At 39.6% G+C, this 103,206-nt stretch overlaps 3 protein-coding genes across 6 annotated transcripts in view; all 3 read right to left on the bottom strand.

The window, feature by feature from the left end:
- Window positions 1–1,233: 1,233 nt before the first annotated feature.
- LOC128523657 (histone-lysine N-methyltransferase PRDM9-like) lies at window positions 1,234–22,815 on the bottom strand. The gene is made up of 7 exons (XM_053495709.1): window positions 22,622–22,815; window positions 21,360–21,438; window positions 20,279–20,444; window positions 18,921–19,192; window positions 17,337–17,404; window positions 16,999–17,189; window positions 1,234–2,468 (listed from the first exon to the last, which is right to left on the bottom strand). Exons 2-7 carry the CDS (start codon window positions 21,426–21,428, stop codon window positions 1,372–1,374), a joined length of 1,863 nt encoding a protein of 620 aa, XP_053351684.1. The 5' UTR covers window positions 21,429–21,438; window positions 22,622–22,815; the 3' UTR covers window positions 1,234–1,371.
- Window positions 22,816–48,283: 25,468 nt separating this feature from the next.
- Window positions 48,284–66,762, bottom strand: LOC128523659 (histone-lysine N-methyltransferase PRDM9-like). Of its 4 annotated transcripts, none has more exons than XM_053495714.1 (7): window positions 66,531–66,762; window positions 62,943–63,021; window positions 61,963–62,146; window positions 60,035–60,306; window positions 54,229–54,296; window positions 53,893–54,083; window positions 48,284–51,925 (listed from the first exon to the last, which is right to left on the bottom strand). In XM_053495714.1, exons 2-7 carry the CDS (start codon window positions 63,009–63,011, stop codon window positions 50,916–50,918), a joined length of 1,794 nt encoding a protein of 597 aa, XP_053351689.1. In that variant the 5' UTR covers window positions 63,012–63,021; window positions 66,531–66,762; the 3' UTR covers window positions 48,284–50,915. The 4 variants fall into 4 exon arrangements, with proteins under 4 accessions (XP_053351689.1, XP_053351691.1, XP_053351688.1 ...); XM_053495713.1 differs by having other exon boundaries at window positions 48,285–51,925; window positions 66,516–66,762; XM_053495715.1 differs by having other exon boundaries at window positions 48,286–51,925; window positions 61,981–62,146; window positions 66,516–66,762.
- Window positions 66,763–96,520: 29,758 nt separating this feature from the next.
- Window positions 96,521–103,206, bottom strand: part of LOC128523655 (piggyBac transposable element-derived protein 2-like) — a 9,282-nt gene continuing 2,596 nt past the window's right edge. The window contains exons 2-4 of the mRNA XM_053495708.1: window positions 102,261–102,420; window positions 100,439–100,710; window positions 96,521–99,268 (exon numbers count right to left, since the gene is read on the bottom strand). Coding sequence (XP_053351683.1) covers window positions 97,460–99,268; window positions 100,439–100,710; window positions 102,261–102,402 — 2,223 coding nt within the window. The 5' untranslated portion in view covers window positions 102,403–102,420 and the 3' untranslated portion in view covers window positions 96,521–97,459. The remainder of the gene's footprint in view (window positions 99,269–100,438; window positions 100,711–102,260; window positions 102,421–103,206) is intronic.

Genomic DNA, 103,206 nt, shown 5'->3' with positions numbered 1-103,206 from the left:
TCTTACGATCCGCCACGCCTACTTCAATCAAAGGATGCAGGCTGCTTGTCAGTACCGCGTATTATGAAAACTACAGCAGGGGGCAGAGCTTTCTTTTACAAATCCCCAAAGTTATGGAATAGTCTTCCAATTAATGTTCAGGACTTAGCCACAGTCTCAATGTTTATGTCTAGGCTAAAAACTATTTAACCAAGCATTTTTGTGAATAGATTTCCCTTAGGTAAAGGAGCAGATCTGGGGGACTCGTGGACTAGTGTAATATGGTAAACTGGTATATTTAGATGCTGTCTTTCCCACTCTCATTGATCACAGGTTTGTTGACGGTGAAGTGATTGGTCGCTTTAAATCTCAGGGAGGTTTCCTTCTGGCTCTTCCTTTTAGTTATGCTGTCATAGTTAATCCTGCCTGAGTCATGGACTAGTCATGACTGCAGTTGCTTGATCGTTCAGGACTGGAGTTTTCTATAATCTACGATCCCATCGAACTGGAATCCATATTAACTTAAACACATCTCCAGTTATATTGAACTTTCAATCTCATGCAGTATGATGCAGATCAATCCCTGCTATCCATTTTCACCCAAATGAGGATGAGTTCCCTGTTGAGTTTTTCCCTGCCACTCTTACCATCGTCCTTGGCTTGCTTATAAAGACAATCTTATTATTTTGATTCATACACATTCATATTTCATACAAACTTCAATAATTCTTTCGATTGTGTAAAGCTGCTTTGCAACAATGTCAATTGTTAAAAGCGCTATACAAATAAATTTGAATTGAATTACCGCCCACAACCATGGTCATTCAACTATGGCTGTTATGGTCTAAGATGACAGTGCATGCTAACACACACAGAGATTTCAGGGGGGAACTGATGGCACTGGGGACACTGTGTTTACTTTTGTGTTCCAGTACAATCAGCTTCTATATCTGATTTGATCTGTGCCCGAATATGGCACACCATTCTGAAGATTATGAGATTCCTGAGCTGGGAACACTTGTGTTTTCACTGGTCAAAATGAAACAGGGTTTTTAAAAACAATCACAGGACCCTAATGTGAAAACACCCTAAGAGTCTCACCCCCTGTATCTAACACTCAAATATAGCTGACATATGGAAGGCCAATAAAAATTATTATTTTTATTTAGTTATGTGTAATAATTTATAAAAATAACTACATAAGGTCAAAACAAAACATATTTACAAAACGAAGTTACATATTTTGAATTCCACAAAAAGTCTGCAAAAAAATATGAAAAATGCATTTTAAGATTCAGACCATTTTCAGCACAAACAGTAACAGAAACATAAAATATGAAAATTTTAAATCATGCATGTTCAAGTCAGTGTACTTAATTAAACTAAAAAAACTTATGTCTTTTCATGCTGTAAGCAGGGTAACGGCATCTCTCTGGTGTGAATACGCTGATGTTGTTGGAGAGTACTCGGACGATTAAAACCCTTTCCACACTCTAAGCACTGATACGGCCTCTCTCCTGTGTGAAGGCGCTGGTGATCTTTGAGGTTACTTCTCTGAGTAAAACTCTTTCCACACTGTGAACACTGATACGGCTTCTCTCCTGTGTGAAGGCGCTGGTGATATTTGAGGTTACTTCTCTGAGTAAAACTCTTTCCACACTCGGAACACTGATACGGCTTCTTTCCTGTGTGAAGGCGCTCATGTTCTTTGAAATTAGCTCGCTGAGAAAAACTTTTTCCACACTGTGAGCAATGATACGGCTTCTCTCCTGTGTGAATGCGTTGGTGGTTTTTTAAAGTACTGGAGTGAGTAAACCTCTTTAAGCACTGTGAGCACTGATGTGGCTTCTCTCCAGTGTGAATGTGCTCATGTTGCTGGAGATGCCTCTTGCAAGTAAAACTTTTCCCACACTGTGAGCAATTATACAGCCCTTCTCTAAAGTGAGTGCGCTGGTGTTTTCGAAGAGTACCTTGCAGAGGAAAAGTCATTCCACATTGTGAGCATTGATACAGCTTCTCTCCTGTGTGCCAGCGCTGGTGTCGGTCGAGAGTACACTGCTGATTAAATCTCTTCCCACACTGTGAGCAGTGAAATGGCTTCTCTCCTGTGTGAAGGAGCTGGTGTCTTTTGAGATTAAATCTCTGAGTAAAACTCTTTCCACACTGTAAGCAGTGATACGGCTTCCTTACCGTGTTAATGCACTTATGTGATTTGAGGGCATTCTGATCAGCAAAACTCTTTCCACAGTCTGAGCAGTGATGAATTTCTTTCTGTACGTCATCGTGAGAACTGAGAGTATCAGATGATATGGGCTGACTGGAGACTTTTGAGGAAATAGGAAGCTCATGTTTAATCTCTTCTGATTCCTCCAGTTTCAGATATTCTTCGGAGTGACATCTCTGGATGTGTTTGTCAAGATAAATTTGAGATGCATAGGAAAGAGCACAAGTAGAGCAGGAAAAGCTTTGCAAAAGAGTGTTGTTCAATTCTGGAGAAGTAAAAGCAGAAAAAAAATTAGACATTGAACACTAAATGTAATAAGATTAGATTCAGAGATTATAAAATGTATGTAATGTACAGTAAACGTACAGTGACAACATTACCCTAACACAAAGGAGTGTTTGAGATCAAATAAAACATTTGAGATTCTACATGCATAAAAACTTACTAATTTGTGGTCCAAGAAACCAACAGAAGAAAATATCTTTGATTGTGTAAAGATTCCTTTGGCTCAGGCTCACCAACATGAATTGTACAAAAATACTGCAGAGTGCTATTGATGTCTGTGATGGTGTGCTCATCTAACTACACTAGGCATTTTACTTGACACAAACGCATAATGACACTTTTAAAACCACTTAAAATTTTATTTAGAAGCAGTTAAAAAAATTAAGTAAACCTAAAATACAGTGTAAGTTTGGATGTAGCACAGTGCTCATTCAATAAACGCACAGCTAAACAGATGAGTTTTAAGTCTCGATTTAAATGTGACTAATGTTTTAGCACATCTGATCTCTTCTGAAAGCTGGTTCCAACTGTCGGCAGCATAATGGCTAAAAGCAGAATCCCCTTGTTTTGTGTGAACCCTTGGTATTGATTCGATTCAAACTGATTCGATCCCAACAATCTGAGTGGTCTGTTAGGTTTATGTTCAGTGAGCATATCTGTAATGTATTTAGGTCCTAGGCAATTGTGATTTATAAAACGAGTAAAAGTACTTTAAAACTTATCCTAAATGTTACAGGAAGCCAGTGTAAAGACCTGAGGACTGGTGTAATATCCTCAGACTTTCTGGTTCTAGTCAGAATCCTGTTAGCAGCGTTTTGGATGAGCTGCAGCTGTCTAATGGTCTTCCTGGGAAGTCCGGTGAGGAGACCATTACAATAATCCACCCTGCTGGTAATAAAGGCATGGACAAGTTTCTCCAAGTCATGATTGGTAACGAATCATCTAATTCTTGCAATGTTTTTAAGATGATAGTATGCTTATTTAGTTACTGCTTTAAGATGACTACTGAAACTAAGGTCTGTCTCAAGAATAACCCCAAGATTCTTGACTTGATTTTTTGTTTTTTTGACCCCTAGAGTGTTCCCAAATGCAATTATTTATTTATTATTATTTTTTTGTTGTTTAACTGAAGAAAATTTTTGGCACATCAATTAATTTCATCAATGCATTGGCAGAGGGAGTCAATGGGCTGGAAATAAGGCTATGTAGATCTGGGTATCATCAGCATAGTTGTGATAGGCAATTTGGTTCTTTTCTTATCTAACTATCTAACTTAGTGGGAGCATATACAGGTTAAACAGGAGGGGTGCAAGAATTAAGCCTTGTGTGACTCCACATGTGATGGACGTCCACTTAGACTTATGCTCTCCTATACTCACGTAATAACCTCTCCCTTTTAAGTATGACCTGAACGATTTTCATACCATCCCAAAAAAACTGACACAGTTTTCCAGTCTTTTTATTAGCATGTTACAACTGCGTTTTTCAGAGAGTTTGGAAAAGTTCCAGAGAGAAGTGAGGTGTTCACCACTTCTAAAAGATCTGCTTCTAAACAGTTAAACACACTTTCGAAAAAAGATGTGGGAAGTGTGTCGAGGTCGCAAGTTGACAATTTGAGCTGTTGTACTATTTCTCCCAAGATTTTGCTATCAATTGCTTGAAAGACAGACATAGTTACTGTTTTGTGAGGTATTGTGTTGTTGAGTTTTTATGACCTCTGCATAACTAAAGTTAATAGCCCTTCTAATATTACTGATTTTCTCAGAAAGGAAGAAAGCAAACTAATTGCATTTGCTGTCGGAGGGCATTTCAATGGGAATCTGACTTCTTGGGTTTATCAGGCTCCCAACAGTAGCAAAAAGAGAGTGTGTGTGTTGTATGTGTTACTGTTTATAATGTTCGAGAAGAAGGTCTGTTTAGCTGTGGCTAGTTCCAAATTGAAAGCATGAAGGCTGTCTTTATAGATGCTATAGTAAAATTCAAGTTTCGTACTCTGCCACATCTGCTCAGCTTTTTGGCATTGTCTTTTCATACTCTGAATTGCTGGTGATTTTCTCCATGGTGATTTCTGTCTGCCCATCTTTTGGACCTTTTCTGAAGCAATATCATTAATAACATTCCTAACTTTTGAGTTAAAGAAATCAAGATGATGATCAACAGAATCTGCAGAAATGCTTGGTGTTAAGATATAGCCTTCATAAATAGTGCACTTGTATTCTCATTAATGCATCTCTTTCTGACAGAGACAGATCTAGAATTAATGGTAACAGAGATCAATATATCAAAGAAAATACAGAAGTGATCAGATAGTGCTATTGTACATCCCTAATAAGAATGGATGAGATGTTTAGACCCTTACTGATGAGTAAATCTAAAGTGTGTCCACGATTATGTGTGGGCCCGTGCACATGCTGAATCAGGTGAAAAGTGTTTAGAACACTTAACATTTCTTTTGTAGTATTGATTTCTGCATTATCAATATGAATAGTAAAGTCCCCTGTCATAGCAAAACAGTAAAACTCAGAGGAAATCATTGATAGCAGTTCTGTGAACTCTTTTTTCATTTATACAATAATAATATTAATAGCAACTAGTTTTTACATCTTCATACTATTTGGCTTTGCCTTTTTCTGCGCTTTTTGGAGAACGCGGGAGTTTCTTCGTCTAAAAACAACAAACGGAATTCAGCTCCAAACAACTAAACTCCGACTCAGGTACGATATAATGGATAATATTCAGCTTGTTCAGTGTGTAGAGTGCAGGATGTTTAGACATTCTTCCTCCATCGTTAGTGGTAATTTTATTTGTGATAGGTGTGTGTTAGTGAGCACTCTGACGGAGAAGATATTAGCGTTAGAGGAGCGCATCCAGACTTTAGAGAGGGTTAGAGAGTGTGAGAGCAGCGTTATCCCTGTAGCGGACAGTCTGGGTGCCGCAGGCGGAGATAACCAGCCCCCGACTCCGGCATTAGAGCCCTCACAGCGGGGCGAGTGGGTGACGACTAGGTGACATACTCGTTCAGCCAAAGCTAACGCTAAGGCTAGCCCACCGGAGCACACCACTGAGAAACCTGAAAGAGCTCTGGTTATAGGAGACTCTATACTGAGACATGTGAAATTAGCCAGGCCTTTAGGGGCGCCAGCGGCAGTGGTTAGGTGTATCCCGGGAGACGGGGCTCCGGCCATAGCAGGTAATCTTAGGGCTCTAGGACAGCACAGGTTCTCCAAGATAGTGGTACATGCTGGAGCTAACGATATACGCCTTTGTCAGTCAGAGGTTAGTAAGAATAACTTTATAGAGGTGTTTAAATTAGAGAAGGCGATGTCCGATGAGGTAATATGCTCTGGTCCCATCCCAATGAGAAGTGGTGACATAGCCTACAGCAGGTTATGGTCGCTGAACCGCTGGATGTCCAGGTGGTGCTCCAAAAACAACGTGGGCTTCATTGATAATTGGAAGACCTTTGAGGGCAAAACTGGCCTGTTAGGGCGGGAAGGTGTCCATCCCACTCGGGAAGGTGCTGCTCTCATTTCTTGCAGTATAGCTCATAGTCTCAGAAGAGGCCTAATTAATCGGTGACAATCCAGAGCCCAGGCCAGGGAGCAGACAAACAGGCTAAACCAACCGTCTGCTAGCTGCATAGAGTCGTCACTCAGGGTTCATCATATTGAGACTGTGTCTGTTCCCCGAGCTAAAAACAAATTTACAAAGACTCAGAAAGTCTGTTTTAGTAATTTAATTAACATAAAGAGCACAAACTCAGATCATACTGAATGCACAGCCGGCACCTCTGATCTGAAGCTAGGACTGTTAAATATTAGATCTCTCGCATCTAAAGCAGTTATAGTTATTGAAATTATCACAGATCAGGAGTTTGATATACTCTGTTTAACTGAAACCTGGATTAAACAGGACGAGTATGTAGCTCTAAATAAAGCTAGTCCTCCTGGATACAGCTACATACACCAGCCTCGGTTAACTGGTAGAGGAGGAGGCGTCGCAGTTATTCACAATGATAATTTGACTATTGTACAAAAACACAGACACAAATTTAATTTATTTGAAATTCTTTATAGTAACATAAGTGTATTTAACTATATTAAGTCAGCTCAGTCGATTCCACTAATTTACATTTACAGACCTCCAGGGCCGTACTCTGAATTTGCAGATTTCCTCTCAAACCTAGTCGTTTCTGTAGACAAAGTGTTAATTGCTTAAATTGAGTGTTAATTGCTCCAAATGAATTGTTAATTCATTTGGAGAATCCAGAAGACCCTCTGAGAACAGCATTTATGTCCATGATGGACTCGGTAGGAGTAAATCAGTGTGTAGTAGGACCCACTCATAAAGCAGGTCACACTTTAGTTTTTATAATATTATTCGGATAAAGTATAAGAAATTTATTCACAATACCACTATCTGAAGTTATCTCAGATCACTATCTTGTCTCAATTCAACTGTGTCACAGTAATAATGTACGCACAGGGCCGCGCTACCGTATAAAACGTACATTCACATCAACTACGAAACAGAGTTTTATCAGTATTCTCCCAGAGTTCCCAACTTCGATTAGATCACCGTCTGACCCCACAGAACGCGACTGAATATTTAGAGTCAACATTTCGCTATACCTTAGATAATGTAGCTCCAGTTAAAAGAAAAATTATTAGAGATAGGAAACTTGCTCCCTGGTATAACGATCACGCGCACTTTAAAACAGACCGCTCGGAAATTAGAACGTAAATGGTGTCAAACTAAATTGTTAGTATTTCAAATAGCATGGAAGGAGAGCATCCTGAACTATAGAAAAGCTCTTAGTGTAGCTAAATCAACATATCTCTCCACTCTTATGAAAAAATAACAAAAATAATCCTAGATTTTTATTTAATGCTGTAGCCAAATTACCCAGAAATAAGACCACTGCAAAAATCTCCACAACAACATCATGCAATTGTGAGGACTTTTGAACTTTTTTAATAATAAAATTGTAAATATTAGGCATAAAATTGAGGTTTTGAAACCGAACAATGTAATTGATGCAGATGTTAATCTAGCCATGTCAGATCAGAACCTAGAATACTTTACTCCCCTTGAAGAGAATGAACTAATTTCACTCATCTCTTCTGCAAATTCATCAACCTGTATATTAGATCCTGTACCGACACATTTTCTTAAACAGATAATACCAGCAATAACAGAACCCCTGTTGAGAATAATTAATTCTTCAGTCAGCATTGGTTATGTTCCAAAATCTTTTAAATTAGCAGTTATCAAACCAATAATTAAGAAACCTGACCTCGACCCCTGTCAGCTGTCCAATTACAGGCCAATATCAAACCCCCCCTTTATCTCTAAGATTCTGGAAAAGATAGTAGCAGAGCAGCTATGCTCATACAGTATCTACATAGAAATGGCATACATGAACTATCAGTCAGGATTTAGGCCTCATTACAGCACAGAGACAGCACTCGTTAAAGTAGTAAATGACATCCTATTGGCCTCTGATCAGGGTTGTGTAACTATGCTTGTATTACTCGACCTCAGTGCAGCTTTTGACATTATTGATCACGCTATTCTTCTTCACAGATTAGAAAATGTAGTAGGAATTAAAGGTACAGCCCTCTCCTGGCTCAGATCCTATCTGACCCATCGTTATCAGTATGTAGACTCAAATGGTGATTATTCTGCATGTTCTCTAGTGGAGTTTGGCGTTCCACAGGGTTCAGTTTTAGGTCCACTGCTTTTTTCCCTTTACATGCTTCCTCTGGGCAACATAATCCGTAAGCATGGTAATAGTTTTCATCGTTATGCTGACGACACACAGTTATATGTCTCAGCAAAACCTAATGAGAAAAAACAGCTTACTAAAGTTGAGCGATGTGTGCAGGACATAAGAAATTGGATGCTAATTAACTTCCTTCTGCTTAATCCGGATAAGACAGAAGTTCTAGTCATAAGACCGCATACAGCTAGGAGTAAAATTTTAGATCACACCGTAACTTTAGATGGCCTTTCTGTTCCATCAAGTGTGACAGTGAAAGACCTTGGTGTGATTATTGATTCCAGCTTTTCATTTAAAGCACATGTAGAGATAGTACCAGGATAACATTCTTTCACCTCAGAAATATTGCCAAGATAAGAAATTTATTGTCGCTAAACGATGCTGAAAAACTAGTTCATGCTTTTATCACCTCTAGGTTGGACTATAATGCCTTACTGTCTGGTTGTTCAGCTAGATGCATAAATAAGCTTCAGCTAGTCCAAAATGCAGCAGCGAGAGTCCTCACTAGAACAGAAGATATGAGCACATCACCCCTATCTTATCTTCACTGCATTGGCTCCCTGTAAAATTTCGCATTGATTTTAAAATACTACTCTTGACATATAAAGCATTAAAAGGTCTCGCGCCGCAGTACCTGAGCAAACTGCTAGTGTCTTACGAACCACCACGCCTACTTCGATCAAAGGATGCAGGCTGCTTGTCAGTACCGCGTATTATAAAAAATACAGCTGGGGGCAGAGCTTTTTCTTACAAAGCCCCCAAATTATGGAATAGTCTTCCAAATAGTGTTCGGGACTCAAACACAGTCTCAGTGTTTAAGTCCAGGCTAAAAACCTATTTATTTAGCCAAGCATTTTTATAAATAGATTTTCCTTAGGTAAAGGAGCAGATCTGGAGGACTCATGGACGTAGAGTATTATGGTAAACTGGTATGTTTAGATGCTGTCTTTCTCACTCTCATTAATCACTCTCATTGATCATTGATCAGACATGTCGCTCCTGAGCTGCCAGTGATCCAGACCTCCTCTGCCCGCTGGACCTGTCTAACTCATCCTGGAGTCCTGCTTCTGGTTGGAGATCTCATCACATGGATGCCCCGTGTGGTCTGCCTGGAATGCGTGTGGTGACTGGGCATGGTTCCACTTCTCCATGAAGGTGGTCCTGTCCTTGACTGATGCAGACAGCTGTTCTCTGAGGACCTGTGACTTCAGTCGCTCAATAGTTCAGGACTGGAATTTCTCACAGTCTACCTGAGCCTCCAGGAACAAACTGGACTCTAATCTTACACATCTCCTCTTACTGAACTTCCAGTCTCACATATTATTATGCACATCAATCCCTGCTATCTGTTTTCACCCAGATGAGGATGGGTTACCTGTTGAGTCTGGTTCCTTTCAAGGTTTCTTCCTATTACCATCTCAGGGAGTTTTTCCTTGCCACTGTCGCCGTCGTCCTAGGCTTGCTCATCAGTCATATAATTTTGATTCATACACATTCACATTTCATACAAACTTAATTCTTTTGATTGTGTAAAGCTGCTTTGTGATGATGTAAATCGTTAAAAGCGTTATACAAATAAAATTGAATTGGCCAAATGACACTTGCTTGCATTGATAACCATCTTTAAATAGAGCAGCTAAACCTCCACCTCTCCTTACATTTCTGCAGACACTCATAAACGTAAAGTTAGGAGGGTCTGTTTCATTCAGAACTGTTGCACTGCAGCTATCTTTTAGCCAAGTTTTATTTAAAAACATAAAATCCTATTTTTGTGTGGTGATCAAATCATTGAATTAAAAATGATTTATTTTTTAGTGAGCAAGTATTTTAAAATGCTAACTTTATGACATTACTTTTTGTCCCATTATTTTGACATTATTGATCACGCTATTCTTCTTCACAGATTAGAAAATGTAGTAGGAATTAAAGGTACAGCCCTCTCCTGGCTCAGATCCTATCTGACCCATCGTTATCAGTATGTAGACTCAAATGGTGATTATTCTGCATGTTCTCTAGTGGAGTTTGGCGTTCCACAGGGTTCAGTTTTAGGTCCACTGCTTTTTTCCCTTTACATGCTTCCTCTGGGCAACATAATCCGTAAGCATGGTAATAGTTTTCATCGTTATGCTGACGACACACAGTTATATGTCTCAGCAAAACCTGATGAGAAAAAACAGCTTACTAAAGTTGAGCGATGTGTGCAGGACATAAGAAATTGGATGCTAATTAACTTCCTTCTGCTTAATCCGGATAAGACAGAAGTTCTAGTCATAGGACCGCATACAGCTAGGAGTAAAATTTTAGATCACACCGTAACTTTAGATGGCCTTTCTGTTCCATCAAGTGTGACAGTGAAAGACCTTGGTGTGATTATTGATTCCAGCTTTTCATTTGAAGCTCATGTAGAGATAGTACCAGGATAACATTCTTTCACCTCAGAAATATTGCCAAGATAAGAAATTTATTATCGCTAAACGATGCTGAAAAACGAGTTCATGATTTTATCACCTCTAGGTTGGTCTATAATGCCTTACTGTCTGGTTGTTCAGCTAGATGCATAAATAAGCTTCAGCTATTCCAAAATGCAGCAGCGAGAGTCCTCACTAGAACAGAAGATATGAGCACATCACCCCTATCTTATCTTCACTGCATTGGCTCCCTGTAAAATTTCGCATTGATTTTAAAATACTACTCTTGACATATAAAGCATTAAAAGGTCTCGCGCCGCAGTACCTGAGCAAACTGCTAGTGTCTTACGAACCACCACGCCTACTTCGATCAAAGGATGCAGGCTGCTTGTCAGTACCGCGTATTATAAAAAATACAGCTGGGGGCAGAGCTTTTTCTTACAAAGCCCCAAAATTATGGAATAGTCTTCCAAATAGTGTTCGGGACTCAAACACAGTCTCAGTGTTTAAGTCCAGGCTAAAAACCTATTTATTTAGCCAAGCATTTTTATAAATAGATTTTCCTTAGGTAAAGGAGCAGATCTGGGGGACTCATGGACGTAGAGTATTATGGTAAACTGGTATGTTTGGATGCTGTCTTTCTCACTCTCATTGATCACTCAGGTTTGCTGACGGTGAGGTGATTGTTTGCTTTACATCTCAGGAAGTCCTCATGTTTGTGTTTCCTTCTGGCTCTCCCTTTTAGTTATGCTGTCATAGTTAGTCCTGCCGGAGTCTCTGCTTGCACTCTACAGTTAATATACATTACTTCTTCTCTTTCTCCCCTTTCTTTTTCCTGTCTCCCCGTCTCCCCCTTTCACTCTTTCTCTCTGTCGAGCTACACATGTCTTTCCCGAGCTGCCAGTGATCCAGACTCCCTCTGCCCTCCGGACCTGTCTGACCCATCCTGGTGCCCTGCTTCTGGTTGAAGATCTCGTCACATGGATGCCCTGTGTGTCTCTCTGGGATGCGTCTGGTGTCTGGGGATGATTCTCTCTACCTAGAAGATGGTTCTGGCCTTGACTGGTGTTGGCAACTGTTTCTCTGGGGACTTGACAGTTCGATAGTTCAGGACTGGAACTTCCTACATGTCTACCTGGGTCATAAATAACTACCTGGACTCCATATTAACATCAACTATTATAGCTGAACTGCCTGCCACCTAACACACTGTATAAATGCAGATCAATGCAGTTTCTTCCAATTACCATCTCAGGGAGTTTTTCCTTGCCACTGTCGCCCTCGGCTTGCTCACCAGGGACAAACTGACCATTTTGATTTATACAAATTCACATTTCATACAAACTTAAATAATTCTTGTGATTGTGTAAAGCTGCTTTGCGGCAATGAAAATTGCTAAAAGCGCTATACAAATAAAATGGAATTGAATTGAATTGAACTCTTCAATAAAGTCTGGAGAGTATTTTGGAGATCTGGAAATAATGATGCACAGAATATCTGGAGCACTTGTCAGCAAAATACCTAAATATTCAAAAGACAAATACTGACCACAGTATTCTGATTCTGATTGATCACTCAGGTTTGTTGATGGTGAGGTGATTGGTTGCTTTACATCTCTGGAAGCCCTCATGTCTGTGTTTTCTTCTGGCTCTCCCTTTTTAGTTATGCTGTCATAGTTAGTCCTGCCGGAGTCCCTACTTGCACTCTGCACTAAATATACATTCACCTTATACATTGTTCGACTGTGACCATACCTAAAACTGTTATTTCTCCATCTCTTTTGCTCTCTCCTTTTCTGCTCTATCCTCTCTCTCTCAGTCTCTTCTTTTTCCTTTACCTATCTCTCTGTCGAGCTAGACATGTCGCTCCTGAGCTGCCAGTGATCCAGACCTCCTCTGCCCGCTGGACCTGTCTAACTCATCCTGGACTCCTGCTTCTGGTTGGAGATCTCATCACATGGACGCCCCGTGTGGTCTGCCTGGAATGCGTGTGGTGACTGGGCATGGTTCCACTTCTCCATGAAGGTGGTCCTGTCCTCGACTGATGCAGACAGCTGTTCTCTGAGGACCTGTGACTTCAGTCGCTCAATAGTTCAGGACTGGAATTTCTCACAGTCTACCTGAGCCTCCAGGAACAAACTGGACTCTAATCTTACACATCTCCTCTTACTGAACTTCCAGTCTCACATACTATTATGCACATCAATCCCTGCTATCTGTTTTCACCCAGATGAGGATGGGTTACCTGTTGAGTCTGGTTCCTTTCAAGGTTTCTTCCTATTACCATCTCAGGGAGTTTTTCCTTGCCACTGTCGCCGTCGTCCTAGGCTTGCTCATCAGTCATATAATTTTGATTCATAAACATTCACATTTCATACAAACTTAATTCTTTTGATTGTGTAAAGCTGCTTTGTGATGATGTAAATCGTTAAAAGCGTTATACAAATAAAAAAAGTTAGGAGGGTCTGTTTCATTCAGAACTGTTGCACTGCAGCTATCTTTTAGCCAAGTTTTATTTAAAAACATAAAATCCTATTTTTGTGTGGTGATCAAATCATTGAATTAAAAATGATTTATTTTTTAGTGAGCAAGTATTTTAAAATGCTAACTTTATGACATTACTTTTTGTCCCCACGGTAATCTTAGTTTGATATACATAATAATGACATAATAGGTCACAGTTTAAATGGGTCAGCTGTACAGCTTTAGAAGGCCTTAGACTTTCTATCACGTGTTAAAACAGAGATAGAGAAAGCTACAGGCATACTGGGTAGCCGCTTGTTCTGTAAAAATTAGTGAATGTTATTGCGATCATAGCGGGGAACCAACACACAGCACTAAGGGGCTGCTATCTGTTTGTTTTGAACACCTAGACCAGATGGAGGAGTGGGGTTTGAGCCCTTGCGCTGTTGCAGCAGTCAGAGAGCTCTCACAGGAGGGAGAGGGCAAGCTGGGGCCACAGGCCTTGTTGGTGGTGGCTCGCTGTTTTTTACTTGGCATCTGACGGCTTGCAGCAAAAAAGTGGGAGAGTTTGTTCCCAGTATACACCAATTCCTCAATTTTCTGTGAGAAGCTTAGAAGTGGAGATGCTGGAGAGAGATGTGTCTGGTGAGTTGGCCTCTGACTATGGTGTTTCTGGTGGCTGTAGTGAATTTTCCTGAATTCCCTGGCTGTTTTCCAGAAAGTTATCTTGAAGCTGTTGTAGTATGTCACAGTCTGTCTGTGATGAGCTCTGTGGGCAGGACTGAGTTGGGATGTCCATAAGCAGTGGTTGTTTTGGCTGTGTGGTGTTATCAATGTCCTTGTGGGATTCTTTAACCACATGATGACTCGAAAGCTGTTTGTGGTCACTCAAAATTTGAGAATTGGCACATTCTGCTGAAGGATAATGGAGGGAGAAATAGATATTTTCCTTCAGCACCCTTGCACCAAGTTTGTTTGGGTGGAGACCATCAAGTTTAAACAGTTGTCTATTGCCCCAAAAAAGACTGAAGTTGTCAATGAAGTTGACTCCTTTTGAACTGCAGGTTCTTTGTAGCCATGTGTTCAGCCCAAGCAATCAAGAGAACATGTTAGTTCTCCTTGCTGGGAGTGGTCCACTGATGAACTTCAAGTGTTTTAAAGGGTTCACTAAAATCCTTTTTAAGGAGTTCCGACTGCTTTTTCCCAATGTTATTCTTCCCCACGTGGATGATGATTCAATTTGCAGTCTTGTACTTTGTCAGAATGTTCCAAAGTTACCTGTTCACATCAGAGACGGTTGCTTAAAGAAAACAGCATGAAGTTGTTGTCCTGCTGTTGATGTTTCTGATAGTGGAGTCCTGACCTCGGTTTCACTCTGAGCTGAATGCCGCTGTCTGCTCGACTTTGAGCGCCTGTTAGTTGGGGCGTTAGCTGCTGGCTGATCCGATCCATATTCAATCACATTTGGGGATTCCTCACCCACATTCATCAGTAGTTTGAATCTGTTCTCAAGATGAATGGGGGGGGGGGCAAAATACCAGTGTTTGCAACTCTTGTCACAGCCATATCTGGGGAGGAGGATGCTATTGCAGCAATATGGGATACTCGTGACAATCTGATGTCTCGAGTGCCTTTGGGTTTTGCTCCCCGTTTGTACCATTGATTCATTCTTGCACATGTCTGCATCTCTCATATTAGACTTCTCTATTTAAAAAGATCCCTAACACTGGGAGAGGTGCCGAGTAAAGGGCTGCAGAGTACCCTCGACCACCTTCTTGGTATTCCACCTTCATCCTCGGCTGACCACTACCTCAACATAGTCTGTAAATGCCCGAAGATTGCACTGCCTGCCCTTCCTCAAGACTTTCATTCTCCATCCTGGCACCCTTCCAAATTTTCCTAAATAAAAGAGCACCTTTCCCACTGATCTGTTTTTCCTCATATCTGTGAGGCACATGGTATGCCCTGGTCTAGGTCAGGCCGTAATAGAAATAAAAAGATGAAGAAAAAAAAAATGGGGTAAGACCAAAAGTTATTTTTTTAGCTCTGCATGGCATCATAGTGGATTCTACTAGGCCCTGGTCAAGTTCTATCAACTTTGCTTACATTTACATTCAGGCATTTGGCAGACGCTCTTATCCAGAGTGACTTAACAAAGTGCTTTGTAGTTTCCATCATTGAATAGATTCTTACACACTGGGTTACTAGGTTACTAACTAAGTACTATCAGTCAAACACAGTTAGGAAGATTTTTTTTGTTGTCAAACCCAATTGGTCTCCCTGTACCTGAACTAGATTTAGGAGTTCGACACATTCTCGTTACCATGACTGTATGACCTCATGGACCGACTGAGCCCCAATTCATTTTAACTCTGGACCTCACAAAAGGGTACTGGCAAGTAGTCCTTACACCAGAAGCTAAAGAAAAAGATTCAGCAAAGAAAATGGCTATTGGCAATATAGGGTCCTCCTTGTGGCCTGTGGTCGGCCAGAAAAAGTCCAGTGGCCCACAGAAACAGAGCCTGCATGCCAGAGACTAAAAACCCACCTCATCAGTTCCTTAATTATCCTAAACGCTGACTTTGACCACTGATTGCTGATGCATATGGACGCTCAGGCTAAACACAGTCCTCTCCTAGGACTTTAATGGAAAAGAACATCCCATCCTGTCTGTGAGCAGAAAACTCACGGCAGTAGAAAAACGCCATATGGTAGTAGAGCGGGACGCCCTTGCCATCAAACATGCCAGAGCAGTGCTACATAACTGGCAGGATTACACTTCATGCTGATCACAGACCATATTTCCTGCAGTGGACAGTAAGGGCTAAAGACCCTGACCCTGGCATGACCCGGTGGTATCTCTCACTGCAGGATTACTCCATCATCCTGCTCCAGTCAAGGGCTCAATAAAGTAATGCAACTGGACTTTCCAGATGACAGACATTCCTCTCAATGCTCACTACAAGCTCTGAGCTGTGGGAGGGTAATGGTGCTGTGACGGCCAACACCTTCATTTATCCACACGCTCCCTACACAGTGTTAAAACTAATAGAAAAGTGCACATTCAGCACCAGGGCCAGCTCCTCTACATACGATAGAGGGTCGAGGTGCCATCAATCACCATGTTTGGCACTGCATGTCCCCACATTGTTCTGCTGTCATGACCCCTTGACAAAAGGACCATTAAAAATCAGACCAGTGAGTAAGGTATTCTGGTCCTACTCGCTCATGTCTCTTTGTCCCATAGTGTCTTACCTCTAGGGGACAAAGATTGGACCTAGATTGGACCGGTCGAGCAGATCCCCGACACCAAGAGCCATGCTGTGTAAGGGCTACTGCTTACCCTCAATTACCTGAGCTTACCTCTTTGTCACCTCTACCTTCAGCCTTAGTTGTCCTTGACCGCCAGGTAGCCTTGCCATACTGTGGACACCATCAAAGCCCCAAAGGTCTTCACTCACCTTTTTCCAGTCAACCTTGCACCCTTGCCTGTTTTTCTAAATAAAAGAGCACTTGTCCCACCAATATCTGTCTTTCGTACGGTAAGGTCCCCAAATATGGACAAGAGTTTCCAAGCAATGCTCTCAAACCATCACAATCATTAAGTCTTGACTTAAAATCTACTGATTTATTCAGGCATTTTTTTCCTAATAACTTTTTTTCTAGGGTAAAGGTGCAGATCTTGTAGTTCATCACCTCTTAAGAGCTATAGTCAAGCTGTATGTTACTCCTCCTGCCTATTGAAATGCCGGTGCCTGGTTTGGATGAATCTTACCTTCCTTACCTCTTGGCTTCTCCACTATAAAATATAATTGAATAGAACTGTAGTGATTTGCAGTAAATATCAACAAACTTTACCATTCGTGGAGGACTTTTTGTTCCACAGGTAGTCAAAAGCAGGACTGAGTTCTTTGGCGTACTCCTCTTCATACCACACTAAAAGCTCCTGTCCTGGGTTTATGGCTCGACAGCACCGATACAGAATTCCACCTCGATACTGAAATGCCACAAGATTCTGTTCTTCATCATGACGAGCGCAATTCACATACCTACAAGAATTTAGCAAAAAGGGAAAAAAAAATAATAATAAACTGAAATCATAATTACAGACCAAGAGAAAGCATGAGGCGGATGGATGGGAGAAAAACAAAAAATTAGAAGCATATTAAAAATGCAACAACTTGAGCATTCTTAACCTCATCCAGTTTGCATGAACTTCTCTTGCACCATCTATGTATTCTTCACACTGCCTGCTTCTGTAGATCTGTAGAAAAAACACAAAAAATAAAAGCAAATTTAATCATTTACACATGATATAATATAATGACGTAATGCTTTCCAGTAAATTTTTCAATTAGTGTTTAATGGTAGTTTTCTGTAATCATATATGCTTCTCCTCAATTATAGCTGCCAGTGTTGTTATGAGGTATAATATGAGGAAGTGAGGAACAGCCAGGAGCATGAACTTAGTGATGACCCCAGGATTGCCAATTAGCTCAGAAATCCGAAACTAGCTTGAGTAGGAAATTCCACCCTGTACCTTAATCCTGACAAAATAAAGCATTGTCTACGAGTCGTGTATCTGCGACACTACGTTCACTACGTCATACATGACAGGCATTGGGTCCATTATGGAGAAAAAAGTTCAGCATGGAGTTTAATTACAGCAGTACCTTCGTCCTCTTCTTCTCTTCAAGTCCAGTTTACACCAACAAAGAAATTGTGTACCCTTGTAGTGCTATTTGATGTTACAGCATTTCTTTTATATTTCTTCCTTTGATTTCTCAGGTATGAAAAGGAAATGCGTAGCAAAAAAAAAAAAAAAAAAAAAATGGTATCGACCAAGAATTTCACATCCTTACTTGTCATGGATTAATCAGGAAGTAACTTTCTCTACGTTTTATAATAAATGACTTTACCTTTGTGCTTTATAATCATATTGAGTATATGTTTGTAGAAAGGAGCACGGCCAGAATAGGACTATACCACTGGATTTGTAAATGATTATTAGACACTTCATCTGTGCGTCACTACAAGGCTTATGGTCAAGCACTTATGGTTGGTCTTCTCAGGCTCTTAGCTGTGTTTTACCTTTTATATCGCTGAATACTGATGATGTCATTGTGAATCAAAACTCCTAAATATACACAATAAATCGTTCGCTACTGAAAAATCTCTTTAGTTTTGTTTGTCAGCATATGGGTTAGGGTAAATTAGATAAGGTTATTGTGTATGATTATAGAGACTGCTAAGACTTATATTAACTTGTTAAGAAAGAAAGATAACTGGAACCTTAAAGAGATGGGTTTTCTTTCTTCTTTCATCGACTCACATAGAAATAGCAATTTCAGAAATTAAATACACATTTTTCACCCTGCATGTTCACAACGTTCTTTAGTTACAAACATACATTCAGTTTCTTATTTTTTACATGAGAATTAATGCAAAGAAAAGTTCTACTTCAAGGCTTTATGTCTCTGACAAGGAAAACCTGTGCTGCCCAATCAGACCTTTGTATATATTAAATATATTTTCCTTGTGTTTTGGTCTCTAAACAGAATTCTCTAAAGACGTCTGTCTATTCTGTCATTAATCAGGTTTTGTACAAAATCTTAATCATGCATTTGCCAAAAGTGTTTGCAAGCTTAAGTTGCGTTGTATTGCTCTCGACCAAGACATACAGTATCACTGACGTAGATTCAAAGATTTCTCTCAAAGTGGGAACTTCATTTGTAAAAATGCTTGTATCCTACAGGAACTCCGACATGTAACAAACTCACCACCCAGGAGTATCCGCTGTTCTTGGCTTCCTCTCGGTCTACTAGCTCTCCCTGGTAGGGTCCAAAATGTGCACCTACTGGAACAGTCTCCTCCTTATTAAACACCCCCAGACCTGCAGCAGGAATACTGGACTTCTGAATCTCTAGTCCAGGAGGAAGAGATAGTCTGGCTCGGTCAGAGACGCCCATGGGAACAGGAGTATCAGGGATGAAGACAGGCGGGCCATGAACCTCACACTTGTTGAAGAAGACGGATTTGCAAACCTCACAATCTGGAAGTAGAGAAAACACAATGAGAAACAACGATGTCATATGTTTCTGTATATTTAATATACATATTAAATAGATTAGCCTAAAAAATCCTTCTGGAAATGAACATGGAGCGTCTATGTACAACACTCATCTTCAGGTGAGTTGGCTGGTAAGATCATGGTCAGTATTATGGTAGTTTATGGAAAGGGAATTCAGCATCTCGGTAAAGCTTGTCAGCAGGCGGAGGGTTTAAAACATCCTGGTAGGCAGACGGAGGGTATAAAACATCCTGGTAGACAACTGTCTTGATTTTTGACTTGAAATAAAACACAGTGGACCAACACCAGCAAGTAACACAGAACTGAAAACTTCACACTGGACTTGGATTCTGTGCCTCTCCACGTTTCCTCCAGAGTCTGAGACCTTGATTTATATATTAAATGGAAAATATGCTTTTATGTGAAACAAGGAATTTCAGAGGACCCCTGAGCAGCGGTCCAGTTGTTTTCCTCCTGAGCCCAGGCGAGATGGTCCTCACACTGGGACATGTCTCTGGTTCAGAGGTGGCCTGATACAAGGAAAGCAACAGCACGATGGCATGACCTCCTCTAGTAATTCCTTAGTTTTGCATTTGGAAGAACTTCGAAACGTCAGGTAGTTTACTCAAGACACTTTCTCACCAGTTATTACAAACCCATAAAGTTTTTATGCTTTTTTTTTTAGTTGTGGGAACAGCGGTTTTCTGTGGGACATGGAGGACTTGTGGATAAGACAAGGTACAGAATCTCTGCTCGTTTCCAAACAAAATGGACAAGCTGCTTCGCCTCAATGGGACAAACAAAGACTTTGAACGTTCCGGTACCTTCTGTTTCACTAAAACTTGCCTCACTGCGCTCGTGTTCTGGACAAATGTCAACAAATCGGCAGTCTACCCCATGATTGTGGGGACAAGAGATTCACAGTGTTTATACTGCATGAACGGTAATTTAATTAATCTTAAAATAAAACAATTGTAAGATTTTTATTTTCTTGAGCTTTAAGCCGTAATCATTTAAGGAAAAAAAGTTTTACTTTTTGAATTGAATTACAGAAAAATTATGTTTTACAGAGGTAGTCTTTATGGTCAGGCTCTTCCTCTTTAATGCAGACATCTTCAGGTGTGTTCTCGAGGTTGTCCCCGTAGTCATAGATGTCCTCTTCTTTCTTTACACAGACTTCTGTCACTTCAGGCGTCCCTCCATCTGACATCTCCATTTTCACGTCCTCACACAGCTAAAAACCAAACAACAAGAACATTGATTCAGAAATATAATTACAATTTCATTTTTAGGTTCAATTTTTCACCCCTCTTTATGAATCATAAGGTTTAGTGTGATTAACAGAACAGCTTGTAAAATACAAACAGTGAGCAAACGTTAACATATTACTGCTGCGCTGTTCAAATCCAGTCGTGGGGGCCAATGTCCGGCGTCACTCACTGAACCGTTTAACAACGATTAAAGGGGAGGGACTTATGATGGAACGTTCAGCTTTTATTCGTTTTAAACACAAAGATTGGTTTCCAGTGTGTGTTTACAAACACAGCCACCATCAGGCAAAGGTAAAATGTCTTACTGCACAAAATGCAGCCCCTCCCCTGAACTGTTGCTCAGCTCTGCTGTTCTCTGGAGGGGGCGTGACTCAGTAGGGGCTTATTTGCATAAACACTGAAATCACACATTTTCATCCCATGTGGCAGGAGTGAGTTATTTGGCAAGTTTGATTAAAAATAATAATTGCGGTGGATGACGTAACAGAGATAAGCGCTGCTCAGTAATGATGTAGCTTTGTGTTTAATTTAACTTGAAGTTAAATGTTAAACTCTTGTATTTGAAGTTAGTTTGAAGTGTTTAAATGCTGCACTGTTTTTAAGTGAGAAAACTAATGTTAAAAGGAACGCGCTACATCTAATTACTTATCAAACTTTATTTAAAGTTTAAATTGTAAAAAAATCAAAGCAAAATATAACATCGAATCAGGATATTTATAAAATCTTGATAGTTATAAAATCGCAATTTTAATGGAATCAGCACCGAGATATTGTGATAATATCGTATCGGGAGGTGACCGCTGATTCTCATCACTAAATATTATGACTATTTTATATTTTATTATATTGTAGTAACATAACTTATCATTAAGCGTTACCTGTGAGAGAGGAGGATCGGGAACCTGAGACGTCCTGAAGAAGCGCTGTGTGTCTCCCTCTGTACTCATTATAACAGATCTACACAAATATTATTATTATTATTATCAATAATAATCAGGTCTAACATTTTTATAAAAAAGAAATAAGATAAAATATTTAAAAGAAAACTGCAAATAAATAAATCTAAGTTAATTATCATTATAAATAAAATTCCCTAATGCGTTGCTATCCCTTGCTTCTTTAAATACTAATATTAATTCCCTTCTTTTGGCCTCACTATCACAGCTCCAATACATGTTGACCTGAGATGTGAAGCAAGACAACCCCATGTTTTTCAAATGCTGCTCATGTTACATCAAAACTGCAGTTTAATAATAATAAGAAGAAAAGAAGACCATCAGAGAAAAGCTATATCTATCTATCTATCTATCTATCTATCTATCGGTTTATTTATCTATCTAATAGGAGTGAGAATGCACAACATATAGGTGGATTTGCTGATCATCAACTGCCCTCACTGTATCAACATTTCATTATGCTTGTCCTAAAGAAAAATTCCTGGTAAGGGAAATCTGACCTGAGGAGCGAGGGGCTTCTGATTCTATTTCTTTACTACACTTAAACTATAGTAATTTTATACACGTAAACCTGCTGAATCAGGGTCTGATGAATAAATGTGTGATTACACCCTGAGGTCACCAATGTCAGTTGTGTACCCGCTTGTGCACTCTGTCACATAGTTGTGGTGCATCAAGAATCTAAATCAAAGTTCACTTCCCTGTAGGTATGCTGTCTCCGGAAATCCCTATCTTTCCTGCCCTGGTAGTAATCCTGCCTGGGCTTTACCTCAGTTCCAAGTGGCACAGAATTTTCCCCATTTAATTTAAAATAAATACACAAATATTATTATTATTATTATCAATAATAATCAGGTCTAACATTTTTATAAAAAAGAAATAAGATAAAATATTTAAAAGAAAACTGCAAATAAATAAATCTAAGTTAATTATCTAATTTTATACACATTGTTTCTCTCGTGTTTAGTGTAAACTGGCTGTAAAGAGTGAATTAGATCAAGTTAAAATTACTGAAACACAAACAGAAACACAGCGATAGGGCCGAATTCCAAACGCCGATTACCGGGATAAAAAGTGTACTACATAGGGGGCATGTGGCATTACGTCATACTAACTGTAGTGTACTTTATCAGTGAAGTGGAGCTCCATTTGGGATTCGGCCTCACCGCTTTGGATCAACTTACCTCTGTGTTTAAAGCACAGCTAGCTTTTTAATCCTCACAAACACACACAATCATGTGTTTTTATTTTCAATAAACTCATCACATCTAGCGGTAACTGCAAAAGTCTGTCAGAAATTTGTTCACGTGATAAAGAGGATCAAACGAGTAGCGGCTTTTTCTCGGGAATTTGGAGACCGAGCGACCTGGGGCGAGTCTTTTTCGTGGGAGTTTATTAGCGGTTGGGATCCCTGTTTAAATGTGGCATTACCGCCACCTACTGGACTGGATGGTGTGGCAGGAGTGAGGAGTAGCAGAAAAGAAATGTCAGGATTAAATCCGTTTCTTAATACTGAAAATGTTATTAGATGCCCATATACTCATATGATTATGAATTATGCATATTTCTTTTCACCTTATACACTCATCTCCATACTTTCCATAAAACGCAATTGAATAAGGGTGACCATTTCAAATTCAAATTTTATTTGTCACATACACAAACATACACAGTACGAAATGTAGTGAAATGCATTATACGACTGCAATTGACCCTAAAAGAGAATTAAATTTTACAAATAAGAAATAAATATGAATAAAAGAAATACGATAGAAATTAAATTAAAAAATTAAATTAAACTAAGAAAAATAGAACTAAAAATAAAAATAGAAATGTGCTAGGAAAAAATAGAACTAAAAATAAAAATAGAAATATGATGTACAAAATAGAAATATACTGTGCAAATTGAAATATATTGTACGGTGTGTGCAAATATGCATAGAACAAAGTGTCTTAGTGCAGAGGTTATTAAAGTGTCTTTGTGCACTGGTCCAGGATGTAAACGTAAAACTGTAAAATGTAGTGTAGTTGTGAAGGTAGGTGTGCAAAGTTATTAAAGTGTCTTTGTGCAATGGTCCAGGATGTAACGTACGACATGTAGTGTATATATGAAGGAAGGTGAGCGTGTAATTGTCCATAGTGTTCATGGATGTAAGAAGATTGATAGATTTGACCAATTATGAAAAGATTGTGTTAGTTCTGCATAGTGGTGTGGTTGTGGTTGAGAGACCTTATCGCCTGCGGGAAGAAGCTCCTCCTCAGTCTCTCTGTGTTGGCCTTCAAGGAGCGGAATCGCTTCCCAGACCGCAACAGAGTACTGTAAACAGTCCGTTATTGGGGTGGCTGAGGTCCTTCACGATCTTCCTGGCCTTGGTCAAGCACCGCTTGCTGTAAATCGATTGCAGGTCAGGGAGCTCGATGCAGATGATGCGCTCAGCTGATCGCACCACCCTCTGTAGAGCTCGTCTGTCCTGCATGGTGCTGTTCCCGAACCAGGTCGTGATATTTCCCGTCAGGATGCTCTCGATGGTGCAGGAGTAGAAATTCCTGAGCACCTTGGAGGGCAGTCTAAACTGCAGTCCCGAATGTCTCTCTGGAACTTTATCCTGGCCCTGAGGTCATCGAGCTTGTTTTCCAGTGACTGGACGTTGGCGAGCAGGATGCTAGGCAGAGGTGTGCGGTGTGCACGAGCTCTCAGCCTGTTCCTGACGCCGGCTCGTTTCCCTTCGGGGCCGCCGCTTCGCGTCGCGTCCTTTGTTGTCCCTCAGGATCTCACTCGGCCAGCTCGGATCCGGAGTTAAAAACGTCGAATTGTGAGTACATTGTATACCAATAGAAACAAGAGTGTCTCTATCATAACTAATGTACCCCATGGTGGTAATTTTGCCGGTTTTAAAACGCTGTAAACTAACTTAAAGAACAAAAACAAAGAAAAGGTGGTCGGAGCAGTCGTGACGGCAGCCGACCTCACCGGCGCCATCTTGGAAGCCATTTCTATTTTTAGTTCTATTTTTCTAGTTTAATTAAATTTTTCGATTTAACTTTTCTATCATATTTCTTTTATTTATATTTATTTCTTATTATAAGCTTTAATTCTCTTTTTAAGGTCACTGGTAGTCATACAAGCATTTCACTAAATTTCGTACTGTGTATAACTGTGTATGTGACAAATAAAATTTGAATTTGAATTTGTCCTCTTTTTCTGGATCTGTCCTTTTTTTGGGACTGAAAAAAAGCGTCCTGCTGGGATTTCTTCATTTAATTTAACCCAATCCTGATCCACAGGTGGTGACCGTCTGCCTCCTGCTCCCATTGAAATATGAATAACTAAAAACTGAAATATGGTCACCATGTTTAGCAGAGAGACCTGCAAATTGGGTTCATTGGCGTTTAAAAATTGCCGATAGTGTGTGAATGAGTGTGTGTGTGCGTGTACCCCGCCTTGAACCCTAAAGTCTCCTGATATAGGCTCCAGGCTCCCCACGAACCTGTATAAAGGATAAAGGGGTAAAGATGATAAGTAAGTAGACAATAAGTGATTTAAACCATGATTCAATTCAATTCAATTCAATTTTATTTGTATAGCGCTTTTAGCAATTTTCATTGCCGCAAAGCAGCTTTACATAGTAAAAAGAATTATTTAAGTTTGTATGAAATGTGAATTTGTATGAATCAAAATGGTCAGTTTGTCCCTGGTGAGCAAGCCGAGGGCGACAGTGGCAAGGAAAAACTCCCTGAGATGGTAATAGGAAGAAACCTTGAGAGGAACCAGACTCAACAGGGAATCCATCCTCATTTGGGTGAAACAGAAAGCAGTAAATGATCTGCATTTATACAGTGTGTAGGGTGGGAGGCAGTTCAGCTATAATAGCTGATGTTAATTGATGTTAATATGGAGTCCAGGTAGTTATTGAAGACCCAGGTAGACTTGTAAGAAGTTCCAGTCATGAACTATCGAACTGTCAAGTCCCCAGAGAAACAGTTGCCAACACCAGTCAAGGCCAGAACCATTTTCTAGGTAGAGAGTCTCATTCCCAGACACCAGACGCATCCCAGAGAGACACACGGGGCATCCATGTGACGAGATCTTCAGCCAGAAGCGGGGCACCAGGATGGGTCAGACAGGTCCGGAGGGCAGAGGGAGTCTGGATCACTGGCAGCTCAGGAACGACATGTGTAGCTCGACAGAGAGAGAGAGAAAGAGTGAAAGGGGGGGACAGGAGGAGAGAGGAAAAAGAAAGAGGGGGGGAAAGAGAAGAAGAGGAGAGATGGCAGTTAGGTATGGTCACAGTCACACAATGTATAATGTGAATGTATATTAACTGTAGAGTGCAAGCAGAGACTCCGGCAGGACTAACTATGACAGCATAACTAAAAGGGAGAGCCAGAAGGAAACACAAACATGAGGGCTTCCTGACATGTAAAGCAAACAATCACCTCACCGTCAGCAAACCTGAGTGATCAATGAGAGTGAGGAAGACAGCATCCAAACATACCAGTTCACCATAATACTCTACGTCCATGAGTCCCCCAGATCTGCTCCTTTACCTATGGCAAATCTATTTATAAAAATGCTTGGCTAAATAAATAGGTTTTTAGCCTGGACTTAAACACTGAGACTGTGTCTGAGTGCCGAACACTATTTGGAAGACTATTCCATAACTTTGGGGCTTTGTAAGAAAAAGCTCTGCCCCCAGCTGTATTTTTCATAATACGCGGTACTGACAAGCAGCCTGCATCCTTTGATCGAAGTAAGCGTGGCGGATCGTAAGACACTAGCATTTCGCTCAGGTACTGCGGCGCGAGACCATTTAATGCTTTATATGTCAAGAGTAGTATTTTAAAATCAATGCGAAATTTCACAGGGAGCCAATGGAGTGAAGATAAGATAGGGGTGATGTGCTCGGATCTTCTGGTTCTGGTGAGGACTCTCGCTGCTGCATTCTGGACTAGCTGAAGCTTATTTATGCATCTAGCTGAACAACCAGACAGTAAGGCATTACAATAGTCCAACCTAGAGGTGATAAAAGCATGAACTAGTTTTTCTGCGTCGTTTAGCGACAATAAATTTCTTATTCTGGCAATATTTCTGAGGTGAAAGAATGCTATCCTGGTAATATTATCTACATGTGCTTCAAATGAAAGGCTGGAATCAATAATCACACCAAGGTCTTTCACTGTTGCATTTGATGGAACAGAAAGGCCATCTAAAGTTACGGTGTGATCTAAAATTTTACTCCTAGCTGTATGCGGTCCTACTGTATGACTAGAACTTCTGTCTTATCCGGATTTAGCAGAAGGAAGTTAATTAGCATCCAATTTCTTATGTCCTGCACACATTGCTCAATTTTAGTAAGCTGTTTTTTCTCATCAGGTTTTGCTGAGACATATAACTGTGTATCGTCAGCATAACAATGAAAACTAATACCATGCTTACGGATTATGTTGCCCAGAGGAAGCATGTAAAGGGAAAAAAGCAGTGGACCTAAAACTGAACCGTGCGGATCTATGCCCAATAAAATTCCCTAATGCGTTGCTATCCCTTGCTTCTTTAAATACTAATATTAATTCCCTTCTTTTGGCCTCACTATCACAGCTCCAATACATGTTGACCTGAGATGTGAAGCAAGACAACCCCATGTTTTTCAAATGCTGCTCATGTTACATCAAAACTGCAGTTTAATAATAATAAGAAGAAAAGAAGACCATCAGAGAAAAGCTATATCTATCTATCTATCTATCTATCTATCTATCTATCTATCTATCTATCTATCTATCGGTTTATTTATCTATCTAATAGGAGTGAGAATGCACAACATATAGGTGGATTTGCTGATCATCAACTATCTGTTAAATTAATTAGTATAAGCATAATCTAAATTAATAACCAGAACATATGTTAAAGTACCAATAGACAAATAATTTCTATAAATGTCTCTAGAATAGCCAAAATCTCTAAAATATATAATGGACAGTTAAAAACAAATAAGACAAAGTATACTGTGATGAGAATAATAAAAAATTAAATGTAATTATGAAAATAAAACACTTACACATCTTGATGAGGAAATTTCAGAAAAATTGATTGCGGCTTCAACAAAACCTCAAGTCACCAGCGGTGGTCAATGCTCTGGTCAAGAAACAGGAACACACCAAATTTTCTCCAAAAAAGGGAAAGCATAAGATTTCGTAGGCCCAGACTTAAATAAATATGAGATGAAAAAAAAAAGGAAAAAAAGGAGATTACGCAATTGGGAGGCGCTACATCAACCTAACCAACCTAACCTAGGCAAAATTGGCTTACATCTAATAAATATTAAGTGATTTCTTGACTTAAGGAGGAGCAAACAATGATGTAAGTGTTAAATGAAGGTATATAAACCATGTAAAATTAGGGAAGTTAGAGGAGGTGAGAGATAGACAGCTTCGCAGTTTGTCTGTTTTGTCTTTTGTCTGGCTGGCCCAGTGCTGTCCATTTACTTTTGGCTGCAATAAACTCTTTTGCTATTTCAGTGCTTGAGTAGTTATTGATTTTGTTTTGGAAATTTGGCATAATATACAACAAATTTGCCACGACATATTGGCGTTGTCGGCATAGGATACCCCGGCTGGTCGTTGCGGCCCCTTGGGGGTCGGCGACCCTACGCAGTCAGCGGAACTGCCGCGGCAATAGGAACAAAGTAAGCAGAAACCTGTTATTTAAATTCTGCTATAGTTTTTCTGCTGTCTGTGGGGGTCGGTTGATTCTTGGGGGACGGCTGGCTGGCCCCGGGAACCAAATTATGTGGAAATTGAGTAATGTAATGTGTAATAATGTAATGTTAAATGCAATTTGAAGAAATAGCAAAAAAGTATGCGCTTATAAATTGATGTTGATTAATGTGCGTTGTACTTTTGTGCTTGCTGAGCTGAGCTTGTTGGTTGTTATTTGTATTGTGTAATTCTGTTGTGATGGTCTTGAATTGTAACATTTTACAAGTAGGGCTGCCTTCAATTAACAAGTAGTGTTGATTGGAAGAGTGGATATAAGAAATACTGGTAGGTAGGGTGTGTGATTGTGTAGGTGCGTGCATGCGTTGGCATGGAACAAGTAACCGTGTACTACAATATACCTAGGTACCGTGGTAATATGTAGTATACAACTACGGTGTGAAAGGAAATCTCGTGGATACCGCTATCATCATGATACCATAGTACGTCCAGGTATAATGATTGGCATGATAGATAGGGCTGAACGGGCGAGTGGAAAAATTCCAGCGGAAAATTCCTGTATAACCGCTGCTCTAGGGACTGGAAAATTCCTTTAGCAGGGCTTAGGTGACAGGTGGAAAAGTCCTGATCAGGTGGCTGGTGGGAATGCATGATTAGAAAATTAGAATAGATAGGTTTGATTTGTGGTTGTAATTCTGTGATTTTATGATGTTGCAATTGGTACTGTATAATGTCTTGAATTGTGAAACGTGTGGCAAGTGAAGAAAGAACCGGATAAAAATAGAATTTCTGAATATGTGGAAGCAGAAGATGGTTATTGGTTACATTGATTAAGTACACTCATATAGTGCTATAAAAATATATGTAATAAATTTAATGTCAACATATTCATACTGTACTTATTAGTTCCAAATGTACAGTGTATGTATGTGTATGTATATATATATATATATGTATATATGTGTATGTATGTGTATATGTACATATATAGTGTATTAGCATATACATGAATAGAAATAAGAGTAAAAAAGAGTAATGTTAGTAAAATAAATAACATAAGTAACATAAGTAGAATAACTTTCTGTCTGTGGTGGCAAGTGCGGCTATACCACTCCTGGAACATCCCTTAAGTGGGATCTGGCAGAGCTGGATAGACGTGCTTGCGCACGAGGACAGAAGTTACATGAGCTCCGGAGAAATAATCCGGAGACATAGCTAGAATAGCTTCTTGTCTGTGGTGACAAATACAGCTATACCACTCCTGGAACATCTCTTAAGTGGGATCTGGCAGAGTTGGATAGAAGTATTTGCGCACGAGGGCAGAGGCTGCATGAGCTCTGGAGAGATAATCCGGAGACAAATAGAGTAATGGGGGATAGTAGAGCACACAATAATCTGAGAAGAAGGAGACGAGGAACACAGTCACCAAGCACCAACCCTGTACACACACATGCCAATTTTTTGATTCCATATTATTACCAAATGGTTCCCTCACAAGCACCTATGTCCAACCAGCACTTACTCAGAATATCACGAGGCACGGAGCGCATGATGGAAGAACAATTATTTAGGAACGCACCATTTCCAGAACGTTCAATAGCTCTTGCATTAACTGCTATGAACGTAGATTTGATATGCTTGCCAATGCAGATAGTATTTTCAATCCCACATACTCGGGGGGGACACATGTTTGTGAGGCGATATTATTTGGGTAGAGAAAGAAGGCTGCAAAAGAAAACGTATATATTAAATGTTGGTAGATGAACTGAACTGTTAAACAACCGTATAGAAATGAGAAACTGAACTGAATATGTGTATTAATTAGAATAATAATAATAAAATTATATATGCTCATATTATGCAATACATAACTGATATAAAAGGAAATAATCTAATTAAAATTATAACCGTTATCCGTTACATTGTGTTTGAGTTGAAGCAGACGTGGCTGTGGGTGAATCAGGAAACGGCACACCGCAGCGCACACGAATCACATGCACCACGAACATTGAGAGAAGAAAATCTCCAGTGACAAGCAAGGGGAACAATTTGGCCGACCAACTTGGACGCCTGGTTGCTGAGGGAGAAGACTTCACATAGTAACATAAAAAATTGTTTTATATGCATATATACATAATGTAGGACGACGACTGCTACTGATAGACTTATTACTGAAATATAAATCTGTAATTGTGCACGAATACATGTTAAAGTCAACCAGCTAAGAAAAAAGTGGAACAAACCGCTCACAAGCTTCTGTAAAAATGTGTGTTAGATCTTAATTTAGAAACATCTAAGAGGCGGAATAGAGGAAACACGTGAGGAAACTGCAATGAAGCGCCATTGATGTAGTCTTTACTGCTATGTTATAATTTTCTATGGCGCCATCTAGCGCACCATAGAAAAAATTGCAAATCATTGTTGAATTCAAAAGGGTGCTTGCTTTCATGGTGTGGATGACAGAGGATACTGTTACTAACAAAGGAATAAATATATTTTTTCCAGTTTTCAATAAAAATTAGATAATAAATAAGGATTAAAAAAAAAAAAAAAAGTCCAGTAAACTTCAGTAACAAGAGTAATAATTAACTTAGATCATTTAAATAATTAAATTAGAATGGAAAAACCAGTAGAAATCATAGTTGAGCAACACCGTCTACTCGAAAAAGAGATCAGAAAATATATGAAAAAATGGCATGATAAAACAAAAGGATATTCAAACCAATGGCCTACTGATGGGTCGTTTAACATAGAAACATGTACCCAATTAAGGCAAAAGATCATAAGCTGGGGAGCGGAAAAAAAGAAAAAAGAAATGGAAGAAAAACTCAAACTTAAGTTAATGATAATAGATTATTTTAAGGAAGAAGGACAACGTAGGCAGAAAAGGCAACAAGAAAAAACTGAACAACAAATGATGAACATGATATTAAAAAGAGAAAAGAAAATCAAGGAAAATGAACAAAAGAACAGAGCCAAACATGAAGAAACTACAGAAATTCAAGATGGAGAGGAAGAAACATTTCCGCCACCACCAGAGATGTGCATGAGGCCACCACCCTATAACACTGAACAGCCCCAGGAGAATAAAGTGTATCCTACTATCCCTATGATGGGAGTAACAACAATTGAAGATGAATGGACAAACGTAGAATTACAAGTTAATGGTACGCTGAAAGGATTAGCACGGTCAAAGGAGCAGGAACCAAATCTAATGTCGGCTGGCAGAGGAGCTGGAAGAAGAGCTCAATCTTCAACCCCAGGTTAAAAAAATATTGCAGAAAAAAGGTTACCAAGTGAAGAAATCTCAATTTTCCCTGAAGAGCAGTCATGGAAAAACATGATGAATAAAAATGCTCAGACATACTGGAATGAATACCCGAGCACTAGTTCACCACGAGGGCAAGGAACCGAAGACATCACTAAAATGAAACCTCGATGGGTCTCATGTCCTGGTGAAAGTTCATGCCTGAAAAAAGAACTACCTATCCCTCAGCAAGGTGAAGCAAGTACAAGACCAAAGAGTTTTGCCCATACTCGTTCCGAGTTGGAAGAGAGAAAGAATATGACAGAAAACAATCAGGGAAAATTAGTCAAGCTAGAAGGAGAAGTGAAGATAACTCCACTAGAAGAGGAAGATAAGTTACTTCATGGAGTCTTTGAAGATCTTAATGGAGGAAACACTACCGACTTAACAAGACAAATACGACTGATAGAGACACAAAAAGAAGCCCTTAAAGAAAGTCAGAGCCTAGTAAAAGTTTTAAATAAAATGGCCGACAGTATTAAAAATATAACTCGACTAAATGCAACGCAAGAACATAGCTGGACTGCAACCAAGGAAGTATCAAAACCTAATAACAGAGAAGGTGCAAATGAAGACCCACAAAGAAGAGAAAAGCTTCCACATAGCTTAAGGGCACAAAATTATGACTCAAATGTAACAAGCCTCATAGAGATAGATATGGAGGTGGAAGGGGAAAAAGCCATTCAAACTACTAGAGCACTGAGAGACAGATCCACTCTGAGACAACCGGATCGATACAGCAGCACAACACTCGCTTGCTTTCAACACGAAAGGTGCCGAAGAGAAGAGGAAAGGAAAAGACAAGTGGATGAAGATGTACCTACAGCCTCTTCATCCCAGTGTCCACTAATAGTAAAAGGAACAGCACTACACTATGTGCCATGGAGCTTTATGGATGTGACTGGACTCATAGGTAGACTTCCAGACCTATGCGAGGGGGCACAGAGATGGATCACCCAATTTGAAGAAAAAACAATGGGCCACCAACTGGCCCTTGGAGACATCAAGGCCATATTAGGTCAAACTATCGGGAAAAATAAAACCACTGAAGTTTTGCAAGAAGCTGGAATGCCACCTGAGGCCGAAGATGCTAGATATGATCATTACCCACTGGGACCCAACAGAAATGCAATCTGGGGAGCCCTAAGGAAAATGTACCCAACAAAGATGGATCCAGGACGATTGGAAACTGTTAAACTGGCTGAAGAAGAAAATGTAGTTAAGTTCATACAAAATTTCCAAGATGCTTGGAGAGATGAAACTGGTGGTCATTGGGATGAAAATGATACAAGTAGAGGCCTGTTTAGAATGATGTTGAAGAAAACTTTACCACTCTCAGTGCAGGAGAAATTGGATGGAGTGATTGGCCTCAACACCATGGCCTGGAAAACCTTCCAAGCCCACATAATCCATTTTGTCAATCAATATCGAAAGGCAAAACTCGAAGCGAAAGAAATGTCAAATAATTTGATGACACAATTGTGTAAATCGCAACTGGGAGAAATAGTTAGAAACAAACAAGAAGAAAAAGAAAAGAAGAAAGAAAAAGAAGCGGCTATCAAGCAGGCTGCACTTATGGTAAATCCCCAACTAACTTCCCCACCCGTAACCCAGCCTTATCAAAACAACCCCCCAATGCAAACAATGACTTCATTTACGCCAAGATATCGTATGACAAGACCACCCCAATATGGCAGAGGCAGAGGAAGAGGATGTTGGGCCTGTGGTGATTTACGCCACTTTAGAAGAGACTGTCCCCATGTTCAATTCCTATGGGGAGACAGAGTGGAAAGAGCCGAACAACAAGGTCAAACATTGGGACCCCGAGGACCTCGAGGACCGCAGACAGCCCAAATGTCCCCGCCATTGCCAGCTACACAACAATCTGGCTGGTCAGATACATGGAAGGGACAAAACCAACCAAACCAAAGACATGACCAACTACCTCCACCAATTCAAAGTGGACAATGGGAAGGCCCCTCAGAAGGCCAAAACCCCAATTATTGAAGATGCCCAGAGAAGCCTAATAAGGGGGAACTTATGCAGTTTGTCACCACTTTGTATCCGGCCCAAGAACCAACGGTGACAGTGAAAATAGGACAATATCTAGAGGCACCATTTATGATTGACACCGGAGCTACGTACTCAAGCATTGGACAAGCAGGCTCTAGACTCCCCCTGACCCGTAAAGCAATACAAACAGTGGGCTTCTCGGGAAAAACTCAGACTTTACGGTTTACTGAACCTCAAGAACTAACATTAGACGGAGTAACTATCAATGCTCCACTGCTGTATTCCCCACATGCACCTATGAATCTCTTGGGGAGAGACGCATTATGTAAATTAGGAGCAAAAATACACTGTGGACCAACAGGACTCTGGGTAACTTTTCCAGAAACCTTAGTAACACAATGTCTACTCATTCATAACCCAGATACAACACCGAAAGAAGTAAATGTGGTATACTGGTTAGGATACAACCAACCATCTGGCCTTTGGAATACTTATCAAGAATGGAAACCATGGATTACGCACTTACGTCCAGATTATCAAGAAACAGACTTACCCCTACATTGCACCATAAAGTATGACTCAAAACATGATGAGGAATTCGCTACATTGTGGGAAGACTTAATAGAAGGCCGTGAAATGGACATAAAAACCATGGAGATTATAATCGGCCCACAAGGAGTGGCAGCCATTGCACTACTGCCCGAGAAAATTCAAGAGTGGTACCAAGTTGAACATGCAGCGCCACATGTCTCTCTGATGATCGCGGAAAACTTTGAACAAAAAGATTTAGGTAAGATGGTTGAGGAAGCCAAACAAATAAATGATAGGGAACCAACGTTAAATCCATGCATACAGTTATCACCTGATAAAAAGTTCATGTATATATCACAAGAAAACATAGGCAGAGTTGTTGCCACCCATGTAGACATAGAATTGCAAGATAAAGACATAGCAATTTCACAGATGTCAATGATTAAAGAGGAAGCAAAAGAAACAGAAGATAAAATACTTCAAGCAGTTCCAGAAATATTATGGTCAAAGCATCATACAGATGTAGGACTAGTCAAATCAGCAGGATTAGTAAAAATCCAGGTTAAACCCAATGCCCGGCTCCCATACATAAAACAGTATCCGCTGTCGTCCAGGGCAATTGAGGGCATCAGACCCACAATTTTAGGATTAGTGGAAGCTGGAGTACTTATTCCCACTTCAAGTCCTTGTAATACCCCTATTTTTCCACTCCAAAAAGAAAACTCACAAAAGTGGAGATTAGTTCACGATCTCAGAGCTATTAACAATATAGTCATTGCAGACACTCCCGTAGTTCCTAATCCACACACAATATTGTCAAATATCCCTGAGGGGACTAAGTGGTACTCAGTTATTGATTTATGCTCTGCCTTTTTTAGCATTCCTCTACATCCTGACTCACAGTACTTATTCGCATTCACTTACGAAGGGCAACAATATACGTACAAATCCATACCACAAGGATATGTGGAGTCTCCTTCCCTCTTTAACCAGGTGTTAGCACGCGATTTAGCGACACTCTCGATACCAAGTCGTCTGTTAATATATGTTGATGACATTTTGATTTGCAGTCCAACAAAAGAACAATGTCAAAAGGACACAATAAAAGTGTTAACTATGCTGGCAGAAAATGGACATAAGGTAAGCAAAGACAAGTTACAATTCTGTAAACAAACAGTCGAATATTTAGGTCGAGTGTTAGAAGGAACGAACAAAAAAATTTCACCAACCCACATTGAAGTCATCCTAAAGGCACCTCAACCCCAAACAGTAAAACAAATGTTATCATTTCTGGGAATGGCAGGGTTTAGCCGACCCTGGATATGCGATTTTGCATCTCAAGTGCAACCGTTGAGAGATCTAATTAAAGCTGCTGATCGAACTAAACCTAACTCCCTTCTTACCTGGACACCTGAAGCATTAGCTTCATTTAACTGTATTAAGACAGCATTGGCCACAGCGCCTGCTCTAGCCAGTCCTGATTATACCAAACCGTTTCAATTATACGTGTCAGAACGACAAGGATTTGCTTCTGCCGTACTAACCCAAGCTCAACACGGAATGGGCAAACAGCCCATAGCATATTATAGTGCCGCCCTCGATAATATTGAAAAAGGGATGCCCCCCTGTTACCGTGGTCTTGCAGCAGCTGCATTTGCGTATGAAAAGGCATCAAGTATTACCATGGGGCATCCAACCACACTATATACTACTCATGCAATACACGCGTTACTAACTAGTCAAATGTTTGTAATAACTAATGCTAGACGCTCAGCATATGATGTAATTTTATCCGCGTCTGAATTAACCATTGAACGATGTAAGACTGTAAACCCGGCTAGCTTAATGGTGCTGCCAATAGACGGAACCCCTCACGATTGCTCAGAAGAGTCTAATAAATTTGTTAAAGCCCGACCTGATTTAGAAAACCAACCACTAAAAGAAGCAGAGCAGGTATTCTTTGTAGACGGATCATGTTTCCGAGACCAATGTGTAAATAAAGCTGGATACGCTGTAGTGTCCCTATCTGCAGACGGTAAAACGTATCAGGTCGTTTCCTCTGCTTTCATCCCTCAGCCATGCTCTGCTCAACTAGCGGAAATTAAAGCATTAACAGCCGCTTGTAACCTCGGCGCAGGAAAAAGGTGCACCATATATACTGATTCATCATATGGATATGGGGTAATACATGTTTTCGGAACAATATGGGCGCAGAGAGGATTTTTGCGTACTGACGGGTCGCCAATTTCCCATGGACAAGCAATATCTGACCTCTTACATGCTATGACACTCCCATCAAAATTAGCTGTTGTAAAATGCCGTGCCCACAAGTCAGACGGGTCATTTGTTTCACAAGGCAATGCTGCAGCCGATGAAGCTGCAAAGAAAGCAGCCTTAGGACCTACTTGCAGTATGGTCCCAGTAATTGCAGAAGACGTGGAACCGTGTGACACAGAATTAACTTTAAAAACCATTGCAGAAATGCAAAACTCAGCCCCTGCATACGAAAAAGCAATTTGGATAAGGCGCGGAGCAAAATTTGATCAAGATACTAATATTTGGCGTAATTGCGAAGGACTTTTTGTAGCACCTGCGTCATACCTTCCCATGTTAATAAAGTCCGCACACGGAATTGATCACTGTGCCAGGGGGGAAATCCTGCGAACAATACGCTTAGAATGGTGGTCTCCTTATCTCGCTAGCCAGGTCGATAACTATCTATCAACATGTGAAATCTGTGGTCAATATAACCAAATCACTCCCTCAACCACCGCCCGCAATCTTGGGGTAACCGTGGACAATCATCTGTCATTTTCCCCACACATCGCTAACCTTACTCGCTCTTGTCGATTTCTTCTTTACAATATCAGAAGAATTCGCCCATTTCTTTCTTCACAGGCTACTCAGGTGCTTGTTCAGTCCCTTGTTATTTCAAGACTGGACTACTGCAACTCACTCCTGGCAGGCCTGCCTCTGTCCACGATTCGTCCTCTGCAACTGATCCAGAATGCAGCAGCACGACTCGTTTTTAACCTTCCCAAGTTCTCCCACACCACCCCACTCCTCCGCTCCCTGCACTGGCTTCCTGTAGCTGCCCGCATCAAATTCAAAACACTGATGCTTGCCTACAAAGCCAAAAATGGCCCAGCACCCACTTACCTCTCTGCGCTAATTACACCACGCACTGCACCACGTTGCCTCCGATCCTCCAGCACTGCTCGCCTCATCCCACCATCTCTCAGGGATCGAGGGCGGCATTCATCCAGGCTCTTTTCTGTTCTGGCACCTAGATGGTGGAATGAACTTCCTCTAGATGTCCGTACATCAGAGACTTTGACTATCTTTAAACGACGACTCAAGACGCATCTGTTTCTCCAGTACTTGGACTAACCCCCCTCCCCCCGAAAAAAAGAAAAAAAAAAAAAAAAAAAAAAAACCTCAGTTGTGTTGGACTAATGGTATTTAGTTATTAACCTAGTTAACCCAGTGTAAGTATGTATCCAATGTTGTAAACATTAAAGCACTTTTTGTAAGTCGCTCTGGATAAGAGCGTCTGCCAAATGCCTAAATGTAAATGTAAATGTAAATGTATAACATACGAAAAGCATCAACAACACCTCTAGGACATATTCCTCAACCTATGGGCCCATTTAGACACTTAATAATGGATTTTGTAGACATGATAGAGCGCAAAAGTGGAAAAAGATACATTTTAGTAGTGGAAGACCGATTTAGTCGATGGGTAGAGGCAGCTCCAACTGCTAAAGCAGATGCAAAAAACGTAGCAAAATTTCTAGTCAGAGAAATAATTCCAAGATTTGGAATCCCAGATATATTGAGTTCGGATAATGGATCCCACTTTGTAAATGACATTATAAAACATATCACAGTGGCTCTATGCATTACACACAAATTAGGATGCGTTTATCACCCTCAATCACAAGGAATGGTAGAACGTGCTAATGGAGTATTAAAAACCAAAATTGCTAAGATTTGTGCAAGCTCAAAATTATCTTGGATTGATGCACTACCCTTAGCACTAATGAAGATGCGGTCTCAGACCAATCGCATGACACACTTAACTCCACATGAAATGCTTACCGGACGACCAATGTCTGTCCCCCACATTCGCACACCATATGATGGACCTGCTCTTGAACAACTTGAAAATGAAATGGAGAGTTACGTCAAACACTTAACGGATATTCATAAAGTTCTATTTTCACAGACTAACGCAGCAACTCACGGAGGAACAATTAACAAGAAAGGACTTCTATCAGCAGAAATAGGAGACTGGGTATATATCAAAGTATTTAAAAGAAAACACTGGGCACAAGGTCGCAGAGAAGGACCATACAAGGTGGTACTTGCTACTCCTACAGCCATCAAAGTAGAAGGTAAAGAGCACTGGTATCACTTAAATCACTGTTGCAAGGCAAAAGGTCCTAGAGACCTCCAAGCTCCACCAAAGGACATAGAAATCCCGTCGACAGAAAACACCGTACCCGAGCACGAGTAAAAGTCACACAACCAACAGCTTTATAAAGAAAGTGGAAAAATTCCACAACTCTGTCAAATTAGGATCTAAAACAGCTACTAGAAATTATTTGGACATTGGTAAACATACATAACCACACAGTAAAACACAGTAAATCCACCACCATGCGACAGCAAAGCAGACTAAATCATGCTAACATACATGCATTAACATTAGCAATGGGTTTTATGTTTGGAACTGTCATCATGATAAGAATATTGTATATAGTACTAACCAACCCAGAACCATTAAACCCGACCCGCAATGACTATCTGCCAAACATGAGTTATCGATATAAGCGAGCCACTAATATGACTCGCAACCGCATTACCATTCCGTACACCATCAAAAAGAGCATAAACACCCGCAACAACATAGTTATTAATTTGGATTCTAGAAAATTGATCCACCTAAAAGAAACACTCCATCAACATGTAGAATGTGGAATGGCTATGCTAGTCCTAGGAAATGGAAAAACCATGGTGTCACCTTACAAAACACTAGTTGCTACATACCAAGCCCAAAGGTACAATCACTATATGACATTGTCATTAGAAACTAATTTCTTTATTATGACTGGTAAACCTAAAGACAAACGGTGTTTAGGTTGGAAAAATGATATAGATGGCCAGATTTACACCCTAATAAATTCCAATACCTTAACTGCAGAAAAAGGAATCAAAGACTCAATAACTATTCAATTCACTTTTCAATGCATCAAAGTCGGATGTTGGCCTTTCGCTGAAACCAGCAACAACAAGTCTAAGAATATACCACCCGCACACTATACCTTTAATGTATTCAGGCTAACAGCATATCAACTGGTAAACGATGTCATCACATCTCCAAAAGCGCATAATGCACACACTTACCAACAGGAGAGCCTATATAAACAATGGCTAACATACAGTGCCCTTAGTGTAACTAATGAAACATGCATTGTATGTCACAAAAGAAACAGTCGTCCTTTACTAGTTAACCCACGAGAGGACTAGATGAATGCTCTCAACCTCCCTACAACACAAAATTTCTATGCCCAGTCGCTTGTCTGCTTGGAGCAGCGGCCAAACCGGCTGGTGCTGAATGGATGCGAAATTTAAGTACTAGCTGCACTTACTCACCATTGGACACTTTAGAAGAAGCACATCCTACTGTATACATAAAAGGCACAACGTCTTTACCATTGTGCCTATGTTCCAATGGGCTAATTCCAGTAGGAAATGCCTCTAAGCAATGTGAATCAGTAATGGATACCCGTAACACCCTAATCGCAACTAGCACTATATGTAATAGGAAATTAGACTACTCATGTACGGAATCAAGTAAAGCCTTTTTAATAATACCAAGCTTACACAGGGGTACCCGACCGCTAGCTGATATCTTTTGGTATTGTGGAGAAAACCAGGTGCATCAAACATTACCAGATGGATGGTATGGTTGTTGTGCACCGGTATTGTTAGAAGGTAAAGTGCAAATAATACAGTTTGACTGGTCCAGACTACGACACAAACGCGACACTGATGATTGGACGCAATACTTACTTACAGACAATACTAGCGTCTTACAAATTCAAAAATGGGCACCTGATCCAAATGTTAAAATCGATTGGTCTGGAACTCCAGTAGGGATTCCAGAGGAACACATCATAATGGATATGACAGGAACAGGACTCACAACTGGCATATTTCCCTGGTTTCAAATTGTACGTAATACTAAATGGATTAATTATGTATGGTACAATCAACAACGATTTATCAATTACACTATCTCTGCTTTAGACTTGGTTAAAGGACAATTGCATGCTACCACACTCAAGGCAGTACAAAATCGATTTGCCATAGACATGATGAGAGCCCCAAATGAGGGAGTATGTGAGTTAATAGGAACCTCATGCTGTACACAAATCCCCCTACACACTGGCCCACATGGAGCTCTAACGTTAGTTATCAAAAGAATGAAAGCCCTACGAGATGAACATGTAAAAAATACTATTGAAACACATACAACGTGGACACCATGGTTCTTCTCAACTGACTGGAAAGCATACTTAATCAGAATAGGTACTATGATAGGAATAATCCTATTAGCCACATTACTAATAATCTGTTGTGTTATACCCTTAATAAGGAGGTTAATTAATAAACTCGGAAGTACTTTGCTAGGACAATACGTAATGTCAATACATGAAACGGAAACGCATGAATTATATGAATCACCTATTGAACATAGCTATGAAACCATACCTAGTGAGAGGACTAGCATGGTCATGGAAAGAGTAGAGGAAAACACACTGTATACAAATAACATAACTGTATAACTGTATAACCAGTAAACAAATAACCATGTAGATATACATATAAAAGAATTTTCACACATGTAGACAAAATATTAATGGAACTATAAACCTGATGAAATGTAAACTCTTAATTGAACTTGTGAACTTTTATTATGAAATTGTTTAGTATGTATGTAGTTAGTGTGTGCAGGACCAGAACTTTGTCATGGCGACAGGAGGCAGAGACTGCCATCTCACTGTTGACATGTTCATACATGAGTTGATCCACAAAGAATGCCAAAATGTGGGAGGAGACGCCATATGCTACGTCTGCCAACAAGCAAGACTACATCGCTCTGATACAAGTTTTGCACCTTGGAGAGGACAATACACACCGGATCGTAGCCTTGCAGACTTGAAACAATGGACTACGGTGCATGAGCTCCTTCGGCCTACTGAACTCATACTTGACTTTGTAAATCTAATATTGAATCGAGACACGTGGATAAACCGTAAGACTGTAACAAGATACTTCATAAAGACCACTCCTGAACTATGCCTTACCACAACTCAATGGTACTGCTTACGAACAGTATCTGTCTCTGAATATTATGAGACAGAAAATTATCAAGTATACTTGATCTCGGAAGACATTCGTCAATACCGGACATTTAACGTAGTCTCTTTCTCAATCAACGATTTTGAACTATGGAACTCTAACCCAAAGCAACAAGCCTGGTTGGCAAGCCTGCCAACAACCTCCCCAAATAGAACATTCACGCGGGATAACTCTGATCTGTACTATACCAATAAAACCAAAGCGGACTATGGATGCATAAAAAACATTTGGTCAACGCACGTAAGCAACTTGCCAACCTGGATGCATAAACGCTATCGTCGCTACCAACAATATCGTACTCGGCAGGAACCATGCCGACTTTAAAAACCATAAACCCCTGGTCCATAAAAATTATATATATAAATGTAAATTCACTGAAATCAAGTTAGGTATTAATGATTTTACTTTATAATCATTTTTTTTATTTTTGTCTTAATGTTTTATTTAGATTTTTGTCTTAATGTTTTATTTTTGTCTTAATGGGTATTTTGAATATTTGATATCTGATATTTCGTTTTACAACTGATTATGTGCTACAATAATCTGTGGTTATTATTGTTGAATCCTCTGACCAGATGCCAATGCATTGTCGAGTGCTAAGCCACTGGCAGGGTAGGAATTTTTCCTCAAATTTAGCCCATGAGGTTTTTTCGCCTACCCCTGAACAGAGAACCTAAAATTAGCTATAATTTCTCCTGATTACAAGGTAGAGACCACAAGGTCTATCCGAGAAAGGGAAGAAAAAGTAGCAATTTTTAAAGGTATCAATTCTATCATAAATGTGTTTATAATCTAGAACTTGTTACTAAAGCTCCTCCTTAATCATGGAATAGGCGGGAATGTGGAAAAAATTGAGTAAAGCCATATTCATGGCTTTCAGGGGGGAATGTGGAAAAAAATTATTGAACTATAATTGAAGTTGAGTGGAAGGTACCAAATACTCAGAAGGCCTTAGTTCAAGACGCCTTAATCCTCACAGCCGGCACGACAAATTGAGGAAGTGAGAAAAACATGCAGGCAGAAGGCAGGAGTTAGATAATAGAGCAATAAGATAAGAAAACTAACATCAGGAAAAATAATAACCTGTAATCTTTAATAATAATACTAATAATATTTACTACGTTTACGCTTAAGATGATTAACGATGGTTGGGTAATGTAAATTAAAGAAAATGTGCAAAGTGTGACCCAAGAACAACCCGTACACACAGAGTGCAAAAAAGTTGTGCAACTTTATTGGAATGGAAAATTCAGAAAGTGCAGGCAGTGATCCAAAATATAAAAATAAACTTTCGGTTCTGCTTTAATTGGGACAAAGTGCAAAAAAAGCCAGACTTCTGCTTTGAAAAACAGATAAACAAGATCAGATTTATCAAATTGTTAAGAAAAATATAAGAAGTATATCAGGTAAATTGTTGAAGTAAAACACAATTTCCAGGTGGCGGACTAGGCCCATCAGAGCTCGAATCAGACGCAAATGGTGACGATTTGGGTAAGGGAAGATGTAGCCACCTGCTCCCAGAATCGTAGACGAGAAGAGCGCTGCCTGCAAACTAGAACAATAAGAAAATCTGAAATAAATGCACTTTGCACATATTAAAAGAAATATAACAAAACAAAGCATACAGAAAGAAAGCAAACATGCACAACAAAAAAAAAAATTATTATCTCTTTACCAACCAGTAACCAGATTAAACTAATATTGTAATATCTACATATATGTATACATGTAATCACGTAATCTTGATTTTAGTAGTGTAAGTTCAAAACTGGCAAATAATCACAAATAATCATGCAATGATCAGAGTAATGTGATTGTTTAAACTAACCTTATATTCCCACGTAATATGGGAATAGTAAGTAAACAAAAATTAAATACTAACTAACAAACATGATCAATTGATTGAATTAATCTGATTAAAGTCATTTCAATACTTTTATCAGATTTAAGCTGATTAAATATACCTCAATGCTTATCTAAAATATATGGGAAAAAATCATTAAAATAATCTGTTAAATTAATTAGTATAAGCATAATCTAAATGAATAACCAGAACATATGTTAAAGTACCAATAGACAAATAATTTCTATAAATGTCTCTAGAATAGCCAAAATCTCTAACATATATAATGGACAGTTAAAAACAAATAAGACAAAGTATACTGTGATGAGAATAATAAAAAATTAAATGTAATTATGAAAATAAAACACTTACACATCTTGATGAGGAAATTTCAGAAAAATTGATTGCGGCTTCAACAAAACCTCAAGTCACCAGCGGTGGTCAATGCTCAGGAAACAGGAACACACCAAATTTTCTCCAAAAAAGGGAAAGCATAAGATTTCGTAGGCCCAGACTTAAATAAATATGAGATGAAAAAAAAAAGGAAAAAAAGGAGATTACGCAATTGGGAGGCGCTACATCAACCTAACCAACCTAACCTAGGCAAAATTGGCTTACATCTAATAAATATTAAGTGATTTCTTGACTTAAGGAGGAGCAAACAATGTAAGTGTTAAATGAAGGTATATAAACCATGTAAAATTAGGGAAGTTAGAGGAGGTGAGAGATAGACAGCTTCGCAGTTTGTCTGTTTTGTCTTTTGTCTGGCTGGCCCAGTGCTGTCCATTTACTTTTGGCTGCAATAAACTCTTTTGCTATTTCAGTGCTTGAGTAGTTATTGATTTTGTTTTGGAAATTTGGCATAATATACAACAAATTTGCCACGACAAAATCCCTATCTTTCCTGCCCTGGTAGTAATCCTGCCTGGGCTTTACCTCAGTTCCAGGTGGCACAGAATTTTCCCCATTTAATTTAAAATAAAAACATTTAATTGCCTTTTTCAGGTTAGAGTCCTCCAGCATGATGTCTATCGATGGTTATTAGGTGGCCAGCTGGGCCTTTCATGGTAACGAGCAGCTGGGTTTCCTATTGGGACTCACAGCAGCCTCAAATGTTTTCTCCAAGCTCAGAAAGCTGCAGGAAGACCTCAGGTTTAGCTTGCATTTCAGTCTTTAAGTTTAAGTAATATTAAGTGCTTCCTCAACTGGAGTATATACAGAGGTTTTATTAGAGGGTCGAGATGGTGACGTAGCTTCCTGTTTTTCGTATTGTTCCCGCGAAAGTTCCTCGTTTGTTTGTATTGGTGTTTAAATTACACTGCCTTTCACATTTATACTAAATAACAACATTAACTAGTTTTACGCTCTAATACTACTGGATTTTTGCCTTTTTCCGTTTTTGGGCGCTTTTTTGGAGAGCGCGTGTATCATCTGAGAACAACAAGCAGAATCAATCACCAAATAAATAAAACTCTGACTCAGGTATATTATTATGTTTACCATTCAGCTTGTCTAGTGTGTTGAATGTACGATGTTTAGACATTCTTCCTCCGTCGTTAGTGATAATTTTACTTGTGATAGGTGTGTGTTAATGAGCACTCTGACGGAAAAGATATTTGCATTAGAGGAGCGCATCCAGACTTTAGAGAGGGTTAGTAACGGTGAGCGCCAGAGCACCGGACATAGCAGGTAATATTAGGGCTCTAGGACAGCATAGGTTTTTAAAGATAGTAGAGTAGTACATGCTGGAGCTAACGATATATGCCTTCGTCAGTCAGAGGTTAGCAAGAATAACTTTACAGAGGTGTTTAAATTAGCAAAGGCGATGTCAGACGAAGTAGTATGCTCTGGTCCCATCCCATTGAGATGTGGCGACATAGCTTACAGCAGGTTATGGTCGCTAAACCGCTGGATGTCCAGGTGGTGCTCCGAAAATAATGTGAGCTTTATATATACAGTGGTGTGAAAAACTATTTGCCCCCTTCCTGATTTCTTATTCTTTTGCATGTTTGTCACACTTAAATGTTTCTGCTCATCAAAAACCGTTAACTATTAGTCAAAGATAACATAATTGAACACAAAATGCAGTTTTTAAATGAAGATTATGTTATTAAGGGAGAAAAAAAACTCCAAATCTACATGGCCCTGTGTGAAAAAGTAATTGCCCCCCCTTGTTAAAAAATAACTTAACTGTGGTTTATCACAGTTAAAAGTTTAATTTCTGTAGTCACCCCCAGGCCTGATTACTGCCACACCTGTTTCAATCAAAAAATCACTTAAATAGGAGCTACCTGACACAGAGAAGTAGACCAAAAGCACCTCAAAAGCTAGACATTATGCCAAGATCCAAAGAAATTCAGAAAAAAATGAGAACAAAAGTAATTGAGATCTATCAGGCTGGTAAAGGTTATAAAGCCATTTCCAAAGCCTTGGGACTCCAGCAAACCACAGTGAGAGCCATCATCCACAAATGGCAAAAACATGGAACAGTGGTGAACCTTCCCAGGAGTGGCCAGCCGACCAAAATTACCCCAAGAGCGCAGAGACAACTCATCCGAGAGGCCACAAAAGACCCCAGGACAACAACTAAAGAACTGCAGGCCTCACTTGCCTCAATTAAGGTCAGTGTTCACGACTCCACCAAAAGAAAGAGACTGGGCAAAAACGGCCTGCATGGCAGATTTCCAAGGCGCAAACCACTTAAGCAAAAAGAACATCAAGGCTCGTCTCAATTTTGCTAAAAAACATCTCAATGATTGCCAAGACTTTTGGGAAAATACCTTGTGGACCGACGAGACAAAAGTTGAACTTTTTGGAAGGTGCGTGTCCCGTTACATCTGGCGTAAAAGTAACACAGCATTTCAGAAAAAGAACACCATACCAACAGTAAAATATGGTGGTGGTAGTGTGATGGTCTGGGGTTGTTTTGCTGCTTCAGGACCTGGATGGCTTGCTGTGATAGATGGAACCATGAATTCTACTGTCTACCAAAAAATCCTGAAGGAGAATGTCCGGCCATCTGTTCGTCAACTCAAGCTGAAGCGATCTTGGGTGTTGCAGCAGGACAATGACCCAAAACACACCAGCAAATCCACCTCTGAATGGCTGAAGAAAAACAAAATGAAGACTTTGGAGTGGCCCAGTCAAAGTCCTGACCTGAATCCTATTTAAATGTTGTGGCATGACCTTAAAAAGGCGGTTCATGCTAGAAAACTCTCAAATAAAGCTGAATTACAACAATTCTGCAAAGATAAGTGGGCCAAAATTCCTCCAGAGCTCTGTAAAAGACTCGTTGCAAGTTATCGCAAACACTTGATTGCAGTTATTGCTGCTAAGGGTGGCCCAACCAGTTATTAGGTTCAGGGGGCAATTACTTTTTCACACAGGGCCATGTAAGTTTGGATTTTTTTTCTCCCTAAATAATAAAAACCATCATTTAAAAACTGCATTTTGTGTTTACTTGTGTTATCTTTGACTAATAGTTAAATGTGTTTGATGATCAGAAACATTTAAGTGTGACAAACATGCAAAAGAATAAGAAATCAGGAAGGGGGCAAATAGTTTTTCACACCACTGTAATTGGAAGACCTTTGAGGGCAAAACTGGCCTGTTAGGGCGGGACGGTGTCCATCCCACTCGGGAAGATGCTGCTCTCATTTCTTGTAGTATAGCACATAGTCTCAGAAGAGGCCTAGTTAATCAGTGACAATCCAGAGCCCAGGCCAGGGAGCAGACAGACAGGCTAAACCAACCGTCTGCTAGCTGCATAGAGTCGTCACTTAGGGTTCATCATATTGAGACTGTGTCTGTTCCCCGGGTTAAACAAAAATGGAGAAAGACTCAGATAGTCTGTTTTAGTAATTTAATTAATATAAATACCACAAACTCGGATCACACTGAATACACAGCCAGCACCTCTGATCTGAAGCTAGGACTATTAAATATTAGATCTCTTGCATCCAAAACAGTTATTGTTAATGAAACAATCACAGACCAGGAGTTTGATATATTATGTTTAACTGAAACCTGGATAAAACGAGATGAGTATGTAGCTCTAAATGAAGCTAGTCCTCCTGGATACAGCTACATACCCCAGCCTCGGTTAACTGGTAGAGGAGGAGGCGTCGCAGTTATTCACAATGATAATCTGGCTATTGTGCAATAACACAGATTTAAATGTAATGCATTTGAAGTTCTCTATAGTAACATAAAGTCAGCTCAGTCGATTCCGCTAATCATCATTTACAAACCTTTAGGGCCGTACTCTGAATTTCTTTGTGAATTTGCAGATTTCCTCTCAAACCTGGTCATTTCTATAGACAAAGCGTTCATTGCTGGACACTTTAATATTCATTTTGAGAATCTAGAAGACCCTCTGAGAACAGCATTTATGTCCATACTGGACTCAGTAGGAGTAAATCAGTGTGTAGTAGGACCCACTCATAAAGCAGGTCACACTTTGGACTTAATATTATCCTTCGGGTTAAGTATAAGAAACATAATTACAATTCCACAGTCTGAAGTTATATCAGATCACTGTCTTGTCTCGATTAAAGTGTGTCTTAGTAATAATGTACGTACAGCACCGTGCTACTGCTACTGCTTTAAACGTACATTCACATTAAAATACCACACAGAGCTTTACCAATCATCTCCCAGAGTTACCAATTTTGATTGGATCGCCATCTGACTCCACAGAACTCGATCAGGCGACCGAATATTTAGTGTCAACACTTCGTTCTAGCTTAGATAATGTAGCTCCAGTTAAAAGGAAAATGATTAGAGATAAGAAACTCGCTCCTTGGTATAATAACCACACACGCACTCTAAAACAAACCGCTTGGAAATTAGAACGCAAATGACGTTAAACTAAATAGTTAGTTTTTCAAATAGCATGGAAGAAAAGCATCCCGAACTATAGAAAAGCTCTTAGTGTATCTAGATTAACGTATCTCTCCACTCTTTTAGAAAATAACAAAAATAATCCTAGATTTTTATTTAATACCATAGCTAAATTAACTAAAAACAAGACCACTGCAGAATTTTCCACAGCAACAACAGTAGTGAGGATTACATAAACTTTTTAATATTAGGCAAAAAATTCAGGCTTTGAAACCGGACAATTTAAGTGATACAGATAATAAACTAATCAGATAACATCAGAACCTAGAATACATTACTCCCCTTGAAGCGAGAGAACTAATTTCACTCATCTCCTCTTCAAAATCATCAACCTGTGATTTAAATCCTATACCGACACATTTTCTCAAGCAGATAGTTCCAGCAAGAACCCCTGTTAAAGTAATTAACTGTTCAGTCAGTAGTGGGTAAGTTCCTAAATCCCTTAAATTAGCAGTTATTAAACTAATCAAGAAACCTGACCTCAACTAATGTCAGCTTTTCAATTGCAGGCCGATATCAAACCTCCCCTTTATCTCTAAAATTCTGGAAAAGGTAGTATCACAGCTATGTTCATATCTACATAGAAATAGCATAAACAAACTGTATCAGTCAGGATTTAAACCTCATCACAGCACAGAGACAGCACTCGTTAAAGTAGTAAATGACTTCCTATTGGCCTCTGATTAGGGTTGTGTCACTATACTTGCGTTACTCAACCTCAGTGCAGCTTTTGATACTATTGATCATAGTATTCTCCCTTACAGATTAGAAAATGTAGGAGGAATTAAGGAAACCGCCCTCTTGTGGCTCAGATCCTATTTGATTGATCGTTATCAGTTTGTAGATTTAGATGATGACCATTCCTCATGTTCTCAAGTGGAGTTTGGTGTTCCACAGGGTTCAGTTTTAGGCCCACTAATTTTTTCCCTTTGCATGCTTCCCCTGGGCAACCTAATTCGAAAACATGGAATTAGTTTTCATTGTTATGCTGATGACACTGCAAACAATGAACTCGTCATTTGACTAGGGCAGTAATTAGCCTTGTTTGTTCAGGATAATCAATGTTAATGTTATGGCATTTAATGTTTTTTTTTTTTTTTTTTAAAGAAGGTAAGAAGCAGAGAAGTGTTCAGTGGATTAGCACAATATGTGCTTCCATGCTCATTACCGCTTTCTCTGGGCAACATAATTCATAAGCATAGTATTAGTTTTCATTGTTATGCTGATGACACACATTTACACGTCTCAGCAAAACCAGATGAGAAAAAACAGCTTACTAAAGTTGAGCAATGTGTGCAGGACATAATATATTGGATGTTAAGTAACTTCCTTCTGCTTAATCCTGATAAGAGAGAAGTCTAGTCATAGGACCACAAGCAGCTAGAAGCAAGCTTTTTGATCACACTGTGGCTTTTCTATTCAATTAATAGCATAAGTGAAAGACCTTTTGTGATTATATATTCCAGTCTTTTATTTGAAGCCCATGTAGATAATATTACCAGGATAACATTCTTTCAATTCAGCAATTTTGCCAAGATAATTAATATATTGTCATATTAATTAATATATTAATGCAGAAAAACTAGTTCATGGTTTTATCACCTCTAGGTTGGACTATTGCAATGCCTTACTGTCTGGTTGTTCAACTAGGTGCATAAACACGCTTCAGTTAGTCCAGAATGCAGCAGTAAGAGTCCTCACAAGAACCAGAAGATACGAGCACATCACACCTATCTTATCCACACTGCATTGGCTTCATGTGAAATTTCATTTCATGATCTCGTGCCACAGTATCTGAGTGAACTGCTAGTGTCTTACGATCAAAGGATGCAGGCTGCTTGTCAGTACTACGTATTATGAAAACTACAGCAGGGGACAGAGCTTTCTCTTACTAATCCCAAAGGTTATGGAATAGTCTTTTAATTAATGTTCAGGACTCAGACACAGTCTCAGTGTTTAAGTCTAGGCTAAAAACTATTTTGTCAAGCATTTTTGTAAATAGATTTGCCTTAGGTAAAGGTGCAGATCTGGGGGACTCGTGGACGTAGAGTATTATGGTGAACTGGTATATTGAGATGCTGTCTTCCCCACTCTCATTGATCACTCAGGTTTGTTGACGGTGAAGTGATTGGTCGTTTTACATCCCAGGGAGCCCTCATGTCTGTGTTTTTTTTTGGCTCTCCCTTTTAGTTATGCTGTCATAGTTAGTCTTGCCAGAGTCCTTGTTGCACTCTGCACTAAATAAACATTCACTTTGTAGGTTGTGTAACTGTGACCATACCTACAGTAACTGCCATCTCTCCTTCTCCTCTGCTCTCTCCTCTTCTCCTCCATCTCTATACCTCTACCTTTCTCTCTGTCGAGCTACACATGCCCTATCTAACACTTAGTTATAGCTGACATATGGATGGAGGAATTATTGAGGTATTGAACAATGGATAAACATAATAATGGAGGTATTAAACAATGGCCAATAGGACTTATTACACATAACTGAATAAAAATGATCATTTACTGTATGTCTCAACCTACTTAAGGTCAAAACAAAACATTTCTAATAGCATTTTAAACAACTGTAATTTTACATATTTGGCCTTTCACAGAAAGTCTGCATAAAAATATGAAAAATGCATTTTAAGATACAGATCATTTTCAGCACAAACAGTAACAACAAACATAAAATTTTTAAATTTTAAATCATGCATGTTCAAGTCAGTGTACTTAATTAAACTAAAAAAATTTATGTCTTTTTATGCTGTAAGTGGGGTATTGGCGTCTCTCTGGTGTGAATACGCTGATGTTGTTGGAGAGTACTCGGTCGATTAAAACTCTTTCCACACTCTAAGCACTGATACGGCCTCTCTCCTGTGTGAAGGCGCTGGTGATCTTTAAGGTTACTTCTATGACTAAAACTCTTTCCACACTGTGAGCAATGATACGGCTTCTCTCCTGTGTGAAGGCGCTTGTGTTCTTTGAAATTAGCTCGCTGAGAAAAACTCTTTCCACACTGTGAGCAATGATACGGCTTCTCTCCTGTGTGAATGCGTTGGTGGTTTTTTAAAGTACTGGATTGGGTAAACCTCTTTTCGCACTGTGAGCACCGATGCGGCTTCTCGCCAGTGTGAATGCGCTCGTGTCGCTGGAGATGACTCTTGCAAGTAAAACATTTCCCACACTGTGAGCAATTATACAGCCCTTCTCTAAAGTGAGTGCGCTGGTGTTTTCGAAGAGTACCTTGCAGAGGAAAACTCAGTCCACATTGTGAGCACTGATACAGCTTCTCTCCTGTGTGAAGGCGCTGGTGTCGGTCGAGAGTACACTGCTGAGTAAAACTCTTTCCACACAGTGAGCAGTGAAATGGCTTCTCTCCTGTGTGAAGGAGCTGGTGTCTTTTGAGAGTACATTTCTGAGTAAAACTCTTTCCACACTGTAAGCAGTGATACGGCTTCTTTACCGTGTTAATGCACTTATGTGATTTGAGGGCATTCTGATCAGCAAAACTCTTTCCACAGTCTGAGCAGTGCTGAATTGCTTTCTGTACATCATTGTGAGAACTGGGAGTATCAGATGATATGGGCTGACTGGAGCCATTTGAGGAAATAGGAAGCTCATTAATCTCTTCTGATTCCCGCAGTTTCAGATATTCTTCGCAGTGACATCTCTGGATGTGTTTGTCAAGATTAATTTGAGATGCATAGGAAAGAGCACAAGTAGAGCAGGAAAAGCTTTGCAAGAGAGTGTTGTTTAATTCTGGAGAAGTAGAAGCAGAAAAAAAAGATTTACATTGAACACAAAATGTAATAAGATAAGATTCAGAGAATATAAAACATAATGTACTGTACAGTAAATGTACAGTGACAACATTACCCTAACACAAAGGAGTGAGATTCTACATGCATGAAAACTTACTAATTTGTGGTCCAAGAAACCAACAGATAGGAATTATTGGACCCGAGAACAGCTTTGATTGTGTAAAGATTCATGAGGCTCAGGATTACCAACACAGACTTGTACAAAAATACTGCAGAGTGCTATTGATGTCCGTGATGGTGTACTCATCTAACTACAGGTGGCTTCACTTGACACAAACCAAACTGGTCCTTAAACAATTTTGTAATTCATAATCTGCTATATCTGCTGTAATATTTTTGGTATAATTGTGTAAAGATATGCAAGTTAATCACTCAAGATCAATTAAATGTAAAGTCATTCCTATAAATGTCTTGGTTCAATCATAATTTATCCACTCTCAATATTCCGACATTCTTATAGTTTTTTACCATCTCATGCTATAGGCGCTCTTTCGCACATGATTATTTACAAAAAAGTGAATAAGCAAATTACCAAATGTTGCTGTAAGCTTCAGAAGCCGACAAGGCAAAAATAAAAAACAACATTGCCTCTACGTAGTCCATAACTGCACCAAAAAAAAAAAAAACAGAAATACAAAAATACTAATCTTACTCCCTTACTAACCACAAACAAACTTAAAAAATACTATCCTTATTCTCTTACTAACCACAAACTAACTAAAAAAATACTACCCTTATTCTCTTACTAACCACTAATACACACACCTCCATCCCACCACCAGCAGAGACACATGCAAGGGCACAGAATAGAGATATAATCGATATAGTAACACACTAGAATGCGTTTCTTGCACGCTGCACATAGGTCATCGTTGGGAAGCTCTACTGTGAGCCATCCTTCACGCAGGAAGTGCTATCACACTAGCTTACCTGGCTGTCATCCAACAGGTCGCGTGGCTGTGATTCTCTTTCAACTGTATACACAGGGCTGTTGCCTGGTGCAACAAGGAGAGGAGGTCACCCTGGCTCAACAACAAGAATTAAATGGGCTTATAAAAAAACAACTGGGGCTTACCCACCTCGTGCGGCACTACATTGAAACCGCACCAGGAGCAATTTTTTGGCTAATGACGTCATTGAGGCCCTGAGGTGCACCGTTGTGCCATGGAAGTGTTTAATTAGCTCTGCATCATAATGGATTCTACTAGCCCCTGGTCCAGTCCTATCATCAGTTTACATTTAAATTTAGGCATTTGGTAGACGCTCTCATCCAGAGTGACTTAACAAAGTGCTTTGTAGTTTCCATCATTGGAAACATCCTTACACACTGGTTTACTAGGTTACTAACTAGGTACTATCAGTCAAACACAGTTAGGAAGTTTTTTTTTGCTGTCAAACCCAATTGGTCTTCTAGCACCTGAACCAGATTTAGGAGTTCGAAACATTCTCGCTACCATGAGTGTATGACCTCATGGACCGACTAGGGCCTAATTCATTTTAACTCTGGACCTCACAAAAGGGTACTGGCAAGTAGTCTTTACACCAGCAGCTAAAGAAAAAAAGCCGTTCAGCACAGAAAATAGCCATTGGCAATAAAGGGTCCTCTTTGTGGCCTGTGGTCAACCAGAAAAAATGCAGTGGCCCACAGAAACAAAGCCTGTATCCCAGAAACTAAAAACTCACCTCATCAGTTCCCCAATTGTCCTAAACCCTGACTTTGACCACCAATTTCTGATGCATATGGACGCTCAGGCTTAACACAGTCATAGTCAAGCTAGTCCTGCCTAATGGAATGCCGGTGCCTGGTTTGGATGAATCTCACCTTCCTTACCTCTTGGCTTCTCCACCATAAAATATAATTGAATAGAACTGTAGTGATTTGCAGTAAATATCAACAAACTTTACCATTCGTGGAGGACTTTTTGTTCCACAGGGAGTCAAAAGCAGGACTGAGATCTTTGGCGTACTCCTCTTCATACCACACTAAGAGCTCCTGTCCTGGGTTAATGGGTCGACAGCACCGATACAGAATTCCACCTCGATACTGAAATGCCACAAGATTCTGTTCTTCATCATGACGAGCGCAATTCACATACCTACAAGAATTTGACAAAAAATATCAAAACTCAGACCAAGAGAAAGCATGAGGTGAATGGATGGGAGGAAAACAAGTCTATTTAAAAAGAAATTAGAAGCGCATTAAAGTCCAAAAAAAGACCCAATGACTGGAGCATTCCTCACCTCATCCAATTTGCATGAACTTCTCTTGCACCATCTATGTATTCTTCACACTGCCTGCTTCTGTAGATCTGTAGAAAAAACACACATTTCCATTTTCTTCTATAAATCAATCTTCTTCTTTGTCTTTCGGCTGTTCCCTTTCAGGGGTCGCCACAGCGAATCATCTGCCTCCATCTAACCCTATCCTCTGCATCCTCTTCTCTCACACCAACTAACTTCATGTCCTCTCTCACTGCATCCATAAATCTCCTCTTTGGTCTTCCTCTAGACCTCCTGCCTGGCAGTTCCAACCTCAGCATCCTTCTACCGATATATTCACAATCTCTCCTCTGAACATGCCCAAACCACCTCAATCTGGCCTCTCTGACTTTATCTCCAAAACATCTAACGTGGGTTGTCCCTCTGATGAACTCATTCTTAATCCTATCCATCCTTGTCACTCCCAAAGAGAACCTCAACATCTTCAGCTCTGCTACCTCCAACTCTGCCTCCTGTCTTTTCTTCAGCGGCACTGTCTCTAAGCCGTAGAGCATCGCTGGTCTCACCACTGTCCTGTACACCTTTCCTTTCATTCTCGCTGATACTCTTTTATCGCACAACACACCTGACACTTTTCTCCACCCATTCCAACCTGCCTGTACCCGCCTCTTCACCTCCTTTCCACACTCTCCATTGCTCTGGACCGTTGACCCCAAGTACTTAAAATCCTGCACCTTCTTTACCTCTGCTCCCTGAAGCCTCACCGATCCTCCTGGGTCCCTCTCATTTACACACATGTATTCCGTCTTGCTGCGGCTAACCTTCATTCCTCTGCTTTCCAGAGCATACCTCCACCTCTCCAAATTTTCCTCCACCTGTTCCCTGCTCTCGCTACAGAGCACAATGTCATCTGCAAACATCATAGTCCATAGGGACTCCTGTCTTACCTCATCTTCTATAAATTAATCAATGCCTTAAAATTAAATAAGGTGTTCAGGCACTAGACTGACGAATCACTGTACAGATGTGGCCATTAGGACTGCGCGTGTTTTCCCGTGAGACGCCGCATTTAGCGACTTGCCGTAAGCAACATTCGGGAATTTAAATGTGTTGTGTTTCACTGAATATCCGCGAGATGGCGCATGGAAGGACTTTATCTAAAAGCCGGACCAAGTATAATGAAGAATTGGGTATAATTACTTAGCCTAAAACAATATTGTTTCCAATGCTGAAGCAAACATGAATTTTATTTTGTTTTACAACAGATCTTTCATGATAAATGTGTGTATATGTGCTTCATATTATTTTCACAATGATGAAATGAGATGCCCAAATTCGTGCTTTAAAAGTTTCTTATATAGTTTTTGTAATGTCTTAAAGGGGTCATACAGCACTACATGCACTATTTTAAGCTGTTTGGACTAAACTGTGTGTTAGGAGAGTGCGTACACAACCACTCTACGATGATAAAGAGCCGCCCAGTGGTTTTCCTTTCGTTTATTACAGTAACATCCCCCTTCTGAAATCAGGCCAATCGCAAAAGCCTTGCCTTGTGACGCCACACCACAAGAGGGCGTTCCTACACAAGTTGATTGACACTGGTGTTTTAGCAAAGACCCGCCCCGAGTGAGAAGACGCTGTCGGCCATTGTTTTTTCGCCGCTGGAGCAAAATGACGCCTAAGCGAGTGTTGTGTACAGTAGTTGGGTGTAATAGCGAACACAGCAGTCGTCATTCACTACCTAGGGTTAGTGACCTAGGGTACCTACCAAGGGTTAGGTATCTGAGCCACTGAGGACGCAGTGGCTGAATTTAGTTTTTGAAGCTAACGTCCCCGCCGATTTACCTAAATGCGTTCATGTTTGCGATAATAATTTTTCCCCAGACTGCTTTATAAACGCGGGTCAATATAAAGCAGGTTTTACTAGGAAGCTGCTCCTAAAAAATGGATCTGTACTAACGCTTCGTGTTCCTGCTTCATCTTCACCAGGCTCGGTGAGTGTGATTTATTTTACTATGACTCTTTGCAGATCGCCTTTTCTAATAATCACGGTGAATGCGGAGTGTAAGTTAACTTATACTCTCATAGAACATGGTTATGGCTTCTTCTCTATGTACATCCTTCTCTATATAATCCCTAATCGCCCGTTTATAATAAACAATGCATTGAGGTGATTGTCTAGTTGCAAACTGTGTACGTAGTCGGAAAACTATATTATGCTTACCTTTGTTACGTTAGATGGTTTATAACGATGTCTGTCGAAGATTAAGAAGTCATGTAAACACATCAGTAAACACATCGCGTCCGTATTTCTCTCGGTAAGTTTCTCCGCTTTTCTTGTTGTTGCTCGCGGCAGCGCAACAGCCCGTTAATTCATACACATGCAGTGATGAGAAAGACAAACGGGTCGATGCATGTCCATTCTTTTAATTTCTGTGTTGTCAGGCGATATTACAAACTTCCGCGTAGGTTCCGTACTTAAATCAAACCAAAAACGACTGAAGAAAACAGGCTCGGGCTCTATAATCCATAGTTTTCCAGTTTGGACTGCATTACCCACAAAGCACTGCGGGCTCAGCAGAGGTCATGAGCATTTAAATTAGCATGTACTGAAACAGGTTGCTGAGAACAGAGCTAGTTTTTACCAGGTAAAAGTAGTGTTTTTTTTACACAATCCTTTTGAATTTTTAATTAACGTATAATACAAACTTTTCAATAGGACCCTAAAGATCATATTAAAATTTAATGAAAAATATAATGTGTAGGACCTTTAACAGGGACAAAACAGTGAAAGACATGGCAATGCCTTGGTTAAAATGGTGTTGAAATTAATTTGATTTCCTGATAGTAGGCATTCTGATAGTGTTAACTGCGAATGTCCTGATTCGTGAATATGCCAACATATCTTATTTAAAACGTAAAAATGTGTCGACATCATCAAAAGACATAAATGAACAATATATATTATCATAGTAAGTAAATATTATTTTATGAACTCGAACTGAAGCAGCGTTTTTATCAAAAGGTTGATAAACGTGTGTGTACAGTATATACAACGCGACAGCGCGCTCAGTTACTCACTTCTCACCGTTCATACAGGTCTGCTCGGACTTATTAATTCGTTTTAAACCCCTCAAAAATTTGTGTGTATACAGCTCAAAACCTCCATCAGTTATTAAAGATAGCATCTATTTAGAAAAAAATGCCCCAGTGATTTTGGAGCTTCAGGAAATCTCCCGGCGCTCTGCGCATAACACCGGGCCAACTCATGTCGGAAAGAGTTTCTAAACGGTTTCTAAACGTGGGCTATTGTTTTTTTTACTTATAATATTTGTTAATTTAATTTAAATGAGGTTTGGGCTCAGGACTTCGATTCGGCATCGTGATTCTCCTCTTTAATTTACTCCATAGTTTTAATCAGCGCTCAGCCGCATGCAAGTTTTTCAGAGCGCACCGGCAGAAGTAGACTAATGATTATGAACGCGTCGGGAAAACAGCAAGCAGACTGACTCTGACCATTTAAAAAAAACTTTGCGTTCATTTTCTGACGCGCTCAAGTTCACCAAAAACAATACAGAACAGCGCACCTTATTTGCTTTCAAACATTTACAAAATCACAATGTTTTTTCGTTATTGTGAGTGCGCTTAAATAAAAGTTGAGTCTCATAAAGGCATGTAGTCTTATATAGTTTTATTATAAATTTTTTTGCATATTAATCTGAGTCCTCATCTGTTACATTTTTAAGGACAACAGTTTTTTCAGCCTGTCACGGCGTGCGCTCAAATCAATATCGCTCCTCGCTCACTAATTAGGCGGCCTCCTCCTCAGATATGCGAAGCATCGGGGCGCAGAATTAGGCACGGATGGTAATAGTTAAAATATTAACAAGGGGAATTTTTGATGTCAGGTGGGCATTATAAGATTTGTATTGAAAACTTCTAACTAAAAAGTGGCAGCTGGCACGCCTAAAAATAGACGCAGGTTAATTTTTTTATAGTCTAAATAAAAATCCTCCTCTTTAGTGTCTCCTATTTCTATTAATCCTGGGTTGTTGTTCTTTTAGCGTGTGTGTGCTTTACAATGCCAGACAACATTCAAATGCAAATTATTCACTCTCCCCAAGTGTGAATCAGCTGTTCTCACCTATACATTCAGAGGAACTGTAATGGACCTCTCCACACTTTAAAAACCTCTTGAATCTGAGGCTCTTCTGAAGACTTTCAGTGATTAAGGCCACCAGTGAGCCACCAGTGCCCATCCATGTTTAAAGCGCATAAAAACAATACTGTTACAGGTTAACATATTATACATCTTTGTAGTCATTTTGCACACACGCGCAGGTGCGTTACAATAATAATAATAATAATAATAATAAATTCGGAGAACTACTACTACTAAAAATAATAATAATAATTCTGAATGAAAATGAAGAATAAATACATATCAGTTTGAGCTTGACACGTTTATGAGCTCTGTCGCTTGCTGTCAATGGGCGCCTAAGAGAAATAAAATTTTTCGGCTTCAGTAGACACACAATACTTTAGACTGAAACACGACTGCCCCCTACAGGTAATAAAGGGCATTTTCACAGCTTGCCGCGCGCAGCCGCGGCAAGTCGTGGGATCCATTTTCCGAAAACATGCTTTTCTAAAGGCCAGATCTGTATTGTTATGATTAAAACACATTTTAACTAGTCATCTTGTAGGGATTCAATTAAGAAAAAATTTATTAATCTACTGTACACATGATATAATATAATGCTTTGCAGTAAATTTTTCAATTAGTGTTTGATGTTTGTTTCCTCTAATCATATATGCTACTCTTCAATTTGAGCTGCCACAGTGTTGTTACGAGGCATGATATGGTGAGTGAAGAACAGCTGGGAGCCTGTACTTAGTGATGACCCCAGGATAGCCAATTAGCTCAGAAATCCGAAACTAGCTTGAGTAGGAAATTCCACCCTGTACCTTTATTCTGACAGAAAAGAGCATTGTCTGTACGAGTCTTGCATCTGCGACTGTACGTCTGCTATTTGAGGTTCCCGCATTTCTTTTATATTCCTTCCTTTGATTTCTCAGGTACGAAAGGGAAATAAGTAGCAAAAAACAACCAAAAAAAAATGGTATCGACCAAGAATTTCACATCCTTACTTGTCATGGATTAATCAGGAAGTAACTTTCTCTGCGTTTTATAATAAATGACTTTACCTTTGTGCTTTATAATCATATTGAGTATATGTTTGTAAAAAGGAGCACGGCCTGAATAGGACTATACCACTGGATTTGTAAATGATTATTAGACACTTCGTCTGTGCGTCACTACAAGGCTTATGGTCAAGCACTTATGGTTGATCTTCTCAGGCTCTTAGCTGTGTTTTACCTTTTATATAGCTGAATACTGATGATGTCATTGTGAATCAAAACTCTTAAATATACACAATAAATCGGTCACTACTAAAAAATCCCTTTTTCCATTAGTTTGTTTGTCAGCATATGGGTTAGGGTAAATTAGATAAGGTCACTGTGTATGATTACAGAGACCGCTAAAACTTATATTAACTTGTTAAGAAAGGAATATAATTGGGGAGCCTAAGGGGATTCATCGACTCGCAAAGAAATCATTTCAGAAATTAAATACTGAAATAAAGATTTCTCTCAAAGTGATAGCTTCATTTGTAAATATGCTTGTATCCTACAGGAACTCCAACATGTAGCTCTGGCAGAAAGTAACTGATGCTGGTGCTGACTTGAGTTTATTTCATCCATGGTGCTGCTTAAAAAGCTGCATGGATTAAAAATCTTAATAAATAATTAATAACAAACTCACCACCCAGGAGTATCCGCTGTTCTTGGCTTCCTCTCGGTCTACTAGTTCTCCCTGGTAGGGTCCGAAATGTGCACCTACTGGAACAGTCTCCCCCTTATTAAACACCCCCAGACCTGCATCAGGAATACTGGACTTTTGAATCTCTAGTCCAGGAGGAAGAGTTAGTCTGGCTCGGTCAGAGACGCCCATGGGAACAGGAGTATCAGGGATGAAGAGAGGCGGGCCATGAACCTCACACTTGTTGAAGAAGACGGATTTGCAAACCTCACAGTCTGGGAGTAGAGAAAACACAAAGGGAAACAATGATGTCATATGTTTCTGTATATTTAATATACATTATAAAATTATAAATAAATTAGCCTAAAAAATCCTTTTGGAAATGAACATGGAGCGTCTATGTACTGCACTCATCTTCTGTGTAGCGAGCAGGAGGTGTCCATCATGATACAGGACACAACACAACATTACACAAGTACTCTATGAACTGTATAAGTTATACCACAGAAAAAAGTCCATATTTTTATTAATAAAACTTTACTTAAAAAATCTAATTTATTAGATTTTAATCTAATTTATTGGCTGCCCCTAACGACTTTATAATCAATTAATTGTCTACAGAACAACACTGTTTTTGACTAAATCAAAAAACTCATATTCTACATTCATGACACATAGAAGGATTTTTTTTAAGCCTTTTTGTGGTTATAATTTCGATGACAACAGCTTACAGCTCATAACATTTTTTTTTAAATGGAGAAAAAGAGACAAAATAAAACAATGAAAAAATAAAAATATTAGGATCCCCCCCCAAAAAAAAAAAAAAATTTACATACAGAAATGTCCAAATTCCAGAATCTTATCAGTGCAGCACGGCATGGAGGCGATCAGTCTGTGTAAAACTGGTGACGTTTTATTAATAACCAGATTACTTTGATAGCAGCCTTCAGCTCATCTGTATTGTTAGAACCGGGTGTTTCTCATCTTCCCCTTGACAATAAATTTCTTTTTGGTTCAGGTCAGGTGAGTTGGCTGGTAAGATCATGGTCAGTAAACCTGTTAGTGGTAGTTTATGAAAAGGGAAATCAGCATCTCAGTAAAGCTTGTGAGCAGGCGGAGGGTCTAAAACATCCTGGTAGACAACTGTCTTGATTTTTGACTTGATAAAACACAGTGGACCAACACCAGCAAATGACACGGCACCTGAAACTTCACGCTGGACTTGGATTCTGTGCCTCTCCACGTTTCCTCCAGAGTCTGAGACCATAATTTCTAAATTAAATGGAAAATATGCTTTTATCAGAAACAAGGAATTTCAGAGGACCCCTGAGCAGCGGTCCACTTGGTTTCCCCCTGAGCCCAGGCAAATGGTCCTCACACTGTCTCTGGTTCAGAGGTGGCCTGATACAAGAAAAGCAACAACACGATGGCATGACCTCCTCTAGTAATTCCTTAGTTTTGGAATTTCTTAACATCAGGTTAGAGATTTTAGTTGTAGGAACAGCGGTTCTCTGTGGGACATGGAGGACTTGTGGATAAGACAAGGTACAAAATATCTGCTCGTTTCTAAACAAAATAGACGAGCTTCTTCGCCCAATGGGACAAACAAAGACTTTGAACATTTGAATGCCTTGTGTTTCACTATAACCTGCCTCACTGCGATTGTGTTCTAGACAAATGTTAATAAATCGGCATGATTGTGGGGACAAGAGATACACGGTATTTATACTGCAAGAACGGTAATTTAATTAACCTCGAAATAAAACGATTGTAAGATTTTTATTTTCTTGAGCTGTAAGCCGTATTTTGAAAATGAAGCAGTTTCCCTCTGAGATTAATAAGTTATTTGAATCTTGAATCTTGAATGTAATCATTAAAAGAAAAACTATTGAAGCAAGAATATATGAGTTTTACTTTTTGAATTGAATTACAGAAAAATGATGTTTTACAGAGGTAGTCTTTATGGTCAGGCTTTTCCTCTTTAATGCAGATATCTTCAGGTGTGTTCTTGAAGTTGTCCCAGTAGTCATAGATGTCCTCTTCTTTCTTTACACAGACTTTTGTAACTTTAGGCGTCCCTTCATCTGACGTCTCCATTTTCATGTCCTCACACAGCTAAAAACCAAACAACAAGAACATTGATTCAGAAATATAATTACAATTTAATTTTTAGGTTTCATTCCCCCCATTATAAATCATGAGGTTTAGTGTGATTAACAGAACAGCTTGTAAAATACAAACAGTGAGCAAACGTTAACATATTACCGCTGCGCTGTTCAAATCCAGTCGTGGGGGCCAATGTCCGGCGTCACTCACTAAACCGTTTAACAACAATTAAAAGGGAGGGACTTATGATGGAACGTTCAGCTTTAAGTCGTTTTAAAAACAAAGATTGGTTTCCAGTGTGTGTTTACAAACACAGCCACCATCAGGCAAAGGTAAAATGTCTTACTGCACAAAATGCAGCCCCTCCCCTGAACTGTTGCTCAGCTCTGCTGTTCTCTGGAGGGGGCGTGGCTCAGTAGGCACTTATTTGCATAAACACTGAAATCCCACAGATGGCGCTCTAAACTATTCACACATTTTCATCCCGTGTGGCAGGAGTGAGTTATTTGGCAAGTTTGATTAAAAATAATAATTACGGCGGATGACAGAACAGAGATAAGCGCTGCTTTTTTACTGCTGCTTTATTTAAAAAGTTTAAATGGTAACAAAATCAGAGCAAAATATAATATCGAATCAGGATATTTATAAAATCTTGATAGAATAGAATCACAATTTTAATGGAATTAGCACCGAGATATCGTGATAATATCCTATCGGGAGGTAACGGCTGATTCTCGTCACTAAATATTATGACTATTTTATATTTTATTATATTGTAGTAACATAACTTATCATTAAGCGTTACCTGTGAGAGAGGAGGATCGGGAACCTGAGACGTCCTGAAGAAGCGCTGTGTGTCTCCCTCTGTACTCATTATAACAGATCTACACAAATATTAATAATAACAAAAAAATTATAATAATCAGGACTGACGGGTCTTTTAGAGAAAAGAAACAAGGAAAATATTTAAAAGAAAACTGCAAATAAATAAATCTCCTGAGTTAATTAGCTAATTTTATACACATTGTTTCTCTAATGATTAGTGCAAACTGGCTGTAAAGAGTGATTTATATGGGAGACTTTTACCTTTTACCTATTAATGTTGCCTTAATTAAAGATATTAAACATGTACTTTATCACTACTAAAAAGAACCAAAGAAAGACCTTGGACTCCGTGCAGATTTGGATGAAGTAAGAAAGGATTTATTGCAGCAATAAAACCCAAGTGAGCCAGTCCAGCCATGCATAGGGTGAGAATCCAAGCTGTATCCTCCATGTGCTCATATTTTTTTTCCATTATAATTAAGTTTTCTTATAAACGATTTTCCTTTTTCTTTTTTTTTTTTTTTTTTACAGTTTTCTTGCTTAATTTAAAAAAAATTTTGAAGTTGCGCATATTTTTACTATATTTTACTAGTTTTTCCAGTTTGCAGTTTTCAAGAGACAGGCCTCGGGTAAGCCTCTCCGTTACACTATTTTTAATTATTAGTCTTATTCTACCAAACTGTTGTATATACGTATTGTATTTTAATCTCATAACTAATCACAATTGCTCAAGTGCTAACTATATCCCTCTGGATGACTCAGACAGTCAAGACAGTCCGGATTTTACCCCTACTGGGGATTACAACCCTACTGAACCTGTCATGGATCGAGCTTCGGTGAGTTCTATCCGGCATGAGTCCGAGCCATCTGGAGTATTAATGCAATATCTACTGGAAAGGGCTTACTTATTTCAAGAAAGATGACTCCAAACCTGGTCCTTCTAAAAGACTACGTTTGGAGGCAAATAGTCCTCCTTCTCGTTCCTTTAGACCCGTAAGACCAGAGTCCAGCACAGCTCCAACTCCGTCTATTTAAAGGCCTGTTTGTCATGTAAATGTTGGCACCCAGACCGATTTTAAGGTGTCTACTAGTACTCAAACAGATTTTTCTCTTGTACCTATGCCACTCCTAAATCGTGGTATTTCTGCTTTTATTCCCCTTACTGATCTTCCTATCAGTGTTGTGCTGGTTTAAAAAAGGGTTGATGTGTGAATTCTTATTTTATTATTGATGCTTACCCAGGCCCCCCATGTTGTTTTATTTTACTTTTACATTGGGCCTTATACTTTGAATTCTATATTATTCACTATGTAGATGCACATACTATATTTTGTGTCTACCCTTATTTAACATATTATTCATAAAATCTTGTTGTGTGTTTTCTGGTTACTCATTTACTGCCCTTTCATGTGTGTGTTGATGTGAAAATCCCTTGGACGCCGCTGGCCAATGTGGGCCGGCCCAGTCAGTATGCAAATATATAATAAACTGACGGAAACCATAATATTGCCTACACATATGGATGAGTGCGTCGATCGCACGGGCACCGCTGACAAAGAGCGTGTGTTTTATGTTACCGCGCACTTACACTACCGTTCGAACGTTTGGGGTCACTTGCAAATTTCTTTGTTTTGGTTTAGTGATTTATTTTCTACATTCTACAACAATACTTGGGATTTCAAAACTATAAAATAACACATATGGAATTAGGTAATTACGTAACAACAATAAAAAAAAAAAAGTTAGTTGTTATTTTAAGACACAGAGGTCAGCCTTTCTGTAATAGTTCTTGCAAGAACAGTATTGTCAAGTGCATTTGCAAAATCCGTCAAGCACCATAATGAAACTGGCTCTTATGAAGACCATCCCAGGTGGGGCGAGACCAAAACCTACCTCTGCCACAGACGAGAAGTTCATTTAGAGTTATCAGCCTGAAAAATGAGCAATTAACAGGACCTCAGATTAGAGGCGTTATGAAGTCTTTACAGAGCAGAAGTAGCAGAAACATCTCACCATTAACTGTGAGATTAATGCATTTTTTGGACGCCTTCAACATTTCTTTACAATGTAGAAAGAAATAAAAATCAGGAACCATCATGGAGTTAGAAAGTGACCCCAAACTTTTCAACTGTAGTGTATATTGGGTCATATTTGTAAAACAAAGAAACAAAGTAAAGAACAATAAGACAAACAACATATAAAACTACGTATAAAGACAATATTTTCAGTGTCCAGTAGCACCAGTCTCACAGAGACCCAGGAGGCTTATAAACAGTTTGACAGCAAAATGAGACATTTTGCAGTATTGTGATTTTTATTTATTTATATTAAAAGATGCAGGACAATACTGCCAAAATGTATCATTTACAGGCTGTTAGAAAATATTCTTTGCATTGTCTCTTATTGAGTCACAAGGGTGTTAAAAAGCACTCATCATTCAAAGTTATTCATAACAGTGTAAAGTTGGTATGATTTTAAAAGTGCTATACAGTAACTTCACCTGCCACAGTTTATCCCAGTGGAACAATCTGACTACATGTGCAGTGCCATGAACAAGTATTTGCCCCTACCTGATTTTTTTTTTTTCTTTGCATATTTGTCACACTTGTATGGGTGGAATTTCACCTCAACACTTTGAGGTAAACACCGATTAGCCTTTTTGTTTGTGAGATATCATAAACATTTCGTAGGGGGTATAATCGTGATGCAGTGTAAGATATACAACTCATCAGTGTGATCTGCAAGTGTAGCAGGGTGAGTGATGATGAACCAGTGCCTGCTGATGATGACCAACACGTCTCCCCTGATCTACCAGAGCCGAGTAAAAAGAATGGCAATCGAACTGAATAAAATCAGTAGCAACATTAAATCGTGCTAGTATTTATTATGGTAGTCAATATTAATTCAAAATAATGTTTCTCAGCATAATTTCGAATTAATATTGACTATCATAATAATTAAAATAAGTAACTAGTTGACTAGCGTGAGCTACTGCTGCTACTGATTTTATTTCAGCTTACCTGTTCAGTTTCATTGCCATTCTTTTTAAAATAATGTCTTTATAGTCTTATATGTTGTTTATCTTGATGTCCTTTCCTTTGTTTGTTTGTTTTACTAATATGACCCAATATATGTTCAGTGATACTTCAAATAATGTTTAAATAGAATTGATTTCTGTATTGTGTTGTATTTTATACTAGTAACTGGTGTTAGTAATGTATCTCTACATTAATGAGCCAGTGTATTATGGTGTGGGCTGCTGTGGGCCAGGAAGTCCTGGCACACTTTTTGGTCCCAGTCCGCCCCTGACCACATGTTTGCTGTCTAATGGCTCACTTCTGTTTTACCTCACCCTACTTCTGTATTGTTTTACTAAGATTAACATTCTGTCATTACATTATTGCATGCACAAGTATATTTGATTAAAATATGCTTACATTTTAAACAAGTTAAAATTACAGAAACACAGCGATAAGGCCGAATTCCAAACGCCAACTATGGGTACAGTAGTAGTACACTACATAGGGCGCATATGGCATTAAGTCATACTCACTGTAGTGCACTTTACCAGTGAAGTCGAGCTCCATTTGGGATTCGGCCTCGCCGCTTTGGATCAACTTAGCTCTGTGTTTAAAGATTTTAAGTCCTCACAATCACAAACAATAGGGTTTAAATTTTTAACTCCATCACATCTAGCGGTAACTGCAAAAGTCTGTCAGAAATGTGTTCACGTGAAAAAGAGGAACAAACGAGTAGCGGCTTTTTCCGGGAATTTGGAGACCCAGCGACCTGGATGCGAGTCTTTTTCGTGGGAGTTCATTAGCGGTTGGGATCCCTGTTTAAATGTGGCATTACCGCCACCCACTGGACTGGATGGTGGAATGCAATGTCAGGATTAAATCCGTTTCTTAGTAATAAAAATGTTATTAGATGCCCATATACTCTTATGATTATGAATTATGCATATTTCTTTACACATTTCAAACTCTATTTCCATAATTTCCATAAAACTGAATTAAACTGAATTTGTATGGGTAACCATCCATCCTCTTTTTACGTTATAGTAAAAGTTTAAATTTAACCCCGATCCACAGTTGGGGACCGTCTGCCTCCTGCTCCCACTGAAATATGAAAAACTGAAAACTGAAATATGGTCACCTTCACTGAATTGGATGGTATTGTGGCGTAAAGTACACAAAAAGTAATTTGAACTGAAATAAATATACAGTCGTGGCCAAAAGTTTTGAGAATGACACAAATATTAGTTTTCACAAAGTTTGCTGGTAAACTGCTTTTAGATCTTTGTTTCAGTTGTTTCTGTGATGTACCAAAATATAATTAAAAGCACTTCATACGTTTTAAACATACAATTACATGACATTTATGCAAAGAGTCAGTATTAGCAGGGGCGTATTATTTAGAAAAAGCTTTTTGTGAGGACTTTTTTTTGTTTTATATCTTCATTACTTATTGCTTATCAGCAAGTAAGCAAAATGTACCAGTCCCAGTCCTGTCAGACCCATGCCACTATCAAGCTTACCACTGTCCTTTTGTCACACAGTATCATTAAGATTGACACCTTTTTCAAGAGAAATCCTGTAAGTGAAGTTGAGAGATGAAAGTTGAAAAATGTTGTCATTAAACAACAGTAGCCTATTACCATTAGATACTGTTTGCATTTATTTCATTGTATTACTTTTCAATATTCACTGACCCAAACTCACCTCAACAGTGTTGCTGTGTGCCGTGTAGATAAAGACAAGCTGGACAGGGGTTGCTGAGCAGTTTGTCTCTTGTAAGGAGAGCAGAAAGAGCACTTTTGGTTCTTTTAAATGAGAGATATAGTTGGTCATATATTATTTGGTCAGTTGTTGTTGTTGGTTGCATTTATATACATAGTTTTTTATATTTCTGTTCTGAATATACAGTATGTTGTTTGTATGAAATGTTGTCTGTATATTTGGAGTAACAAAATAATTTCTCCCTGAGATTATTAAAGCATTTCTGATTCTAAATCTTTTAAGTCTAGCAAGTGGGTTCTGAGTGTGTTTTTAGTATCACTCTAGTATAACTATCACTCATTTAAATTGAAAGTTTTTTATATCTTGTATGTTAATACCTTTTGTACCCTTCTGTCATTGTATTTATCCTTTTTATTGTTAACAAACAAACCACATTTATCCCCCACACTTTTGAAAAGCTTGCTACGCCCCTGAGTATTAGCAGTGTTGGCTCTTCTTTTTCAGGACCTCTGCAATTCAACTGGGCTATTAATCAACTTCTGGGCCAAATCCTGTCTGATAGCTACCCATTCTTTATAATCACTTTTTGGAGTTTGTCAGAATTAGTGGTTTTTTGTTTGTCCACCACCTCTTGAGGATTGACCACAAGTTTTCAATGGGATTAAGATCTGGGGAGTTTCCAGGCCATGGACCCAAAACTTCAATGTTTTGGTCCCCGAGCCACTTAGTTATCACTTTTGCCTTATGGTGCAGTGCTCCATCGTGCTGGAAAATGCATTGTTCGTCACCAAACTGTTGTTGGATTGTTGGAAGAAGTTGCACCAAGGAGGAGTTGCAAATTCAGTATCTTTGTATTTAAATACAATGACATTAAGGGCAATCTATCTATCTATCTATCTATCTATCTATCTATCATTAAAAATAAATATTGAATAATAAAGAAAGGAAAGAGGAAGGCAAAAAACAGGTTTAGGAAGTTGGTTTTGGTGAGGGTGGGGATAGGGAGTGGAAGAGGACAGGATTAAGAACGATGGGAAAAAGAGAAAAGGTAGGAGTGAGGAAGAAATGGCTTTTGCCTGCTTCCACCAGTCAAATAGCACCCTTCACCTGATGCCAGCAGTGGACTAATTCACAAAGTTTTTCAAAAGCAGAGCAACAAACTGCTCCAAAACCACAATCTCAACCACTTAAGCCAGGTATTGTGGAGCTCATTAGCAAACTTAAAGGGCTCACAGGATTTCATTGCTTGGACTGTGCTTACTGTTGCTCCATTTAATTTAACTGCAAGCGGTATTCAACTTTTACCGTCGCAGCACATGATGACAGCATTTGGGTTTGTGCGTTTGCTGTTTTTTATCGCTGAGTGGCGCTATATAACTACAGACTGACGCCTCAGGCATCAGTTCGTTCTCTCCAGGCTTAATGAGCCGCAGCTCGTCTAGAGCCGCACGTAGTTGCAGATAAAATCAACTGAAACATTGTAATTAAACGAATTCATAATTACAGTAGTAACATTGCAGTACAAATTTAAAATTAAATTAAACATTTTTAAGATCGAATTTAAGCAACGTAAGCGTTAGATTTTATGTGTAATTAGAAAAGCTACACATGTAGGGTCTTGCATCATCTTATATTTTGTGTTCTTTTAATTTGTAGTAGATTTATTAACTAAAATAAATTAAACTAAACGACCATAAAATTAAAACATTCAGATTAATGTGCAAAAACAATATAGTAAAACTATATAAGCTACATAGCCTTAATAAGACTTTTATTTAGGTGCGCTCACAATGACGAAAAAAACTTTATGATTTTGTTAAATAAAGAAAGTAAACAAGGTGCGCTGTTCTGTATTGTTTTTGGTGAACTTGAGCGCGTCAGAAAATGAACCGAAACTCTGTGTATACTCGCTTCACAGACGTTAAAAATATATACTTACAGAAAGCAAAATATCAGATTTTATATAAACTGATAAAAAAACATTTTTAGATTATGTAATTCATATGAAAAGTGAATTGTAGGCGCGTTCACTGGTGCGGAGATGACGAGATGACATGATCACCATCAGCACAGCCGAAACCAAAGAAATCACTAAATTATCAATTAATTACTAAAATGGTCAGAGTCAGTCTGCTTGCTGTTTTTCCCTACACATTCATAATCATTAGTCTACTTCTGCCGGGACGCTCTGGAAAACTTTATGCGTGCGGTTGGGCACTGCAGACTGTGTAGGAAATTAAAAAGGAGGATCACAATGCTTAATGTCCCGAGCCCAAACCTCATTTAAACTAAATTAACAAATATTTGAAGTAGATAACAATAGCCCACATTTATAAAAGCATTTTTATTTAGACTATAACAAATAATTCTGCATTTATTTTTAGGTAACTTTTAGGTTAAAAACTACTTTAAAAAGTAGAAGTACACAAAAAATATACTCAATTACAGTAATGCGAGTAAATGTAATTCATTACTTTCCACCTCTGAAAACAGGTATATCTGTATGAATAAATTGTTTAAATGTATGTATCATGAGCTATTGATCAGTGACTAATGTAAACGACTCAGTTAAGATGTAAGTAAATGCTGCGCTGTTTGGGTGAGGGACGTGCTAATGACGATTTGGTCTGCTGTGTGTGTGTGTGTGTGTGTGTGAGGGGTGTCGAGAGGTCTTACATACTCATAAAAAGTCGTGGATTACCCAGTGCAACATAGGCTCTGCTGAAAAAAGTTAGGCACATCAGTCACTCAACACCAAATAAAAGGGGGTAAAATGAATAAACCCAGATGCGTGTTTCTGCGGATTCTAAAATTGACAGTGTTACCATTTTTTAATCGCTGGAATGGAAGAGATAGAAAGTTTTCTTATCATAACATGTCTTGTATTGTTTTTAATCACTTTATACACAACCTGTGATTTTTATGCTATTTTAGAGATGGGAAATATAAATGTATAAATAAAAATGGGTTTTTTTTTTATTTTATTTTTCACAAATTATTAACTTTCAATATTTTATAAAAATACCAAAGAAAATGATTGTGTATTAGCAGTGGTTCTCAAACATTTATTGTCATTCCCCACTTAAGTGGGTGGGCGAATTCTCAAGTCCCACTTGTCAACAAAATGATAACAAAAACGGCTTTACTATTTAAAGTTTACTATTTATTGAAATATCAATTTCTAAACCAATAAGATCAAATAACGCCAAGTTCAAAACAGATAAAATACACGTGCAATTGTTATAACAGACTTACTTCGTCACTTATCTATAGAGCTTTCTTTTAAAGAAGTCGAGTGGCTTATTAACGTGACTGGGGTGTGTTGTCTCTAAGTGTCTTCCTACTTTGTTCGATCTCGTGCTGTCTGCTGCCAGCGGTTTAAGACACAAAACACACACGTGTCTCTCCTCTGCCCCACCATCCACACCATGAATCCAAGCGCAACCTACAGTGGGCTTCAGCATGTTTTCCTTTCGACTGGCTTTTTGGTTGATTAGGCTGATGATGCTGAATCACCTGCTTTTTTTGTAGTCCATGTAACAAATGTATCCATTGATGTTATTATGCTCACTACAAACAGTACGCTACTGACCCGGTTTGTGACGGCGGTAAAGTTGGTTTGATATTCGCATATTCGCATCTCCAAATTCAATAGCTGCGTAAATAAACCCGCAAATAAGATACCCACATATATTTCCTCTCTACATCGTCTTTAAGCTCCATCTGCCTTAAATTATACATGTTTAAAAGCATAAACACAATTATTCTCTACGGCACAACGAATGATTTAGGGATCATCGCGAAATGCCGCACACCAACAAAAAGCGTAGAACGATATTGATCTTCCCTTTTGTTCAGCACCTGAAGGATCAAAAAGCAACTTTGTTGCCACACTGGAAACTAGAAATGACTAGTACTGCCTGATAAAATAGTAATTTTTAACAAAAATACAGAAACATCAGCATACACATTGGAATAAATAAAATGACATATAATACCGAATGTTTTCTTAGGCTATATCACTTTTTCTCTGATGTTATTTTAATTAGCTTGTATTAATGATCCATTTCTTTGCGTGTAATTGTTTCGAAAATTAGAATGAATTGCATGAATTAGAATAGGAACTTTTCTATTATTTTCCACTAATTCCCTCTTGTTCATGGTCCCACACTTTGAGAACCACGGGTGTATAGAGTGATTACAACCAATATAATTTATGTTATGATAAGGAAAATCTCAATTTCTTCTATTTGAGTAAAACAGTAATAATGTCAATTTTAGAATCTAGAATCCAGAAGATGAAATTTGCACAAATTTAAAAAGAGGCCTGAATCACTGCAGGTCCTTAGAATCGAGGTCTTAAAGTGGGGAGGGGTGCATTTCAGTTTATCTGAGTGTATAGGTGAGAACAGCTGATTCACACCTGGGGAGGGTGAATAATTTGCATTTGAATGTTGTCTGATATTGTAAAGCACTCACAGTAACACTGAAAGAACAACATCCCAAGACAAATAGGAATAAAAGCCCCTGATTATACGGCATAAATATTATTAAATATTACAACAAAACAGCAGTTGAGTGCTGATTAGACTATGTAGGAAATTAAAGAGGAGATAAAACAACAATAGCCCACGTTTAGAAAAGCAGTTTTATTTAGACTATATCAAGTAATCCTGCATCTATTTTCAGGCGTCACAATAATTAAAGTGAACAGGGTGCGCTATTCTGTATTGATTTCAGTGAACTTGAGTGCGTCAGAAAATGAACCAAAACTCCGTGTATACGTGAATTATTAAAATGGACAGAGTCAGTCTCCTTGCTGTTTTTCCCCCACACATTTTTTTTACTTTATGCGTGCAGCTGAGCGCGGATTGGACTACGTATGAAGATAAAGACAAGGATCACGATATGTCACGGCGTGCGCCTGTGATGGGCATGTGCCCAAATCTACTATCACTTCTCGCTTACTCCGTAGGCTCCCTAGATAGGCGGCGGGTGTGCAAAGAGACAAAGCCTATTCGGGCCGGCTGGCAATAATTAATGTTAGGATCTCGGGCTTGCTCTGCATTATAAAAGCAAGGCGCGGAGTTGAGAGCCTGGATGAATGCCGCCCTCGATCCCTGAGAGATGGTGGGATGAGGTGAGCAGTGCTGGAGGATCGGAGGGAACGTGTTGCAGTGCGCGGTGCGATTAGCGCAGAGAGGTAAGTGTGTGCTGGGCCATTTTTAGCTTTGTAGGCAAGCATCAGCGTTTTAAATTTGATGCGGGCAGCTACAGGAAGCCAACGGAGGGAGTGGAGAAGTGGGGTGGTGTGGGAGAACTTGGGAAGGTTACAAACGAGATGTGCTGCTGCATTCTGGATCAGTTGCAGAGGACGAATCGTGGACAGAGGCAGGCCTGCCAGGAGTGAGTTACAGTAGTCCAGTCTTGAAATAACAAGGGACTGAACAAGCACCTGAGTAGCCTGTGAAGAAAAAAATGGGCGGATTCTTCTGATATTGTAAAGAAGAAATCTACAAGAGCGAGTTAGGTTAGCGATGTGTGGGGAAAATGACAAATGATTGTCAACAGTTACCCCAAGGTTGCGGGCGGTGGCTGAAGGAGTGATTTGGAAATTAGATGGACATTAGCTCAAGCAAGCTTGACAGAAATGTTCATGGAGGATCTGGTTGGGATTAGTGATGTCCATCATGAAGGTCTTCTTGCAGGTAACCACATGTTAGAATATATAAAGGAGTTATTTCTACTCTCTTGCTCTCTTCCTCAAATATCTAATATTAACATGTTAAATCTTTCCTGCTGCTATCTTCCTGTCTCCTTTTGCATCTGCTCTTAAAGGTGCGAATGCTCCCACGATCACCTTCCCATTCTCTCTTTACTGTATGTCAAATTCAAATTTAATTTGTCACATACACAGTCATACACAGTACGATATGCAGTGAAATGCTTTGAAATGTCTCTCTCTACAACATCTTGTGATCTGTCTCTGGATGGACACCTCTCTATCTTCCTCTCCTTTGATTCTTCAGGATCTCACCAGGACATTTACAATGGTTTATGTTCTTTGTAGTAACATATGTCGATTGCCCAGGCGTTTGATCAAACATATAAAAATCCCATCTTTTGCTGTTAATACAAACAGAGACCTTTCTGACAGACAATGTGTGTGTGTGTTTGACTCTCTCCAGAGTCTCCCCTGGCGCCAGAGAAGCTTACCGAAGCACAGCAGACAGACCGAGCAACTCGCCTCTTCTACTACGCAACTTCAGAAAAAACTTTACACCACACGAGCACAAATTTTATTGGTTATGTCACGATCACATAAAAACTTAAATTTTTGAAAAAACACTCCTTTTTTGTCTGCTGCAGTTAATAGTTCCTGAAGCATCACTGTTTTTGACAGAATTTAATTGCAAATTAAACAAATTGTTTTCCATCTAACTTATCACTCATTAACTCTTAATATTATCTTAGTAGTGGAAAAATGCTTCACATAATTCATTAATAAATATACTATAATCTATACTAGTATAATCAAATACTATAATCAAAATTTGTAGGTGAAAAAGGAACAATACAGTTTGAGACATGCTGCTATATAAAAATAACTTATCCTGGCATAGATGTACAGAGTCAGACAAAAAAAAAAAGTTTAAACACTTCAAAAAAAGAAAACTTGTATAAATATTTTAATATTACATTTATTGCTATATGTTGAAGTATATGATATTATTATTATTTATACATTGTACAATTTTTCTTTTCCTGAAGTGGGTATACAGTGTACACAGTATATACTGTATAAACAGCATGACCAACCATTAATGCCACCATCAGCCGAACACTCTACAAGGCCATTGTGGCTGCGATAAATCACAGTATGAAGTGCATAAAAGCTAAATGTATTTCACCAGCTCTCAGGTCACAAAAAAAGCAATTCTGCAAAGGTGTGGCTCGAAAAGGCTTTAGGAGATTGTCATGGATTGTCCTACGCACCCTGCCAGACATGTTCTCCATCTAATAAACCAACAGAAAACCCCAGGACAGAGATGAAATTAATTATACTTGGAGGGAGGCGGAAGGCCAGGGAGATGCCAAACATCCCATCTACCGGCACTTTGTATTAGATAGGAAAAAGGTGAAGATGTTGCGGGGAAACACAGGAGGAAACTCTTTCTCTATGTCTATGTCTAAGTCTAAGGTTTCTGGAATTTCCAGTTATTGTATTACACTCTCTATAAGAATAAAAAGAATGTGCAAAAACAGAATTCTTACAACAATTATTGTTTCCATCATTCACGATTTGGTAACTAATAATAATCTGAAACACACGCTTCACCCCTAGTGAAGGTTTACTACACTAGTGTATATACTTGTCATGATTTTTCTTCAATAACATTCCTTAATGTAACAGTATACCTTGCTTCCCACATCATAGATAGATAGATAGATAGATAGATAGATAGATAGATAGATAGATAGATAGATAGATAGATAATATGGACAAAAGGATTTGACCAAACCTGGAGTGACATTGTATCCAAATGCATGTACAGTACTGTAGTTCAACATGGAGTAGTTCCTCCTTTGCAGCTATAACAGCTTTCACTCTTCTTGGAAGGCCATCCATAAAATGTTGGAGTATTTTTGTGGGAATCCATGCCCATTCATACTGTACAGCGTTTATGAGGTCATGCACTGATGTTGGAAGAGAAGGCCTGGCCCCTGTTCCAGTTCATCCCAAAGGTGCTTGATGGGGTTGAGGTCAGGGTTCTGTGCTCATTTACATTTATGCATTTGGTAAACACGCTTATACAGAGCAACTTACAAAAGTGCTAAAGTTTCTGCAACCTCTGCATCACCAACTCAATGTACAATCCCATTACAGAAAACCTATAAGAGGAGAGTCTATATCACCCATTGCATTGAGCCCATCACACTACATGGCAGCTTAGTACATAAAGAAAGCATTCCATCGCCTATTAAGTACCAAGACTTTCAAGAAATCGTTATTAAAGTTAAGCTAGCAAGACCCTGTTTTGCCCAAAGCTCAAGGAATTATCCTTTGTGGAAAATAAGAAGTGAAGTCTTAGGCCTGGGATTATTTACCAGGGTTTGAAGTTGTTCACTGGAAAATATTATTTTTGCTTTGTACCCAGCTGACACAACAGCTCCAGATTTTTAAAATGTGCATATGAGGAGTGGAAAACACCAGCACATCTGGCATTAGGCAGCACATCTGGTGTAAATACCTCATGAGATCAAAAGGTTTATCTTGAGATCTTAGAGAGTTCGGAGCCCCATGAACAATGTGCTGTGGGACATGTCTTCATTAAGAAAGTTGTCTCACACCTTCTTAAACACAATTCTTTAAAAGGTGAAAGGCTCTATTTGAACCAGGTGGTTATCTTGGAGTTACACCATTGGATCAGGGTAAAGTGCTGGCCAACTACTATCATTAAACAATGCAGCAAATTTAAATTAGCTGATTTCTTTTGCTGGCATTTGTATATGGGGCATCATCATGATCGGGGTGCATGAGATGGGGGGGGGGGGGTCTAGATTGATTGTTGTTGAAAAGTCTCTTCTGCTCCACATCAAAGACTGGTTAATCACTAATCCATACCTTCCTATGCACAGGTCTCCAGCAGCAAGTAAAGGCAACTAATAAGCAGATGGTGTGCTTCTGTAAAACCTTTGTATGTGTGTGTGAAGAATCAGGAGGACTGCCCAAAAGAACAGTAAAAGCTTGCTCTGTTAATAAGGAACTCATCTTACCATGTTTCAGAGCATCCTAGAATATCAACCACCGTTCTTCCTTTGGAACACCAATTTCACAAACCTACCGGTCATTGAAAGCTGGTTCCAAGAAGCATCCAAGTCTGGGAGCATTATCACCATCTTCTAGTGTGGTCCTCAGGAAGAAACCCCAATAGACAAACAGGGCGATGAGAATTGGCCTATTATCGATCTACCAGGGCCCTTTGCTTAATTAAACAATGAAAGAAAGAATAAACTTGTCATGCGACTAAGGCAGAAATTAGCCTTAGGTGTCAAGGATAATTAATGTTAATGTTAAGGCATGAATGTTTTCTGTTTTTTTTTTTTTAAGAAGGTAACAAGCAGAGAAACGTTCAATGGATCAGCACAATATGTGCTTCCATGCTCACTATTATCCCACAACCATGGTAATACAGCTATTTGAATTTTGAATTTGAATAGTTGTGTAGGTCAAGCATGAGATCGGCGCATGATAACACACATGGAGATTGCGCGGGAGACCAAGGCACTGCAGACAACTGCGTCTTCCAGGTACAACCAGCTTACATATCAGATTCGATCTGCGCCGAATATGGCATACCATCCTCAAGACCACCCGAGCGGGGAACACGTGTTCTCACTGATCAAAATGAAACAGGCTTTGGGGTCACTTGTTCTCAGATACGACCACAGGATTCTCACCCACTGTATCTAACACTTTTATACTAGTTATAGTTGACATATGGATGAAGGAATTAAACAATGGCCAATAAGACTTATTACACATAACTGATTAAAAATGATGATTATTTATGTCACAACTAAGTAAGGTCAAATAAAAACATTTCTAATAGCATTTTATACATAACTTATATAAGTTACATATTTTGCATTCCACAGAAAGTCTGCATAAAATAAATGAAAAGTGCATTTTAAGAAATAGATAATTTTCAGTACAAACAGTAACAAACATAAAATATGAAAACTTTAAATCATGCATGTTCAAGTCAGTGTACATAAATAAATGTCTTTTCATATTGTGAGCAAGGTAACATCATCTCTGTGGTGTGAACACTCTGGTGTTGTTGAAGAGTACTCGTTTGATTAAAACTCTTCCGACACTCTAAGCACTGATACGGCTTCTCTCCTGTGTAAAGGCGCTGGTGATATTTGAGGTTACTTTTCTGAGTAAAATTTTTACTACATTGTGAGCAATGATAGGGCTTCTCTCCTGTGTGAACGAGCTAGTGTCTGGTAAGAGTACTGTAGTGAGTAAACCTCTTTTCGCACTGTGAGCACCGATGCGGCTTCTCGCCAGTGTGAATGCGCTCGTGTCGCTGGAGATGACTCTTGCAAGTAAAACTTTTCCCACACTGTGAGCAATTATACAGCCCTTCTCTAAAGTAAGTGCACTGATGTTTTCGAAGAGTACCTTGCAGAGGAAGACTTATTCCACATTGTGAGCACTGATACAGCTTCTCTCCTGTGTGAAGGCGCTGGTGTCGGTCGAGAGTACACTGCTGAGTAAATCTCTTCCCACACTGTAAGCAGGAAAAAGGCTTCTCTCCTGTGTGAAGGAACTGGTGGTTTTTGAGATTACATTTCTGAGCAAAACTCTTTCCACACTGTAAGCAGTGATACGGCTTCTTTACCGTGTTAATGCACTTATGTGATTTGAGGGTATTCTGATCAGCAAAACTTTTTCCACAGTCTGAGCAGTGATCAATTTCATTCCATATATCATTTTGAAAAGTAAGAGTATCTGATGGTATGGGTTAACTGGAGCCATTTGAGAAGATAGGAAGCTCATGTTTAATCTCTCCTCATTCCCGCAGTTTCAGATATTCTTTGCAGTGACATCTCTGGATGTGTTTGTCAAGATCAATTTGAGATGCATAGGAAAGAGCACAAGTAGAGCAGGAAAAGCTTTGCAACAGAATGTTGTTTAATTCTGTAGAAGTAAAAGCAGAAAAACTATTAGACATTGAACACAAAATGTAATAATAAATAAATTATAAAATGTAATTTAATGTACAGTACAGTAAATGTACAGTGACAAAATTACCCTAACACAAAATAAAACATAAAACAAGGCTTTTCAAAACCGGTCTTCCGTGGTATGTTCCACCACAACAACGAGAGCTACTACGTCACCTACATGAGAGCAAAGCACCACTAGATGGATTCATGCTCACCACAGCTGCCAAAATTGCCTCATGGCCACGGCCTCTAGAGGGCTGGCCCCGACAGGGGGTCTAGCATCCCGGCTCCTTGCACATAGGTCATCATCAGGGAGCGCCACTCTAAGACATTCTTCACACAGGAAGTGCTGTCACACTAGTGATGATTAGTGCCTGGTGATTATCCTTCGCATCGATTTTAAAATACTACTTTTGATGTTTAAACCATTAAATGGTCTCACGCCGCAGTATCTGAGTGAACTGCTAGTATCTTACGTTCTGCCACGCCTACTTCGATCAAAGAATGCAAGCGGCTTGTCAGTACCACGTATTATGAAAACTACGGCTGGGGGCAGAGCTTTTTCTTAAAAAGCCCTGAAGTTATGGAATAGTCTTTCAATTAATGTTCGGGACTCAGACACAGTCTCAGTATCTAAGTCTGGGCTTCAAACCTATTTACTTAGCCAAGCATTTTTGTAAATAGATTTGCCTTGGGTAAAGGAGCAGATCTGGGGAACTCATGAATATCGAGTATTACGGTGAACTGGTACGTTTAGATGCTGTCTTCCTTACTCTGATAGATTACTCAGGTTTGTTGATGGTAAAGCGATCGGTCCCTCATATTTGTGTTTTCTTCTGGCTGTCCCTTTTTATTGTGCTGTCACAGTTAGTCCTACCGGAGCCCCTGCTTGCACTCTGCACTAAATATACATTTACCTTATACATTGTGTGACTGACCATACATAACTGCCTGCCACCTCTCCTCTCTCCTCTTCTCTCTCTCTCTTTCCCTCCAACTGTCTCTCTGTCAAGCTATACATGTTGCTCCTAAGCTGCCAGTGATCCAGACTCCCTCTGCCATCTGGACCTTGCCCTGGTGTCCCGCTTCTGGTTGGAGATCTCGTCGCATGGATGTCCTGTGTGGTCTGCTTGGAATGCATGTGGTGACCAAGGCCGGTTCCACTTTTCCATGAAAACGGGCCTGGTCTCCAATAACAAACTTGACTCCATATTAACTTATATGGAGTTAATTTTTTTGTTAAACTTCTGTTACACTGAACTTCCAGACTCCTAACAGTCACAGTATTCAATTCAATTCAATTTTATTTGTACAGCACTTTTAACAATTGGCATTGTCCCAAAGCAGCTTTACACAATCAAAAGAATTATTTAAGTTTGTATGGAATTTGAATGTGTATGAATCAATATGGTCAGATTGTCCTTGGTAAGCAAGCCGAGGGCGACAGTGGCAAGGAAAAACTCCCTGAGATGGTAGTAGGAAGAAACCTTGAAAGGAACCAGACTCAACAGGGAACCCATCCTCATTTGGGTGAAACAGAAAGCAGGAATTGATCTGCATTTATACTTTGTGTTAGTTAGCAGGCAGTTCAGCATAATAGTTGATGTTAATTGATGCTAATATGGAGTCCAGTTAGTTATTGAAAACTCAGGTAGACTTGTAGAATATTCCAGTCCTGAACTATTGAACAGTCAAGTCCTCAGAGAAACAGCTACCAACACCAGTCGAGGCCAGAACCATCTTCTAGGTAGAAAGAACCATCCCCAGACACGAGACGCATCCCAAAGAGACACACGGGGCATCCATGTGACGAGATCTCCAACCAGAAGCGGGGCACCAGGATGGGTCAGACAGGTCCGGAGGGCAGAGGGAGTCTGGATCACTGGCAGCTCAGGAACAACATGTGTAGCTCGACAGAGAGAGAGGGAAGGATAGAGAGGGGGAGAGAGGGAAGAGAAAGAGCAGGAGAGAGAGCAGAAGAGTAGAGATAACAGTTAGGTCTGGTCACAGTCATATAATGTATAATGTGAATGTATATTTACTGTAGAGTGCAAGCAGAGACTCCAGCAGGATTACCTATGACAGCATAACTAAAAGGGAGAGCCAGAAGGAAACACAGCCATGAGGGCTCCCTGAGATGTAAAGCAACCAATCACCTCACCGTCAACAAACCTGAGTGATCAATGAGAGTGGGGAGGACAGCATCTAAACATACCAGTTCACCATAATACTCTACGTCCATGAGTCCCCAGATCTGCTCCTTTACCTAAGGCTAATCTATTTATGAAAATGCTTGATTAAATAAATAGGTTTTTAGCCTGGACTTAAACACTGAGACTGTGTCTGAGTCTCGAACACTAATTGGAAGACTATTCCATAATTTCGGGGCTTTGTAAGAAAAAGCTCTGCCCCCAGCTGTAGTTTTCATAATACGCGGTACTGATAAGCAGCCTGCATCCTTTGACCGAAGTAGGCGTGGCGGATCGACAGAATGACAGTATGATTGCAGATGAATCCCTGCTTTCTGTTATCACACTAGGATGGGATCCCTGTTGACTCTGGTTCCTCTTAAGGTTTCTACTGCCAGCTCAAGGAGTTATTCCTTGCCACTGTCGTCGCCGTCGTCCTCGGCTTGTTCATCAGGTAATATCTTTATAGTAATATCTATGTCACCCTGGCTCAACAACAAGAATAAAATGAGCTGATAACTGGGGCTCACCCAACTCGTGCGGCACTACCTTAAATCCCCACCAAGAGCAATTTTCTGCCAATGACCCCATTGAGCCCCTGAGTTGTACCATTGTGCCGTCAAAGCCAAAGTGTCCAAATAGCTCTGGAATTGCACTATAGTGGAGTCTACTAGCTTATGGTCCAGTCCTATCATCATTGTTTACATTTAGGCATTTGGCAGACACTCTTATTCAGAGTGACTTACAAAAGTGCTTTGTAGTTTCTATCATTGAATAGATCATTACAATGGGTTACTAGGTTACTAACTAAGTACTATCAATCAAACATTTTTTGGAAAGTTTTTTTCTTTTGTCAAACCCAATTGGTCCATCTGCTAATGCAATGATTACCAGCACCTGAACCAGATTTAGGAGTTTGACACATTTTCGCTACCATGAGTATACAACCTCATGGATTGGCTGAGCTCTGGACCTCTGGAACTCTTGACCACACAAAAGTAGTCCTTACACCGAAAGCTAAAGAAAAAGGCATTCAGCAGAGAAAATGTACACTGGTAATATAGGGTCCTCCCTGTGGCCTGTGGTCACCCAGAAAAAGTGCAGTGGACCACAGAAACAGAGCCTGCATTCCAGAAACTGAAACCCACCTCATCAGTTTCCCAATTCCCCTAAACCCTGACTTTGATCACCGATTTCAATGCATATGGACACTTACAGGAAGAACATCCCATCCTGTCTGTAAGCAGAAAACTCACGCCAGCTAAACAACCCCACATGATAGTAGAGCGAGAGGCCCTTGCCATCAAATATGCTGTAGGAGTGCTACATAACTGGCAGGATTGTACTTCATGCAGATCACAGACCACACGTCCTTGCAGTAGACAGTAAAGGGTAAAGACCCTGTGGTTTCTCTCAATGCAGGATTACTTAATCATCCTACACCAACACTTAATCATCATCACTTAATGCACGCTACAAGCTCTAAGCTGTGGGAGGGAAATAGTACTGTAACGGCCAACACCTATATTGAAACAGACATGAAAGTGCACATTCAGCACCAGGGCCAGCTCCTTTACATACGATGGAGGGTCAAGGTGCCATAAATCACCAAGTTTGGCACTGCATGTCCCCACATAGTTCCGCTGTCATGATTCCTTTATAAAAGGACCATCAAATAGTCCTTTTGTGAAGGAACATTGAGTAAGGTATTCTGGTCCTACTCACTCATGACTCTTTGACCTTGCCAAACTATCGCCACCATCAAAGGCCTAAGGTTGCGCCACCTGCCCTCTTCACTCATATTTTTCACAAATTACAGTCAACCTTGTACCCTTGCCAGTTTTCTAAATAAAAGATCACTTTTCCCACCAATCTGTGTGTCTATGTGTCTGTTTCTGGCTCACTCCACTCTGTTAGCTTTACATTATAACAGGTGACAAATATTTTTCATACAAAAGGTCCCTAAATATGGACAAGGTTCCAAGCAATGCTCTCAAACCGTCGCAATCATTAAGCCTTGACTTAAAATCTACTGATTTATTCAGCCATTTTTTCCCAATAGCTTTTTTCCAGGATAAAGGTGTAGATCTTTTATTACTTTTTATAGTCAGGCTGTATGTTACTCCTCCTGCCTAAAAGAAATCTCACCTTCCTTAACTCTTGCCTTCTCCACTTTAGAAGTGGAATATAAATATATAAATATAATTGAATAGAACTGGACTAATTTGCAGTAAGTAAGAATAGACTTTACCATCCATGGAGGACTTTTTGTTCCATAGGTAGGAAGTTCTTTGGCATATACCTCTTCATACCACACTAAGAGCTCCTGTCCTGGGTTAATGGCTCGACAGCACTGATACAGAAATGCCACAAGATTTTGTTCATCATGACGAGCGCAATTCACATACTGTTACGTGCAGGTGTAGCGCACGTATGTGCGCATGCGTGGCTGCTGGTGCCGCTCTCTCTCTCTCCCTTTTTTCTTTCTCTTTCCCTCGCTTTCCTTGTTACAGGAAGTCCTGCCCTGATTGAGCGTGCCGTGACTTGCAACCGGGATTGGCTGGCCCTGGAGCAGCATGTCCTTTTAAGCTGTCCGATGAAAGCCGGAAGCGCTCTGATGTTGGTTTTTTGTGAGATGTTGGCTTTGTGTGTGCTTTTGGGTGTTATAAGTGTTGGTTTTTGTTTCTATCTTTATTTAATTGTTTTTTTGTTGTAAATATTGTAAATAGCCTTTTTGTTTGTATATACGTTCTTTTTTCTATGGAAGCAGTAAGGGTTGGGTTTTTGGTTTATAGTTTTTCTTTGTGTAGGTTAGTTAGCTTTATGGGAGGAGATAGGGACAGGGTTTTGTTTATTGTTTTGGCCTTGGCCCAACCCTGAAGCCAAGAGCTTCCTGTGTATGTGTGCGTGTGTGTGCATAAAAGAGAAAAAAAATAAAAAATACAAGACCACGCACACTTAAACCTGGTTGTAGAGGTTCTTTTTAAAAAATTTTATTTTGTTGCGTCTCTGAACCCTAGACCGGGGGTCGTAACACATATCTACAAAAATTTGGCAAAAAGGCCAAAAAATGTCAAAACTCAAATCATAGTCACAGACCAGAAGAAAGCATGAGGCAGATGGATGGGAGAAAAAAAAAAATTGAAGTTTATTAAAGTCCTTTAAAAAAGACCCAACAACTGGAGCATTCCTCACCTCATCAAATTTGCATAAACTTTTCTTGCACCATCTATGTATTCTTTACACTGCCTGCTTCTGTAGATCTGTAGAAAAAAACATTTCTATTTTCTTCTATAAATCAATCAATGTCTTAAAATCTGACATAAAAACTTGTGCCAAATCAAATGATGTGAATCACTAAGAGGACTTCCATACTGCATCGGTCATGGGTTAACAACAACCACCACCGGTGCTGTTGACCTACATGGTGCTGGTGGAAATTGGGCTACTGTTGGTCGAAAAAGGAGAGAAGTGTAGCGAATAACAGGGCTCCCAGAGAGAGAGAGCAATCCAGGGATCACAGTCCAGACACCCTCTCCCAGCATGCACGGCGCCATCCTGATAACCTTATCTGGTTCGCTATCTTAAGGGGGACATCTGTAAAACTAAGAAACTTTACAAGACCAGATGCTTTGAAGAAGACCCCGAAACCAAGGGTGTAAATTAGCGATTCGGTAAACAAAGCAGATAGTTTTACAGCTTAACCCCAAGCTGGGGTGGGGGGGGGGTTGGGGTGTATCACACCTGGACACTCTCTTGACCTCCGGAAGACATGCCTTTTAATGAACAAAGGCATACGGCATGGACACTATTTTTAAACATCGTTACAGTGTGCCAGTAGGGCAAAACTTATTTACATATATTTATTCAGTGTCTTTTCTTCCTGTGTATATGTTTGATTATTCTGCATAACTTTAAAAGGTGTAATCAGAATTTACAAACCCCTTTTATTAGATAAAGGAAGGAGTGAGTGGGTAAAATATATAATGTTTGATGTCAATCTAAAGCTGGCTTTATTCCAAGAATGTTGGTGAACACGGGAAATTGGTAGCATGAACCAAGCTCATGCAAAATTACTTCATAAAAACTCCAACCGGATGGGTCCCACGTGACAGCCGAAACACTGTGCTAATGTATGCACAAAAGGAAGAACCACGTGAGGCCGTGGCTAAGCCCCGCAACCACATCCGATTGGACCAATCACCCGTGGGATGGACTGACCCCGAAGGGACAAAAACCCTAAGGAGTAAGAGTTCAAGAGTTGAGGAGTTGAGAAGTTAACATCACAACTGCAACCTACAACATCTTCCAAGCAGCTCGGGCTCCTGCACTTGCGGCGATACGAGACTCTCAACGAGACTTCGTGCCAGAACTCCAAAGTCCCGCAATGAAGGAAACCCCAGGAGAAGTACCAGAGCGCAGCCATCGGTAACCAGGCAACCAACGCCTCACCGAAGGGCTTTCCCGACAGACGTCATCTCTACAACAGCGCACCAACCAATCAGCAACGCCGTGATTCCCTTCGCTGGAGGCGAACCAACGAATGAGAACGAAACATGACGCAAGTAAACAAACAAAGCTGCATACCTTGCTGAAATTGGTGCTCGTTTTATAACTGAACCGTAAGATTAAACCCAAGACTCTGCTTTTGTGACTTTCGTTGATCTAGTAAACAGTACTAGAATAACTTTATTAAAGTTTCACCTTCCAAACTGTTTGCATGTGTGCGTGCATTTAAGTAGTGTAGTTTCATGTATCGTAGATTAGTCAAATAAATTCTCGCTCTTTATAAAGAACTGTTGTCTTGGTCATGAATTTTAAAGTCTAAACATTTGTGATACATAATTGTCAAATACTAGATTTTGTGTTATCCTTATTGGCCACGTGATACACTAAATTGTGCTAAACGGTGGACGGGTAGTCGATAAACTGTACATTATAAATTGTTGTTTGAGTTAATCAAATTAACCCGAATCGATAAAGATTCGAAACAACTCTGACCCAGAGCTAAACGTTACATATTAATGGTGAAGGATGTGTTGGCATTGTATCCACATTAAAATGCCTACATTTATTGGTGGACAATGCGACCGTCATTTGTTGTCTTTATTATGTAAACCCTACATATAATGGTGGAGAATGCCGGCAGTCCTTCATTGTCATTATTACGTTAAAAACCCTACAGGAGGAAGGCGTGTTCGTAGGCAGAAAGAGAAGAGGAAAGGCAAGAGTGACATTAGGGACTTTAAATGTTGGGACTATGACAGGGAAGGCAAGAGAGTTGGTTAACATGATGCAGAGAAGGAAGGTAAATATACTGTACTGTATTGTGTGTCCAGGAGACCAGGTGGAAAAGTATCAAGGCTAGAAGCCTAGGAGCAAGGTTCAAGTTGTGGATAGAAAAGGAAATAGAATAGGAGTTATCCTAAAAGAAGAGTTCGTAAGAAATGTTCTAGAGGTGAAAAGAGTATCAGACAGGTTGACGAGTCTGAAGTTAGAAATTTATGGTGTGATGTGCAATGTTGTTAGTGGTTATGCACCACAGACCCTGAAACAGACTTTTCTAACTCACAGGTAGGATGTAAGTTAGAAAAGAAGAAGAAAAAAAAGGACAGATGGCCTTCTACATTCCAGTGGACTTTGCAAACAGGATGGAAATGGCAGTAGTGAATACTTTCTTCCAGAAGAGGCAGGTACATAGGGTGACATATAAGAGCAGAGGCAGAAGCACTCAGGTGGACTACATCTTGTGTCGACGTTGTATTCTGAAAGAGATCAGTGACAGCAAAGTATTGGTAGGGGAAAGTGTAGCCAGACAACACAGGATGGTGGTGTGTAAAATGACCATGGTGGTGAGGAAGGTGAAGAAAACAAAGGCAGAGCAGAGGACAAAGTGGTGGAAGTTGAAAAGGAAGAATGTTGTGCAGTTTTTAGGGCGGAGTTACGACTCTGGGTTGTCAGGAGGTGCTTTCAGACAACTACAGGTGATCAGGGAGACACATAGGAGAAAACTTGGTGTATCATCAGGAAAGGGAAAAGTGGACAAGGAAACTTGGTAATGGAATGAAGAAATCCAGGAGTGTATACAGGGAAAGAGGCTAGCAATAAAGAAGTGGGACACTGAGAGGACTTAAGAGAATAGAGAAAGGAGTACAGGGAGATGCAGCGTAAAGTGAAGGTAGAGGTAGCAAAGGCCAAACAAAGAGCATATGAGGACTTGTATGCTAGGTTGGATAGTAAGGAGGGAGTTGTGGATCTGTACAGGTTGGCGAGGCAGAGAGATAGAGATGGGAAGGATGTGCAGCATGTTAGAGGGATTAAAGATAGGGATGGAAATGTACTGACAGATGCCATGAGGGTGATGGGAAGATGGAAGGAGTACTTTGAAGAGTTGATGAATAAGGAAAAATGAAAGAGAACGAAGAGTAGAAGACGTGACTGTTGTGGAGCAGGAAGTAGCAAAAATCAGTAAGAGTGATGAGGAAGGCGTTAAAGAGGATGAAGAGTGAAAAGGCAGTTGGTCCTGATGACATACCTATGGAGGTATGAAAGTGCTTAGGAGAGGTTGCAGTAGAGCATAGGTCAGCAATTAGTGGTCCGCAAGCAAAAACATCTTTCCCGTGAGATTGTTTGAACTAGAGAATAAAAATACTGTGAATAAATTATATTTTTTTTTTAATCGGACTGACAGTCTCAAAAAAGCTCTTTATTTGGAAACCTAATTTTTCAGAACAGAAATATTTCAATCGATCTAAATTCTTATTTGTTATATCTGGATACGAGGGTGAATAAGCGCATCAGCGAGGTGCAGAGCGAACGCTTAACATGCAAAAACAAATGACGTCGTCTTGTGCTTTGCGAGCACTCAGGACGCTTTTAGAGATGCGCTAGTTACATTCTATTGGGATGTGAGACCTCGCACCAAGATCCTGTTGCTGTGTGCATAAGCACCTTTCAGGGCTTCGATCTTGCGCTTTAGTGCCTCTGTCTTCTGAGGGAACGCAACCTTGAAGTTAGCATGCTTCGTTTCGTAGTGCCGTCTAATATTGTATTCTTTGCATACCGAGACAACTTTAGTACAGATCAGGCAGGTGGGCTTTGCATTAATAAAACTGGGCAGGATGAATGCATAGTTCTCTGTCCATTCATCATGAAAGATCCCGTTTTCACTGCTAACTTTTCTCTTTAGATTTTTTGATAGTGCCATTTTTTTGCAGCTAACAGCAACACGTGGAAATGTGTGTGTGGGTGGTGGTTGTTGTTGTTTTTAACAGACGTGCAGATAATTAATAGCGCCCCCAATGCCCAGTCAGCAAATTTAACCTAGATCAGCCAGCTTGAATGTCTCAGTACTTCTGTTCTGTAATTTCACGAGCGCCTACCATTTTCATCCTCCCCTATTAATTCAATAAATTAGCCATTGTTTTGGTTGTGGGCCGCCATGTAATGGGCTGGAAAAAATCTGGCCCGTGGCCAAACTTAATTGCCGCCCCTGCAGTAGAGTTTCTGACTAGCCTGTTTAACACTAGAAGCGCCAAGCACCAGTCATTTGACCGTAATGGGGGGAAAAAAAATACTTCACACTTGATCAAAATCCAGAACCCTCCTTTCATGACTTTCCTGTGAGCTTAATGCATGCTTTTTAAAATCGCACCAGTTAAAGACAGTATAAAGCTATTTTGCTCTTATTTACGTGAAATTGCTGACAGCTGCGCGCCGGTAATGCCGTTTCCTGCCTTTTCCAACCTGCGATTCTCATTTCTCTCAGCAGATGCGTCATTCAGTGTGTATATGTAACTACCTCAGGTTTCATTCCATATATGCAGTTTATATGCTTCCGTGAAATATCGACAATTCGCCATTCATTCCCGCATTGATAATCAGCAATATTTTATAAAGAGATTTAGGGATTTCGCTTTACTTAATTTTATAACGTTTTGAGAAAATTTATTAGTTCGTTCATTCTATTTGAAGCTTCTGAACATATTTGATGTGTATTTACGATTATGCCTCATTTCATAATGATGTAGCAAATATTTGCTCCTCGATTTGGAAGGTGGAAGCGGGCCCACACAGTCCACAATAATATGTTCGAAGGGTTCACAGTTAGCCGCAATCGGGTTTAACGGAACTGGTTTTAAGTTTTGATTTGGCTTACTAGTGACTTGGTAAGTATGACACTTCTTAATGTAAGCTGAAACATCAGGTTTCAGTCGTGGCCAAAAAAAATAACGTAGGACCCGATCACAGGTTTTCCTAACCCCAAGGTGGCCAGCTTTTTCATGGGCAACTTCCAAAACAACAGGACGATACCTTGTGGGAACAACTACTTGAATAATAGGATCACCAACAAAATCCTCACCATGAGGACTCCACTTCCTCAACAAAAGTCCATTCTGAACAAAGTATGCTTTAGCCACATCAGATACGTCCCTATCAGAAAGAACAAGAGCAAAGAGTTCAGCCAGTGAAGAATCTGAATTTTGTTCTTTCTTCAATTCTTTTGTGGAAAAAGAAAAAAAGACAAATCAGACAAGTCAGGTACAGAAACAACTTCCTTTGACACGCTTTTTGCTTCCTCTGTCAGTACTCGCTCAGCATTTTTAGACATAGCCCGAGTTACCACAGCTACAGGATTTTTCTTTATTTCTTTTTCTTTATTTCCTGACTAACCTCTCCTTCAGTTAGAACCACAGAAGATGAAGGTACATTGGGCCAAACCCGCCCCCCTGCCAACTTATTACCCAAAATAAAGTGGACACCTTCAATTGGTAAAACAGGACGCAGTCCTACCACTACCTCAGTTATATCATAATCACAATGAAAGCGTACAACGGATGCAGTATTTGCTTTAAAGATGCTAATGGAGAATTACAGAGAAAGTAATAGGGAGTTGCATTATGTCTTTGTAGATTTAGAGAAGGGTACGACAGGGTGCCGAAAGAGGAGCTGTGGTATTGAATGAGGAAGTCTGGAGTGGCAGAATAGTATGTTAGAGTGGTGCAGGACATGTACAGTATGAGAGCTGTCAGACAGTGGTGAGATGTGCTGTAGGTGTGACAGAAGAATTCAAGGTGGAGGTGGGTCTGCAACAAGGGTCAGCTCTGAGCCTCTTCTTGTTTGCTATGGTGTTGGACAGAATGACAGATAAGGTTAAACAGAAGTCTCCATGGACAATGATGTTTGCAGATGACATTGTGCTTTGTAGCGAGAGCTACATTCCAATTTTTTCTAGGAAAATCTAGAAAGATGAAGGTACGCTCTGGAAAGCAGAGGAATAAAGGTTAGCCATAGCAAGACAGAATACGTGTGTGAATAAAAGGAACCAAAGTGGAACGGTAAGGCTACAGAGAGCAGAGGTAAAGAGGGTGCAAAACTTTTAGTACTTAGGGTCAATGGTCTAGGGCCCGGTTTCCGATGACGATAACGCACTCTTATCGCGTTAAGAAGACTCTTAAGAAAGTAATTAACTTACGTGAGATATACCTTAAATGTGTGTGACGATCCATGGGTATGTCTCACCGTTGGATTGAACTGCTCTGCCTCCTAATTGGGTTGATCAAGGACACCTGTGGCTGGGTTCCTTTTTGGCCTTTTTAAAAGGCAGTATTACAACTGGCCAGGAACTTGGGAGCTGCGTGCAAGACTTGATTTTGTTTGGTCTTTGGTTACTTTTGCTTTACTTCATGCATCCAACACTTTTACAGTTCATTACATTTTCATGCATTCACCTAACTCTACACTGCTGATTCTTGACTGTCTCATTCCATATTGTTTTGTTTCTATTATGTTAATAAACTTTATGTAGTATTTGCACTTTCTCATGTGTCCCTGTTGTTGTTGCGCCCTTTTTGAGCCATGGGGCGTAACAATGTGTTTCCCAAACTGTCCCCTAGGAGTCTTCTTAAGTCGCTGCCTCTTACGTCCGACATTACAAGGCGCTGTCTACAGTGGAGGTACTGTATTAGCTGACTTCGATTGCTAAGGAATCGATTTTTTACTGATTTTGCATGACAACGTTAATTCAATTCAATTCAATTCAATTCAATTTTATTTGTATAGCGCTTTTAGCAATTTTCATTGCCGCAAAGCAGCTTTACATAGTCAAAAGAATTATTTAGGTTTGTATGAAATGTGAATTTGTATGAATCAAAATGGTCAGTTTGTCCCTGGTGAGCAAGCCGAGGGCGACAGTGGCAAGGAAAAACTCCCTGAGATGGTAATAGGAAGAAACCTTGAGAGGAACCAGACTCAACAGGGAACCCATCCTCATTTGGGTGAAACAGAAAGCAGTAAATGATCTGCATTTATACAGTGTATAGGGTGGGAGGCAGTTCAGCTATAATAGCTGATGTTAATTAATGTTAATATGGAGTCCAGGTAGTTATTGAAGACCCAGGTAGACTTGTAAGAAGTTCCAGTCATGAACTATCGAACTGTCAAGTCCTCAGAGAAACAGTTGCCAACACCAGTCAAGGCCAGAACCATTTTCTAGGTAGAGAGAATCATTCCCAGACACCAGACGCATCCCAGAGAGACACACGGGGCATCCATGTGACGAGATCTTCAGCCAGAAGCAGGGCACCAGGATGGGTCAGACAGGTCCGGAGGGCAGAGGGAGTCTGGATCACTGGCAGCTCAGGAACGACATGTGTAGCTCGACAGAGAGAGAGAGAAAGAGTGAAAGGGGGGGACAGGAGGAGAGAGGAAAAAGAAAGAGGGGGGGGGAGGACAGCACTTTCTATGCAAATTACACATTACACAAAATTCTTCAAATAATGTTTATTTCGACATGGGTTAACTTATCGATAGCATGCCATAATAGAGAAATATATAAATTTAATCACCAAACTGTCGCTAATATTTTCATGTAACCTGTAGTGGCGGTGAAACGAACACAATCATAGTTGATTGACAAACACTCTTCGCCAGCTTTAGAAACAATGTAAAGCATGTCAGTTGTTGGGGTTGTATAGCGCACTATGAAATGAAAACGATGAGATGCCAGAGTGGGGGTTTAATACACCTAGCTTACCTACGCGGTTTTGCTCGTTGGGCGTAAGTATGGTTCATCACGATTCAGCGCTAGTTTTGGTGCCGTGATTACGGTGTTATCTTACCACGCAAAAAAATTTAACATGTTTAACATGCAGAAGCTCGCTGACCTTGCCGATCTCCGCGGAACAGTGGGCGGTCACTCGAAGCGGTTTATGGTGCCTAATACCCCTATCTCACCAATGCGGTTTGATTCACGATGAGATACGATGTTAGGCACCGTGAGCCGCCGCGATTGCCGGCCGACGTTTCGCTAACGTTCCGCGAAGTTCTGCAGGTCCGCAAGGTTCCGGACTTCCGCGAGGACCGGCAAAAAAATGAAACATGTTTATTTATTTTTGCATTTTTTAATTTTTAATGTTTAAAACAAACTCAAAACAAAACAAAAAACTTGCGGTGAATCATGATGAACCTTACTTACGACCACCTATTGCCTTGGAAGGCGAAACTTTTTTAAAAATAGCCACCTCAGGCAAAATATGTAAAGGGCTGAAGTTTTGCCTAAAGGAAAAATTAACATGAACCACACAGCTCCGCGGACGGCGCCGTCTTCGGTTTAGCACAACACGCTGTATCGCTACAAATTGTTTGCCACCTGTTCAATATTAATTTTAATATTCCAATTTTAATGCATTAGTCACATTATGAAATAGGCTAATTAAAAGTCACTTTATTAGTTCTTATATCTAATAAAATAAAATTCTTAAACAGGCCTACAGTATATTCCATCATTAATACAACTTTAATAACGTGCCATAATGTGATTGCATACACCGCTGATTTATAAAGACTGCTACTCAGTGACAGCGACTAGCGTCTTAAGCTGAAACTACGCTAAGAGTGAGTTATGGTTGGTCCAGACCAACCTTACGAACATGTGACTTACCTAAGAGATACTTAGAGTAGGAACGTTTCAGGAATTGCGCCATAACGTTAACACTAGAAGCGCCGCGCCAGTGTCACCTACTAAAAGCGCGGTTCAGCGGTCATTTGACCGCCTATTGTTTTGAATGGGAAGCTGCTGCTGACACACAATGATCGCTAGATGGCGCTTTTACCCAAAGCAAATAGTTTAGCTCCAAGATCAACTTGCACTTGGACAATGCGCCATTCATTCCCGCTCTGATAATAAGCGGTATCTTTTTTTCATATTCAACTGAGAAAACCTACTACAGAGTCTCTAAGGGGACAAACGAAGAGGGAAAAAACAAGTCATGTTTGGAATTATAACCCAAAGTTTTTGACTTTTTTCTGCCGTTTTTTCTCCTCCTTTGTCCATCTAGGGGCTTCGTACTATAACAAAAAGGAAAGCTCTACTTAATTTTATATCGTATGGAGAAAATGTTATTAGTTTGTTCATTCTATTTGAAGCTTCTGAACGTCTCGGAGCAGCGATTTAGTTCTGAACCCGCTTCCGTGAAATTATCGCTAAAACAATATTAAATTTGAATAAATCAGATCTACTACAGCAAATAATAAACTATGCTATGTCACAACGAATATGCCTCGTTTCGTTCAGTGTTGCTAGGCAACGGACCACGCGCCTAATCGGTTCACTTGGCCGCGGTGTATTATAAACCTGCGGGATGTTTCACTGCTTATGTTCATGTAATAAAAGCGAGGGAAATGTGGAAGTGATGTGTGGCCACTGAATGTGAACTAAATCAAAGATTTCGGTAACTACACTGAATGTAACATCTGCATAGTGACACTAAACAGCTGAACACCTTCACTTTTCCGTTTACCTCTGAGAAAAAAAAGCTGTATTTTGTTTGTTTATATGTTTATAAAAGTACACGAAATAGGCGCGCGCGCGCGCACACACACACACACCCCTCCCCTGAGCCCTCGGTCAACATCTAATGACCGTCGATATGCAAATGAGTCAAGACGTAGCCTAGTAGTGGTGTCGTGTCGGATTTCAGCGGTCAAAGAAAGTGGAAAGACTTTGAAACAGTTGCAGCGTTTTTTTTCAGTTACAACAAGCACAGCGATGAGTCCACGTTGTTTCACTGGTTATGACATAGTGACACTAAACAGCTGAACAACTTCACTTTTCTGTTTACCTCTGAGAAAAAAAAAAGCTGTATTTAGTTTGTTTATATTCAGAGTAACACCTTTCAACCACCTCTCATAGTCTATTGTTAGTTTTAATGATTTGGCTGAAACTAATTATCACTACATAAGTACCCCAACACCCCTGATCATGAGTTTCAGCTGAAACTAATTCTATACATGCAACAGAAAATGTAGATGCAGATTCCAAATATATAAAGATACATGCTATATATATATATATATATATATATATATATATGTGTGTGTATTCGATGCATGCTATATATATGTGTGTGTATGTGTGTGTAATCGAGGCTGGCTCTATTCAGGGGCAATAGGGGCAGCGCCCCATCAACTAAATGTCTGCACATGTTAATATATTCCTAAAATTAATATATTACAAGTTGATAAACTGATCCGCGGTAGCAGAGAAATCCGCTGAAAAAGGGACACTACACAATAAGGTATTAGATGTCCCTTATGTCTCTGTCCCTCTGCTGTGCGTATTCATTCACAGGCTGCAGCGCGCGCGCGCGCGCTCTCACACACGCACCTCCCCTGAAGCAGTTGCGGCGTTTTTCAGTTACAACAAGCACATCGATGAGTATAAGAATAAAATAAGGTATCAGTTTGGTCTGTGTAGTTAGTGCCCTACAGAATAGAATAAATGAATGAATAACACATTCCAACCACCTCTCAAAAGAGTGCCATAGTTTTGCAAAAATACTTGCAAAACATCAGCATACATTGGAGGGAACTTCTGAGGTGGTCAGTGATTGATGGCACGGTCGTTCGGAGGGGGTTGTGATCACACCTACAGTTCTTTTGTCCTAAGCTGTTGGTCAAATATCTCTCCACTTGAAATGGAAGCACAAAATTGAGGGGCAACATGCAAGGGATTTCAGCATCTCGACGCACAGTAGAAGCTGTTTGTAAAGAAGACACTCTGTTTTTTATTTTGTAATCTTTCTCGTGTTTACCTTGTACTGTACAATGTATATTCATTTTATTAATTAATTGCTGTGAATAAACTACATATGCAGTTGATTTACCAGAAAGGACTTTTCAGTTTTTGTGTGCTAAACTAAACTTCAGGGTCAAGTAATAGCGATTTTATTTGAAAAGTATATATATATATATATATATATATATAGGGAAAGATTAAGAAACACGCTGAAGCGGAATATATATATATAGCATGTATCTTTATACATTTGGAATCTGCATCTACATTTTCTGTTGCATGTATAGAATTAGTTTCAGCTGAAACTCATGATCAGGGGTGTTGGGGTACTTATGTAGTGATAATTAGTTTCAGCCAAATCATTAAAACTAACAATAGACTATGAGAGGTGGTTGGAAGGTGTTACTCTGAATATAAACAAACTAAATACAGCTTTTTTTTCCTCAGAGGTAAACAGAAAAGTGAAGTTGTTCAGCTGTTTAGTGTCACTATGTCATAACCAGTGAAACAACGTGGACTCATCGCTGTGCTTGTTGTAACTGAAAAAAACGCTGCAACTGTTTCAAAGTCTTTCCACTTCCTTTGACCGCTGAAATCCGACACGACACCACGTTAGGCTACGTCTTGACTCATTTGCATATCGACGGTCATTAGATGTTGACCGAGGGCTCAGGGGAGGTGTGTGTGTTTGTGTCTGTGCGCGCGCGCCTACTTCTTGTACTTTTATAAACATTCTAAATATAAACAAACAACATACAGCTTTTTTTTCTCAGAGGTAAACGGGAAAGTGAAGTTGTTCAGCTGTTTAGTGTCACTATGCAGATGTTACACTCAGTGTAGTTACCGAAATCTTTGATTTAGTTCTCATTCAGTGGCCACACATCACTTTCACATTTCCCTCGCTTTTATGCATAAGCAGTGAAACAATTCGCAGGTTTATAATACACCGCGGCCAAGTGAACCACGTTCTCGCCGATTAGGCGCGTGGTCTGTTGCCTAGCAACATTGAACGAAACGAGGCATAATCGTGGTGTTTGCTTCGGTTATGACATAGCATAGTTTATTATCTGCTGTGGTAGATCTGATTTATTTACATTCAATAATGAGGCTTTATATCCTCAGGAGGGGTCATTACATATGTAATATGTAAAACTATTGTTTTAGAGATAATTTCACGGAAGCTTCTAACAGAACGAACAAACTAATTAATTTTCTCAAAACCTTATAAAATTAAGTAAAGCGAAATTCCCTAAATGTCCTTATAAAATATCGCTGATTATCAACGCCAGAACGAATGGCGAATTGTTGATATTTTACGGAAGCATATATATATATATATATATATATATATATATGTGTGTGTATATATAAACTGCATATATGGAATGAAACCTGTGATAGTTACACATACGCACTGAATGACGCATAGATAGTATGCGCGATTCCTTGCGCCATCTGCTGAGAGAAATGAGAATCGCAGGTTGGAAAAGACAGGAAACGTCATGCCGCCGCGCAGCTGTCAGCGATTTCACGTAAATAAGAGCAAAATAGCTTTATACTGGCTTTTACTGGTGCGATTTTAAAAATTTAAGCATACAGGGTGATTAAGCTCACAGAACTAGGAAAAGTCATGAAAGGAGGGTCCTGGAAATCGATCGAGTGTGAAGTATTATTTTTTTTTTACCCCCTTGCGGTCAAATGACCGCTGCTCGGCGCTTCTAGTGTTAAGAAAGAGGTTGAGGTACAACTTAGGAACTATTTAGCGATAAGAAGTTTTCGGAAAATCAGGCCCAGAGCAACGGAGAGTGTGGAAAGAAGTTGAGGAGACGGGTACAGGCAGGTTGGAATGGGTGGAGAAAAGTTTCAGGTGTGTTATGTGACAAAAGAGTATCAGCGAGAGTGAAAGAAAAGGTGTTCAAGACTGTGGTGAGACCAGCGATGCTTTATGGCTTAGAGACAGTGGCACTGAAGAAAAGACAGGAGGCAGAGTTGGAGGTAGCAGAGATGATGTTGAGGTTCTCTTAGGGAGTGACAAGAATAGATAGGATCAAGAATGAGTTCATCAGAGGGACAACCCATGTGAGATGTTTTGGAGATAAAATCAGAGAGGCCAGATTGAGGAGGTTTGAATATGTTCAGAGGAGAGATGGTGAATATATCGGTAGAAGGATGCTGAGGTTTGAACTGACAGGCAGGAGGTCTAGAGGAAGACCAAAGAGGAGATTTATGGATGCAGTGAGAGAGGACATGAAGTTAGTTGGTGTGAGAGAAGCGGAAGCAGAGGATAGGGTTAGATGAAGGCAGATGATTCGCTGTGGCGACCCCTGAAAGGGAAGAAGAAGAAGGTTTCCAGGCACTAGAATGATGATTCAGGAGAAATTGTTCTATTATCACATGAATTAATGTATTGTTATGATTAAAACACATTTTAACTAGTCATCTTGTCAAGATTTAATTAACAACCCTATAAAGCCTAACACATTAAAAAATGGGCAGAAAATTATATCTTTTTTGGAAATTAGATGTTTATTAAGCCTTAAACAAAATAAAAAAAAATTGCCAACTCATTTTGTTTTTGATATTTTTTTTGTATCACATTTGATACATCAGGCTTTTTGGGAACTTTTGCTTACAACAGTGTAGATTTTAGATTAAAAAAAAACTATTATGCCTTTAACAGTTGGAAAACATAGAACATTTTAGGTGGTTTTTCTTTGTTTTTTTTACATATATCTTTTTTCCAGTCCTTTTATTTCACTTTGTGGTAGTCACGAAAGCAGTTTCTGTCTTTGTTCAAGCAAAGATGCACCTTACACTTCTCGCAGTATACATGTGAGAAGTGATTGCTGGTGCAATGCTTGCATCTTTGTCGGGTTTCCCATGTTGGAAAATGATCCGTGGCATCCTTTCTGACATCCAGGGGCACACTGCAGCTTGACCTTTTACGGGGTGGTGATGGAGCTGCTTCTGGACAGGATAGTGGTCGTCCAAACTTTTTAGCCTTTCCAGCACTTGTGAGTGAAGTACCAAGCAAAGCTTGAAACCTTCGCAGAGCCATGGTTTTCATCCTGGGGTCTAGCATCTTATGGTCTCTTTTGTAGAGGTTCCACGCATTGATGACTGCCACTGTAACAGTGTGCCACCAGATGTACATGTACCATCTTCGGGATCTGAAGCTGAATTTGTAAAGTGCAGACAGCATATCAAGGAGATCGACGCCTCCCATGAACTTGTTATATGCTTCAACGATGGCTGGTCTGGGAACCATTATGTGAGTTTTGGATTTGCGATCCCAGCGTTTCACATTTCCCATAGGTTCAATGCCCACAAATGAAGAAATCAGGTTCACCGTTTTGTTGTCAAACCATCTTACAATGATGATGTTGTCCTGGTTCACTCTGAAGTCCACTGACCCTCTTCCATGTTTCTTCAATTCCCTTTTATCCATCATGGTGCAGTTGGTCATCCTGTTCATCCGGATTGTGCCGATGTAGTGGATTTCTCTCTCTTTTAGGTGCTGCACCAGGGGAACTGATGTAAAGTAATTGTCTGCAAAGACCTTGTGATTTTTTCCTGCTGGAAGTGTTGATGTCATTTTCAGCACAACTTCTCCTGTAACACCCACTTCTGATTTTTCTCTGTCTTGATGTTCTGCACCTTGACAAACATCAAAGTCATAAAGAAAGCCACTTTGTCCAGCACGTCCCCACATCTTAAAACCCCATTTTTGGGGTTTTGCAGGCATGTAGACACGTAGATGAGATTTTCCCTTGAATGGCACCATAATTTCATCTACTACATGACATTCTTCAGGAGGTATGCAAAGAAACTGTTTTCGCAGTTTTTGTAACCATGGCCTAAGCTTCCACAGTTTATCTTTCTTTGCATCATCAGAAACACTGAAATTGTCCTGAAAGTGAATCAGTGTGAGCAATTTCAGAAACCGATCTCGAGACATTACATCACAAACTGCAGGAAGCTTTGTCTCCATCTCCCAATATGCTCTCACGCAGGACATCTGTACTAACCCCATATGCATGTACATGCCTAGAACTTGCTCTATCTCTTTGGCAGTTGTGTTAATCGACTTGCCCTCTTTTTGTACGCTGTACAGATTTGTTTGTTCTGCCGTTTCCTGTAGCATTTCATCAGTGACAAACTGTTTGAAATACATGTATGGAGTCCAGTTACACCTGTCTTCTGTCCCTTCCTTATCAGATGCAATGAAATCGACAGATGGAGGTTGAAATTGTTGTTTTCTCCATCTATATTTTTTCTCTTTTGCATTATCCTTCACTGACTGTTTTTTGATTGTGTCCTGTGTTGTTGGGACCTCAACTTCTATGCTGTTCTGGACTACACTTTCTTCTTGATAATCTTCCTCATCACTGCTGTCTGAACTTCCATCATCATGCATGGCCTGAGGAACCCATTCCTCCTTCTCCTCCTCCTCTTCCTCTAACTGCTCTAGGTCACTTGAACTGCCATCCATTATTATGTTGATGACATTTTCAAGATGCTTTCTTTTTCTCTCTTCTTCCTCTAATCTTTTTGACATCTAAAAATACACATAACAAATTGATGAACCCAGCATATTGAATATGATTTTAGAGGAATTATTACTGTAAAAATAAAAAATGCATTTGTGGTTAGCATATTGCAGATTGCATTACAAAAATGTTGGTGTTGTTACGAGGCATGATATGGTGAGTGAGGAACAGCTTGAGTAGGAAATTCCACCCTGTACCTTTATTCTGACAAAATGAAGGGTCGTCTATACGGGTCGTGTATCTGTGACACTACGTTAGCTACGTCATGAATGACAGGCATCGGGTTCGTTATGGAGGAAAAAGTTCAGCATGGAGGTTAATTACAGCAGTAACTTCGTCCTCTTCTTCTCTTTAAGTCCAGTTTATACTAACAAAAAAGTTGTGTAAACTTGTAGTGCTTTTTGACGTTACCGCATTTCTTTTCTATTTCTTCCTTTGATTTCTCAGGTATGAAAGGCAAAGTAGCAAAAAATGGTATCGAACAAGAATTTCACATCCTTACTTGTCATGGATTAATCAGGAAGTAACTTTCTCTGCGTTTTATAATAAATGACTTTACCTTTGTGCTTTATAATCATATTGAGTATATGTTTGTAGAAAGGAGCACGGCCTAAATAGGACTATACCACTGGATTCGTAAATGATTATTAGACACTTCATCTGTGCGTCACTACAAGGCTTATGGTCAAGCACTTATGGTTGGTCTTCTCAGGCTCTTAGCTGTATTTTACCTTTTATTTCGCTGAATACTGATAATGTCATTGTGAATTAAAACTCTTAAATATACACAATAAATCGGTCACTACTGAAAAATCCCTTTTTCCATTAGTTTGTTTGTCAGCATATGGTTTAGGGTAAATTAGATAAGGTCACTGTGTATGATTACAGAGACCGCTAAGACTTATATTAACTTGTTAAGAAAGGAATATAATTGGGAAGCTTAAAGAGATTCATCGACTCGCAAATAAATAATTTCAGAAATTAAATACTGAAATAAAGATTTCTCTCAAAGTGACAGCTTCATTTGTAAAAATGCTTGTATCCTACGGGAACTCCAACATGTAGCTCTGGCAGAACGTAACTGATGCTGGTGCTGACTTGAGTTTATTTCATTCATGGTGCTGCTTAAAAAGCTCTAGGGATTAAAAATCTTAATAAATAATTAATAACAAACTCACCACCCAGGAGTATCCGCTGTTCTTGGCTTCCTCTCGGTCTACTAGCTCTCCCTGGTAGAGTCCAAAATGTGCACCTACTGGAACAGTCTCCTCCTTAGTAAACACCCCCAGACCTGCATAAGGAATACTGGACTTCTGAATCTCTAATCCAGGAGGGAGAGTTAGTCTGGCTCGGTCAGAGACGCCCATGGGAACAGGAGTATCAGGAATGAAGAGAGGCGGGCCATGAACCTCACACTTGTTCAAGAACACAGATTTGCAAACCTCACAGTCTGGGAGTAGAGAAAACACAAAAGGAAACAATGATGTCATATGTTTCTGTATATTTAATATACATTAAAATCATGAATAAATTAGCCTAAAAAATCCTTCCGGAAATGAACATGGAGCGTCTATGTACTGCACTCATCTTCTGTGTAGAGAGCAGGAGGTGTCCATCATGATACAGGACACAACACAACATTACACAAGTACTCTATGAACTGTATAAGTTATACCACAAAAAAGTGCATATCTTTATTAATAAAACTTTACTTAAAAAATGCTAATTTATTGGCTGCCCCAACAACTTTATGATCAATTAATTGTCTACAGAACACTGATTTTGACCGAATCAAAACATTAAACTCTATATGCAATCTATATTCATGACACATAAAAGGATTTTTTTTTAAAGCCTTTTTGTGGTTATAATTTCGATGATGACAGCTTACAGCTCATAAAAAACATATTTGGATTTTATTAGTATTTACCATGCAGAAATGTCCAAATTCTTTATTTATTTCTAATTCATGCAATTAATACTTGATCGAGACGTCTTCAGTATGAATTACTCCATTAGTGCAGCACGGAATGAAGACGATCAGTCTGTGTTAAACTGGTGAGGTTTTATTGATGACCAGGTTGCTTTGATAGCAGGCTTCAGCTCATCTGTATTGTTAGAAATGGGTGTTTCTCATCTTCCCCTTGACAATAAACCACAGATATTTCCATATGGTTCAGGTCAGGTGAGTTGGCTGGTAAGATCATCAGTAAACCTGTTAGTGAGACCTGAGACCTTGATTTCTATATTAAATGGAAATATGCTTTTATCTGAAACAAGGAATTTCAGAGGAGCAGCGGTCCAGTTCTTTTCCTTCTGAGCTCAGACGAGATGGTCCTCACACTCTCTCTGGTTCAGAAGGGGCCTGATACATTTACATTTAGGCATTTGGCAGACGCTCTTATCCAGTGGCAACTTGGTGGTTGTGGTACCTGGGATCTTCCGAACCGTAGTCCAATGCCTTAACCACTGTGCTACCCCTGGCCCCGATACAAGAAAAGCAACAACACGATGGCATGACCTCTTCTAGTAATTTTTTAGTTTTGCATTTAGAAGAATTTCTTAACATCAGGTAGTTTACTCAAGACACTTTCTCACCAGTTATTACAAACCCGTAAAGTTTTAATGCTTTTTTTTTTTTTTTTTGTAGGAACAACGGTTTACTATGGGACATGGAGGACTTGTGGATAAGACAAGGTACAGAATCTCTGCTCGTTTCCAAACAAAATGGACAAGCTGCTTTGCCTCAATGGGACAAACAAAGACTTTGAACGTTCCGGTGCCTTCTGTTTCACTAAAACCTGCCTCACTGCGCTCGTGTTCTGGACAAATGTCAACAAATCGGCAGTCTACCCCATGATTGTGGGGACAAGAACAGTATTTATACTGCATGAACGGTAATTTAATTAATCTTAAAATAAAACAATTGTAAGATTTTGTAAGAAGAAGGAAAGAAAATTTTTACTTTTTGAATTGAATTACAGAAAAATGATGTTTTACAGAGGTAGTCTTTATGGTCAGGATCTTTCTCTTTAATGCAGATATCTTCAGGTGTGTTGACGAGGTTGTCCTCGAAGATGTCCTCTTCTTTCTTTACACAGACTTCTGTCACTTCAGGCGTCCCTCCATCTGACGTCTCCATTTTCACGTCCTCACACAGCTAAAAACCAAACAACAAGAACATTGATTTAGAAATATAATTACAATTTCATTTTTAGGTTTAATTTTTCACCCCTCATTATGAATCATGAGGTTTAGTGTGATTAACAGGACAGCTTGAAAACTAGCAAAGAAACGAGGAAGTAAAATACAAACATTAACAAAATACAAATATTAACAAAATAAGCAAACGTTAACATATTACTGCTGCGCTGTTCAAATCCAGTCGTGGGGGCCAATGTCCGGTGTCACTCACTGAACCGTTTAACAACAATTAAAGGGGAGGGACTTATGATGGAACGTTCAGCTTTTAGTCGTTTTAAACACAAAGATTGGTTTCCAGTGTGTGTTTACAAACACAGCCACCATCAGACAAAGGTAAAATGTCTTACTGCACAAAATGCAGCCCCTCCCCTGAACTGTTGCTCAGCTCTGCTGTTCTCTGGAGGGGGCGTGGCTCAGTAGGGGCTTATTTGCATAAACACTGAAACGGCATATGTGGAGGAGGAGTGAAATAAAGCAAGCTTAAGGTATAAAAAAGCATTATACAGGGAGTATTTTAGATGGATAACAATAACAGACACCCTTTGGCGAGCTCCGAGACCTGGGGTAACTTGGTAAAAAAAAAAAATAGTAACATAAGGAACCTTTAATAAATTAAATAAATCATTTGAGCTTGAGCAGAAAATGCCCTGGACACTGGTCTTCCAGGTCTGGATTTAAATAGACTTGTAGAATTAATAGAGGTGGGAAAAAAAAATCAATTCAGTTATGAATCTTGATTCTG

Source organism: Clarias gariepinus, chromosome 5 (assembly GCF_024256425.1).
Source record: "Clarias gariepinus isolate MV-2021 ecotype Netherlands chromosome 5, CGAR_prim_01v2, whole genome shotgun sequence".
Taxonomy (NCBI): domain Eukaryota; kingdom Metazoa; phylum Chordata; class Actinopteri; order Siluriformes; family Clariidae; genus Clarias; species Clarias gariepinus.
This window is presented reverse-complemented; position numbering and strand designations above follow the sequence as displayed.

What these genes read in the sequence shown, in the direction of transcription:
- LOC128523657 (XM_053495709.1), bottom strand. Translation starts at nt 21,428, where the DNA reads ATGAGTACAGAGGGAGACACACAGCGCTTCTTCAGGACGTCTCAGGTT. An exon ending in CCGATCCTCCTCTCTCACAG is followed by an intron (nt 20,445 to 21,359) that starts GTAACGCTTAAT and finishes TTTGGTTTTTAG; the next exon opens with CTGTGTGAGGACGTGAAAAT. An exon ending in CAAAAAGTCCTCCACGAATG is followed by an intron (nt 2,469 to 16,998) that starts GTAAAGTTTGTT and finishes TTACTTCTCCAG; the next exon opens with AATTGAACAACACTCTTTTG.
- LOC128523659 (XM_053495714.1), bottom strand. Translation starts at nt 63,011, where the DNA reads ATGAGTACAGAGGGAGACACACAGCGCTTCTTCAGGACGTCTCAGGTT. An exon ending in ACAGCGGATACTCCTGGGTG is followed by an intron (nt 54,297 to 60,034) that starts GTGAGTTTGTTA and finishes TTTTTTCTACAG; the next exon opens with ATCTACAGAAGCAGGCAGTG. An exon ending in GTTCATGCAAATTGGATGAG is followed by an intron (nt 54,084 to 54,228) that starts GTGAGGAATGCT and finishes AAATTCTTGTAG; the next exon opens with GTATGTGAATTGCGCTCGTC.